Source organism: Schistocerca cancellata, chromosome 2 (assembly GCF_023864275.1).
Source record: "Schistocerca cancellata isolate TAMUIC-IGC-003103 chromosome 2, iqSchCanc2.1, whole genome shotgun sequence".
NCBI classification, from domain to species: domain Eukaryota; kingdom Metazoa; phylum Arthropoda; class Insecta; order Orthoptera; family Acrididae; genus Schistocerca; species Schistocerca cancellata.
Genome location: NC_064627.1, coordinates 812,725,802 through 812,869,980, shown reverse-complemented (window position 1 = coordinate 812,869,980; position 144,179 = coordinate 812,725,802). Strand labels below are relative to the sequence as shown.

Genomic DNA, 144,179 nt, shown 5'->3' with positions numbered 1-144,179 from the left:
CAAAATCTTTCATTTGCTAACTATGCCTATCAGTAGTTAGTGACTTCAGTAGTTAGAATCTTTTATTTAGCTGGCAGTATTGGCGCTCGCTGTATTGCAGTAGTTCGAGTAATGAAGGTTTTTGTGAGGTAAGTGATTCATGAAAGGTATAGGTTATTGTTAGTCAGGGCTATTCTTTTGTAGGGATTTTTAAAAGTCAGATTGCGTTGCGCTAAAAATATTGTGTGTCAGTTTAGTGTTGATCAGAATAGGTAAAGAGCGAAATGTCTGAGTACGTTCAGTTCTGCTCAGCTGTTTGAAAATCATGAGGTTTATCAGCACAGTCATTCATACATTTTTCTAAGGGGGGTTTCACTACCAGCTCTCTGCAGCATCCAACTTCTCCTAGCCGTATCACACGACCTCGTTCAAACTCAGTGAGGTGTTGATAATGGTATCTTTGTCGCCTCAAAGGCATTCTTGACCACACCCAATCATAAAGGTCACGACCATTGCTGCGTGTATTAAAAGGAAACCCAATTACCATCCTCATAACGGCGCTAGTAGGGCAACTCTTATGAGAATGGTGTGAAATTTGAGTAGACATCATGTTTCAGATGTAGAAACAAGTCTTCCAACTTTCGTTTATGTCGCACAACTCCAAGGTGCTGCGTTTTCTTTTTCTTTTTCTTTTTTTTTTTCGTCGGTGTATTAGTCTGAGTTTCATACGATGTTCACTGACAGTAATAAATCAAGTTACGGGTATGTGATAAACACGTACATCTGAGAATTAGAGCTTAACGCAAATGGCATATGCACCTTACTATACACCATAGAACTGTCAGTTCACATTACGTAGGGACGTAGGAAGAGGTACCGAACGTTGTAGCCATATCCGTCATCCAACCACAGTTCATCTCGTTGTCTAGCCGTGTTAGAGGCGACAGCTCACCGTACTGAATTTCTGACTGCACACCACCCGATCAGAAGTATCCAGACACTCCTGTATAGGGAGACGTGTGCCCATTATTCGTTTAAGCGGGGAGTCTCACTTTTGATCGGCATTCGCTGACGAGGGTCCGATACGTTCTTTGTGTGCAGGCCGTCATGCGCAACGTGTGAGATAATCTTCCAGTGAACCGAATCTGTTGTTGGGTTTCTGACCAAGTGAGACCTTAATGACCTCTCTGACACGACTTATTACGAAACAGAGTAAAAGCAATCCAGCCACACTGCTCAGACTTATGAAAACAACGTAACATTATCTGTTCATTGGCTGTTTGTGGGCGTGGACCATCGCCCTTATCATGTATGAGAGGGCGTGTAGTGACGTGACACAAGCTCAAGGGCAGTAGTGTGACGCACAGACTACAACGCGAGCAACACCAACAGAGGGCAAGGATCGAGTTTGCAGAAATGCACCTTCTGCACATGCATCTCCCACTTGATTTAACCGTTAATTTTAGGAATGTGAACACAATATTGTCATTGTTTCTACTACAGAATGTTTTCACCTGTAAAGGAGGCAGCGTGTATAACACTGGTAAGACCCATTCTTGAGTACTGCTCGAATATTTGGGGTTCCCACCAGGTAGGACTAAAAGAAGACATTGAAGCAGTTCAGAAGCGTGCTGCTCAAATACTGCCAACAAACCAAAGTCTGTCATTCGCCTTTCCTGCTACGGCCCGTATGGGCTCGTTCCATTTCATGTCACTTTGCTATGTTACGCCTAGATATTTAAATTGACGTGACCGTATCAAGCAGTTCACTACTAATGCCATATTAGAGCATAACGGGGTTGTGTTCCCTACTCATCCGCAGTAACTTACATTTTTCTAGATTTAGAGGAAGCTGCCATTTATAACACGAATTATGAAAGTTGTCTAAGTCATCTTGTATACTACTTAGTCACTCAATATTTGCACTGCGTGTGGGTTGTCGAACTAGCTGCTCAAAACTGTTTTCGGAAAACGTGTTCAAACGTACTTCATAAGACTACCTGTCTCTACAACCTGCAATGAATTCATAGACGTCCTAGTCTACACTTGGTAGGTTGAACTCGCATCCAACAAATATTGCTTGATCTGGGTACTTCCGCGCTGCTGAGCATAGACTTTCTGTGCGGCGGTGGGTAGATAATCCAACTGGTCGTTACATTTTGTTATGTCGTTATGAAAAGACACTTACATTGTCTGTGCGAGCTTCATACCTACCTTCGCCGTTTACAAGAGCTTGAAATCTATTGTTGTAGTCAGTCAGAAAGCGATGGAGAACATACTGACCATAATATCCGGTCTGCAACTACGAATTACTCATTGTGCTCACTGAAAGAAAAAGTTCCTACTTGGTATTTACTCAGCGGGATCGGGAACACTAGTTAAAGTTTTGAGTTTTGACTGATATATGCAATAAAAGTTCACACACACAAAATATTCACTACTGGCCATTAAAATTACTACACCAAGAAGAAATGCAGATGATAAACGGGTATTCATTGGACAAATATATTATACTAAAACTGACATGTGATTACATTTTCACGCAGTTTGGGTGCATAGATCCTGGGAAATCAGTACCCAGAACAACCACCTCTGGCCGTAATAACGGCCTTTGATACGCCTGGGCATTGAGTCAAACAGATGGCGCGTACAGGTACAGCTGACCATGCAGCTTCAACACAATACCACAGTTCATCAAGGTAGTGACTGACCTATTGTGACGAGCCAGTTGCTCGGCCACCATTGACCAGACATTTTCAGTTGGTGAGAGATCTGGAGAATGTGCTGGCCAGGGCAGCAGTCGAACATTTCCTGTATCCAGAAAGACCCGTACAGGACCTGCAACATGTAGTCGTGCATTATCCTGCTGAAATGTAGGGTTTCGCAGGGATCGAATGAAGGTTAGAGCCACGGGTCGTAACACGTCTGAAATGTAACGTCCACTGTTCAAAGTGCCGTCAATGCGAACAAGAGGTGACCGAGATGTGTAACCAATGGCACCCCATACCATCACGCCGGGTGACACGCCAGTACGGCGATGACGAATACACGCTTCCAATGTGCGTTCACCGCGATGTCGCCAAACACGGATGCGACCATCATGATGCTGTAAACAGAACCTGGATTTACCCGAAAAAATGACGTTTTGCCATTTGTGCACCCAGGTTCGTCGTTGAGTACACCATCACAGGCGCTCCTGTCTGCGATGCAGCGTCGAGGGTAACTGCAGCCATGGTCTCAGAGCTGATAGTCCATGCTCCTGCAAACGTCGTCGAACTGTTCGTGCAGATGGTTGTTGTCTTGGAAACGTCCCCATCTGTTGGCTCAGGGATCGAGACGTGGCTGCACGATCCGTTACAGCCATGCGTATAAGATGCCTGTCATCTCGACTGCTAGTGATACGAAGCCGTTGGGATCCAGCACGGCGTTCCGTATTACCCTTCTGAACCCACCGATTCCATATTCTGCCAACAGTCATTGGATCTCGACCAACGCGAGCAGCAATGTGGCGACACGATAAACCGCAATCGCGATAGGCTACAATCCGACCTTTATCAAAGTCGGAAACGTGATGGGACGCATTTCTCCTCCTTACACGAGGCATCACAACAACGTTTCACCAGGCAACGCCGGTCAACTGCTGTTTGTGTATGAGAAATCGGTTGGAAACTTTCCTCATGTCAGCACGTTGTAGGTGTCGGCACCGGCGCGAACCTTTTGTGTGAATGCTGTGAAAAGCTAATCATATGGATATCACAGCATCTTCTTCATGTCGGTCAAATTTCGCGTCTATAGCACGTCATCTTCGTGGTGTAGCAATTTTAATGGCCAATAGTGTAATAACAATCCTAATAATAATAATAATAATGTCCCTATCGGAAACAGCGCTATTAATAATTGAGATGCGACCTCTATGGGAAGTTTCAAGTAAAATGGTCTATCGCCCTGACTTCTAATCACCAAAAGTTAATTGCTCACCTTAAAAATGGAACATAATCTTGCCACGTGCCACGCGGTTTCATCAACATCACGGGCGACACACAGACAGTTACTTCCGTGAAATCTAAGTGGTCCACGACGGTGTACAGTCCACATGAGTTCACTTCCTATTTTCACCGGAAACGCTTTTAAAAGGTGCGTAGCTCTGTTGTCATCCGAGGCACAACGCATGCAGGCTTTCGACTGACAAGGGCAGTTTCATATCTCGATGCGAAGTGTCTCCCTCTTACTGCCTCTCTGGCAGCGGAACGCCAAATGGAACATCTGATGTGCACCGCCTTTGGCACAGATAGGAGCATCTCAATGGCCCTTTACTCGAACGTGTATTAATTTTAACCTTTTCGTTTAATATTTTGCAATCTTCTTTTTTCTGTATAAACAGAGTTCGTTACTGGAAAAGTCGTAGCTCGACTGCGTTTAAACTTCGCCGACTAGAATTTTTGAAACGGAACCGACAATAGAACATGACCTTTGATCTGTCTCTTTATGATTCCTTGTAAGCGTAGTTATTTACAATTAAGTAGTGAAACTTGGTACAGCTGTATTTTTTAATGAGTGTAATCAAATGCTGTAATTAAATCTTTCTATTGCAAATTCAAATGATGCTTAATCTGCCATTAATAAGGACGTTTTTGTTCCAAATTTGGTTTTTAGAAAATAACTTGAAAACCATTAGAGGTAGCTTATTGGTGTCCCAGATATATGTTTTTTAGATCAAACTGAGGCTGCATACGTATTTTCATCTTTCTGAGCCCAACATCTAGCGTCTACAGTTTTTCGTAAAAACTCCTAATTTGACCAAAATATTGCTTTTATCAAGATGAGGCTTGTAACTTTTGATTGTAACATACCTTTGCACAGTCTGAACATTTTCAGCTTTCTAGCTTCATTATTTAGAGCCACTTATTTTTTTCTTAAAAGCGAATAGTTTGCCAAACATATTCATTTGACAATTCTGAGACTTTACAGTGTTAACATCAATATACTGAATCATACACTTACAAAGTTCGGAAACGTTATTTTAACTTTTAAGTTTACTCTTAGATTACGGTGCAATTCCTTTGTTTGCTAAGCACAGGCGCGTTATGATGTAGTGTCGCTGGTAGTAGTGAACTAGGGTAAGTCCCGGTAAGACGCTAAACAAAAATCGAAAAGTTTGCAGTGATAAATAAGGGTTGCTATGATTTTGCGTTTCGTGCGTATTACGCCATATGTTGCTGTGTATGAAATTTAGCTAACATGTTGAATTTTTCTTTGGACTTGGGAGGAGTTCTACATCTGCCTCCGATTTCGAGAAAATGGATCCTATGTAGCGCGCTCACTTCCGATCTCACGCCCTTGAGAATGAAATGTTCACATCTCTCATATCTCCTAAACCGCTCGAGACATCGAAACGAGATTGTGGCGAATGACAGCACACAAGGAGGAGAGTATTTTGCCAGTTCGTAAACACACGGAACTTTCTAATCTAAGGCGATATATTGGTAGTTATACTTCCTTTTTTTATTTTTTTCACTCCAGTGACTATAATTTTTTAAGAGGTGTCGACAGTTAGTGAACAAGAGTTTCCTAGTATTAAATAAACATGAAATTTCTTCTCTTATCTTACTGCAAACCGACAATATGAGGTTTTTCGTAAGCTATTGAGCTCCGATTGCCAATTACTTGTTTAATGAAGTGCTTTGTTTCAGAATATTCTGTCGCAATAGCTGCTGTGAGCTGAGTTTGTGCAAATTACACTGTGTTTTGGCAAAGGACGTACAATTTAACGTGTTAACAAGAGAAATGTGGCCGTTGCTCATAAATGGTGAATGAGAAAAGGTTAACAATTCGCACAAAATAAATTGTCAGTTCTGTTGGAATTTTGGTTGAATCCCCGTAACCCATCGTATTTTTAACACTGAGTGCCTGGAATGGAAACTTACCAAAGGATTTTATTCCTTGTCTTGATCTGAGCAGTATTAAAATAATGACGAGCGTTCCTTCAGACGGAATAACAGCCACATGCCAGATGCTGGTTACTCAAAATGGTTCAAATGGCTCTGAGCACTATGCGACTTAACTTCTGAGGTCATCAGTCGCCTAGAACTTAGAACTAATTAAACCTAACTAACCTAAGGACATCACACACATCCATGCCCGAGGCAGGATTCGAACCTGCGACCGTAGCGGTCACGCGGTTCCAGACTGCAGCGCCTAGAACCGCACGGCCACTCCGGCCGGCTCTGGTTACTCACGTACGGCTTGCCAAACTGACAATGTGTGATTCGCGAATAAAATAGTTGTTATTGAGAAAAATAAACAATTGATCTGTCTCACAACACAATTGTCAGTATATTGTCAGCAACTGAGAATAATGCTCGTGTCAGCAACTGAGAATAACGCTCACGACAGGAATGCGGAAGCTAGGCACATGGGCCCTCGAAAAACATTGTCATGAAAGTAATCTGCCTTCCTCAGCAATACACTTCAACAAATTAAATATATCTAATCACCACACTCTTTCAGGATAGTCATACTTTCGTAATAATACCGACCATTTTTTCATTTGTGTAGCCTGTCGTATAATTAGTTTATTAATGCTGATAATTTGTATGCAGCCATTGAAATGCTTTTTCTCGTCACGGCGAGCCAATTAAAACATTGTTTCCAGAATGAGATTTTCACTCTGCAGCGGAGTGTGCGCTGATATGAAACTTCCTGGCAGATTAAAACTGTGTGCCCGACCGAGACACGAACTCGGGACCTTTGCCTTTCGCGGGCAAATGCTCTACCATCTGAACTACCGAAGCACGACTCACGCCCGGTCCTCACAGCTTTACTTCTGCCAGTATCTCGTCTCCTACCTTCCAAACTTTACAGAAGCTCTCCTGCGAACCTTGCACTTGCCCGCGAAAGGCAAAGGTCCCGAGTTCGAGTCTCGGTCGGGCACACAGTTTTAATCTGCCAGGAAGTTTCTTAAAACATTGTTATTTGTGAGGGCTTTTCGACTGTTTCTAGCTGGCTGTGAAAATGTGATGTCCACAAGTACATAGTATAATGTCTCTTATTGCATCCATATCCAAGCAACGATGGTGAAACATGTACTTCATATCTTGGATGCTTTTTATCAGAAGCCCAAAGGGGTCATATCTGTGGAAATTACGCCTTTTCGACTTTTTGCAATAGATCGTAGAGATACGTCAGCATAACAGGCAGCAAGTAGATAATCTTGTTTTATTTTCCTGCCTTGCTTCTAGACGCGTGATTTTATAATATTCCTTACTTCCTTGTTCACTACCCTCACGATGAATCGTCTGTCCCTTCTTTACGATCTGAAAACATTGTGGAGGCAGAAGATGTAATCCCAGTGGCTAACGGGCTCAGCAGTTATTGAACTGTGCATTGTTCTTGACAAAAGAATAAACAAAACAACTGTACACATATATGTAACTGAAAACTATTATGTACTAACGAAAAGAGATTGAGCGCTTAAACGGCGAAAAACGAAACACTACTCAGAGTTAATAAAATTCAGTATACAGTCCAGGCCGTATTTTTACTTCCACTGCCCATATGCGCCATGCCAAAGTGAGCATATGGCAAAACTGCCTTCCCGCTTCCCGTCTCATCCCTCCCGTAGTACTCGCTTGGAGCGCGGCGCGAGTAACTGCCACAACCACAACACCGCGCGACCTTACGCAGGCGCGTGTCGCGTCTCAGTCGCGCCGCCTCCCAATTTTCGCGGTTCCATTTGAACCTGTGAAGTTACAAAAATGCGCGCTGTGCTGCCCCTCGCCACAAGCGCTATACGCGTCTCAGTTTGCGCCTAGCCCTACCGTAGGGTCACTCCTGACGATACCGTTGTCTCTGATGAACGCTCGTCGTCCAGGTCTACGTATTTGGATGTATTACTTCTATTACAAAATTGCAGTTCAGTTCTTGAGATTTACAATTTGAATCTTTTTCGCAATATACTTTTTTAACAATAAGAAACAAAAAATTAATTGGTTGAAATATTTACAATTTTCAGAGCTGTATAAATCAATGTTAGTAACTAATGTGGAGATACTTTTATTCTTACACGACAGTCCCAATAGTAGCAGTTACATGGATGAACAACAATAATTCTGATGGGCTGTGAACTATGTACATTTAAAAACTGATTTGGACGGCTAGCAGCAAGTGAAACTTAAAAAATATTCTAGTTGCAAATGTACATGCCGCGTCCGCGCGCCCACACACACACACACACACACACACACACACACACACACACAGTCTCTGTGGTAGAAGGGTCATACTACTACTCTGCAGACTCTCCCTCTCTCTCTCTCCTCTCTCTCTCTCTCTCTCTCACACAACACACACACACACACACACACACACACACACACACACACAGTCCCTCTCACTCAGTCAGGTTCACCCATCCGTTCTCTCGCTACAACTGAGTAGTATGAGTACGGGAGAGCTTCAATCCCGTCATCACAAATGATCCTTTTATCGTCATGAGGCAACAGGCCGATATTAGACTGCAGCACAGTGTTCACCTCATCTCCTCTCGATCGAATACTAGTTTGTAGTATCACATGCGGCGGCTGTGGTGCAGCACCGCGAACATCACTGTACAGTGTAATATTAGTAATTTTCGCCTCACAAACATTAATATACGCTCAATAGTAAACGCCTGATGGCCTAAAGTTATCGAACAATTGTAAAGTAAAAGAAATGAACCATCGCATAGCAGTGACAGAATCTATTATTCTTTATCTTTGCCGTTCTTGCGCGGTGCCAGTAAATCTCTATGTACATGTATCGATTAATGGTGTAAAAAAAAAAGAATTCTGTTGTTTCAAGACAAATGAGGCTTTTGGCGCCTCACCTTTTACTGTTTGTATTCCATGAGAGGCGGACGCGGACTTGCTGCGTTCCGCAACTGTATTTTATATTCTATGTGAAAGTATTGAGTGAATATGCTAATTGTAATTTTTTCCAATCAGAAAACATGTAGTTTCTTGTAACTGATATCGAACAGACAGCGCCAAGAGGACATTTTGACTGTTATGTATAAAGTATCTAACCACAATGGTCATCTATTGTAATTTAATATGAAAAGGTACGTAGCATTAAAAAACGTGTGTTAAAAATAAGTGTGCTTATTTTAGTAAATTAACCTTGATGATTGCATCTCCTTATTTACCTGTATGATAATTATTTTTGTGTTACTTCATCACCAGAAATACGATCACGCTGATGGGCCGAATGCAGCATGAGGCAGAAGGAACATTATCGTTTTCCTATTATTTCTGAACCAACTCCTTTTATTTAATTGTGTAGTGTTGCATTTTCTTTTAAAGTCTATAAATCTTCTGGTCCCTTAGTGTTGATCCGGGTATGACTACATCGCGACTATAAAAATGCACAGAAATGATAATGTTTCTTCCGAACGATCTCAAATATATATATCAATATGCTGCTCTTATTCAGGTATATAATGGTCAACGTATGTTATTATAATAGCGTAATAAATCCCTGATTCTGTTGCCAAGTGGCCCACCAAAATATTCACTTTTTCGACATTAAAAAAAAAAGTAACAGTTCTTTTTATTTTCGTCCCCCAAGAGCAACGCTACAACAGGCACCGCAAATAGTCTTTGATAGAGAGGGCTCTCGATGCCATGCGACACACACCCTTAGCCCGCCTCCGAGTGGCATCTTCCAATGTGAGATATGCGTACATTTTTATTGCAGACCTACAAACTCCACAATCGGCAACCCATTCGCCTCGTCTTTCATAAGGCTGATGACCTTCTTGTTCTGTGGAACAATACCATAAGGATTATCGACGTGGCTGAGGACATGTCGAATTCATTATCATGGTACCTCATTACTTCATATGGATCGCAATTCTTCACCCAATAGATGAAGCTATCTGTATCCATATAAAGTAATTTAGGATCTGCGAAATGAGTTTCTGCAAACTCATAATGAAAGTGGTACATGTGGAATTTGGATGGTGTAGTATGCACACCCTCACATAAACAGGTCTCATAAACTCTAATGCAGCCTTCGCCATCTCCACAGCAGAAAAGTTCTTACTGAATATGATGACCTGCTTATAATTTGGTCTGGCAATGTATTTTCTTACTCCACAACGCATATCCCATTCGGTTCTAATGAAAATTTCACATCGTTCCCTCAAATTCTCTACTGTTTTACCGAAAATTGAATTATTCATTAATTTATAAAAATCTTTCTCAAAGTCACAGATTGCAGAATCTCTCTGTCTTGTATTCAAATCAATATACTCCTTCAACCAGGGGGACTGCTTGAAGGAGATAGCCTGGGTGAATCTAACAAGCACCATACCCAAGCTGAGACACTGCTGGAGATTACGAAAATGAATAACGTATCTACGCTTATTCCCCAGCATTGTAATCAGTTTTGAGGAGGAGCCTCCTCGCAGAACTAGTTGCTCTGGACACAGCGGCAAATCGGCGTGCGCATCGTGCAAACTAATAGGGTATGTGGGTTTTGCCTCTACAACATACCATGCACCGGAATCAGCTGCCATACCCCCCATGATTTTTCCACCTAATCCCTTGCATTCGTCTTCCAGCGCCCGGGTTCCCGGGTTCGATTCCCGGCGGGGTCAGGGATTTTCTCTGCCTCATGATGACTGGGTGTTGTGTGATGTCCTTAGGTTAGTTAGGTTTAAGTAGTGATAAGTTCTAGGGGACTGATGACCATAGCTGTTAAGTCCCATAGTGCTCAAGAGCCATTTGAACCTTGCATTCGTCTTTGGGCACCCATCGAAATTCACCATTCGGCAGCAGTTGCTGCACGGCATGCCCATTTAAGTTATTTATCTTCAGGTACATTATTTAACTCGAATCAAGGGCTACGGTGAGCCTGTCACCCATATTTGGGTTATCTGCCTTGGCATGTCTATGGACACATTGGCAAAGTCCCCCACGGATCCCTCGCTCAAAGAAAAGAAGCATGTCAGCATCGGTCAATAGTTCGAGGACTCGCTTCGTTTTCTTGAGCATAGTGTCCCAGGACAACGCAGGTGCTGTGTAATAAAAGTTAGGATCCAGAGAATATGTGGTCTTGCATAGACTCCGGAATTTCTTGGAAACGTCCGCAAGCAAGCGCACGTCTGTGTCCATGTAAAGCCGTGCATACTCTCCTCAAGTGGAGATGTTGAATTCCTCTCAGACGCTCACAGCATGCTCATACTCTGCGTCCATTATTGCATCGTTTGTAAGGCTCCTGGAGAATGCAGTTACGTCGGGTAGCCTTGTTTCGTTGAGTTTTGCCATACTATCCAGATACTTGTATTGAAAAAACCCCTTCCTAGCCACAAGTTGAAACTTTTCCTCATCGAGAAATGCTGCTCGAGTGATATACATATTGCCCTAGGTAGAATTTCAACGAGTTTCTGGAGTAGCTCTTGTATAAAATGTAACAAGTCAAGGAAGAGGAGCATAATTCTTGGCATCATTGGTTTGGAGAATGAAATATATTTGTCAACGCTCTCACGTAGGACAGTGACCTGATTTTTCTCGAAGCCGAAATCAGCCAAGTGTCATGTCCGCTTAAATTATTGAAGAAAATGGGTATGTGCCTGGTAACTGATACTTCAAATTGAATGTTGTTTGTGAGCTGCGCCACAGGATTTCCCCATAAGATGACAGTGGTCGCTGGGAGTAGTTTCCGATTTCCAGTCTAACAGTAGCCCAGAAATATGACAGTCAACCACGTCATCGTAGAAATCTTCACTCTCCTTGGTTTTGGTCATGGGAACGTTGTCGCTGTAAAGCTTATCATCTTCCCACGAAAGTTTTTCAAGCTCAGTTAGACAAACCGCAGGATTATCCCCGACATAAGATTTGTGGCAGTTAAGACTTGAATCATAGGGTGATACAATTTGGAACGTAGCCGCATATAATATGTTTTTTTTCTGTAAAGGTACTATTGGGCATTCAAAGTCGATGTACACCACAAAACAGGCATCGTTCCTGATGGTGAGCATTCGTAAACTTTATGAATTTGTTTTCCTCAATAGACATAATAACACGTACCAGGTCCTTGGAAAGGCGATCTACTAGATGCTTTGGTAAAAACTCGGTTTTCGAAAAGGCATTGAGGCACCTTAAGCAAATATACTCTTTACACTTGTGTTTACTCAGTTTGGGGGCTCAGTTTGGGAGCTAGAAGGCGGGACATGTCTATGATCCTAACATAATGATGATCGCCTTTCTCTTTATTTTTCTCATCTGAGAAGAACAGCATTTTACATGCATCTTACTGGCAAATTTTGAGAAATGGAGGGGTCCGACGACTATATGCCCGTTCTGTTCATCTGACTTGCGTTTCTCCAGGCCGTAAAATGAGCCTGTATTGCAGTATTCTGCACCCCAAATTTAGACAGGGAACCCGATACAACCAAAGTTATAACAGTTATGAATATCAAGGTATCTACTGTATTTAGATGTGCGCTATGGATGATGCCAATAATTGTAATTTCTTTCGCAGGCCAGTATTGACTATGCAAAACAAACAAGGTCGGTTTTATTTTCGACATTAAATCATGCCTTCTTATCGGCTATACTCTTATGAAGCTCGATATAGCTGGACCTTCCATTTACTGGATCACACACATACATATGGATGTGCTTCAGCTGATCCTCTAACTGCCGTCTCAGAAAACAAGTCCAGCGTAACACTCAAGGGTGACTCACGAAACCACCCGGTCATTGATATGCTCCACGTTATTACACCATTTTCTCCTTCAAAGATAGTGAGGGATAAATGGCGTGATACCACTGGTCATTAACAAGCTCGAAGAGAACAGCAAGTAACACTTGCAGAAATCCTGCAGGGTTTCAGTATCCTTCTGGTGGATTCTCGATCTTAGAGAACGAGTTTCGCTTCTCAAAGGCCTCCGCAATCACCGAGTATTTTAATCGCGGTATCATAAAAGAAGGTTGTACACATGGAAGAATCCTGGAGATACTAGAAGGTATCAGATAGATTATATAATGGTAAGACAGAGATTTAGGAACCAGGTTTTAAATTGTAAGACATTTCCAGGGGCAGATGTGGACTCTGACCACAATCTATTGGTTATGAACTGTAGTTTAAAACTGAAGAAACTGCAAAAAGGTGGGAATTTAAGGAGATGGGACCTGGACAAACTGATTAAACCAGAGGTTGTACAGAGTTTCAGGGAGAGCATAAGGAAACGATTGTCACAAATGGGGGAAAGAAATACAGTAGAAGAAGAATGGGTAGCTCTGAGGGATGAAGTAGTGAAGGCAGCAGAGGATCAAGTAGGTAAAAAGACGAGGGCTAGTAGAAATCCTTGGGTAACAGAAGAAATATTGAATTTAATTGATGAAAGGAGAAAATATAAAAATGCAGTAAATGAAGCAGGCAAAATGGAATACAAACGTCTAAAAAATGAGATCGACAAGAAGTGCAAAATGGCTGAGCAGGGATGGCTAGAGGACAAATGTAAGGATGTAGAGGCTTATCTCACTAGGGGTAAGACAGATACTGCCTACAGGAAAATTAAAGAGACCTTTGGAGAAAAGAGAACCACTTGTATGAATATCAAGAGCTCAGATGGAAACCCAGTTCTAAGCAAAGAAGGGAAACCAGAAAGGTGGAAGGAGTATATAGAGGGTCCATACAAGGGCGATGTACTTGAGGATAATATTCTGGAAATGGAAGAGAATGTAGATGAAGACTAAATGGGAGATACGATACTGCGTGAAGAGTTCGACAGAGCACTGAAAGACCTGAGTCGAAACAAATGGCTCTGAGCGCTATGCGACTTAACTTCTGAGGTCATCAGTCGCTGAGTCGAAACAAGGCCCCGGGAGTAGACAGCATTCCATTAGAACTACTGACGGCCTTGGGAGAGCCAGTCCTGACAAAAGTCTACCATCTGGTGAGCAAGATGTATGAGACAGGCGAAATACCCTCAGACTTCAAGAAGAATATAATAATTCCAATCCCAAAGAAACCAGGTGTTAACAGATGTGAAAATTACCGAACTATCAGTTTAATAAGTGACAGCTGTAGAATACTAACACGAATTCTTTACAGACGAATGGAAAAACTGGTAGAAGCCGACCTCGGGGTAGATCAGTTTGGATTCCGTAGAAATGTTGGAACACGTGAGGCAATACTGACCTTACGACTTATGTTAGAAGATTAAGGAAAGGCAAACCTACGTTTCTAGCATTTGTAGACTTAGAGAAAGCTTTTGACAATGTTGACTGGAATACTCTCTTTCAAATTCTGAAGGTGGCAGGGGTAAAATACAATCTGTATATTGAGCAAGCAGTAAAGGAAACAAAAGAAAAATTCGGAGTAGGAATTAAAATCCATGGAGAAGAAATAAAAGCTTTGAGGTTCGCCGATGACATTGTAATTCTGTCAGAGACAGCAAAGGACTTGGAAGAGCAGTTGAACGGAATGGACAGTGTCTTGAAAGGAGGGTGTAAGATGAACATCAACAAAAGTAAAACGAGGATAATGGAATGTAGTCGAACTAAGTCGGGTGATTCTGAGGGATTTAGATTAGTATTAAAGGAGATTTGCTATTTGGGGAGCAAAATAACTGATGATGGTCGAAGTAGAGGGGATATAAAATGTAGACTGGCAATGGCAAGGAAAGAGTTTCTGAAGAAGAGAAATTTGTTAACATCGAGTATAGTTTCTGAAGTATTTGTATGGAGTGTAGCCATGTATGGAAGTGAAACATGGACGATAAATAGTTTGAACAAGAAGAGAATAGAAGCTTTCGAAATGTGGTGCTACAGAAGAATGCTGAAGATTAGATGGGTAGATCACATAACTAATGAGGAGGTATTGAATAGAATTGGGGAGAAGAGGAGTTTGTGGCACAACTTGACAAGAAGAAGGGACCGGTTGGTAGGACATGTTCTGAGGCATCAAGGGATCACAAATTTAGCATTGGAGGGCAGCGTGGAGGGTAAAAATCGTAGAGGGAGACCAAGAAATGAATACACTAGATTCAGAAGGATGTAGATTGCAGAGGGTACTGGGAGATGAAGAAGGTTGCACAGGATAGAGTAGCATGGAGAGCTGCATCAAACCAGTCTCAGGACTGAAGACCACAACAACAACATGGTGTTATTGATCTGATGTCCTACACTAGAAAGACGGGAGAAGGAACTGCCGCTAAGCACAGGTTTACTACTATTATCACTATAAGTACCACTAGTTTACGACAGTGCTGCTGCTGCTGGCTGCATGGAGGAGCAGGGAGGTGCTTGTACCTTTCAGTTTAGGCAATTACATGGTGGAGGAGGAAATTGTGCGTTGCCCTGTTGCCAGCAGCCTGGCTGTGGCTACAGCTCCTGCACTGGTTGTTGCCACAGTCTTGAGACAATTACTGGAGGAAGCGTGGTCCATCGATGCCAGAACGGAGCAGGCGTGGAGGCAGGGGCGGCGGTGACTCCAGCTGTGCCGGCATGGAATGTGGCAGCTGCCCTCGCGGTGACGAGGTCCTTCTTCCACAATAGAACATGCCGCACAGGACCGTGTCTTCTTGTCGGTTTCTTCATATCCCATGGTACACGCACCACTGCATATTGCATGGAAGGTGGTACTGTAGATAAAGAATAATGAGAAGTAAGTACATCATTCCAGACATTGCTTGCTGCTGCGAGGGAAAAAAGAATACTGGTTATTTGTAAGCAGAGTCAGTATGTATTACCTATTCGCTCTGATTTTATGACATATCCCTTAGGTCATCTGGCATCTCCTCATGGCGATGGAGCTCCTTCTCGATCTCCTCCACCCACTCATGTGTCTCCTCGCCCGAACCACCGTGGGCCAATCGATCGAGGTCTCTGAAATCACCTACAACAGCTACATACTGATTTAATAAAAAAGAAGACGTACATACACAATACCAAGAAAAAAATTTGAGCAACGAATATGTACTTTCTCTATAGCTGTGATGTGGATGGCATCACAACCTCTGTCGCTGCCTGCTACTGCTCCACACAATCGTCTACTACAACAACAAAGAATACGCAACATATTTTACGTGTATGATGAAATTTTTGTCTAACAGCAGCATATTACGTCTATGCACAGTAATACAAAGAGGAAAACATGTACTTACAATGCTGCTGCTGTTGCTGGCTTTGAGCAGTCATGTCACGTATTGCCCGCTGGATGGATACTGAAGCAACAAGACGATATGTCCCCAGAATCAGATTTTCACTCTACAAGGGAGTCTGCGCTGTTATGAAACTTCCTGGCAGATTAAAACTGTATGCCGGACCGAGACTCGAACTCGGGACCTTTGCCTTTCGCGGGAAAGTGCTCTACCATCTTTTTTTTTTTTTTTAATTCTCATTTTGTTGGCTTTTGTTCGTTGGATCTGCTCAGGGCGGACGTCGTAAGACGTCCATTGAGGTTCACTGTTGATCGATTAACTCAGTTTTTTATTACAAAGGGCACGTAACCCTCTGAGCGAACACGCTGAGCTACCGTGCCGGCTACCATCTGAGCTACCCAAGCACGGCCCGTTCTCACAGCTTCAATTATGCCAGTACCTCGTCTCCTACCCTCCAAACTTCACAGAAGCTCTCCTGTGAACCATGAAGAACTAGCACTTCTGCAAGAAAGGATATTGCGGAGACATGGATTAGCCACAGCCTGGGGAATGTTTCCAGAATGAGATTTTCACTCTGCAGCGGAGTGTGCGCTGTCATGGAACTTCCTGGCTGGCAGATTAAAACTGTGTCCCGGACTGAGACTCGAACTCGGGGCCTTTGGCTTTCGCGGGCAAGTGCTCTACCAAGCTGTGAGGACGGGCCGTGAGTCGTGCTTGGGTAGCTCAGATGGATAGCCCGGCTCTCGCAGCCGAGCGAAGCAGACGTGCAGTGTGTGCTCTCCGCCAGCTGCGCGGGCCCGCACGCCTTGTTTACTTTCTTCGGCCGACACTAACGTGACGCCGTAGCGTTACAAGACCATGGCAAACCAATACAGATCAACCTTGAAATTCTCATTTCGGAACGACTTTACCCGACCAAAGGTGCTCGAAGTCGAACGCTTTTTAAAAGAGGAAGGCAAGATCCGGACTGCCGACATAGTCGGCATTCACTTTTCGAACGTCAGTAGCACGATCTATGTAAAACTCGTAAGCGAAGCTACATGCGACAAGGTGCTTCGTGAGATGAAACAAGAACTCCGATTCTGCCACGCAAACGGAAATGTTGGCCACGTCGAGGTCGGCCGTGCCGCAATGGGACTGCGGACTATACGCATATTCGAACTTCCATTTGAACTTCCTGCGGCAGACGCTGTGGCGGTGCTCCGCCCTACGGCACGGTACACGAACACGTGGCTGAAAAATGGACCCTGTTTAAGACGTATCCAATGCTCAATGGAGTACGCCAATTGCGCATTGACCTACAACGACACGTTCCATCCTATCTACAGATAGGAGGGTGCCGGGCCATATTTATGACGGCCAGCCGAAGACGTGTTCCGGATGCGGCAACGAAGGTCACCTTCGTCCCGAGTGCCTCCAGCGTCGGATCTCACAACTCCCACCGATGGACGTTGCACCTCCACCGACGAAGTTTATTCTCCCAGTGACTTACGCGGCGGCGCTCACGACGTTCTCCACAAAACAGACACAGCCGACCGGTTTAGCGGTACAGGAATCACCTCCCACGGACAGTACGATGACTCTGGAGTTACAGAACGCGACAGTCATTGACGGCTGCAAGATGGCAATTGATTCCCTTACTGTACCGACCGAACCATTTGTGCCGGCGGGGCGTGAGTCAGAGCCGTCTTCTGACAATGAAGGCCACGTACGGAAACAGCGATCACCGAAACGCCGTCGTCGGACCGTGTCGGAAGACGGCGGTTCACATTCGGCCGGGGAAGAACAACTGACCACTCGAGAAGCCAACCGCGAGGCTGAGGCCGTTTCCACTGACTCCAACTTTGCAGAACAGACAGAGAAACATGCAGCGTTCGACTATCAGCCAATTGACGAAAACAGTGAGCAACAGGAAGGTACCAGTGCAGGCAGCGAAGTCACCCGGTCCCTTACTATCTAACATTCCGAAACTATGGAACATGAGCGGACATCCGCGCCCGCTTCGTGGGCACAAGATCCCGATCCGGGGCCAGCTGAGGCGCCGCCGGATCATGCAGCATAACCAGCACAAGGAGGGCCGCGTTCGGCGGGGGGTGACATCGTTTCCGATGTTCGCTTCTCTCCAACATCAACATGGATAACCTCGCCCAACCAACGCGTTTCCAGGCTTACCGTCTGGCGACAATGGCCGGCCGAAGTGGCCGAGCGGTTCTAAACGCTACAGTCTGGAAGCGCGCGACCGCTACGGTCGCAGGTTCGAATCCTGCCTCGGGCAGGGATGTGTGTGATGTCCTTAGGTTAGTTAGGTTTAAGTAGTTCTAAGTTTAGGGGACTGATGACCTCAGAAATTAAGTCCCATAGTGCTCAGAGCCATTTTTTTGGTGATAATGAATATCAACATGATTTCTCCTGTCAAGATCCAACTTTTGAAAGAAACAATACGAGCCATGGGAGTAAATTACGCTTTCCTACAAGAAGTAAAAACGACCGCACTCCCGAACTTTTGTGGTTACGCCGCATATGTGACGCCCGGTAGCCCTGCAGAAACCGGAGTGGCAATATTAGTGCCTGATGGTATTGAAGTTACCGACGTCATGTATCTACCCTCTGCACGAGGAATAGCACTTACGGCGCTCAACAGCCGATTCATTAATGTTTGGCTCTGAGCACTGTGGGACTCAACTTCTGAGGTCATTAGTCTCCTAGAACTTATAACTAGCTAAACCTAACTAACCTAAGGACATCACACACATCGATGCCCGAGGCAGGATTCGAACCTGCGACCGTAGCGGTCTCGCGGTTCCAGACTGCAGCGCCTAGAACCGCACGGCCACTTCGGTCGGCTCATTAATGTTTACGCGCTGTCTGGTACCACCAGACGTCACGACCGCGCCAGATTCTACTCCACGGATGACGCCCCCCCTTTTTCTTGGACGGTACGAAAACAACGTCTTAGCCGGCGATTTTAATTGCGTACTTCACCCCAAGGACCAAATCCCACACTACGTGCCCTGTCCGGAACTGGGTGCGATGATCCAAGAACTTCACTTGTGCGACACGGGGGGAAAAGTCCACGGTAATCGATCTGCCTACACTCGTCTTACCATCATTCGGCCAGCCAACTTCATTGCATATATGTGTCACAAGACCTCACACGAGAAGTGGTGGTCGCCGAACTAAGGCCTCAGGCCTATTCTGATCATAGTGCCTGTATCTGCACTATAAATCTCCACCCCCAAATCTGGCGCAGCAATTGCTTTTGGAAGCTTAATATAACTCACCTCCAGGACCTGGATTGCCGTCGGCAAGTTGAAGCAACGTGGACTGACTGTGAACGCCGTCACCCACGACACACCTCGACCCTGGAGTGGTGGCTCCTCTGTGCCAAACAAGCAATCCACAGGACACTTATGCAGTTTGGCAAGGACGTGGCTGCGTGGCATCGACAGACCCTCGATTTTTACTACGCGGCACTCAGGGACTTCGATGCCTTACCCCTTTCCCTGGGGAGACAACATGACCAAAGCACAATCAAGGCTCACATACTATCATTGACGAAGCGCCGACTAGAAGGTGCCGTAGTCCGCTCGCGACGGCACGACCAAACGGCCGCAGAGGAACCCACTATGCCCCACGTTGTGGAGGATATGCGCCGACATCGCCAACACTTAATAAGACAACTCAGGACACAAGACGGTCGCTGCTGTACGACCCAAGCAACCATAATAAAGGCGGTGGAGGATCATTTTCGTCATCTTTACCAGGAAAGAACCGTCGATGACGAGAGGCCACTACTTAAGTGATACAGCAGGTAACACATTCTATCAACGAGGCTACCGTGAACGCACTAACGGAGGAAGTCTCACTCGAGGAAATCGAAGACGCCGTGAACAAAGGTGCGGCCAATAAGTCTCTTGGGTCTGATGGACTGCCCATCGAATTCTACCGGACCTTCCGTGACATCATGGTGCCTCGCTGAGTTATAATGTTCCGCGAACTTATGTCTCCAGACTGTGTTGTGCCGCCAGCGTTTGTAGAAGGACTTCTCATACCGGCACACAAGCCAGTTGGAGGGCGACCAATTAACGACTATCCCGCTTACAATACTGAACGCCGACTACAAGAATTTCGCGAGGCTTGTGGCGGGCCGTATTAAGACGACTTCGACGATGATTCTCGCCCCAGAACAGACGTCGCAGGGGGGAGAATCCAACTTACACATGGCCACCGGAGACTGCAGAGACTAAATAGCATTCACCTCTGCGTGTTGTCTGGGAGCGGCGATCGTCTCCGTCGATTTCAATCGCACTTTTGATAGAGTGCACCATAGCTTCCTCCTACGAGTGATGAACCGTATGGGATTCCCTCCGGGCCTCATTGACTCCCTACGGCGTCTTTGTACCGCAGCCAACTCACACGTCCAGGTCAATGGAAGGACGGTAGGACCAGTACCCATTAAGAGGTCTCTATGACAGGGTTGTCCCCTTTCTACCTACCTTTATGCAATAGCACTCGAGCCACTCCTAGGGGGCCTTAACCACCGCCTATCTGGCATCACGCTGCGGGACGTCACCTTTCGCTATAGGGCATACGCTGACGACCTGCTACTGCTGGTTTGTTCCAATGACGAAGTTTAAAGGGTACTAACCTGGATCGAGCGATACGGGCAGTCCAGTCTTCTGAACATCAAAAAGTCGGCGGCGTTGGATATTGGGCGTGGTCTCGGACCGGAAGCCCTCGCTCCCCTCCCACCAGTTTCTGATCCGCGATATTTGGGAATCACGTTCATGAAGGATGTACGTAAAACAGCTGCAGCAAACTATCGACTGTTATTACAGATCATACGCGCAATGGTGCGGCAGGACCTGCTCCAGGACTTGAATCAGCTACAACGTGTTGGATACTTGAACCTCTACGTGGCGTCAAAACTCAACCATGTGGCACAAGTCCTTCCACAACCGCTGCAGGTATGTCGCCGGCTTCAGGCGGCCTTCAGTTACTACGTTTCCGCAGGTCATACATTTAAAGTACGATACGACACTCTTACCCTCCCAGTGCACAAAGGGGGGCTGGGATTGGTCAACGTCAGGGCGAGAGCAGCTGCCCTTTACATGAGCAACATGAGGAAACGATGGAAAAGTCAACATACGTCTCTCACGGGTCGCCTACTACAGTTTCTGATGCCAGTCTCTCACGTCCCGCCGGTGTTGGTTGCGCACGACGCATCACAGCTCTCCCATGTGTCGACCTTCATTCTTGATTACAGCTACGTCAGCTCGAACCTCCCCGCCACACGTCCACCAAAGGCGAAAGATTTTTATACCAACCTTCTACGGGCTGTTCCCCATAACGTTGTGGAAAACAAGTACCCTAAGGTTCATTGGCCAAGAGTGTGGAAAACGATACACCACAACTTTCTGTCGTCCACGGTGCGTTAGAAGAGGTATCAGATCGCCAACAAAAAATATGCCACACGACAGCGACTTCACGCTATTGGACTGGCAGACTCACCCTATTGCTCAGATTGTCACCTCTTGGATATCGATGAACGTCGTTTTACATGCGTATCTTTGTCCGGAGTTTGGCGACTAACACAGAACATATTGGCTTGTTACCTCCGGGTCACGCCTGATATGATTGACCTTCAGGCCCTACTCTGTCCAGATGAATCTTACTTTCCCGCCGCAAAATATCATGCACTTACATGGTTCAAAGGAATTCCTCGTCAGATCGGCACTTATCGAAGCACGTGCTCTGACAGTTCTCTTTCGTATATCGTGCAAAAAGTAAATATTCGCCGAATACGGCGTATCCAGCTAATGTGCCATTGACATGTAAACACCATTCGACGGTTTCGAAACACAACAGTAATAGTAACGGTAAGACTAGTATCGTCGAATCAAACGAATGCGAATGATGTATTCCTTCGAATAACAAGTCGATATGCTTCTCATTTACGGAGCATGCCAACGAAATTCAGTAAGAGCTAGAGACTTATACGCTGGAAGATATTGTCAACGTACTCACCCTACATGTCGTACATTTAAATATGTGTAAGTTAAACTGAGAATAACTGGATCTTGAACGCATCAGAAACATATTCGGCAAAGGAAAGTTACTAACGAGGAAACAAAAATTGGTACTCTTGCCACTGTCGTTCGAGATGCTTGTGTTAGTTCGCGCCAAATTGCAAGGGAATCTGGCAAGAGCCAGAGTAGTGTTGTTCGTGTTCTTCATCGCCATAAATATCATCCTTACCATATCAGTCTCCATCAGGAATTAATTGGTACGGATTGTATGCATCACACTGAATTCTGCCCATGGCCTCAACTTCAAATTCAGAGGGATAACACATTTATTAATTTGATTTTATTTACTGACAAGGCTACATTCACTGACTATGGAAATGTTAATTTGCATAACATGCATTATTGGGCAACTGAAAATCCATGTTGGCTGCGGTAGGTTTCACACCAAAAACCGTGGTCAGTGAATGCATGGTGTGGGCTTCTGGAGGACACAATTATAGGCCCCTATTTCATCGAAGGAAATCTTAATTGTAGGAACTACACCACATTCCTGCAAGAAATATTACGCCTGTTATTGGAAGAAATACCTTTAGGAACAAGAAACAGAATGTGGTATCAACAGTATGGGTGTCCGGCACATTTTTCGATGATGGCTAGAAATGAGTTGCAGAGACAATTCCCAAATCGTTGAATTGGACGCGGAGGAGATGTGCCGTGGCCGGCTCGTTCGCCAGACTTGACGCCTCAGGAGTTTTCCTTGTGGGGATTCGTAAAAGACATTGTTTATAAAGACGTTCCAACAACACCTGAAGATATGCGAGAGAAAATTGTCAGAGCATGTGCTTCGATAAGTGACAATGAGATGAGGAATACCACTCAATCCATGATAAGAAGATTGCAGCACTGCATTGATACTAATGGTCATCACTTCAGACACTTTCTGCAAATGGACGTTCATACCACCTTTGTGACCTTCGTTGCCCTTCAAAGACCTTACTGTTACACATCATTAGATTCATCTCTATAGCCGCTGTCGGAAAATAAGTACCAAACTATAGTATCCCATTTAAAACAACAAAGTTGACCTTCATATCTCGAAGCGACCCCACCTAGCAACAAAAACCCAACGCCATATTATGGCCCCCGTTGTCCCATGCAACTTTTGTCCCACAAAGTTTTCAGCTCCTATCATACTTTCGGAGTTATTCTTTGGTGGCATTAGTTAGTGATCACCCCGTATATTGTTCAGGAGTAGAATAAAAACCAGTGACTTGTTGTGGCACAGAAGTAAAAAAAAAATTGGCTTGATTGTTAAAAGGAACCCAAGTCGTCATATCACAATATTATTTGTTCTCCTTGAAAAACATTACAGTGGTCTTGGGGCAGTGTGCTCTACAATTCATTCCCAGTTATCAATTTCTAAAAAAAAAAAAAAAAAAAAGAATAAAGCCCCTACTTGTTTGGTACAATATACAAAGGATAGGATAGTTTTTTTTTTGTTTTTCTCAAACCTGTCCAAAAGTGACTAAGGTTCCTTTTATAAGTCACCGTTCAAAATATTTCCATGCGCAACTACGCTTACGCTATATGCGCGGGTCTTAACATTTTAGGGTTACTAATTTTTTGTCTGGCGTGCATGTTTTCAACAAGTGGTTCAAATGTTCAAAAGTGTGTGAATTGCTATGGGACCAAACTGCTGAGGTCATCGGTTCCTAGACTTACACACTACTTAAACTAACTTATGCTAAGAACAACACGCACACCCATGCCCGAGGGAGGACTCGAACTTCCGGCGGCAGGGGCCGAGCAATCAGTGACATGGCGCCTCTAACCGCGCGACCATTTTAAGCGGCTCAAGTGGTAGTTAAGGAGAAAGAGAGAGAGAAAAATTAGAAAATACAATGGCTGTTAGCAGTTACTTGTAAAGGAGCATCTATTTCCGACGACAGTGCGTTTAGAATTTTAAAAATTTATCCATAAATTAATTTTCTTGTCGTCCCACTGTCGTTGCTGCTGAGTGTTGTTGTCTTAACACCATCTCACAGTCAGATATCTTCACTCACAACGCCCAACAGCATACAAGCATGCAGCTGTCCACACCACATCACGGAACATCATCTCACGTCAGTTAAAATGTCAAAGAAAGATCTTCAGAGCTAGACACCATAAAATTCATTGCCCCAAAAAATTTTAAAATCTTGTTTTGACTGATCAAGTCTTCCATAAAGAAAACTAAAATAAATCCCTCTGTCTGGCAACTTGTTAAGAGGGCTGTGGAATACAATATGGTAACTGTGAGTAGCTGTGTTTCGCTATCTGCTAAGAGGTGACCATTCATCGCCGAAAGACGTTCCTGAAATATGATATCTGCGCATAAAGATGTAATTTAAAGTTAGAGGAATGTGGAACGGTGACTGGATTGAGTTTAAGCGACACACGACGAAGTAATCTTCAATGACGCAGTTTATTTCCACAAACGAGACTGTAAGCTGCAACTGGTGGGGGCTTAATTGTAGACACAGCGCCTAATAATTCAACTGCTCGGATGTGTATCTGTAATGTTCCCTAATTCGGTTTAATAATTCACAAGCTCTATTACACGTATGCCATGGACACTCCCGTCTTAAAAGGAGACAACCGTCGTGTTCACAGGGTTCCACGCACACATCCCGGCACTGACGGGTATTCAGACACCATATTGCAGCTTAGAAGCTAGATTAAGGAAAGGCAAACCTACGTTTCTAGCATTTGTAGACCTAGAGAGAGAGCTTTTGACAATGTTGACTGGAATACTCTCTTTCAAATTCTGAAGGTGGCAGGGGTAAAATACAGGGAGCGAAAGGCTATTTACAATTTGTACAGAAACCAGGTGGCAGTTATAAGAGTCGAGGGACATGAAAGGGAAGCAGTGGTTGGGAAGGGAGCGAGACAGGGTTGTAGCCTCTCCCCGATGTTATGCAATCTGTATATTGAGCAAGCAGTAAAGGAAACAAAAGAAAAATTCGGAGTAGGTATTAAAATCCATGGAGAAGAAATAAAAGCTTTGAGGTTCGCTGATGACTTTGTAATTCTGTCAGAGACAGCAAAGGACTTGGAAGAACAGTTGAATTGAATGGACAGTGTCTTGAAAGGAGGATATAAAATGAACATCAACAAAAGCAAAACGCGGATAATGGAATGTAGTCGAACTAAGTCGGGTGATTCTGAGGGAATTAGATTAGGAAATGAGACACTTGAAGTAGTAAATGAGTTTTGATATTTGGGGAGCAAAATAACTGATGATGGTCGAAGTAGAGAGGATATAAAATGTAGACTGGCAATGGCAAGGAAAGAATTTCTGAAGAAGAGAAATTTTTTTAACATCGAGTATAGATTTAAGTGTCAGGAAGTCGTTTCTGAAAGTATTTGTATGGAGCGTAGCCATGTATGGAAGTGAAACATGGACGATAACTAGTTTAGACAAGAAGAGAATAGAAGCTTTCGAAATGTGGTGCTACAGAAGAATGCTGAAGATTAGATGGGTAGAGCACATAACTATTGAGGAGGTATTGAATAGAATTGGGGAGAAGAGGAGTTTGTGCCACAACTTGACAAGAAGAAGGGACCGGTTGGCAGGACATGTTCTGAGGCATCAAGGGATCACCAATTTAGTATTGGAGGGCAGTGTGGAGGGTAAAAATTGTGGAGGGGGACCAAGAGATGAATACACTAAACAGATTCAGAAGGATGTAGGTTGCAGTAGGTACTGGGAGATGAACAAGTTTGCACAGGATAGAGCAGCATGGAGAGGTGCATCAAACCTGTCTCAGGACTGAAGACCACAACAACAACATTGCAGCTGGTTGACCCTCTACATCACCCAAGCTTAATCCCACACAGAATGGCTGGCACTTCATCAATTTTAGAATCATCATGCTGTAACAAAGATTGAAAAAATTATTTCTTGTTTATTTCCTCAGCCACGAGAGTGCTGTTTGTCATCCAGAATGCGCTGGAATCATATCCTCCCTTTGAAACGTAGGGGTACCTCCTTAATTAACGAGGGTAAGGGCTCTTGCTAGAACAGTGTGTAAAATATGCTGGCCACATGTAGTCTTGTCAACGAAGGAAAATTAGGGGAAAAATTCGTGTAGTTGCAGATTTTTGTACAGTACACAGTGGTAGGATGGAGTGTATGAAGACACACTAAAAATTCTGACCCGTGGGGTGTGATCGTGGGCGGTGTGGAGGGGGGCGGGGGCTTTTGAAGATCACTCTTTCAGGTTTTCCTTGAATATCTGCTGCATCTAGAAAAATGTTTCTCAGTAAAATATCAAAGTACATTAAATTTCTTAAAAAAGTTCCCACTAATTTTTTCTCTAAGATTAATAGTTTCCGCGTTAAAGGGGATGGAAAAATCTTAAATTATTAAAAATTGTGTCCTAATGCTATAAAATTAACTTACAAGGGGTGTTCAATAAGTAATGCAAAAAAAATCGGCTAGTTTCCGTTGAAAAATGCAGAATTTGTTGTGGGACATCGTGGAATATTCCCGCTCCCCCCCCCCCCCCCCCCCCTTCCTCATAGTTTTGTGAAATTCCGATAGGTTGCGGCGCTGTATGTTGCCTATGGAATGGCTTCTGTAATGGAGGTGAGTCCCAGGCAGAGACCTGTCATTGATTTTCTTTTAGTTGAAAACCAGAGCATCACAGATATTCATAGGCGCTTGCAGAATGTCTACGGAGACCTTGCAGCAAACGGAAACACATTGAGTCGTTGAGTCGTTCGGCGAGGTCATGCATACCCATCCGATCTTCCACGTGCCGGCCGGTCACACACGGCTGCGATTCCTACAATATTAGACCGTACGCACACTCTCATTCGAGGTGATTGACAGACCACAGACACCGCTTTGCTCAACTGGGCGTCTCTGTTGGTAGCTCTGACAAACTCGTCCAGAGTTGGGGTACTCAAAGGCGTGTGCCCGCTGAGTTCCTTGCCACCTAACAGAAGACCGTAAACAGCAATGAGGGACCGTCTGCGCAGAGTTCCTTGCGCGTTACGAGACTGATCGTGACAATGTTTTTGTCAAATATTGTCACTGGTGATGACGAACCAGACTCAAAACGGCAATCTGGGGAGTTGCGCCACACCACCTCCTCTCTGAAGAGAAAGTTCAAAGCTGCACACTCAGTCGTAATGTAATGGCGATGGTCTTCTGGGACTCTAACAGATCACTCTGTTTTATGTCCTCCATCATGGTGCAACGATCAACTCTGAAGTGTATTGTGCTACCCTCAGGAAACTGTAGAAATTATTTCATCGCCTCAGAAACGTTTCCTTCTGTAGGCGCCCGGTGGTCCCAGTCGCCTACGGTGGACTGGAGGCCGAGTGGTGACTTCTCCAGTTGTCAGGATGCTAGGAAATGACTGTGGACGTGTCAGAAATGCCAAAGAAACATTATTAATTCATAACGCCTTTATTCCTGCCGAGTACAATGTGGCTTGGTGATATCAACTACCTTCCCGAGTCCTCGCTGACTCGTAGCGATGACACCAGCTCCGGGCCGCACAGTCTTGCTAGTGCAGCGCCGCGTGCTGTGACGTAGCGAAGGAATGTCCTTACTTGGTACTTTGGCCGCGCGCGTCTGGTGGCGCCCAGCTGGCCGGCTGGCTCGGCTGCGGACAGCAAGCCGCTGCGCGTAGAAGGCTCCGGGTTGGAGTCCCAGCGCTGTTGGCACGATAGGCATTCTTGTAGTGTGGAGTGTACTCTATCCCACCCCGTCTTCTTTCCTGCTCCTCCTGGTGGCTCGTCCGCGGTGGACGGGCAGAATGGGCTGCAGTCCCCCAGCATCGTGAGCTCACCCAGTTGTGACGGCGGATGCACAGGGCCTAGGCCCCGCACGATCTCGACGACGGCTCACTGATGGGGTCAGCATTGGCGGCGAGCGAGTCTGCCGCGATGTCTGCTAATCCTGGGTTGATGATTGACAGCGGCAGCAGAGAGGACCAGGGCTGGTACTGTCCCGTCACGTCTGCTGCTGGATAGGCCGCCCTTACTGCAACATCTCCTTAATAAAGATTAACATATCGATCACCAAGCTGAGCGCTACGCAGCGACCCAGTACACATCTAACTGCAAGTCTAGCTGCGAGTGCCCTGTTGCTATCAAAGGTGGCGTATTTAAAGGAAGCACGAGCGACGTCCTGACGTCATGCTCGTTTGTAATGACCGCATTCGTTCCACTTATACTGCTGATTCATCTGTCGTACTCGCCCCTTTGGTGTTCTTGCAACGGAGTTACGTGTTGTTACGGCAGACTTACGCGAAGTTGTGAAATGCAGTACAGCTGACGCTATACCTCTGTCTTGCACTCTACGAAAGTCTCCGTCTAGCACAAACCTGTGTGCTAAGCAATCCTCTCTCGCCTGTTGTGTGTAACCAGGCCATTGCCCCTGCGTGACGACACATTCCATACATGTGCAATCCTCTTACCTCTTGGTAGCCTACTGCCTCTGGCTCTCAGCATAGGCAACGAAACTTTGACAATATTCCACGTTTGCAACTATTTACTATTCCGCGACACTACACTTCTCCATAACAACGCAAGGCCTCAAGCAAACAGCGCATCCGAGAGGAGCTCACAAAATGTAATTGGAGTGTTCTTGCCCATCCTACAACCTGGATATGGCACCTTCCAGCTTCCCTCTGTGGCCTAATGAGGGATGCGCTACTCGGGAAGCAGCACGAGAATGATTGGAAGACTATTATTGATGTAGCAAGACGTTGGCTCTGGCGCCAACCAGTGGAGTGGTAGCCCACAGGCACACAGGCCCTCCCACTAACGTGGCACACTGAACGGAGATTATGTTGAAAACATGGTTTTGTAGTCAAAGGAGTGGGAAATAATATAATATATTGAAATCCTGAATAAAACTGCTTGTTTTCAGAAAAAAAGTGTTGCATTGCTTATTGAACATCCCTCGTATATTGTTAAATAACGTGGGAAAAGAACAAATATTAAATTTTTAATACACATCTTAGTGAACTGTATTAAGCGATAAATTTTGTTCTGAAGGTGAAGTAACTGGGTGGGAAGGCGGGGATGGATGTTAGAAGCGTGAGGGAAGGTAGACAGCTGGATTGTGGTCATGCACTTCTCTCCTTTATAGGTTGAAAGGTATGTGCTAAGGTCTGATCAGGCTAGATCCAGAAAATAAAGTCGGTAGTTGCCAACTGCAAGGTGGAATGAGTATAATATCTTTGTGTAGGAGGATCTTTGATGGTTAAGAGAGCCGCTGGGCACGCGCAGTAAAAAATCGAAGTGAAAGTATCATAGACAAAATTATCTTTAAAAGTGAAAGTGTCTAACCAAAAATGTTTCCTTTTTAATTAGTGAAAGTATCAAAGATAAAATTGTTCCAAATTAATTACTCAACAAACCTGCATCTGACTGTGTCTGCGAACTTGTTTCTTGCACTCCTCCATTTTGCCTGTAATGAAACATGTATTTGACTCAGCAATCAAGTTTAAGATTGTACTGAAAAATTAACTTTTGGCCCTGATGTTTACTTAATGAAATTATATCTTGCCTTGACTAATGACCGTTGTGCAATGGCATAAAATTAATTATTTGAAATAACTATGCTCTGATAACTTTAGTTATACCAAATCGATTTCAAACCATGAACTGCACATATATATTGCATACAGGCCTCATTTTCTTTACGTTCTTTCATTGGTGGGTAATTTTACTTTACCACTCATTTTCATATTCAATACAAGGAAAGGATGTGGATTATGATTCAGGCTGTTAGATTTAAACACAATGTTGATCTCAATATATATATTGTTAAAATTTTAAGTCATACACAAAACTACCATTCCCAACATTTTTGTAGCGCGAATCACTCTCACAAAAAATTTTACAAAACGCTTACTGCGTCAAACCTTGGACATACAAATCCTAACTCTGAACATTATCTAATAAAACCCATTTTAAATCATTATATATCTTCTCTCATTTACGTGCTAAAGTTTGCTCAGTGTAAATTGTGCAGGGCTAGTCCTACCTTAAAGCTGTCACCACACGTCTGCTCCTCCGGGCACCTCGCTGCAACTCCCGAGTTTTTCACTGCGCGCTCCCTGCTCTCTTAACCATCAACGATCCTCCTACTCAAAGATATTATACTCATTCCACGTTGCGTTTGCGGTTGGCAACTACCGACTTTATTTTCTGGATCGACCCTGATCAGACCTTAGCACATACCTTTCATAACCCCCTGCTTAAGGGAAAATGTAGTTCCAGTTTTCAGGTGAGCACTGGTGGGTGCGAGCCACACGTTTTGGCGAGCTGCTCAGCACGTTCATTACCCCTTATATCGATGTTGCTCGATATCCACTGGAACCAGACCGGTTTTTGAATATCTTTTGATGTTCTACGATGTCTTATGGTGTACTGTTCTAGCTAATTTGCCGTTTCCCTGAAGCTGCTTCTGCAAGGGACAGCAGAGCACTCATGGAGTCGCTGCAAATCAGGACTGTGTCAGTTTTTTGCTTTCTTTCGTACACAATGACGGAAAAAAATTCCAACACCAAGAAATAATTACTGCAGAGTAGTGAAATTTCGGGAATATTGTAAGTAGGCTGTTTAGATTTTTATGTTGGTAACGCCACGTAGCGCTCTGTATGAAAATCACTGGCTGTGCTGTGTGAAGTCTGTGGCTGGTTTGCATTGTTGGAATTTGCTATTGTAGTGTTGGGCAGTTGGCTGTGAACAGCGCGTAGCGTTGCAAAGTTGGAGGTGAGCCGCCAGCAGTGGTGGATGTGGTGAGAGAGATGGCGGAGTTTGGAGAGCGGATGATCTGGACGTGTGTCCATCAGAGACAGTAAATTTGTAAGACTGGATGTCAAGAACTGTAATATATATATATATATATATATATATATATATATATATATATATATATATATATATATATATATATAATGACTTTTGAACGCTATTAAGGTAAACATATTGTTTGTTCTCTATCAAAATCTCTCATTTGCTAACTATGATTCACGAAAGGTATAGGTTATTGTTAGTCAGGGCCATTCTTTTGTAGGGATTATTGAAAGTCAGATTGCGTTGCGCTAAAAATATTGTGTGTCAGTTTAGTGATGATCAGAATAAGCAAAGAGAGAAATGTATGAGAACGTTCAGTTTTGTTCAGCTGTTTGCAAATCAAATAATGTAAGAGGTTTATCAGCACAGTAATTCATAAATTTTTCTAAGGGGACGTTTCACAGTGCGTCTAGGCGCATAAAGATTGGTTGCAGGCGCTTGCGTGGCCTCCATGTAACCGACACACGGTCATCACTGGCATCGAGGCAGAACCAGATTTCTTCAGAAAACACAAGAGACTCCACTCCGCCCTCCAATAAGCTCTTGTTTGACACCACTGAATTCGGAAACGGCGGTGATTTGGAGTCGTTAAAATTTACGCTGCAGGACGTCAGGCTCGGAGCTGTCCTTGAAGCAACCGATTTGTAACAGTTCGTTGTGTCACTGTGGTGTCAACGCTGCTGCTGGCGCTGTACGATGCGTCACAGCCACACGCCGAAAACGAAGGTCTTTCATCTCGGTAGTGCCACGTGGCCGACCGGAGCCCGGTCTGCTTGCGACCGTACCTTCTCCTGACCACCACTGCCAGTAATCATGTAGGGGCTACATACCTGCAATATCACGTAAAGTACACTCATCTTCTCGTAGATCTATTGCATCACCTCGTTCCAACTTAGTGAACTTTTGATAATGGCCTTAAAGGCATTTTTAATTAACATGAAGTCACTACGTCCAATCTGAAAGGTAACTCACGCTGGCGACCATTACAGCAAGTATTGAAAGCAAATCTGATATACGTAGTTCATAGTGCCTAAGGCGCTGCTAGTGCCACTCTTACGCGATTGGAGCAAAATTTAAATAGATGTTATCTTCCGGATGTAGAGACACGCCTACCAACTTTCGTTCACATTGCACAACTCCTTCTTGATGTTGGGATTTTTTTTTTGTCAGTATGGTATGGCCTGTAATATAGTACGGACGCTTTTCGTGTAGAAAGAACGATCGACCACGTCCATGTACCTCTGTGTCTATATTTATACGGGTCTTAAGCTGTCTGACCCTTATAAATGGTTACTAGCAGGTTAAACTTGAAAGACAGTTATTATATAAGAACTGGCAAACGGAAAAATAGTTAAATGACCACATTCACAGTACTGATACTCAGATTGTAATATCGATGAAAGAAATTTAACAATTACTTTCTAGTGTGTACTCTATTAGTAAAACCAAATGAAGGGAAAAGACTACACTTCGATACGGCTCCGACAATAGATCTCATGATAGCCGTAGCAATATCAATTCGTCTGGGTTTCTGACAGAGGGCAGTACAGGAACCGCGCGCATTGCTTTCGGCGAGCGGCTGGCAACAGTTTACGTAAGCGCCTTGATAACCCGCGAGATCTCCCGCCGGTTTGGAGCGAAATGACCTCAATGACTGGCCTCGTCGCCTCTGCCAGAAACCGACGACGGCTGAATTCACACCTTACCAGAATTTTAAATACGTCAGAAAATTCACTTACATACATAAAAAGAATAAAGAGGAAGTAATACACTACTGGCCATTAAAATTGCTACACCAAGAAGAAATGCAGATGATAAACGGGTATTCATTGGACAAATACATTATACTAGAACTGACATGTGATTACATTTTCACGCAGTTTGGGTGCATAGATCCTGAGAAATCAGTACCCTGAACAACCACCTCTGGCCGTAATAACGGCCTTGATACGCCTGGGCATTGAGTCAAACAGAGCTTGGATGGCGTGTACAGGTACAGCTGCCCATGCAGCTTCAACACGATACCGCAGTTCATCAAGAGTAGTGACTGGCGTATTGCGACGAGCCAGTTGCTCGGCCACCACTGAACAGACATTTTCAGTTGGTGAGAGATCTGGAGAATAAGCTGGCCGGGGCAGCAGTTGAACATTTTCTGTATCCAGAAAGGTCCGTACAGGACTTGCAACATGCGGTCATGCATTATCCTGCTGAAATGTAGGGTTTCGCAGGGATCGAATGAAGGGTAGAGACACGGGTCGTAACACATCTGAAATGTAACGTCCACTGTTCAAAGTGCCGCCAATGCGAACAAGAGGTGACCGAGACGTGTAACCAATGGCACCACATACCATCACGCCGGGTGATACGCCAGTATGGCGATGACGAATACACGCTTCCAACGTGCGTTCACCGCGATGTCGCCAAACACGGATGCGACCATCGTGATGCTGTAAACAGAACCTGGATTCATCCGAATAAATGACGTTCTGCCATTCGTGCACCCAGGTTCGTCGTTGAGTACACCATCGCGGGCGCTCCCGTCTGTGACACAGCGTCAAGGGTAACCGCAGCCATGGTCTCCGAGCTGATAGTCCATGCTGCTGCAAACGTCGTCGAACTGTTCGTGCAGATGGTTGTTGTCTTGCAAACGTCACCATCTGTTGACTCAGGGATCGAGACGTGGCTGCACGATCCGTTACAGCCATGCGGATAAGATGCCTGTCATCTCGACTGCTAGTGATACGAGGCCGTTGGCATCCAGCATGGCGTTCCGTATTGCCCTCCTGAACCCACCGATTCCATATTCTGCTAACAGTCATTGGATCTCGGCCAACGCGAGCAGCAATGTCGCGATACGATAAACCGCAATCGCGATAGGTTACAATCCGACCTTTATCAAAGTCGGAAACGTGATGGTACGCATTTCTCCTCCTTACACGAGGCATCACAACAACGTTTCACCAGACGACGCCGGTCAACTGCTGTTTGTGTATGAGAAATCGCTTGGAAACTTTCCTCACGTCAGCACGTTATGGGTGTCGCCACCGCGCCAACCTTGTGTGAACGCTCTGAAAAGCTAATCATTTGCATATAACAGCATCATCTTCCTGTCGGTTAAATTTCGCGTCTGTAGCACGTCATCTTCGTGGTGTAGCAATTTTAATGGCCAGTAGTGTATGTTTACCAAAACAGCTCCGGACTATTACCATTCACGAGCAATTGCACCTCGCTAATATTAGACTGATGCATAATTTCGTAGCGTTTTTGTTTTGCATGTTGGTATACCGGTTGCTATGGGTTTATTTATCGATTGTCATTTTTTATTTGTAGTTCACTGTTGCTATCTGAGTTTACGTATTGTCATTTTGTCATTAGGAGACAGTGGGCGGAGGGGGGGGGGGGGAATATGTGGACGCTAGAAAATGGAGTGCCAAATAAAGAAATCGGAACTCTTCCTATATATTCTTCTGTTTGAGTTCAGTGGAGGGTGACAGCAGCGGAGGCAGCCAGAAACGTCTGAGCCGTGTATGAGGATAATGCCATTAGACAGAGCACGACAAGAAAATGGTTTTCTCGTCTTAAGGAGGATTGTTGTGACATTATTGACCCTCCACGTTCAGGAAAAACCTCCGGGGTTTGATGAAGATCGTTTAAAAGCATCAATCTAAAATGACCCACGACACTATACTCGAGAACTGAGAAATGTGATGAACTGTGATCATTCCACCATCGCCCTACATTTGCATGCAACGGGGAAGGTTCACAAATCGGGTGTGTGGTTACTCTAAGCCAAAATCACAAAAATGAACATGTGACCATATGTGCATCACTGCTTAAGTCATCCATTGGCGCCGGCCGCGGTGGTCTAGCGGTTCTAGGGGCATGGATGTGTGTGATGTCCTTAGGTTAGTTAGGTTTAAGTAGTTCTAAGTTCTAGGGGACTGATGACCAAAGATGTTAAGTCCCATAGTGCTCAGAGCCATTTGAACCATCCATTGGCTCGTGAACAACACCGACCATTCATATCCTGTAACGGTACTGATAACGAGAAATGTTGTCTTTGTGCTAATATAAGGAAGAGAAAGGAGTGGTTTACCCCAAATAAAGCGGAAACTCCCCGCACAAAGATCTGCGTCCATCCACAGAAGATAATGGATGCATCTGGTGGATCAGCGACGCTGTGGTGTTCTACGAATTGCTTCCCCGATATGTAATAATCACTGCTGACATTTATTGCCAACGACTGACACGTCTTACCGACGCAATCCAAGAACAAGCACTTTCAATCGGCAATCTTCCATGACCATTTTGTGCACTTTTGCAATGATTTCTGGAGTAGTGACACATCTTGGCCGACCACTGCGTGGATACCAAATTTAAATTCATTTGTCCACTTGACAACAGTTGAATATGAAGGAGCAGAGTCCCCCAGGGCATTCTGGAAATCAGCATGAATGTCGTTCGCTTTCATATCTTCCTTTACGAAGTACTTAATCACTGCTAGATTCACGATTTTTTTCCGTCTTCGCAAATCACTACACGGGAACAACAACAGAACCACATCACCGCCACAGCTCTCTTCCAAGAGCACTGACATGGCACGTGTATACAGGCAACAGTCCAATGAATATCACGTCCACAACTAGTTGCACTAGGTCTGATCTCTCGTGGCTATTCAGAGAACTTTTCAAACCACCCTCGTACTTTGCGTTCCAATCACGTAAAAGTCAGACGCATTGTCACCTTTGTTAAAAGTTTCTGAACTCTAGATAAACGAGCAATTCCTTTGCCATATACAGCATCAGGATCAGCATCAGGATGGATGACACTGAAGTTGGTGAAACGTTTAACCGATTAGCTGCACTCAGTTATAACAGCTGTCTTTAATCTCACGCTAAATTTGTCTCAACATGAGAACGAAATTGCCTTACTCATTTGCCTAAAATTTCACCTCGAATATTACATCAAGAAACAATTATTTCTACTTTTATAATACGAGAGGCGATCAGGAAATTCTGATCAAGTTACTTAAAACATGTAACTCCACAACACTATTTTCGTCTTTTCGGGGGAGATAGTCATACAACATACAGAATGACTGCGAAGATAACGCAAAGAAAAAGAAAAAACATCAATGTACACCGCAAGACAAAAAAACAGACACACGACGAAGGAATAGTCCGAATGGGACGAAAATGGGCAGCAGTGATGTACAAGTACAGGCAAATAATTGATTACAACATCAGAATAATTGCATGATTTATAAAGAGAAGAATTTTCACAATTTGAGCAAGTCAATAAAGCGTTCGTCCACCTCGGGCCTTTATGCAAGCAGTTATTCTGTTGAGCATTGATTGATAGAGTTGTTGGATGTCTGTCCAATTGGCGCATTAGATCGTCAAAGTACTGAACTGGTTGGACGGCCCTGCCCATAATGGTCCAAATGTTCTCAGTTGGGGAGAGAGATCCAGTGATCTTGCTGGCCAAGGTAGAGTTTGCCAAACATGAACAACCGCAAAAAAAGACTCTCGCCATGTGCAGGTGAACGTTATCTTGCTGAAATGTAAGCCCTGGATGACTTAGCATGAACGCCAAAACAGCACAGCACTGAATATCGTCGACGTACCGCTGTGACAACCAAAGAGGTCCTGTTACGAAAAGAAATGGCACTCCAGACTACCTCTCCTGCTTGATACGCCATATGGCAGGCTACAGTGAGGTTGGTATCCCATCTCTGTCCGGGGCATCTCCAGGCACGTCTTCGGCCTGGGATCTCACTGACTATCGTAGAATTGTCTTCAGTGATAGCCGCGCTTTGAACTGCGCCCTATGACCCCACAACAGCGGTCCCATGTTATGCGTCCGCACAGCAACTGTCAAGGGTTTCATTGACCTGGCGTAGTCTGGCAACGCGGGGACCCCATTTCGGTCGCTCGCAGACACGCATTGGTCCATCAGCAGTCGAATCAAACAGAAATTTTTTTATTATTACTATGTACAAGATTGTGCATAACAGGGTCTTCAAAGAAAACTATGTGTTTGATACACAAGGACGTACAGTGACTTCATAGATCAATTTATAGTTAGAAGACATGAACAATTTGAACAATTCCAATACAGATGAATTATCTTAGTAAACGTTTGAACATCTAGAAAATCTGTAAGCCCACATAAAGACTTTAAGCACGGTTATCTACGTATATAAAAGGTCATGTCCTGACTGACTGACTCATCATCGTCCAACCCAGATCGCTAAGGATAGAAACTTTAAATTTTGCAACGGTGTTGATCTTATACTGTAGGCGTCGTTTAAGAAGGGACTTTTCGAAATTCTGCCCCTAAGGGGCTGAAATATGCGATGAAAGGAATTTTTGGAAATATGCGCTATTAAGGCAATTTTTAAGCTAGAACTACGAAAATTAGTATTCGGTTTCTCAGTAATAAATAAAAAAAATTATGGTTTCAAAATTTTTTGATTTTTTAAAAAATATACCATTTTAAAGAATTACTAAAGCATTTTTAAAGCCACATATATGAAAATTGGTATTTGACGTCTTGGTTAGAAATAAAAAATAACGTGTTTCCGTGTTTTCGGAAATTCGCCCACGTCAGGAAGTGCAACAGGGGATAAAAAGTTTTATAAAATTATTTCATTATGAAAGCATTCTCGAAGCTAAATCCATGAAAATCTGGTCAGAAGTAAATTCGGAACAGATGTTCTTCTCTGATATTAATTAGCGTGAAAAGTTTAGGTGTTGCAATTTGTGAACATCATAAAAATTCTATTAAAGAAAAAAATCTGTGCAAACCATACTGTATATGTGGGCGAAGCAGCGGGCGCTAAGCTACTAATCTGCAAACATGTAACCTAGCATTTGTTACTAAATCGCGTAAAGTGTTAGACAACACAACAGGTTCAAATGTATTGTAATGTCCCACGCTCCGGTTTTTGATTGGCCCTTTTTTGCGGTGAGCTACGCCCAATTTGGGAGGGAGAGAATTTAAAGCACATTAAATGAACCAAACAGACCACTTCAGCTATTAAGTTCTCAGCACGCGCTAAAAAGTTATATCATTTTTGTCATCATTAGCTTATTTGACATCTAAGTTATCTTTCACTGATATACTACCACGATTATAAGGACTCTAATGATCAAACATTTTTATTCCATATTCCACAAACTGACTACTTAATAAAGGCCGATAAAAATATGTTATGTTGAGAGATGATAACCCCTGCTGGTTGAATGCTTGGAGTGTTGTAAGCGTGATAACTCTAAACATTCAGAGGGGCAATGGAGCGTTTCCTTTTATTCTTATTATCTTACTAATGTCCGCAGTGAGCTATCTTTTAAGGGTGGGTAAAGTACCACTAAATATATCTGATAAGATGTGTCATTATCTATAAACCAGTAATTCCAGTAGGCATGTAAGCCGGGAGAATCTTTCAGAACTACACGATTTCACTTATCTTGGTCTTTAATTTTGTCTTTCCCTGAATTTTATTTTTACGGAACAGATGTAAGTTGAAATGAGTTTAATTTTTCTGGATTGATAATTATCTATTTCACCATAATTAGTCGAGTTCTGTCGCGAACGGGTCGCGGATGTGAGTAGAAATGCGTAAGATTGCATAAGATGAACATGTAGAAAAGCAACCTAACCTCAGCCAGGGCGTTGGGAAGCAGGAGAGGTAGCGTTCTTGTGGCAATGGACGCTGGAGCTACGTGACAAGCTACGACAGAATGTTCTAGAAGGACGACAAGACACGGGAGACGTGCGTGATCGCGGGGGATTGCATCAGACGAGCCTATATGAGCAGGGCCGCTGGTGCTGCTAGAGAGATTCCTTCGACAGTTGCCTCAGACGCTGGACCTGAGTTACTCTGCCCTCGGGACGGGACTTAGTTTCTCGTGGCACGTAGCTCCACAGGGTACAGGCAGGATTGCCCAACTTACATTCAATGTGTTTGTGCCCCTTAGGGTTCGACTGTGGTCTTATCCTACCTCGTGTCTCATCTCAGTTATTTTATCAGAAGTATACGTCCTCTATCCCACTGGGTTCCCTTATCTGCAAAGAATTTCCAGCTTGTTTTCCAGCACCAGGACTTCGAGTTGGACGAGGCACCTCATTAATGGATTTAGTGTCTAGCTCCAATCCTGATCCGCTCGCAGGAAACTACAGACGCGACAGTTCATTATTTCACAAGTACACCCATCCTGTTTTCCATACCATTTACTCAATGTATATTGTATTGTTAAATGTGTTTCAGAGAAAAATTAGAAGAGACTGGCGGCGGACTGTTCACAGATGGACGACCAAACACTGTCCGTGTTCTTTCGTTAACTGCTTTACAATAGAAAGTCAGAACACTTAGACATTTTATCGATCATTTTCCTTGCTGTATGTAACATTTTATTGTGAGAATCCCGTGGGTCTGATCAGTTACCACTGCCGAACAATATCACCGGGCAACCCAATTGAAAGAAAATTTTCCGATGATGTACCTTAGTAAGGTATTGTTTCAGTTAAAGCAAGAGAAGCCTTAATGAGCTGTATTGCGTGGTCTATCTACAGGGATTGTCCATCATCAGTTTGGGTTACCCTCATGTCGCGACTGTTAAGCTGCGCAAAATCACGTGCCTTGTTGACTACTAGTTAATTCAGCCCCTTTAAGAAACGTTCTGGGTGCATATCTCATTGAGAGACAGGAGGTAACGGCACAAACCGTCAACCGAATCCTGACCACTGCAGAATATCTCTGAATACCAACTGAAATGACACGAAGTATTTTAACATGTCGTGGCCGATGATGCGAAAATTTCTATCATCGAAAAGCGTTTGGAAGGATCAGCACTCAGACTAGCATAAGTCTTACACCTACCAAATCATCGCGAACAGTGTTACAAGAGAAAGATGACGCTGCCCCTCTAAGCCCTTCGAGCACCCCTCCACCGAAAATCCAAGCCTCAATGTAAATTACTTCATACTTTCAATGTAAATTACTTCATACTATCATCAGCCTCTCTTACAACGTTTTACGTAACTAAAAATCTGTATGCGCCATGAGTTGTGTTCTAAAAATGTAAACAAAATTGATACCTCATTCTCCAATCTACATGCAGCTGTTAGCCCACAAATTAATTTTTGAACAACAGAAAATTTTAGCAGCGGTAATCAAAATAGTTTATGATCTTTGTACCTTTACTAATTACAGTACAGATATTTGAGGCACATCTATCTTACAGGAATCTATCTGCTCTTTCCACTGCCACAATCAGAATTAAGATTGCTGTAATCAGTTTCGAGTGAAGAGTAAAACTATTCAAATTTATGAACAGTTAATTAAATATTACAATTACAAGCATAAATCTTACAAACTAAATGTTGTACGAGGGGTGTTCATTGAGTAGTGCAAAACTTTTATTTTTTTTTTAAAAAAAGAAAAACAGGTTGGTTTTATTCAGGGTTCCAGTAAGCCATATTATTCCCCACGCTTGGCTACAAAACTTTTTTTCCATCATAATCTCCGTTCAGTTCGACAGCCTTATGCCACCTTATTGGGCGGTCGTGTATGCCCGTACGTACCACTCTACTGATCGACGTCGGAGCCAACGTCTTGCTTCATCCATAATAACCTCCGCATCATCTATGTACCGCTTTCTGCAGAATTCATACTTCATTGGGTCAAACAGATGGAAGCTCTTTATGGTCTTCTTTATGGTCTGATGAAGAACCTCGAGGGCACGCATATTTGAGTAGCTCAACTTTTGGACGAGTGTGTCAGCGCTGCCAACAGAAACGTCGAGTTGTGCAGCGAGGTGTTTGATTGTGATAAGTCGATCACCTCGAATGAGAGCGTTTGCACTTTCCAACACTGCAGGAATCACAGCTGTTGCAACCGTCTGGCACGGTGGAGATCGGATGGATTTGCGCGACGCTGTTACGGTGATGACAGACGCCTCACCCAACGACTCGCCGTGCTTTTGTTCACTGCCACGTCTCTTAAACAGTCTGAAGACGCCTATGAATAGCTGAGATGCTCTGGTTTCCCACCAAAAGAAACTCAATGACAGCTCTTTGCTTGGAACACCCTTCCGTTACAGGTCATTTTGAAGGCTACTTACAGCGCCGCTACCCAACGGAACTTCATAAAATTATAGCGGCTGAAGCGGGAATATTCCACGATGTTCCACAACAAATTCCACATTTTTCAACCAAAAATGGCCGAGAAAAAAAGTGTTGCATTATTTGAACGCTCCTCGTAGGTGGTGTGCAATCACGTCTGCCAATTCACACTGTGTTGCTTCTAATAGTTTAGCTGTCTTGGATAAAATGATAAGATGATTTAAGCAAGAGTTCAGTCAAAAAGTTTCTCATAACTTAACCAGTTAGGCTAAGAAATGGGAATAGCTCAGTCCATGTGCATTGATGAGCGCTACAAACTGATAGCTTGGTCTCTTTTGTGTAATAAAGATTGTAAGAATTATTCAGTATTCAGTTAAACAAAGCTGTTCGGCATGTATCTTCCCACACACATTACCTCCAGCGCACATCTGCAGATAAACAGAATCGTCTTTATGTCCTCTTCAACGTAACAAACCGGGTTTTTCTGAATCTATAATTCTTTGCGTTGTATATGCGCAAATGTGAACAATATAAAGCTACACTTTGTGCTTGCTACCAGGCGGATTTGACGTCATGCCCGGAGCGTTCAGCACGTGCGGGTCCAGCCGCAGTTCTTTGCTTGCCGCCGCACGTACAGTCACCCATCAGAGGCGGGTTTCCCTGGTCCAAGCGCCACAGCGCCGCAAACCACACACCAGAACTCAACACCAACATTCAGATGTGAAACATCGCGTCACAAATAACAGCATGCATTTGTGGGAAAGCGCTTTCTCGAGGGCGGAAGATTGGTACGTGAAGCATAGAACTGACGTACCTCTCCATGTTAATTCATAAACCGTCATCTTTTTGTTTTTCGGTGAGTTTTTGCGCTGTCTGTGTGGCTATGCACTTGATGGGGGATTTCCTCGCCCCACCCCCACTCCCTGCATAACATTATCTCTTGCGGATGCACACAGCCCGTTGAATTGTGTCTTTCGTTAAAAGATCGGTTATTACTTTCTTTTCCTGAGGTTAATACAAAGGCATCATTTTTATCACCAGTACCGATTGTGGATAAGAATTCTCGATGCTGTACACGAGTCAACTATTAATGGTGAAGCAAAATTCAGATATGGCCACTGATCTTTCTGATTTGTCTTAGAGCATGTAGTGCCCATACACCCAACTTTTAAATCTTGCCCACTAAATACAAACGTCAGATCAAAATGACATGATTACTGTTCATCAAATTCGTTATTTATTGGGTACACTGTGTAGACCATCTTGGATTTAACTATTTAGACGGTCTTCATAAAGGCCCAGGGCTCTTCCCGAATGTGGAAAATCGTTCACATCATAACGATTCCCCCCCCCCCTCCAAAAAAAAAAAAACCAGAGACCAATTTTTGGCGTTATTTCTTCAACGGCTCATCTGTTTCGAACTTTCCGCTCCCTTCAGACCTCTATGAAACACAAAGGGGACAATATGTCGCACACCACTTGACACTCTATTTTCTGATGTCTGTAACAGAATTTTAAAAATGTGCAATACTCAGTAAGTAGCCTCAACAACAATACTAGACCTTGAAATAAAAAACTGACATTGATAACTACACTCATAACCAGCTGAACTACAACAGTCAGAATATACGCTATGAATTTCTACGACATACAAACATTTTCCGGTAAGTTTTAATCGTGATGGTAACATATGTATCGCAAGTGAGAAACACACTATGTGATCAAAAGTATACGGACACTACTAGTGGAATTTAATACAGACTATGTATACCTTGCGCCTTTATGAAAGCTTGAACACTTCCGGTGACACTTGGATGTCTGTTGAGGAATGGCAGCCCATTATTCCTCAATAGCCGAAATCAGAGGAGGTAGTGAAGTTGGACTGGCCACCACATGCTATGTCTGCTGCATTCGGTCCTCAGTGCCAGCACCTCGCATCAGAGATAAACACCTACAACCTCACTGTAATCGAAAGACCTGCCGGGATAGCCGTGAGTGTTAAAGCGCCGCTTGTGCGCCAGCCCCTGATCGTATTAACAACAATCGGATTAACGACGAGGATCGGTGCGCTGACCAGCCTGCATCTACACTCCTGGAAATGGAAAAAAGAACACATTGACACCGGTGTGTCAGACCCACCATACTTGCTCCGGACACTGCGAGAGGGCTGTACAAGCAATGATCACACGCACGGCACAGCGGACACACCAGGAACCGCGGTGTTGGCCGTCGAATGGCGCTAGCTGCGCAGCGTTTGTGCACCGCCGCCGTCAGTGTCAGCCAGTTTGCCGTGGCATACGGAGCTCCATCGCGTCTTTAACACTGGTAGCATGCCGCGACAGCGTGGACGTGAACCGTATGTGCAGTTGACGGACTTTGAGCGAGGGCGTATAGTGGGCATGCGGGAGGCCGGGCGGACGTACCGCCGAATTGCTCAACATGTGGGGCGTGAGGTCTCCACAGTACATCGATGTTGTCGCCAGTGGTCGGCGGAAGGTGCACGTGCCCGTCGACCTGGGACCGGACCGCAGCGACGCACGGATGCACGCCAAGACCGTAGGATCCTACGCAGTGCCGTAGGGGACCGCACCGCCACTTCTCAGCAAATTAGGGACACTGTTGCTCCTGGGGTATCGGCGAGGACCATTCGCAACCGTCTCCATGAAGCTGGGCTACGGTCCCGCACACCGTTAGGCCGTCTTCCGCTCACGCCCCAACATCTTGCAGCCCGCCTCCAGTGGTGTCGCGACAGGCGTGAATGGAGGGACGAATGGAGACGTGTCGTCTTCAGCGATGAGAGTCGCTTCTGCCTTGGTGCCAATGATGGTCGTATGCGTGTTTGGCGCCGTGCAGGTGAGCGCCACAATCAGGACTGCATACGACCGAGGCACACAGGGCCAACACCCGGCATCATGGTGTGGGGAGCGATCTCCTACACTGGCCGTACACCACTGGTGATCGTCGAGGGGACACTGAATAGTGCACGGTACATCCAAACCGTCATCGAACCCATCGTTCTACCATTCCTAGACCGGCAAGGGAACTTGCTGTTCCAACAGGACAATGCACGTCCGCATGTATCCCGTGCCACCCAACGTGCTCTAGAAGGTGTAAGTCAACTACCCTGGCCAGCAAGATCTCCGGATCTGTCCCCCATTGAGCATGTTTGGGACTGGATGAAGCGTCGTCTCACGCGGTCTGCACGTCCAGCACGAACGCTGGTCCAACTGAGGCGCCAGGTGGAAATGGCATGGCAAGCCGTTCCACAGGACTACATCCAGCATCTCTACGATCGTCTCCATGGGAGATTAGCAGCCTGCATTGCTGCGAAAGGTGGATATACACTGTACTAGTGCCGACATTGTGCATGCTCTGTTGCCTGTGTCTATGTGCCTGTGGTTCTGTCAGTGTGATCATGTGATGTATCTGACCCCAGGAATGTGTCAATAAACTTTCCCCTTCCTGGGACAATGAATTCACGGTGTTCTTATTTCAATTTCCAGGAGTGTAGTTTTTAGGCGGTTTCCCACGTTACTAGATGAATACTTGGCCAGTACGCCTCAGTTATGCGACTCGAAAATATTTAAAAAAACTTTCGCCCGCTTTCACATGAATGACGCCACACGCAGACAATTGGGATAGGTCTAGCGGTTCTGGCGCTGCAGTCCGGAACCGCGGGACTGCTACGGTCACAGGTTCGAATCCTGCATGGGTGTGTGTGATGTCCTTAGGTTAGTTAGGTTTAAGTAGTTCTAAGTTCTAGGGGACTTATGACCTAAGATGTTGAGTCCCATAGTGCTCAGAGCCATTTGAACCATTTGAACAATTGGGATACGCATATTCAGTCCAAGAGAGCAAGGGGACGGGGCATCCGTCCACCCTTTAGATTAACCATGCCAAATCATTTGGTAACCATGCCAATGCGGGACAAAGGTACAAGAAAAAGAAGAATCTCTCTCCATAAATACAAGGTCTCTATATCGCAGCAGTCCTCATGCATCAAACAAAAACATTCCCAAACCCTATCTCTGCTGTAGCCGTCCAACTCTGGAATACCTGTCTTACATCCTACAATTCAATGCCCTGGTCCTTTTGAGATGAAGCAGAAGCACTTCCTTCTGTCACCCTCTTAGCGTTTCCCCAAAAATTAACGCATATGGCCAGTTTTTCCTCTGTCAAACAGTAAACCTAATGCTCTTATATTTTCCCAGTTCCGCTTGCTTCTCTTTTCGTTTCTCTAACAGCCACGCCACTTTTTTCTCTTATCTTCATCAACTACGTGTTTTCACGTTCCTGTTTCATCCCTGTCCGACGCTGCTCGCACTCATTGGTCAAGCCTACTTTCCTGTAATTTGTATTTATGGTTGCACTTATCATGAAATATTGCAAACTGTTTTTTTTTTATTTGCGCTACTGTAAGTTCTAGATGTATGTTCTGTATTGCAACTTATACTTGTCATAACACACTGTTAAGCCAAAACATTCTGACCACTGTCCACCGCGACGCTGGTTGCCGCCTGGTGGCGTTGCGGACAAATGGCTCTGAGCACTATGGGACTTAACATCTGTGGTCATCAGTCCCCTAGAACTTAGAACTACTAAAACCTAACTGACCTAAGGACATCACACACATCCGTGCCCGAGGCAGGATTCGAACCTGCGACCGTAGCGGTCGCGCGGTTCCAGACTCTAACGCCTAGAACCGCTCGGCCACTCTGGCCGGCGGCGTTGCGGACATATGACGCAATAACAAAAGCATGTGGGCGAAGCAGACACGGACGGGGGATCACCCTAACGAAGATATGGGCTGTAAATGGGGAAATCCATTGAAATAAGCGACTTTGAAAGGGGCAAATTGTTATCACGCAGAACCTGGGAACAAGTATCTGGAAAACGGCGAAGCTGGTCGAATGTTCACGTGCTGCTGTCGTGGGCGTCTACGGAAAGAGGTAGGACAGTGCAAGTACCATTAGGCGCAAAATGGTTGGACATCCACGACTCTTTACAGAACGTGGGGCTCGTAGGCTCGTCTGCTCTGTAAAGTAGGGTAGGTGGTGATCTGTGGCATCTCTGCCGAAAGAGCACAGTGCTGTTTCGGAACACACCGTTCATCGTACATTGTTGTTCATGGAGCACCACAGTAGACCACCCCTATGTGCTCACATGTTGACCCAACGACATCGTCCATTACGACTGCAGTGGGCACGGAACCATCGGGATTCGACCCGTCGTCTCCACAAACGCCGTCATCGAGGTGAACGGTGCTTCTAAGCATGCAGCGCGCCACGAACGCAGGCTGGTGGGACCAGTATTATGGTATGGGTGATATTCTCCTGCGCCTGCGTGGGGCCTGTGGTAGTAATCGAAGACACGCTGACAGCTGCGAGCCACCTGCTTGATGTCTTCCCCGACGGCGATATCTTTCAGCAGTATAATTGTCCGTGTCTCAGAGACAGTACCGAGCAACAGTGGTTTGAAAAGGGTTGTAGTGAACTCACGTTGATGTCTCGGCGGCAACCAAAGGGGCTCTGTTATATAGAAATGGCACTCCACACCACCAGACACACAGGGAAAGGTTAAGAACTGTGACCGTGTGAGTAGCACCCTCTACCTGTTTGATTAAAATACAGCTTGAACGTTATTCATTTCAATTAAAATAGACGATAGAGTAACCGACTGGATACTCATTAATTAGGAACAAAAAACGTACAAACATATTTCTATTTATTCCTTTTACACAGGCAAGATTAGGGCCATCACTCCCTCTCTTAGATCTAATCAAGCATTCTACTTTTTTTTACATTCTGTATACATTGATGAGCCAAAACATCATGACCGCCTCCTTAATAGCTTGTTTGTCCGTCTTTGGAACGAAATACAGGGTAGCACAACGTCTTGCCCTGATTATAACAATTTCTTGCTGGAAAATTACTCATGGTTGATATTCTTCTAACTGTGGGGCAATGAACCTTGTTATGCATGAGGCCGCACCAAACATTCACTTTTTCGCTGACTCGCTGTAACTGTACAGCAACATGTGGAGACTGAACCCCATATACGGACATTATGCCTATTTACCATTCCACTGACGTGAAAGGTGGATTCATCGGTAAAGCATATGCGATTTAAGCAATCGTTAGCGCGTTAGTTGAGAATCTCACTTGCAAATTCAGCACGTGTCAGCAAATCATTCGGTTGCAAGGCCTGCACGATTTGCACTTTGTAAGCATGCGATTCATGAAGAATCTTCACCACACTTGCTTGCGGTATTTGAAGTTCACGTGACGTTTGACGAGTTGATTTAGACGGACTCCGTTGAAACGATTGCCGAATACGATCAACAGTTGCATCACTCACACGAGCGAGGCCTGCCACTTTGAGGACGATCTTCAACGCTGCCTGTTTCGTTAAACTTTGCATACCATCGCTTTATTGGTTTAACGTCATGAGGGCTGCGTCCATAAGAAGCCCGAAATTGACGCTGAACACTGATGGACGATTTCGTTTCGTGAAACCAAAGCACACATTGCGCTTTCTCCTGCTTCGACGCCATTTCGTCAGCAACTAACCTGACCTAACAGACCGCGTCGGTGTTGTGGAGCACTAGCGCCATCTATTGGTCGCAACAACTAGTAACATTAACCTATGTAACGGCACTAAATGTAACTTATCATGTCAAACGGATATTCTGTTATAAATTTTTATAATCAGGGCAAGACTTTGTACTCACCCTGTTCATCTCTGATTCTGAATATCAGGGATCCGATAGTTTCTTGATAGGTTTGTGCAGGTATGTGGCATTAGATGTCTACGCACAGGTCATGTTATTCGCGTAAATAATGGGCTTTTGTATGAAGCATGAATTCTTGGAGTACCTTACACGGTATGACTGTGTGAAACACGTAGACCTTAAGCTAGATGTGTATTATACATGTATTTTATTGCTTCTGGGATGTAACTGATTTCACAAACATATTAAAAGATATACTGGAATGTTGCTTATTAGACATCGGTGTATTGTATTTTGACATATATTGTACATGTCAGCAATTCATGCTATCTTCTATAAAATATAGCTAAGTATAAGATCACTTTGATAAAATTCTTCTCTTTCGATATTATAGTCTATCTTCTGTATTACGTGTTGGCTCAACTGTATTACTGTCGGTTCAAATGGTTCAGATGGCTCTGAGCACTATGGGACTTAACATCTGAGGTCATCAGTCCCCTAGAACTTAGAACTACTTAAACCCAACCAACCTAAGGACATCACTCACATCCATGCCCGAGGCAGGATTCGAACCTGCGACCGTAGCGCTCGCGCGGTTCCAGACTGAAGCGCCTTGAACCGCTCGGCCACATGGGCCGGCGTTACTGTCGGTTAGGCACATATATACTGGTTGGTTATCATAACCATTGATCGAGCTGGTTGCATCTGGCACCCAGACCTCGAGTTATAACATTATTTCGTCCTAATATTCAGTATTACGAATTTATGTTTCTTGGTCAGTAATATTGTTATATTTTTCTGTATTTAAAATACAGTCGTACCTTTCTCCAGTCGTAGCTTTGGATGTAATTCCCTGACATCCAGTGCTTCTTGTTTTTTTTATTTATTATTATTTAACGAAGAGAAAATACTGATTGTTTGTTTGTTACAAGTGTACTGTTATGAATATAATTTATCTCACTTATATAACGTAAATTTACAAAAAATCATTACATTAGCATCCTTTGTCTTGTTAGAGTCACGTCTGTATTAAATTAGTTGGATGATAGCGCATCTGGTGGTCAGTGTTCTCGTTTAGCCAGTTGGCTGACAGCTGCCACACCAATACTGCCTTGTTTATGTTATGAACATAAGACCTAATATCTTGTTTACGTCCACTCATGGGCGATGTAACTATCATTGCTGCCGATCGTTCATACACATGCATGGCAATATGGGCGATGTAATAATATTTGATTATTGATTGTCGTTGTCAATTTGCATAACCAACTGCGATTTTTCACTGTAGGCACGGTATTTGATATCTCTCATCATATATTATTGCATGTCTTTGTTGTGTCACGACTTAATATTTTTATCGTTATGCCTATACGATTTTTTTATTTAACTAGGGCGACTTAGCCCTAAGAATACAACGATGTGTAATGATTGTCACACACTAAACATTTTAGACTGGCATGTACTGCATAATGGAAATTTAACTATTGACTATATTTTGAATGTATTTTAGATCTGATGATGGCTCGTCAGTGAGTCGGAAACGGTACTCAATAAAGAAAATTTTCGATCTTGACGTAGAAATTTTATCCACACGTGTTTTAACGCAAGACAAGCTTTAAAAGTAGGAAACGAATGCAAACTCTGGGAGGCAACAAGGAAGCAGAGTTTGCCTCATATTTGCCGTCAATGTAATAATCAATAAAGGAAGAATAAAATGGATGTCTGGACATAGAGGACAATCAGCTATCGTATTTGTAGAGGAGGCCATAGCGCCGGAATGACAGTGGAAATTCGGCAGCTTCTGTACAGAGGCTCGTATCTGGGCTGGTGGGTAGCGCACCAGTGCCCAAACAGATTGCGCGGTACTGAATTATATTAAGACAACGTCAGACGGCTGGTTGTGCAGATGAATATACGATGCAACCATAGTTCAGTTTTGATCGAACTAAGAATCGATACAAACGAAGAAGGACCACCAGGTTTGCTCTACATGAGATGTCACTTGGAACGCACAGGACATTCAGAGAATGATCACAGCGAGCTGCCATGTAGAATGTACGAGAGGACCAACATAAGTCTTCCGTCAGGTATTAACGCCAAGAATTTCGGGGCTTCGATGAATGTGAGAGCAGCGAAACCGAGATGTTAGGATGGTCGGAGAAATTCGTTTCGCCGCCGGAAATTCATATTGCCATACAGCTACCGGATGCCTGACGCGTAGAGATGGTTGAGTCTACGCTGGAGTCGCTGCTGGAGTGGACAGGTCCGCCGATAGCTGCGACCGACTGCGAAATCGTCGACGAAGAGACAGCCTGAGACGCCCGGTGGGACACAGTCAATAACAGGGTTCATTGTTGCAGCAAGTAAGGTTACGCTCAACACGGAGCCCTGAGGTACAGCCTGATCCTGAATGAAAAGAACGTACAAAGCATCACCCACGCGTCCATTAAAAACCCGGTATTTGAAAAATTCCCAGATAAAGTGGGGCAGGCGGCCTCGGTAGCCCAATCTGTGTGATGTGTGGAGGATTTTTGTCCTCTAATAAGTGTCACACGCGTTTTCCAAATTAAAAAATTGTGGCTACAGTCTGGCACTAAGGCAGAAAGTTGTCCACGATTTGGATCGACAGGGTGAGCAGATGTTCGACTGCAGAGCGTTGCCTACGAAAGCCACATTGAACGTTTGCCAGTAATTTCTGTGACTAAGGCAACCACACTAGCCGCCTATCCACCATCCGTTTGCTGCGGCGCGGTTCTTTCCGTCCCTTTACGACGGACCTGCACCTACCTGTGAACATTGTCTCAGCAGATCATCAGTAGAGAAGCCGAGTGAAACCTCTTGTACTTCGACGTGAACCAGGCTGCAATTAAAGTCACTAATCTACGTTTCGGGAGAAAGTTTTCATATGAAATGAAAGGTTGGAAATTTTGTCCTCAATTAATATACTCTGAAACTTAGGTGAACAAGAATCACTGCCAAGCCCGTGCTAGTCTTAACACAGTCACTCATAATCCCTTTCACTCAAGTTAGCAAGTTTATGGTGTTGCATTTCCCGAAAACGTAATAGCTACAAAAATACTGATTGTTTTTGATTGAGAATGCTCGCCAAATATTAAGTCTGTCGGTACCAACTGCAGACAGTCTTTAGCCACCGACCTGCTCAATACGCCACGCGGAATATATGTCTTATCTCGTCCCAAAATTCACTTAAAAATTCCGAAATTTCTACACACACATCGGAATAATTATGCCGTCACTTTCCAACACTTTTGATGTACGAAACACAGCTAGATCCGGCAACTTATCATTTCCTTCGGAATTACTACTGCACACGTCCGATCTCTTTCATGGCTAGGCTTCGACTCCTCTCTAGAATACTTCAAGTCTTCTTTTCCAGCAGAGAAAAGCGCGCGAAGAATATTGCTTTAGCATTGGTCAGTTTACTTAACAGCCAATAGCAAAACAACATTCTCCCGCGTCAGTCCGCGCTTTTCATCCATAACCAATCGCAAAATAGTAAACCTCACGACTGCACTTTTTACCGACGTAATTATCTAATATGCTGAAGTTTTGCTTATGCATAAAGTTATTTACTATTGTTATTTACACCTGAATTAACTTTCCCTTTACCATAAACTTACTTTACAAATCTATTCCACAAAAATCCCCTTTGTTCATATCCATACTTCTTTGAAATGTTCCCACACTAAATTCTACTACACAACTCGTTAAACAATTATCTTCATATTAACATTAATCCACACTCACACATCATTCATATTGCTAAAACACATTTATAACATTTTACATACACAAAAAGACATAATAACACTTTATGAAAATACTAGAACAGTTTATGACAAACATTCTATTACTTTAGTGCACTCTAGTGGGCACAATCGAAACTAAATCAGTCCCCTATCCAATACTGTTCTCTATCGGCTGATACATAAACTACGTGTGCATCCAGTCTCGAGTCATCATCTGTCACTATCCAGCTTTGAGACACATCTCCCACTTAACTGCCTCCAAGGCAGGATCGTTATACGACGCTACGCCTCACGTTCCATCACTTTGCAGACACTGCCGGTGACGGAAATGGGGCGGTAGCTGGAAGGATGGTGTCTGACGTTACCAGACTTATGTATGGGATTACAGAGGCCTCGCACCAACGTGTAGGAAATGTTCCGTCCATACAAATTGTAGGTATCGAGTAAAATTGATATTTGGCTCACGACTAGTTAGCCAGCCCTCCAAACTGTACAGCACTGGTCGCCAAACCTTTTTACTCAAGAATCAATACTGACATGGCGGGGCAGCACCTCTGGCCGCAAATCTACTGATATTATAGGCGACCAACATAAATTAGTGTCTTATGAGACCCTAACAGAGTAGCAAGAGTGTGGGCGCGATAAGTTGACCAAAGGCCGCTAAGTACAGATAGTTAAAAGTCGGCGCAACTCGCAACACCTCGTGTCGACTGTTATCTGTTTCACACTGCTGCTACCCTCAGCGACCCCAACGCTGTGACACTGTAATTGCCTGACGAAGAGTTTTGGTGTTGTCCGTGTGAACGAATGATCAACTGATTAATAACAGTGATAGAACTTGTATTTAAATGGATTATGTAATATGAGACAGGATCAGCATTGTTTGCCAAATGTTTTGAATGTCATTTTTCTTCTACTAATTGCGATGTATTACAAAACCCGTAATTTAATTTCATCTTCGTTGCTACAAATATGAACCACATATGAAGTGAACATCTTTTAAAGTACAGTCACGAATCCATGTTACTTTCTTTTACTAAGTATTTTTGTTTTTTAGTGACATGTAAACTGCACGTTTAAGAAGCTGTACATTAGTTAACGTTTCTGCATTCGGCTGTTAGTTGTTAGATACCTCTGAGAATCGCGGTCAGCACGAATACTATATTCAGGCAGCATGCGGCCCACACACCACAGATTGACGATCAATGCTGTATAGTCTTCACAGACACACTGTTTTGTGAATGCATTGCAATCGGGCGTCTGCCTTGATCCCTCAAAGTATCGGGGACCAGATCTCTGCTGCGTCAGCAAAAGTGCGGATTTCCTTCTGTACAACGTGTGTCTCCTTATGTTTATTTTACTTATCCTGGGGTGACATAAGTCATAGGATAGCAGTATGCACATATAAGCAAATGGCGGTAGTATCGCGTACATAAGGCATGAAAGAGCAATGCATCGATGGAGCTGTCATTTGTACTCAGGGGATTCGTGTGGAAAGGTTTCTGAAGTGATTATTGCCGTATGACGTGAATTAACAGACTTTGAATGCGGAATGGTAGATGGAACTAGACACACGGGATACGCCATTTCGGAAATCATTAGGGAATTCAATATTCTGAGATGCACAGTGTCAAGAGTGTGCTGGGAACACCAAATGTCAGGCATTACCTCTCATCACGGACAACGCATGGCGATGGCCTTCACTTAACGACCGAGAGCAGCGGCGTTTGCGTAGAATTGTCAGTGCTAGCAGACAAGCAACAGTGCGTGAAATAACCGCAGGTATCAGTGTGGGACGTACGACAAATGTATCCATTAGTTCAGTGCGGCGAAATTTGGCGTTGATGGGCTATGGCAGCAGACGACCGAAACGAGTGTCTTTGCTAACAGCAAGACATCGGCTGCAGCGTCTCTCCTGGGCTCGTGACCCTATCGGTTAGGCCCTAGACCAGGGGTCTCCAAACTTTTTAGTCCGCGGGCCGCATTGACTCCTGCACGAAGTCAAAAGGGCCAAGATCTACCTAGTGAGATTAAAGCACCCTAGCACTCCATGATGGCTAAAGGAAACATGAAATCGCAAAAATCTAAGGTTGTGGGAATAGCTAGCACTGAAACGAACTACGATTTTTATTTAATTACATAATTTTGATTGGTGGACGTACCTGACCGAAATTCTGGCGTATTTCATTCTGGCGAATTTCACCGACAAAAAAGTATGTCACTGCACATTCTTCACGAAAGCGTCCTGCAAAGTTAACGAAATCTCAAAATCATTGTTAGCAACACTATTACTGCAAGACGTAACAGAGGTAGAGTATGTCAACGCATTGTTATTTCAAGCGGCCCAACAATAAGTTTAGTTATGTAGTCTTGTAGCGAGTAGCAGAACCAGAGCATATATTTGATAGTTCTGTTGCGTGATTGTGTTTATGTTGCGAGTGTCTCACTAGTTTTTTTAGTGTTTTATGCGCTGTACTAGTAGGTGAGACGACGAAGTGTGGGACAATTCAAAGTCTGAATTCGAAGAGACAATGAAAATCCGAAAATCTAAATACGTATAGCACGAGTTGAGTATTTTTTGACTGTATTTTTAGTGGAACTACAGTGTAATTGTGAGTATTTAATTTAGTGATTAAAGTACCTTAAAAATAATTCATTGCATTTTGTTTAGGCAGACTACTACCTAGTTTTATTAGTATAAAATAGCATAATTTTATATTCAGGTTACAATCTTTTGTGAAGTTCTGTACAAATATGGAAAAGAAACGAAAGATTGACAGTGAATGCAGAATTTTTAAAGAGCAGTGGGGATGTCAATATTTCGTGGTGGAGTCAAGCAACAAACCAATGTGTATTATTTGCAATGAAGCAATATCAGTCTTCAAAGAATACAATATAAAACGTCATTATGAGACTAAGCACTCTCAGAATTACTCCAAGTTTACAGGGTGGGAACGATTAGAAATGTATGAGTCTCTGAAACGCCATCTATCGTATTGGTCGTGATAGACCTCGAAACTCAATTGTTGGCAGTATAGGTACCACCTCAAATATTTGGCCGGCTGGATACCGGGGATGTCCGGCCAGCTAACGCGGGCCGTAGTGTGGAGACCCCTGCCCTAGACGACTGGCAATGCGAGGCCTGGTGAGATGAATCCGATTTCAGTTATTAAGAGCAGATGATGGGGTTCGAATGTGGTGCTGACCCCACGAAGCCGTGGGCTCAAGATGTCAACAAGGCACTGTGCAAGCTGGTGGTGACTCTATATTGGTGTGGGCTGTGTTTACATGGTATAGATTAGGTCCTCTGCATGTTCGGTTCCTTGAGACCATTTGCAACCATTCATGGACTTCATGTTCCCAAACAACAATGGAATTTTTATGGATGACAATGCGTCACGTCACTGGGCCACAATTGTTTGCGATTGGTTTGAATAACATTGTGGAGAGTTGGAGCAAATGATTAGGCCACGCATCGAACATGTATCGGACATAATCGAGAGGTTAATTCGTGCACAAAATCGTGCACCGGTAAAACTTTCGCAGTTGTGGACGGCTATGATGGCAGCATGGCTCAATATTTCTGCTGGGGACTTCCACGACTTGTTGAGTCCATGCCGCGTCACTTTTCTGTCCTACGCCAGGCAAAAGAAGGTCTGGCACGATATTAGGAGCTGTGTACCGTAGGTCTCTAGAAGAGTGTAGCGTTCCAAAGGATTGGAAAAGGGCACAGGTCATCCCCGTTTTCAAGAAGGGACGTCGAACAGATGTGCAGAACTATAGACCTATATCTCTAACGTCGATCAGTTGTAGAATTTTGGAACACCTATTATGTTCGCGTATAATGGCTTTTCTGGAAACTAGAAATCTACTCTGTAGGAATCAGCATGGGTTTCGAAAAAGACGATCGTGTGAAACCCAGCTCGCGCTATTCGTCCACGAGACTCAGAGGACCATAGACACGGGTTCACAGGTAGCTGCCGTGTTTCTTGACTTCCGCAAGGCGTTCGATACAGTTCCCCACAATCGTTTAATGAACAAAGTAAGAGAATATGGACTATCAGACCAATTGTGTGATTGAATTGAAAAGTTCCTAGATAACAGAACGCAGCATGTCATTCTCAATGGAGAGAAGTCTCCCGAAGTAAGAGTGGTTTCAGGTGTGCCGGAGGGGAGTGTCGTAGCACCGTTGCTATTCAGAATATACATAAATGACCTGGTGGATGACATCGGAAGTTCACTGGGGCTTTTTGCGGATGATGCTGTGGTGTATCGAGAGGTTGTAACAATGGAAAATTGTACTGAAATGCAGGAGGATCTGCAGCGAATTGACGCATGGTGCAGGGAATGGCAATTGAATCTCAATGTAGACAAGTGTAATGTGCTGCGAATACATAGAAAGAAAGATCCTTTATCATTTAGTTACAATATAGCAGGTCAGCAACTGGAAGCAGTTAATTCCATAAATTATCTGGGAGTACGCATTAGGAGTGATTTAAAATGGAATGATCATATAAAGTTGATCGTCGGTAAAGCAGATGCCAGACTGAGATTCATTGGAAGAATCCTAAGAAAATGCAGTCCGAAAACAAAGGAAGTAGGTTACAGTACGTTTGTTCGTCCACTGGCTTGAATACTGCTCAGCAGTGTGGGATCCGCACCAGATAGGGTTGATAGAAGAGATAGAGAAGATCCAACGGAGAGCAGGGCGCTTCGTTACAGGACCATTTAGTAATCGCGAAAGCGTTACGGAGATGATAGATAAACTCCAGTGAAAGACTCTGCAGGAGAGACGCTCAGTAGCTCGGTACGGGCTTTTGTTGAAGTTTCGAGAACATACCTTCACCGAGGAGTCAAGCAGTATATTGCTCCCTCCTACGTATATCTCGGGAAGAGACCATGAGGATAAAATCAGAGAGATTCGAGCCCACACAGAGGCATACCCACAGTCCTTCCTTCCACGAACAATACGAGACTGGAATAGAAGGGAGAACCGATAGAGGTACTCAAGGTACCCTCCGCCACACACCGTCAGGTGGCTTGCGGTGTATGGATGTAGATGTAGATGTTCGATTCCTTGAGACCATTTGCAACCATTCATGGGCTTCATGGCCGGCCGTTGTGGCCGTGCGGTTCTAGGCGCTTCAGTCTGGAACCGCGCTGCTGCTACGGTCGCAGGTTCGACTCCTGCCTCGGGCATGGATGTGTGTGATGTCCTTAGATTAGTTAGATTTAAGTAGTTCTAAGTTCTAGGGGATTATGACCTCAGATGTTAAGTCCCATAGTGCTCAGAGCCATGGACTTCATGTTCCCAAACAACAATGGAATTTTTATCGATGACAATGCGTCACGTCACTGGGCCACAATTGTTAGCGATTGGTTTGAAGAACATTCTGGACAGTTGGAGCAAATGATTTGGCCACGCATCGAACATGTATTGAACATAATCGAGAGGTTAATTCGTGCACAAAATCCTGCTTTCGCAGTTATGGACGCCTATGAAGGCAGCATGGCTCAATATTTCTGCAGGGGACTTCCACGATGTTGTGACTTGGCAAGACAGCCAAGTCACTATGCGAGGATGCCGAAAGGCACGCGTTAAGCTCACGCAGACTGGCGTGAGGTCTGGAACATTCAAATGTAATTAATATAGCAAATAAAGTACGTAGTTGAAGTAATACTTAACTTTATTCCATAACTGGTGAACATCGCTCTTGTTGATACATTATATAATCTCAATATAAACTGGTAATGGCGCCTTGCTAGGTCGTAGCAAATGACGTAGCTGAAGGCTATGCTAACTATCGTCTCGGCAAATGAGAGCGTAGTTGTCAGTGTAGCATCGCTAGCAAAGTCTGCTGTACAACTGGGTCGAGTGCTAGGAAGTCTCTCTAGACCTGCCGTGTGGCGGCGCTCGGTCTGCAATCACTGACAGTGGCGACACGCGGGTCTGTCGTATACTAGCGGACCGCGGCCGATTTAAAGGCTTCCACCTAGCAAGCGTGGTGTCTGGCGGTGACACCACACACGACTTGTTCATGCCGCGTCAATTTGGTGTCCTACGCCAGGCAAACGGAGGTCTGGCACGATATTAGGAGGTATACCATGACTTTAGTCACCTCAGTGTAAGTTTAAAACAACGTAACATTTATCTTAAAATGGTCTTATCGAGAGCCCAAGGAAAGGCAGCTAATATCCGAGGGAAGACGAGGGGCCAAATGATACGTCGCTTTGTGTGGGGAAGATGCTCTCGAGGCGACCCTGGCCGCACGAGATTACAGGCAGCGGTTGGCGCTCTCGTGCTGCAGATCGCCGGCCGCCGTCATCGGCCTAGTGCCGAGGAGGTCTATCTGTTCGCCCGCTATCTCGTCCGCGAGGCCGTGCCGTGCGTCACGCACCCCCGAGCCATAAGAGCTGGCCGACGGCGCTGGACACCGGCTCAGTCGCTGCGCAGATCCGTCCGCCGCCGCTGCCGTGTCCTCTTCCGCCCGCCGCCACTGTCGCCGCCGTCTCCGTCACGGAAGGCCGCCGCCCCTGTATGATCTCGAGCACCGCTGCCGCTCGCGTTGACACTGTCCACCTGTTGCTCTTCGACTCGTGTCTCGGTGAGTGACCACGGCGGCTGGCAAATGTTTCTCTGCGATCGACCGGGCAAACAACCGAGTGCTGCGTCGTTCTTGACGTGCCGTGTTTTGGGCAGTGATCTCTCCATCGACAGGATATCGAACTGCGGCTCTCTCAACAGTGATGGAGAACGCGCGTCTGTAGCACCAGAACTTCAGCGTGCCTGTAGATTCGTGTTGTCTGCATCATACATCTTGTTATAGTTAGGCAAAAATTTACTGATCGTTCTGTGGTATTATTGGCTTATTTCTGGTGTCGTTGACTGGACCACGACACTACCAAATCAGCGCAAGTCTGCAGTACTTCAACAGAAGATGCCCGCAAAACAAGAATAATTAATTCCTTCATTTAACTTACGAATTTCAAATTCTATCTTCAAGTTTAGATCCCCCAAATGATAACAGAAAATGTAGTGGTCCCAAATTCTTTTGTTTGCTAGTACGAGGGACACTCAATAATTGAAGTGACAATTTGATGTAGAAAAAACTGTGTATTTTTACGAAATGAGGCTTTTACCACATCTTAACATAAACCCCAACAAATTCTCTGATTTCTTCGTTGTTTCTGAACTATTTTATACAGGTGACAGGCAAAATGATGTGAACACCTATACTTTATTAATAAGGGGGCTGGATCCCCATTTGCCCGTAGTACAGCTACGATTCTTCTTGGAATTCTGGCATAATGGTGGTATAGTCTCCAGTGGAATGTTATGCCACTCCTCGATCAGAACCTCTTCTGACTCTTGTAATGACGAGGGAGGCGCCACACGCCGTCAGGTGGCTTGCGGAGTATGGATGTAGATGTAGAATCTGCTCCGGAGTCTGCACTCCAGTACCACCGAGGTTCGATAATATTATAGTCCGGGGACTGTGCTGGCCAACGAAGACGCTGCAGTTCAGTTGCTTGCTCCTCATACCACGATTATACTGTCCTGACTGTGAGAATGGCTGCATTGTCGTCCTGATATATGGCATCATTGTTGGGGAACAACATTTGAATCATGGGGAGCACCTGATCACCTAAAACGTTCACACAATCTTTGGCTGTAACACGGCCTTTTAGGGTAATGATGGGACCAGCAGGATACAATGAGGTGGCTGCCCACACCATCACACTTCCACCTCCATGCTTAAGCGTTGGAATCAAGCAATCAGCACTGTAGGCTTTTCTGGCGTTCTCCAGACGTAAATCCGGCCCGATGTTGTAAATAACGCCGGCCGGTGTGGCCGAGCGGTTCTAGGCGCTTCAGTCTGGAACCGCGCGATCGCTACGATCGCAGGTTCGAATCTTGCCTCGGGCATGGATGTGTGTGATGTCCTTAGGTTAGTTAGTTTTAAGTAATTCTAAGTTCTAGGGGACTGATGACCTCAGAGCTTAAGTCCCATAGTGCTCAGAGCCATTTGATTTTGTTGTAAATAACGTAAACGTTGACTCGTCGGACCATATGATATGTTTCCACTGGTCAGCCGTCCAAGATTTATGCTCCTGACACCGTGTTTTACGCTTCTTTGCGTTGGTTGTCGTCACTAATGATTTAGGTATAGCAGCTCGTCCATGAATATTCGCTTTATAGAGTTCTCAGTGCACAGTGTCGATAGGTAGGGGGTCTCGAAGATGGCTATTGAGCTCTGCAGTCGCTTTAGGCGCCATAGTTTTGTGTTGTTTTGACACAATTCGTGTTAGCGCACGACGATCTCTTGTCATTTAGTTTTGATTGGCGCCCACTATTACATTTAGGCTGTCATGACTGTTGAAACAGTTTCTCTTGAAACATTCAATAAGTTGGCTGTCTTGATTACTGACGCTCCAGCTAATCGGACCCCCACAATCTGCCCTCTTTGGAACTCTGTTAGGTCTTTCATTGCACGTCGACCTAGGCCTCTGAACGCAAATACGAAGCTGCACTACTCGTACACAACCAGCACTGATGCCTTGTCTGTACTGAACAAGCACAATCCAGCGCGACGCGTGCCTTACCTGCGTAGCTGACCGTCAAATACAACCATCCCATTACTATCACTGTTCACATTATTTTACTTATCCCCTGTACGTAATGCCTCCGTGAGTGGACCAAACAAATGAAAATCTTCTCTAGAAAAAGGTCACCTTCCCTTTCATTTCACTCTTTCAAAGTGTGTACACATTTTGAGTCTTGTTACCTTGATTTGTTGCGTTATTTCTTCCGGGACCCACCTTGTACTCATTGTGCTGTTCTTCGGTTTGTTACTGATAACGTTACCAACCGTACTAATACTTACTGCAACTGTTTTTGCTGCATCTTCAACTGTAATACGTCGGTCTTCACGAATAATGCCGTCAATGGGAGTTTCAAGCGGAGGAGTTGACACTTCAATTGACCATCGAGGTTGCTATCCATCAGTTACTAACGTTCGGCTGTTTCTCAACTGTTCTACCCACTTCTAAAAATTTTGGAACGATATCACTGAATATTGGTCAACTAACGTGGAAATTTCAAGCGGACATGCCATCCTTAAAGGCAATATTGGCGTTATAAACCAAATAGTTATTAACCGTCATCTGTTCTCCACTCATCCCAGCAATGCCAACCTAAAATCATGAAAGTACAAAGTCCCTTCTACGAACTGTTTCATTTCTATCATAAATCTGTCTCTTTAATTATTGAATGTCCCTTTATCTTTACTGTGTACATATTTCAGGATACTCACAGATATTTCCAATGCTGTTCACGAACTCGGTTATCTGCTGTCATGCATACGTGTCCCCAGGTATCAACAACAGAAGGAGCGAGCTTTCAGTGAGAGTGTAACCGAAGTTACTGACGGAAAATTACGTGGATTAAAGAACTGTAGGAAGCAGCCGTAAAATTTGAAACTAGTAAATAGCTAAGGTCAAATCAATAAATACATCTACATCTACATGGATACTCTGCAAATCACATTTAAGTGCCTGGAAGAGGGTTCATCGAGCCACCTTCACAATTCTCTATTATTCCAATCTCGGATAGCGCGCGAGAAGAATGAACACATATATGTTTCCGAACGAGCTCTGATTTCCGTTATTTTATCCTGGTGATCGTTCCTCCCTATGTAAGTCGGTGTCAAAATATTTTCGCATTCGGAGGAAAAAGTTGGTGATTGGAATTTCGTGAGAAGATTTAGTCGCAACGAAACCGCCTTTCTTTTAATGATGTCCATCCCAAATCCTGTACCATTTCTGTGACACTCTCTCCCATATTTCGCAATAAAACAAAACGTGCTGCCTTTCTTTGAACTTTTCCGATGCACGCAGTCAGTCTTATCTGGTAAGGATCGCACACCGCGCAACACTATTCTAAAAGAGGACGGACAAGCTTAGTGTAGGCTGTCTCCTTAGTAGGTCTATTACATTTTCTAAGTGTTCTGCCAATAAAACGCAGTCTTTGGTTAGCCTTCCCCACAACATTTTCTATGTGTTCCTTCCAATTTAAATTGTTCGTAATTGTAATACCTAGGTATTTAGTTGAATTTGCGGCTTTTAGATTAGACTGATTTATCGTGTAACCGAAGTTTAACGTGTTCCTTTTATCACTCATGAGGATGACCTCACACTTTTCGTTATTTAAGGTCAACTGTCAAGTGCAGGTAACCTTAATGAATATCGGTATTTAATGTCATATCGGAGAAACAAATTACCGCATTTGCAGTGCATGTGTCTATAGCATTGAGAGGCAACATAAATACTCCACGGTTTTATGCTCGATTTCGAAACTATACTAGTGGAAATGTGCAACAAAAAGCGAAAAAACTACTTATATGCTGACTTGGTGCGATGCAGCTCTTCCTAACATTTTACAATTGCTCTGTGAATATTTACATACGCTCTTCCTATGGTCTTGTTATTTTTGAACGAATATTTTTATGTTTATTTGGATGGCCATCTTCAACAGTAGCTGACGTATAACAGCTGCTTGCTTTTTCCTATCTTAAAAGTGCTGCTGTTTAAGAGAATGTTGCACCAGGCGCATTTTGCTTTTGTTGGTATAGCATCTTTAAAGGTGATTCGCGTTTGCTACTCCATTTTTACATATTTTGAAGTCGAGACCTTTTGCCCTAGTTGCTAGCAGTGGTTTCAGTCGAGAAAAGTGTTTGCAGTTTCATCCTTCGCGTTTTTTTCGAATTTTAGTAAACCGATTTTGTGTGTGGTTTCGCTTGTTTTGCATTCAGCACTCTCTTTCTGTGTGCTGAATGCAAAATTGGCGAAATCATATTAAAACTTCTATGAAGACAATTAGTGTGAAGGTTTACATAAGTGAAGTCAAGGAACGCAAATGCAGCAAAAGAAAAAGTACGTTACTAAAAGCCGAAAAAAAGCAATGATGGAAACAACTGTCGTCTTCCAAACATGTAAAACAAAAGAGTAATAAACGCCAGTCAATAACATCGAAACGCGTCTGGTGTAACACACTCTTGCGTTACTGCTTAAGAGAAAAAAATTATGTATTTGTTTTTATTTCTCTTCAGCAAACAATACAGCAACGAGTCCATAAAACAGTAAGAGAATACAGGGTGTCCAGTCACAGAGATAAATGCCAACACCGTTTCTTCCAACGGAACTTTAATGACTGCTATTCAGGTATCATTAGTGTCCAGTAAATTAGAGGATTTCAAGCAGCTAACGCGTGTGTCCTCGGCGCTTAGGTGTATACGTCATAAACTGGTTTACGGTACATTATGTCTCTCCCTACGAAAACACATTGTATCTGAGAAATGCCTACAGTGAAACGTGCAAGTGCGGCATTCAGCGAAACTGGGTCCATCAGAGACATCCGCAATTTCATGCACGCCTGTGCAATTACCCATATCATATAGCATAATGATGGAACTGTAGTTTGGTACAAAACCATCCAGACATTACATCGTTATTTGAAGCGATTTTGTCGATGAAATTATAAGACTTCAGTGAGATGTGTGAATGGCAGCACATAATTCACTGGCCTCAATACCACGTGACTCAACTACGGAAATGATAGTATCACATTGTTAGCGAAGAGGCATTATCTGGGACTGACTCGTGCAAATCTTTGTATTTGACGCCACTCTACTGACTAGAACGTTTTTGTGACGAAGGTGACACGAAATGATTAAGATGACATTAAAAAATCCAGCCTCTGATCAAAGAAAATCTCCGTACCGGTCGGGAATCGAGCCTGGGACTCTGAAATCTATACACAGCGATGCTTGTCACTTTTTTTTTAAAAAAATTAAGTAACTTTATTGATAAAACTCTATAACATTGCAGTCCATGAAGATTTACAGTTCTTGTTTCACATACATTACACATACAATACACAGCACATCAATAAGTATAACAACACTGGTAAAGATATCTTCCTCGCATGACAAATATGTTGTTGTTGTTGTGGTCTTCAGTCCTGAGACTGGTTTGATGCAGCTCTCCATGCTACTCTATCGTGTGAAGCTTCTTCATCTCCCAGTACCTACTGCAACCTACATCCTTCTGAATCTGCTTAGTGTATTCATCTCTTGGTCTCCCTCCACGATTTTTACCCTCCACGCTGCCCTCCAATACTAAATTGGTGATCTCTTGATGCCTCAGAACATGTCCTACCAACCGATCCCTTCTTCTGGTCAAGTTGTGCCACAAACTTCTCTTCTCCCCAATCCAATTCAATACTTCCTCATTAGTTATGTGATCTACCCATCTAATCTTCAGCATTTTTCTGTAGCACCACATTCGAAAGCTTCTATTCTCTTCTTGTCCAAACTATTTATCGTTCATGTTTCACTACCATACATGGCTACACTCCATACAAATACTTTCAGAAACGACTTCCTGACACTTAAATCTATATTCGATGTTAACAAATTTCTCTTCTTCAGAAACGCTCTCCTTGCCATTGCCAGTCTACATTTTATATCCTCTCTACTTCGACCATCATCAGTTATTTTGCTCCCCAAATAGCAAAACTCCTTTACTACTTTAAGTGTCTCATTTCCTAATCTAATTCCCTCAGCATCACCCGACTTAGTTCGACTACATTCCATTACCCTCGTTTTGCTTTTGTTGATGTTCATCTTATATCCTCCTTTCAAGACGCTGTCCATTCCATTCAACTGCTCTTCCACATGACAAATAGTGAAGCAAAATTTAATTTCGTTTCGAACACCTTGATACAAATTCAGGCTGCCTTTCCAGTAATTTCTATTCCGTAGTGCACGACAAAACTGCAGACTAGACTGTTTCCTCCTGAATCAAATTCCAGAACTATTATGTTGGCACTTCAAGTCCATTTCATGCACTGAGCTTGCCCCTTGTCAACCAACATGTAATGAATGACCAGAGACCAATCTTTCTAGAAAATAAAATAAAAAAGAGCACCGTCTTTTACAACAAATTTCATCCAACTCCATGTTTTCCACAAAGAATCGTGAGCTTGTTTGCAAAATTCTTTTTGAAGTTCGGAACCCGTTTTCTTCGCCAGAAGATTTCTTCCGTGTAAACTTGAAATGTGATGATGATGTCTTCACCATTTCTGTTTATAACATAATTACACATTTTCTGAGAATCCACACCACACTATTGGTTTTCGTCTGTGTACAGAACTCCGAATCGGACCAGAGGAGTATGTGGTTTAGTTGTTGCCGAGCTTCTTGCGAGGAACGCTGTGCTCTTTCAGACCCATTCCTGGTTCATTAACTGTCCGCAGCAAGTGAATCATGTCACAGTGTATCCACCAGACCACCTATAAGACAGTCCTACTGAGTTTTTAATTTGCTACAACTGTACCGTTCACGACTTCATACCACGTTGGATGAAATGGTAAGCTTGGGTGCCTCAGCTTTTAGCCATATGTCTTCTTCCTTACATCAACCAAGCTTTTTGTCGTTAAAACGATATTTCGTAAAACGTTTTCGCCTAAATAACTCACTTCAAAATTAGACTCTCTGGTGTGGTTCGGTTTAAAGTTTAACTTGCCTACATTTATTGGCAGTTGCACACTTGCTGTACACTGTTGAATAGCTACGAAGTGACAAGATGTGTGGTTCCTTGTTAATGATCATGATGGTTCTTCTTATGGATAATTCCACGCCTTCCATCTGTCTTCACTTTGAGAAGATGGCACAGTTTTTGGCACGTGGTGGCCGTGCGGTTCTAGGCGCTGCAGTCCGGAACCACGGGACTGCTACGGTCGCAGGTTCGAATCCTGCCTCGGGCATGGATGTGTGTGATGTCCTTAGGTTATTTGGGTTTAAGTAGTTCTAAGTTCTAGGGGACTGATGACCTCAGATGTTAAGTCCCATAGTGCTCAGAGCCATTTGAACCATTTTTGATGGCACAGTTTAAGTTGAAGATATTGCCTTTCCTCACATACCTACTGGAATGTTACATTATTCTTTTGGTTTTCATTTTTGGCATCGGTAATACCGCTAGGGCACGAGCTGTGAACGGTTGACTACTGCACTGGCAGACGACCACTGTTCGATGCGGTCAACAGTTTTCGAGCGTAGGTATCTGCTCCTGGTGAGCAAAGTCTCTGACACGTGCTAGTGCAGTAGTCCTACACGAGGAAATGGCCGTGAAGAATCCCAGTAGCGCGAAAGCGTTTCTGCAGTAGGATTTGTCCGGAGACGGGATGAGTGGTGGTAGCATTCTGTTGCTGATTACCAGGCTGAGCTGCAATTTCCTGCGTTTAACTCCATAATCGCTCATAGAGAGATCCTCGTCGACGTCGACATCATTAAAGACAGAGCACTCAGCAAGTCGAATAAGAATAGGGAAGGAAATGTATAGTGGCACTGATTTCCCTCTCTCTCTTTTATTTTTTAATCTATTCCAACACTCGCCTCAAACCAAGGAAAAGGTTAATTTAGATTTCCGTGCATGTTTTTGATCTGTTTTCTGTCAGGGGTGACTCCCTTAAGTCACATTGCCCCAGTTTCGAAGCGTGAGGAACTCGCTTTTCGCTGACTCCAGTTAGCCACTTCACGTTCAAAGTTAACTGTCTGAGAACCACGTGACTTTTGCCTTCGTAGACGTGGCAGAGGAATGAGCTGCAGAGCTGTGACGAGATTGCAGTCGGTTTTCAAGATTTTTGAGGTGTGACCCTTCCAGGATGTCAGAGTTCGCAGGGTCGCACAATTCTGTCAGCCCCTTTTGATTAAATTAATAGAGAAATAATGTAGAGCACAATTAAAGAAGGGGCACCCCACTTCTATTAATAAAAGTGACAAGAAATGTTTCTAAAAATTAATTAATTACTTTATTTATTTCTTGTTTGGAAAGCCGAATTTAATGTATGTGCTATTACGTATTTAATATATTTACCATAATGAAAGGTCTTCTGTATTTGGACGATGTCACAATACGACAGAAAAAGAGAATAACGTATAAAAAGGAATTTACCTTCTGAGCAAAGTAGCCAAGGAGTTGAACATGACAGTATCCCCAAAGATAACTTTAAGAAAAGACCCAATAAACGGAAGAATGGAGAACATATCAATCATTTTAACTTTCTGAGATGTGATACACAAACAAGAAGGTAGCAGAACTTGAAAATACAAGCAAGACAATAAACAATCAGAATGAAACACGACACAGACAATAATGCGAATGAATTTTTGCAGAATAATAGCTGTCCCCGCAGTGGGTTACTTACAACTGACAAGAAAGTAAATCTAGACAGATGAGATGAGCTTTGTTACGACTACGAAAGTTTGTACTAGAGCTGCCAGAGTAAGGAACAGCAGCACTAGGAAGCAACTGAAAGTATTAAAGGGAGGAAACAAAATCGAGAACGACAAGAGAAAATAGAATGAACATCTCAACAGAACGAGCTGTAAAGATAACGTCACAAAATTAAAAAAAAAAAAAATGCAGTCCAGTAGACCAAAGAAGTCTGGGAAGGCCAAGGAAGAGATGGGACAGTAACAGGTGATATACAGTAGGTAGAGGTGAAGAAGGCTGATGAGACATGAAACTGTTATTTCTTCTCCTGATCCTCCAATGACTGCACTGTAGACATTACATCAAACTCTTATGAAAAACATTGTCTAGTGTTGCGGGTGTGTAACAAAGGTCGGATTAAGAAAAACCGTTTTAGCTGCATGCTGTGTTCAGTCAGTGGAAGACAAACAAGCCTGAGTTGACTGTGAGGAAGACAAGAAACAGAAATCATAATTTATGAACAGCTTACTTTTGTAGACATCTAAGAGTCAACTGGTCAATCTTGAAAAACTGTCATCCTCGAATTTCACTACTCTCTGCAGTGACCTGAACATGACACCGGTCCAGATACAACTATCAGCACTTTTGACTAGAAGCATGCCCCTTGTGCTCTTGCTCTGACTTGACACGAATCTGGGACGACCCAAAGTTATGTGATAACAGCAGGTCGTGCTGATGACACGCAATGGCAGCTTGCGTCATCTTTCAGCCTCACTGTGTGTTTTCATACCGACCACTGTAATGATCCTCTTTTGTGATTCAGAACATCAGGTATTGGCACTTGAAAAACTTGGCAGTGTGTGGTTCAGGGTGGAAAGTGAGGGTTCAGCTCCTTTGTATGTTTAGACCTCTATGTACAGATACTGTAGCCGCAATCTAAGCCAAGAATTCAGCTTGCAAGCTGTAACCTGGCATGAGTGCCAGAGTGCTCAGCCTGCCTGCACATTTCCCTCACCGCCATGTCGTGCTGTTGAATTTTGTGTAGGAGGAAGAGGGGGAAAAATGCAAATTCACAGCATTTAAATGGCAATGCAGTCACAGTGCATACCGTTTAGTTTTTTATTTCACAATTCTCAACAACTTGATAACAGAAAACTAATTTTTAGTATTATTTAATTATTTTTGACACACTGAAGATTTAATTTTTATCTGGTACAAACAGTCAGCGTACGGACAGACACAGAAAATTTTACAAGTTTTTGCAATTAGGCTGGCATGTAAACGAGACTTACTCAGTTTTCATAATGGAAAAAAAGGTTTTGATCATAATATTGTAATACCTTTGCAACCTCATAATGGAAACACGTGAACTCTATCTGAAAGAAACAATGTACACAACAAGACATACTGGTGTTGGGCTTGTGTCTGTTCTGAGGTGCTTTGACCAGCCTCATTTAAACTCTTCTGTTAGGAGAGTTAATTTAGAGGTGCAATGGCTGCTTGGATCAGGTATGGGGTCTCACATTGGTGTGGTTCCTGTTGATTCTATTAGCAGGTGGGACTATACTAGACAAGGTAGGGAAAACTCTCTGGGCTAATAGCAGATAACTTAAATGGGGGCACTAGCACATGTGGTAAAGTACCAGTGGTTGCAAGTGACAGAGGGAGGGCAGAAACAAAGGATGTTCAGAGACAGGTTGAAAATGACATTCATATTGATAAAACAGGCAGCCAGAAAGCAAATTTTAATGTACACAATTTATGCATACAACCTCTGATTGAAACTAGACATACTCAAATATTGACAGAAGTCATGGGATACCTCTTAATACTGTGCCAGACCTCCTTTTGCCTGGAGTAGTGCAGCAACTCTATATGGCATGGACTCAACGAGATATTGGTAGTCCCCTGGAGAAATATCAGGCCATGCTGCCTCTATAACCATCCATAATTGCGAAAGTGTTGCCAATGCAGAATTTTGTGCATGAACTAGCTTCTTGATGATGTCCCATAAATGTTTGATGCAATTCATGTTGGGTGATTTGGGTGGCCAAATCATTTGCTCGAACTGTTCAGAATGTTCTTCAAACCAATCATGAACAACTTTGGCCTGATGTCATGTCATCATTACTTGGGAACATGAAGTCCATGAATGGCTGCAAATGGTCTCCAAGTGGCGGAACATAACCATTTGCAGTCAATGATTGGTTCAGCTGGATGGGAGGATCCAGTCCTTTCCATGTAAACACAGCCTACACCGTTATGGCACCACCACCAACTTGCACAGTCCACTGTTGGTTGACCCAGAAGAAGCACTACAGGCAATGTTGTGCTATTAGCAAAGGCACTCAGGTCAGTCGTCTGCTGCCACAGTCCATTGAGCCACTTTTTATTGCACTGTCCTAACAGATATGTTCGTCATGCATCCCACATTGATTACTGTGGTTAATTCACGCAGTGTTGCTTGTGTGTTCACAATAACTCTGTGCAAAAGCCACTGCTCTCGCTTGTTAAATGAAGCCCGTCGGTACTGCGTTGTCTGTGGTGAGAAGTAATGCCTGAAATTAGGTAATCTCAGCACACTCTTGCCACTGTGGATTCCAGAATATTGAATTCCCTTACAATTCCCAAAATGGAATATCCCATGCGTCTAGCTCCCACTACCACACTGTGTTCAAAGTCTGTTAATTCCTGTCATGGGGCCATAATCACATCAGACAACTTATCACATGAATCACCTAAGTACAAATGGAACCGCTGCCAAAGCACTGCCCTTTTATACTTTATGTATGCAATACTACCACTATCTGTACATATACATGACTTCTGTCACCTATGTGTAATGTCATTTCATAGCAAACTTGCATTATCCATTGATTATGCAACTGCATAATAGATATTGAGAACATTCCCATTCAGGTTTAAAGGCTTGTGATGATAGAGTGCTAGCCTGTCTCTTTTTGTGCAAACAGCCACTGGATCCATGAACATTCTTCATAATGAAAACAAATAGCAAAGTGTAAACAGCACTGACAACATGATTCTGCCAAAATGAAAAGAGCTGTGCTAACTGAAAAATGCCATGCCATGATAGTAAATGAAATGTTATGCTGTACTGGGTACTTCTGAGAAGGACCAAACAGAGCTGAGACAGGCCAAACCTTGACCCACATGTGGCCCGCACATATGGCACACATCCAGATTGGCACATCATGGCCGCCCCGATCTAGGTAATCTCCTATCACTTTTTACATCTAAGTTCATGTTCCCAGCTAGAGGGTGTTTCCTACTGTGTCACATGCGCACACCAGGCAAAAAGTTAGTCAATGCCGCCAGACATCATGTTAACACCATTTAACACAGACTTTGACCTTGACAATGGTGTCAGTTCAGCAAAGAAGAGAGCCCACAAGTTTCCCCAGTTATGCCGCATCCATCTCAGGCCATGTATTGATAATTAGATCCCATAGTGTTCCCAAATTTCAGGGGTGTTGATTGTTCCATTTCACCCACTGTTCCAAAAATCCCCAAACATTCTCTATGGGATTACGACCAGCTGATTTAGTGGGTCAGTCAAGGTGCGATAGGGTGCCTAGAACTGCTCAGCCACAATGGCCAGCCATAAATACAATATTCTAATAAAAAATACTTACACTGTCCATTACTCAGCACTCAGTGTGACACAAAAAGTTGTGAAGCATTTAGCTATAAAGTTTTATGAGCATTTACTGAACATATTAGATTACATCCACAGTGAGGAAATTCTTAAGGTATAACACCATGCTACACAACACATACATATTTACAAGAAAATGAGATATGCTAATACACCTACACACCCAAGTGAAAGGGTCATAATTTTGTTGAAAAAGTCAATAAAATCATAAACATGTTTTCATTTAAAACTTAATAATAAACTTGACACAAGATGTGTAAATTTACTATACACTGATGTGCATATGATAATTCTTTGGCTATTGTAGCCATGCCTCGCCAGAGACAACCGCATTAATGCACTGAAGATGTTCAGAAGTCATGTTTTGTATTATTCTCATATTATTTGATGTTATTAACAATATAAACACATTGTATTAATAAAATTATTACTAAGGAATTCATCAGTGGAGTAGAAAGAGTTGGCCAACAACAAATCCTTTAGACTCCTGTTAACCTAAAACATTACTAAAAGGGGCATTCAATAACTAATGGAACACATTTTTTTCTGAAAGCATTTATTCAGGATTCCAATACAAATATTATTCCCCTCTCTTCTGGTGACAATAGCCTATTTTAACATAATCTTCGTTCAGAGCAATGGATTTATGCCACCTTATTTGGAGGCCTTGTACGCCCACATTGTACCACGCAAATGGTTGACGTTGGAGCCAACATCTCATTGCATTGATCACCTCCATCATCCAGATACTGCTACCCATAGATAGCTTCCTCGATTAGGCTAAACAGATGGAAGTCGGAAGGTGCAACATCCAGGCTGTAGATTTGATGAGGAATAAGAGTCCAATGAAGTTTTGTGAGCTCCTCTTGGGTGCACAGACTTCTATGAGGCTTTGTGTTGTCAAGGAAAAGTCTGTTTGTGTTTTTGTGGTGACGAACACGCTGATGTCATTTCTCCAATTTCCCGAGCGTAGCACAATGCACTTCATAGTTGATTGTTGCACCATGAGGGTGGAAATCAAATCAAATAACCTCTTCAGAGTTCCATGAGATGGTTTCCATGACTTTACTGGCTGAGGGCTAGGCTTTGAACATTTTCTTTGGAGGAGAAGTGGTGTTGTGCCACTCCATGGATTGCCATTTTATTTCTGGTTCAAAATGATGAACCCATGTTTCAATGCCTATGATGATGTCCAACAAAAAAATTGTCGAGAGTGGCCGCATATGTGCAAGCAGTTCTGCACAGATGGGCCTTTGTTCCTGTTTATCATCTTCCTTTAGATGAGGGTGAACCCAGTAGGCACACTCCGTTGAGCACCCCTTCTATTGGACGAATGTGTTGGCACTACCAATACAGACATCCAGTTGATCAGCAATGAGAGTGGCCATACATTCCAACATTGCAGGAGTCATAACTGTGTGCAGCTTGTCAGCATGTGGGTTGGGGTTGGGTTGTTTGGGGGAAGAGACCAAACTGTGAGGTCATCGGTTTCGTCGGATTAGGGAAGGATGGGGAAGGAAGCCGGCCATGCCCTTTCAAAGGAACCATCCCGGCATTTGCCTGGAGCAATTTAGCGAAATCATGGAAAACCTAAATCAGGATGGCCAGATGCGGTATTGAACCTTCGTCCTCCCGAATGCGAGTCCAGTGTGCTAACCACTCAGCATGTGGGAGATCGGACAGGTTTGCACGACCTTCTTGTGATGATGACAGGTGCCTCACCCAATGAGTCACTGTGCCTTTGTTCAGTGTCAAGTCTCCTAAGACATTCTGCCAGCACCTATGAATATCTGCTTGGAACACCTCTGTCACAGACACCATTTTGAAGGCTAAATATAGCACTGCCACCTATTTAAACTTCATGAAACTATAGGGGTTGAAGGGGCGATGTCCCATAAAAAATTCTGAATTTTTTCAACTGAAACTGGCCGAGAAAAAAATGTGTTGTATTACTTATTGAAAGAACTTCATAATAATGTTGTCACTATAGATTACAACACATTACATGAACATGGTATATTGCTGTAACATCTGACATGCGCATGGTGAGAGATTATCTTGTAGCACACAGTAGCTGTTACTTAAAATAAACATTAAATAAATAATCGGCAAGATAATAACAACAGTTTCAGCAGTTTCCAGGAAGTGTGACAGTATTGGTAGTTCTAAGCTGCTGCTGTGTGAATGAATGTTTCCTCACTGTGCCCAGCCTCAGCAGCTGTGACAATTAGGGTAGCCCTCACATAGGGACAGTGCTAACTGAACGTTCCTGGGCTCCAGACTAAACACATTCCAATGATGCTCAGTCCACACGTTAGTATTAATACTGTTGCCAACACTGACCCATCACTGCCATTTTCCCCTCTTGTACTATACCAGCATGGCAATAGCCAAAGTTTGGAAACACTGTAATCTTGAAATAAAGATTACATTGCAATCAATTTTAAGACCACTTCTCTCCTTTTTTTTAGCTTCGTCAACTTTTCCATAGCTGCCAATCTGTTTATGCCAATGTATCAATTACTATTGACAATATATCATTGGAAACAGTAACAACCTTGAAATACCTAGGAGTAACCATCCAGTGTGACCTAAAGTGGAATGGCTCCATAAAACCAAGAGCATCATTTCAAAAGTTCTGCCCACTGTAAGATAGCATTGAAGAAAATAATTTATTTTATGAAATACTGTTACAGGCCTTCAATATTCTTGCTTATGACAGCTTCCCAACTTTTTGACAGCTTCTGTATACCAGATAGGGCACCTTCATTGTGACACAGTAAGCTACATCAATTGTATCAAAAAGTTTTCCGCAGAGTTATTCCTTCAATTTGAGAAACAAATCAAAGTCTAATGGGCTCATATCTGGACTGTATGGTGGGTATAGACGTATTCCCTATCCATATTTGTTGAGTATTTATGTCACCAGTAGGGCAAAATGCGGTCTTGCATCATTGAGCAAAATGAGGACACCAGCTGCAAGCATGTCAGGCCTTCTTTGAGGAAATGTCAGGCACAAAACATTTTGCAGAAACAACTTATAGTGTGTGTGTGTTACAGACATCCTCTGGAGCAACCTATTTGTAGCTATGACTCCATTAGTGTCATACACAAAGATCATCATCATTTTCACCTTTGACCATTGGTGGCAGAATTTTTTGGGCATTTAGAGTCAGAACTTTCCTATTGTGATGATTGAGACTTCAGTTCTGGCTCAAAAGCTCATATCCAAGTTTCATCAAGTGCAACAATTCTTTTGAGTATCAGTTCTCCTTCTGGTCAATAACATTGAAGCATTCTTCTACAATTCTTCTGTGACCTACTTTCTGCTCTTCACTCAGGTCATGTGGAATCCATCTGGCAGCAACTTTCCTGATCTTTAACTTTTCTCTTATGGTTCTGTAAACTGAAGTGACAGATATTCTGGCACCATTTGCAGTTTCCTCAAATGTTATTTTGGTCGATCCTCTCTCAAAATGTCATTAACTATAACATGACACGCGTAATCTGTTGCAGTTGGTGGCCTTCCACTTCTTGGATTGTCCTCAGTGCTTGCCTCACCTTCATGGAAATGAGCAGACCACTGTGATACTGAGCTACTATCCACTATAATATAGCCACATACCTCAAAGTGTTATAAATTTCCGTTGGGTTCTTTCCATATAGGGATTTGATTTTGCTGTAGGAACACTGGTCATTATGTGTAATATAACCTGACTCGGTTTCAGCTTACATTACTCATGACAGAGCCATGGGAATCAGCAAACACACATACATGCATCATGCCTAAAATTCTCACTCACAACTGACATGGATTTTATCTTGATCATGCCACTGTAACAGTTGCATGTGCACAATGTGCAGAACTTTTGAAATGACCTTATAATTGTAGGGAAAGCACATGCTAGGCTGGGATTTATTCGAAAAATCTTAAGGACATGTAAACAAAACATCTGGTCATCCAGTTCTTCAGTATAGTTAATCATCAATCTGGGACAGTTTAATGATTAGAAGAGAGAGAGAGAGAAGTTCCAACATAAGTCCATGTTCCATCACAGAATCTTTTGGTAAGCATAATGGAGATGCTCTGCAGATTCCACTGGCAGATGCCATGAAATAGGCACTGTGCATTATGGAGGGGTTCACTGTACAAGTTCTGAGAGCATATGTTCCAAGACAATCTGAACAACAAATTACTTCCAACCAAATTTCTCTTGCGAAGTGACTACAAAGAAAAAAATCAGAGAAATTGTTCCTTTCCTACACCATCTGCACATGGAACAGTAGAGGGGGAAATGACAGTGCTATCAGAAGTACCCTCCACAACTCACAGTAAGGCAGCTTGCAGAAAATGGAAATAGAAGTACTATAATTCAATCAAAATATTCTCTTTGGCAACATGACAAAGGTTCCATATTATGTTGATGTTCAGGCACTCTCAGTACAGCACAGTCCTGCAGGTTAACTAGGTCACCAGGACTTTCTTATACTTTCAATAAGTAAAACAAGAAATTTGATTTCTAACTGGGGTTTTATTTTATGATGTACCATTCAGAAACACTATATTATTGTCTTAATATTTCTTGAGATCAAATTCTGAAGTGGAAAATTCTTAGTCACTTAGACTGAATAATCTACCTCTAAATTGAGTGTTACTGTGCCACAGTTTCAGTTAATTTAGCTGCAGCAGTAGTTAGTAGTTATTCAACTTAATTTTAAATTATATTGTATTGATTTAGTGCTATTCTCATATCTAAAATTAATACAAAGTGAATGTATGTAAAGTGTCCTAGGAGTCTTTCATGATGACAGAAGTGAAAAAAATATTCTCACTTTTAGGGTTGCATAAATTCAAATTATTTTGCATGTATGTGTAAAAAGGAAGATAGTATGCAATCAGCAATGTGGACATAGTAAGCTCGCACCCATGTTTTTGTTTCTCTTCATGTGCAAGAAACATATGGTCATCATTTATGTTTATGTAATATCCAAGCTATTAATTACAAATATTAAAATTTTTAAGAGTAGTCTTTGTTTTATTTGAATGTTAAATGAGAACTGCACTGTTAATTTTCATGTTCCAGCATGCCACAAGATGTCAGCCTTCCCACAAGGCATGCACGCTGCATACAAAGTGCGTAGCAACTTGCAGAAGTACGAGTCAATGACCAAGGCAGATCAACAGTCATCATTCAGCAGCTCTAGTACAGATAACTCAGGCAGTGGGAACTATCCTCACATGGGAAATAAATGTAAATATTCTTAACTTTAAAATACATAAGAAAATAATTATGTAAAATAGAAAGCAGTGGACTGATAGTTCCATTGAATATTGAATGTTATATTGAACTACTGTATCATATCAGTGACTCTGGTAATATATAAGGTAGTAGCATTACATTACATTACATTTTTATTGGTCCTTTTGATCATTTGTTGTACAAGGTATACAATATGATATCGGACAAGTCATTGTGATTTACAATACATGTTTTTAAATCATAAAAGAATATTTACATTGATTAGGGGTTAATATAATCACAACTGAAGGTTCAGCTTCCATACATTATTTTTTTTTTTTAAGAAATAGATTTTTATGTTTGAAGATATTCATCTATACTATAATAACATTTTTGCAATAAATATTTATGGACAGCAGTTTTAAATTTTGAAGTGTCTTTTATTGTTTTAATGTCCGTAGGTAGCTTATTGTATAGTCTGTTTTCTGTTTGCAGTGGTCCATTCTGTTTTAGTGTTGTGTGTGCATGTTGAATATGTATGTCCTGCTTTCTCCTTGTGTTACAAGACTGTTGCTGTTTTCTAAGACTTTCCTTACAAATATGATTACTTGTAAAATGTACAGACATGGTAGTGGAAGGATATGTAGGTTCTCGAATAAGAGCTTGCATGAGCTTCTTGATGCAGCATTTTCCATGGCTCTTACAATTCTCTTTTGGTATATATCAACTTTTGCTAGCAGATGCGTTTCCCCGTAAGATTATGCCATATCGCATAAGGATTCTGCCTGGGTGAAGTATACATCTTTTAGTGTCTCTTTCGATGTGCAGTCAGAAAGAATTTTGATAGTATAGCAAATGGTATTTAATTTATTTGTAATGTATTTTGTATGTTGGACCCATCTTAGATCTTCTTGGATCGAGATCCCAAGAAATTTTGTAGAGCTTACATTTTCACGGGTTGTAGTAAACAACTCTATGTCTGGTGCTAGTGGAAATTTATTTTGCACTGTGTGTATATGCATTGTAACTGTTTTTTCTGTGTTTATTACTAAGTTGTTTCCAGAAAACCAGTCTGTAATGTGAATGGTACAATTTTTCTTCTTTGGTCCTTCCTTTTTTTCTCACATTTGCGTCATCTGCAAATTTTATGTAATTATGGCATGGGCTAGTTGGTTCCAAGTCATTTACAAAGAGTAGAAACAGAACTGGTCCTAGAATGGAGCCTTGTGGTACACCATACTTGATGCTCTGCCTTTCTGAGCAGTAGGACTTTATCTTGTTCCCTTCTCCCTTACTCTCTGTTTTGGAGATGTGATTTTATACATTCATAGGCCAGGCCTCTAATACCCACAGATTCAAGTTTCTAAAGCAAGATGTTGTATTTGATGACATCGTATGCTTTAGAGGCATCTAAAAGTATGGCTGAGATATGTTCTTTATTGTCTATTGCATTTAAGGCTTCATTTTGGAATGCAAAGATAGATGTCTCAGTAGATTTAGATTTATGGAATCCATGTTATTTGAGAAATAATTATTTTTTTCTATGAAACTGATTAGTCTTTTATAATAGATTTTTCAGTTATTTCGGAAAAAACAGACAATTTAGAAGCCAAAACCAGGAAATACTTGTATTTTATGTATCATCAAGTAGCTAGAAAGGTTTAAGTAGGTTATGCATACTTCATTAGACACTGATTATCTGTAGACACTTTATTCCATCTGGCAACACTGATCAAGAACAAAAGTTGTTCATGTATAGCTGTGTGGTATTTCTCACAGCAAAGTCCTCAAAAAAATTTGAAGGTCATGTTTCATTAACCACTGAATGCTTGTTCTAAGACACAAATACATTCAGTGATTTAAATGTAGTAAATGGTTTATCTGGTCACAATGGTCAAATATTACAATAAAATATTGTGGAGTATTAAATACACATCATAACAGAAAAGCAGAGTATGGAAGCAACATAACCAATGAATCAGTCATTATGTTCAGTGAAAAACTATGGGAAGGACACAGGGAAGATATCTCTGTGACCAACACTGTAGACTAAAAATTAGCTTTTGCATAACAATGTTTCATCAGTATTTCAGTTGTTCTTCCCGTAAAAATAGGGGGCAGCAGCAACAGAGGGGTAGGTTAAAACAAAACAGAAGCACAGACAAGGGATGGGCTACATAGAGGTGTTAAATTTATTGTGATGGGAGGAGGAAGCTCTGTCTAATTCAGAGAACAAGTTGTAACAAAGAACTGTAATACCCTTACCACAAGTATTGTACAACTCTTTAGCCTATTACCAGTACCAAAAAAGCAACACAGAAACACTTGACAGAAACAAATGAAAAACTTCAGGAATAAGTAAAAACAATCAGGACAATTATTAAACAATAAATAAACTAAAACAATGAGGCAAATGAAACCAACTTCTTACATAATAGCTGTGGCAGGAATGAAAACTCACTAAAATAATTGGACACCAGTTTCAAGGATTACTACCTCACTGTGGCAGCAAGTATTGCACCTACTGTTCTACAATAACATAGAGATGCATTAGTTTTACAAGCAGTCACTGTTTACACCAGCCATCAACAATAGTTTCAAAAATATAATCTCCAAGTAGGTAGAGAAAAATTTTATCACTACAAATGGTAATTCTTCTGGCTATGCTGGTGGTTCTAGTATATTATTAGATCATATGTTGATTTGATATGACTGCCCTTAAGTAATTTCTGTAATGAGTTTATGACTCGTGATATTTGCCCTGACAGACTCAGATATGAAATGGTTATACAAATCCATAAACATGGAGCTAAGAAAATCATTTCTAATCAAGACCCATTTAACTTCTATCAGTGTTTTAAAAATGTTCACTTAAATTGTCTACCATCAAGTCCAGATTCATATCCTATAGCATAACCTGCTAAATGCCTTTCAATCTGTTTATGTGATATATTCTTCACAGCCTAAGCCATATGTTTTCTTACAAATGGAGTACTGGTGAATTAAACAACATAAAAACATCATGTCAGTATATTGTGAACATTGCCAAGGGCTCTGATTGTGAGAGCCGTAAAATTCTCTTTGACAAACTGATATGTTTTGAGATGCATGACACCTCTTTCATATGTAAGGAGACTTACATCCATTTTTGAAATCAGAGGTTCAGACTAGATGGCCAGTACTTAATTTCAGAAGGCAAAATTCCAGTGCTAATAGACACATTTAAAAGTGAAAAAAATATACAGTGTTCTAGCAGGTACATTTTCCACAAAAGCATAGTTTGGAGGGAAGGAAGTGTTTGACATGGAAGTGTCACAGCTTCAAAAGGGAGGTATTGTTGTTTATTTCCTGGTTTTGTAAAATGTTTTGTCTGAACTTCAGTTTGGAGAATGACTCCGGAGGAAAATGCTGCAGAACTGCATGCCGCCTTATTGGACTGTGTCGATCTGTGGTACATAGTACTTCATCATGTCCAAATGATCGATAAGGCCTCTAGGTATCAATTGCTAACAAGAGCACAACACCCTCCCATCCCTTCACACACTGTTGTGTGTGAGGAAGGTGGACCAGGGGACACCTGGAATGGAATATGGAAGAATGACATTGGATTTTCTTCACCAGTAAATGCAGGATTTGTCTGACACCTCATGATTGTCATACAAGAGCATGGAATGAGCTGGTATGAATGCATGTCTCTGGCTTGCAGACCCACAGTTTCAGCAGGGAGGTGGATTAGTCATGTATAGGACTGACAGGAACTTACCTCACACAACTGACAGATTGCCAAGGAATATCCATGCATATTACTATGTATCTGGTGGAGCAATGCATATTTTGATTTCACATTTTGTGCACTTTCAAATAGATTGCCTTTATCTTGTTTATTGTTTTTGTGTTTCACAGTAAAGTTTTTCCCCCTCCATAAGGTTTATTCTTTCATGTTGACAGAATCTTCTGTCGATTCTTGGTAGAACAATATTATAATAAATGCCAAGCACCAGTTTACTTCTCTTCCAATGTTCTTTGCAAACATTGTAACTTCTTTGGTGATAATACTCAGTAAATGTCTGAAGATGGTTTTGTAAGCCGAAAACCGGTTAACAATAAAAGTAATATTGTAGAACAAAAGCAAACTGCTGCTTTTCATTTATTTATTCTTTCATTTGCGTTTCCCTTTAAATCTAAGCTTACAAATTTTTGCAGATGTGCAGTGGAGAAAAACATTTTTTGAATAATTTTATTTATAATTCCTATGACAGTCTAAGTTAGTAGACTATCACTAGTCATAATGTGTTATTAACACGCTTTGCAGAAGTTACCCAGCATTGGCTTCTGCTGTTAATGTACCCATTCCACATCCCTGAAGCATCTCCTCCATGACGGGATTTATAGAACACAGAAAAGTGAATACAACAGCATTTATGAACCTAAATGTTACATGTTCTGAAAATGTTTGAAATGTCTGTTACATACATGAAATGTTTGGATAACTAGTGTATTTGCATGTGTATAAAGATCTTACCTAGCCACATGCATTTTCCTGCAATTAATGTACAGTTAGAAAGTCGCTGTTTAATATAATTTTTTTGATTCAAAGTACACTTTAGAATGAGTTTTAATTTTATTACAATTATCATAGATCACTTAATAGATTAGGCAACAAACAGACAGGCATTTAACAAATGATAATGGCAGTAACTTACTGATGAACACACATCCCCCTCCCACCCCCCTCCCATTGTCACATTTATTGTCACCTTACACTGACCATAATACTATAGGAACTTTTACTAACATTAGGGATCAAACACAATCCATTTTAATTTTTTTTGAATGGATAGATAAAAAAATCTACTCACCAAGTGGCAGCAGAACACACACATAAAAGACTGTTGTGACTGGCAAGCTTTCAGAGCCAGTGGCTCCTTCTTCAGGGAGAAGGGTTGAAGGGTAAGGAAGAAGGGTCAAGGAAAAGGACTGGAGAGGTCTAGGAAATGGGGTAGATTTTGCGAAAGCCACTCTTAACCGCGAGTCAGGGGAGGTTTACCATATGAGATGAGAAGGAAAGACTAATTGTTGGCAGGTCTTTCCTTCTTATCCCATACTGGTCAACAATGTCTTTCCTTCTCATCTCATACAGTATGTCTCCTCTGACCCGTGGTTATGGGTGGCTTTCGCAAAATCTACCCCATTTCTTAGACATCTCGTGTCCTTTTCCTTCACCCTTCTTCCTTGCCCTTCAACCCTTATGCCTGAAGAAGGAGCCACTGGCTCTGAAAGTTTGCCAATCACAACAATCTTTTATGTGTGTCTTCCACCGCCACTTGGTGAGTAGATTTTTTATCTATCCATTTAAATAATTTTATCAATATTTGATCGTTTTTGTTGTTTCAATCCATTTTAAGTAGCATGTAAATGACTGCAAAGATAATTCATCAAATTCACATGTGCTTAATTTGTGTAAAATGTGCTCACTGTCTTCATAACTGTAATGACTCAAGTTAAAATGAATTGTACCATGCTTTATAAAATGCTGCACGGCATTTCAGTCTGAATTTGGGATGATGTGTTGTCATTTAAAATGTTTTATTTTTCAGTTATGGAAGAGTTGCCCACTAAATATAATGACAAGTTGATGAAGAGTATCTGGGGTTTCTATAACAGATATTCTGTTCACAACCTGAAGACAATTGAGGATGGAAATGTCAGCAAGAGCCAGCAGTAGTTGTAAGTATTCCTTATTGTATACAACATAAATAACACTACAAATATAGACTGAAAACTTTGGTTTCATTGCTGATATGTAGTTGATACTAAGTTATTAGATGCTCATACACACCATTCTATGGAGTGTTGTGTACAACAAAGTCAGTCACTATTTCTGAACAACTTATAGTTCATGGGAACAAATAAAATGCATCAACTGAATACCACTGAATGTGGCAACTTTTGTGAATGTACCGTTCAACCTTATTAAGATGATAGCTGGAAGCAGTTTTCACATAATTAATTACCTTTTGTTTTCTTTTTTGTGCTACAAAACCTTACAGAAATTATTACATCATTTCAACAGTCATTAACTTATAGAGTAATGAGATATAATATATGTTGTGAAAGTTCATCCACACAAGCCACCTTTTCATTTATTTGACAAACTATATCAAGAAAAAGGTACTGCCATCTTAACACGTGTAAATCAAGCTATTAAAAAATTTAAGTGACAAAATATTGGCATCTGATGTTGTCTATAGCTTGTCAAAAGCATTTGATTGTGTAGTTTACAGCATTCTGTTAAAGAAGCTCAAATATTATGGGGTCAAAGATCTTGTTAGTAACAGGTTTCCATCCTATCTAACTAAGAGGAAGCAGACTGCTGCACTAAGAAACTCAGCATCTACATAATAGGGAACAATCACCACACATGTACCACAGAGCCACAAAACTCATTATTGGCAATTATCTTCCATCATATATCCAAGAAGGAGAAAAAGTTCCCATTGCTGAAAATACCAGTATTATAAACAAACCCAATGGGGTAACTTCAATATTTGAGAATGTAAATAGTATTTTCTTGATAAAACTGGTTCTCTGCAAATTCTGACCATGATTACATCATTAGAGATAATGCATGAGGTTAAAACAATAAATGAAACATTTCTAAATTCTTAGATGTTTATACTGATAACAACCTGAACTGGAAGTCACATGTTACTCATCTTCTTAAATGTCTTAGCTCTCCATCTACATCTATGTGGCTGCTTTCAGACTACTTCACCACCATTCCACTTGAAACAGTGCATGGGACAAAGAAAACACACAGATATTTCCATGGGAGCTCTGATTTCTTTTATTTTCTTACACTGGCCATTTCTCCCTATGTAGATGGGCGCCGACAAAATATTTTTGCATCTGGAGGTGAAATTTGGTGATTGATATTTCATGAAAAGATTTCATCACAAAGAAAAATGCCTTTATTTTAATGATTGCCACACCAACACACACATCATATTCATGACCCCTCTCCCCTGTTCCACAATAATGCAGAATTAGCTTCCCTTCTTTAAACATTTTCAACCCCTGTCAGTGCTATCTGATATGGATTGCATACCATGCAGCAATACTCCACAAACTGATGGACAAGTGTAGTGTAGGCAGTCTCTTTAGCAGACTTGTTGCATCTTCTGTTCCATCAGTAACAATCTTTGGTTACATTAGGGATAATATAATATTTTGGAAATAAAAGTGTCGAAAACCTGACTTACTTTTCCCTGTTTTCATTCACTAATATCTTATGGCATAATATTCTGGGATAATGTGATATTGAGCATAAAAGTGTTTATTGCACAGAAATGTGTAAGGAGGCTAATATATGCTGTCCACTCTGCTACTTCTTGTAGACAGCTGTTTAGACATTTGTACACCTGTACACTGTACAAATATTTAGTCTCACATGAAACTTATTGTTGACAAACCATCACAGTTTGAAAACAAGCATAACAATCATAAATATAATAAAAGACAGATAAATGGTTTACATTTTTAAGCACTCAGTATTAGTGTTGTGCAAGAAGTAGTCACTTATTCACTCAAAAAAATTCTTTGACAACCCATCAGTGATGGAAAGAAGAATTTTTGAATGTATAATAAGAATGCTATTTATCCATTCTAAACTCTATTTGAAGACGCCTCAGAAGGCCCAATGATGGTGTCCAACTCCTGTGTCATCCTCTTTGGCTAGGTGCCACTGAGTGGGAATATGGAGGGCATGTGGTCAGCACACTACTCTCCTGGCCATCGTGAGTTTTTGTGTCCAGAGCCGTTACTTCTCAGTCATCTTTGATCCTCGGTTGGCCTCACAAGGGCTGAGTGTAACCTACTTGCCAACCGCACTTGGCAGAACTGGATGGTTAGCCATCCAAGTGCTAGCTAGCCAAGCCTGACAATGCTTAACTCTGGTGAGCAGACAGGAACCAGTGTTTTGCTGTGGCAAGGCTGTTGGCAAGTTTATACGTTCACCCACCAAATATTACAAGTATTAAATAATAACACATCATCAGTTGGTATTTTTGTGAACTTTCTTAGTGCCTGATTGTGTAAAAATGTCGCTCTCTCAGAAAAACATAATTTGAATGGAACTGCTGGCTTTACAAACAACTGGCCAGAATCATACTTAACAAAGAGAATGCCAAACATTGTGCTGAATAATTCAAATGATGTTAGAAGAGTAGGAAATTTTAATGATGAGATGAACCACAAAAGGAGTGCACAAGGCACAATTCTGGGTCATTCCAACTTCTTATACATGCGAATAACCTTCCACTTAACATCCAACAAGAAGAATTGGGACTGCAGACAATATTAGTGTAATAATAAATCCCACTGGAGATAAAGCAACAGAAGAAATTATTAATGATGTTTTTCAAAACATTATTCAGAGGGTCTCTGCAAATGGGCTCTCCCTAAATTTTAAGGAAAACACTATATTCTATTCTGTAAAACAAAGTCATACCAGCAACAGATGTAGAACATGAACAAGTCAGGGAATAATGTACAGTGCTCCACATTTTTGAATGAACGTATCTGTGTAAACCTGAACTGGAAGAAGCATTTTACTGAGATTCTCAACAATTAAATTTGGCTACTTTTGCTCTTCATGTAATTACTAGTCTTGGAAGCAAACAAATCAACCTCCTGACATATACTTCACATTTCTACTCAATAATTTCTTATGTAATAATTTCCAGGGGTAACTCATCAATTAGAAAGAAAGTACTGATTTGCACAAAAGTGAGCAGTAAATAATAATATGTGGTGTTCACACAAAGTCATCATTTAGGTACCTCTTCTTAAATACTTTATTTGCACCATCACAGTACATATTTTCACACATGAAATCCATCAGAAATAATCCATTACAATTTGAGAAAAGTAGTTATCTTTAGACCTACAACACTAGATGACAAAACCATTTTTACCCATTATTAAAGCTGTCAGTGATCCGTAAAGGAGTTCAATGCACAGTAACAAAAAATTATTAGTAGTTTGCCTAATAACATAAAATGTCTTGAAAGGTAGCAAAGTTAGTTTTAAATCTAGCCTTCAAAGAAAAAAAGTGAACTGTTGGGTTGCTGCATAACTTCATAGTGTTTAAACCTAAGTTTAAATAAACAAAATAGGTACACATAAGAGATACTTTAGTCATCAATAATATATTCTCTTTCACTATCAGCAACAGTCTGCAACGCTTGGGTAACTTCAATTCTGTGGCTGTGGAAATAACATGGTTTTGAATTGAAGAACTTGTTGAGCCATGTTAGGAGAGCATTTTAATCTGGAAAGGAAGTTCCTTGAAGGTTGTTCAATAGAGAATAGAAAATGTGGAAATCTGAGGGCACAAGATTAGGTGAATAAGGTGGGTGTAGAATGACTTCCCAACCAAACTCCTGTGTAGTGTTTTTTGTCAGTCTAGTAGGATGTGGGTGGGCCTTATTGTTGAGTAGCATCACTTCACACAGTCTTCTTATCTTGGATTGCATCTGCAAGATGTCTCAATTGCTGACAGTAAATGTCAGCAGTGATGGTTACACCTTGTGGAAGTAAATCATAGTACACCACACTGTCGCTTTTCTACTAGATGCTTAACATTATCTTTTGTGGATGGGTGCAGATCTTTGTACAGGCAGTTGCTGCTTTGTTTGGGCTCAGCCATTCCTTTCTTATCCTTATGTTAGCCTAAAGACACCATTTCTCATCACCAGTAACGATACAAGATAGGAATGGTTGGTGTTCTTCACAAGCCAATTGATGGCAAGCAAGCAGATATGTAACCCACTGATTTTTATCGTTCTGGCTTAGAGAATCTGGCACGTATACATCCAAATTTTGACCTTTCCCCATTGTAAGCAAATGTCAAATGATGGTGAAATGATCACAATTCATCACATTTTCCAGTTCTCATGTACACTGATGAGTATCATTGTGGATTAATGTGTTTGAACAATCTTTATCAAGCCCAGAAGGTCTTCCTGAATGTGGAGAGTCACTAATGTCAAAAGATCCTCCTCAAAACAAGAAAACCATGTTCTTGCCATGGTCTGTCCAATGAATTTATCCCCAAACATGCAGCAACTGCATCTGGCTGCTTCCGCTGCTGCCAGCCCTCGATTGAACTCGAGCAGAAGAATTTGGTAGAAATGTTCCAATTTCTCCAGTTGGCACTCCATTTTCTAGTGTCCACAGCTCCACTCTTTATATCCATATGACAAAACAACAATATGTAAACTCAAATAACAATGTTGAACTACAAATAAAAAATGACAATTGGTCAATAAACCCATACCAACTAGAATAGCAAAATGCAAAACAAAATCACTACAAAGTTATGCACCAACCTAATAGTTTTTAAGTGTAGGTGATTGAGTTAGTGTTAACACTAATCATGTATGCACATTCTGGCAACTGACTCGTTCTACATCATTTTGATAAAATAATTGTTCAAATGATGTATTGAACATGTAATGAACTAACTAACTGACTCTCACTGAAAGTATGTTGCACCATAAGTTTTTTTAAGAATTGTTTGATTGTAGTACATTTTCAAATTTTGAAACTCATTTACAGTGTTGAGAAGTTATTATGGATGATAGTAGGAAGAAAATTGTAACAGTTGCTGCCAGTTTTCACGCTATGTACTCATCAATATCTCAAAATAAAAATCACACAAAATGGGTCAAAAATGGGTTGCTGAAAATTAACAATCCAGGTATATGGACCTGATTCAGAGTAATGGGCATTCCTTTGGCAATCATGAAAGTTCAGTATGCTAGGAAGAGGGCGTTCCAACCTGTGAAATATGGTAGTTTGTAATACCTATAAAATAATGGACACAACACAGATATGTGGACCTGATTCAGGGCAATGGGCATTCCTTTGGCAATCATGAACGTTCAATATGCTGGGAAGAGGGCGTTCCAACCTGTGAAATACGGTAGTTTGTAATACCTGCAAAATAATGGACACAACACAGTTTTGGATGATATGTTATGGCAGTGTCTTCTGTGAACCTGTACATAGTGATTGTGTCAAACTTTTGATGAAAAAAATTTAGAGCAATGCTATATGGTTAAGTTTTCCATGAAGCTCAACAAGACACCACTGAAAACTTTCGGAATGCTTAAGGAAGCATTCGGGTAAGGTCGCCTTTGCGAATTGCAGTCAAACAGGTGGCCCAAGATGTTTACAGGAAGTTGGGAGGAGGTCGTCAATGAGGCTCATGCTGGATGCCCATCAACATCATGAATGGATGGCCATATGTGACCTGTGTGTGCCAGTTACTGAATTCAGACCATCAAATGAGTGTTCACTTGCGATCAGGATTATTGGACTTACTGACGCAGGTTGTTAATTTCATTGTATCAGAAGACTTGGCCATGTGGCAAATTTGTGCAAAACTTGTGCCTAGGGTTTTCACCAACGTGCAAAAGCAGCACCATATGGGAGTGTTTGAAGAACTCAAGCAACTCTGTGAAAATGATCCCAATTTCCTGGACAACATAATCACTGAGGATGAGAATGGGGCTTTTGGTATGATCCAGAGTCAAAGAGGCAGAGAGTATAATGGCACAAGATGTCCTCAGCATGCCAGAAGAAGGCAAGCTACAGATGAAGTCCATGCTAATGTTTGTTTTTCATTTTTTTATGCAAAGGGGATAGTGCACCATGAGTTCATACCCCCTGCCCAGGTTACTAATGTTCAATTTTGAGAGCAAGTGCTCCAGAGACTGAATCACAGGGTTGCCCGCATCTGAAAGGAGTTCACGCTTCGTTGAAACTGCACCATGAAAACACACCAGCTCTCACTTCCTTTATTGTTATGGCTTACCTGAGCTGGATCAGTGTGACAATGGTGCCACAGCTGCCCTACAGTCCCAACCTGGCCCTGGTAGACATTTTTTTGTTTGCTCATCTGAAAAGGGACATTAAAGAAAAACATCTCAAGTTGGTGGACCTGAACAGCATCCCAGCTGAGGAGTTCCAGAAAGCTTATGATGTGTGGAAATTGTGCTGGCAAAAATGCATTGCTGCAGAAGGGTTATTTTTCACATTAAGTTGTAGAACCTATCAGATAAAAAAATTTTAAAAAAGCAACAGAGCAACACATTACTTTATTGACAAAACCAGTCCCAAGCTGTTCAGTCATATTACTGTAACCACTCATAAAAAGACTGAATAACCACTTTATTGGAGTGCGGACCACTGTAAGACATGCAAAAAGAGTCAGTGAGATCCTGGAAGGTACTGACAGGGATGAGGAGCCATGTCAACTCCAGTGCAGTGGCCAGCTGTGCTACGTTTCTCAGTTGAGGATCCATGGCACAAACAGTTGGACAGGGGAGTATGGTAAACTCACCCCGACACCCTTTGAATTGCACATGTAGACTGTAAGCTATGTGACATGTTGCATTGTCTTGCTGGTAGTTGCCACTGTGCTCAGGAAAAACAAAGTGCACATAGGGGTGGACATGGCCCCCAAGTGTAGATGCATACTCTAGATGATCTGTTATACCTTCCAGAATGGTGAGATCACCCAGGAAATGGCGTAAAAACATTCCTCAGACCATGACGCTTGGAGGATGTGTTTTTTTTTTTTTTTTTTTTTTTTAATTTTTCACACAGTACATGACAACAGTCCTCTGTCCAATGGAGCATAAAACATGATTCATCCAAAAAGGACACCTGTCACCATTCACAGGCAGGTACACATTGCACTGGTGTAGCCAATTTTTTTTATCAATGACAAATTTATGGAAAATTTACAACAATGTAATTTTTTATGTTTTTAATTGTTTTCTGCCCCCCATGAACCATGGACCTTGCCATTGGTGGGGAGGCTTGCGTGCCTCAGTGATACAGATAGCCGTGCCGTAGGTGCAACCACAACGGAGGGGTATCTGTTGAGAGGCCAGACAAACGTGTGGTTCCTGAAGAGGGGCAGCAGCCTTTTCAATAGTTGCAAGGGCAACAGTCTGGACGATTGACTGATCTGGCCTTGTAACACTAACCAAAACGGCCTTGCTGTGCTGATACTGCGAACGGCTGAAAGCAAGGGGAAACTATAGCCATAATTTTTCCCGAGGGCATGAAGCTTTACTGTATGGCATGGAGAGCTGTATCAAACCAGTCTCAGGATTGAAGACCACAACAACAACAACAATTGTTTTCTGCCAACCGAGCACTTTTTTCCCTTCACTCATGCCTTTTAAATAATTAAATGAGATGTATGTACAAAAATTTTTATTGACACATTTGTTACATTTTATTTATTTGTCACGTGCACTTATATTTTGCATCTGATGTTGAAACAAACTGTCAACAATACCGATTACTACTACTAGTACTACTACTACTACTACTACTACTACTACAACCAGTGCAGCATAAATGGGTGATGACAAGGAAACGCTCAAAAATGTACAAGCAGACAGTGTTTCCTGATGTGACTGCCAATGTGACTGCCACTATGTGGTGCAGTGAGTAACTGTCTTTTGTTGACCTTTTTGTGATTCTTTTGTTTACAGCCATGATGGGGCATTGTCATCACCACATGAACTTGAGTGTCATTCATTAAATTACAGGACCCTGAAGACCTGTGCTTACTTCCACGGAAACTGCAAGGAACTTTACCTGTTGTCAATGAGGTGCCAACTGTAATTTATATGTCCCTGAGATGCTATGTATTCAGGCTGTGTTAACTATGTGTATCACTTGTACAATGTTTGGCCATGAGGTACAGTATGGTAAACTCATCCTGACACTCTTTGAATTGCACATGTACATTGCAAGGTATGTGATATGTTGCATTGTCTTGCTGGTAGTTGCCACTGTGCTCAGGAAAAACAAATTGCATATAAGGGTGAACATGGCCCCCAAGCATAGATGCATACTTGTGATGATCTGTTGTGCCTTCCAGAATGGCGAGATCACTCAGGAAATGGCATAAAAACATTCCTCAGACCATGACGCTTGCAGGGTGTTTTCTGTAAAACATTTCATGCCATACATGACGACAAAACCTCTGTCAAATGAAGCATAAAATGTGATCCATCCAAAAAGGTCACCTGTCACCAGCCTTGAAAGGGGAAATAGCCATGTTGTTGTTAACTACAGGTAAACAGTAAAAGGTGAATGATGCATTTCTAACAAACTAGCAGTGCTGGAACCATTAGGAGGTAACCACTATCTGATTTGGAAGAGACAAATTCCTTGTTAAATATACCCATTGATACCACAGCAACTAATCTGGTAGCTCCTGTACTGTGAAAAATGACTGAGTGTTTGTGCATGTTTCTGTTAACAATGTGAAAGCTCCCACTAAACTGAAAACAGGAATGATGAAACTTCCTTGAGTGTGGGTAGGTTGTGGTTAGTGAGTGACCAAAGACAAACATTATGTAATGTGAGACACTGAATAAGATGCAAACATTTGGTGAAATGGCTAACAGACTTATCTAGCAATATCGTAAACCAAATAGCACCACGTTTTTTTAGAGAGAAACTCAGTGGATTTTCACAGAAACACATCTAAATGGTGGAGTCCTTCTCATACAGTATTAGGAAGATTAATGCACAAACATATGAACTGATGCAGAATTCATAGACTGACAAGAGTCATTCTGTCAGAAGTGGAGAATAGGGCTTTGGATGTATTTGTGAAGTGCATTTTTGCTAAGATGTCAAGAAGATCCAGGATAGAGAACCCAGATGATTTCTGCTCCTACTTAATTAAAGAATGTGATTCTGAGCTAAGTAACATATTAAGCTATCTGTGTAACCAGTCGTTTATCAGTGGAATATTTCCTGAATGGCTGAAATATGCTGAAGTTAAGCCACTGTTTAAGAAGGGAGATAAAGAAATAGCATCAAATTTCCGTCCAATTTCACTGTTGCCAGCATTCTCAAAAATTTTTGAAAAAGTAATGTACAGTCGTCTTTATAACCATCTTATCTCAAATAACATACTGTCAAAGTCACAGTTTGGATTTCTAAAAGGTTCTGATATTGAGAAGGCTATCTACACTTACAGTGAAAATGTACTTAATTCATTAGACAAAAAATTGCAGGCAACTGGTATATTTTGTGATCTGTCAAAGGCATTTGACTGTGTAAATCACAATATCCTTTTAAGTAAACTAGAATATTATAGTGTAACAGGAAATGCTGCAAAATGGTTGAAATCTTATATCTCTGGCAGGAAACAAAGGGTGTTATTAGGAAAGAGACATGTATCAAGCTATCAGGCATCATCCAACTGGGAACTAATTACATGTGGGGTCCCACAAGGTTCCATTTTGGGGCCCTTACTTTTTCTTGTGTATATCAATGACCTTTCATCAGTAACATTACCAGATGCCAAGTTTGTTTTGTTTGCTGATGATACAAACATTGCAATAAATAGCAAATCAAGTGTAGTCTTAGAAAGATCAGCCAATAAATATTTGTGGACATTAATCACTGGTTCCTAGCCAATTCTTTGTCACTAAACTTTGAAAAAACACACTACATGCAGTTCAGAACTTTTAAGGGGTGTCCCAAGAGTATATGTCTAACATACGAAGACAAGAAGATAGAAGAAGTGGACAGTGTTAAATTCTTGGGATTACAGCTTGATAATAAATTCAACTGGGAGGAGCACACCACAGAACTGTGAAGCGTCTTAACAAATCTCTGTTTGCAATGCGAATTTTGTCAGACATAGGGGATATAAAAATGAAAAAGCTGGCATACTATGCTTACTTTCATTCCATAATGTCATATGGGATTATTTTTTGGGGTAATTCATCAAGCCAAGCTAAAGTTTTCCGGGCACAAAAACGTGCAGTAAGAATTGTATGTGGTGTGATCTCAAGAACATCCTGCAGAAGCCTGTTTAGGGAACTAGGGATACTAACTACAGCTTCCCAATATATTTATTCCTTAATGAAATTTGTCATTAAAAATATATCACTTTTTCAAACCAACAGCTCAATTCATGGAATCAATACTAGAAATAAGAATAATCTTCACAAGGATTTAAAGTCACTTAGTCTTGTACAAAAAGGTGTGCATTATTCAGGAACACACATTTTCAATAACTTGCCAGCAGCCATAAAAAGCTTAACAACCAATGAAATTCAGTTTAAGAGAAGCCTAAAGGATTTATTGGTGGCCAGCTCCTTCTACTCCATTGATGAATTTCTTAGTAAAACCAACTGATTTGTATATAAGTACAACATAACTTCTGCACAATTTCAGTGCAGTAATGTGTTCATTGAAAATTTGTGTGTGTGTGTGTGTGTGTGTGTGTAAGTAAGTATAATCTAACTTCTGCACCATTTCAGTGCAGTAATGTGTTCATTGTAAATAAGTATTACAGTAGTTGTATTACATGTTTATTACCTTATAAATAAATAAAAAACTTTTTTATTTTAAATTCAGTGCATTAGTATTTGTAAAATGACTCTTAATGTTCATTAAAAAATGACAATCATTCCACTTGGGACCTGTGGAATGGTACATTAGCTTATTTGTTTCAGTTGTAAATATTTGTCATGTATTGTTGTTTTTCTGACATGTTCCACATCCTGGAGGACCTCCTCACTACGGATCAATTGGAATGAAAGTAAATCTAATCTAATCTAATCTACTAAAATCACCACACAGCTGGAAGAAATCGACATTGCCACTCAGAGACAGTGTGACCATAGTATTTTCGTCTCTGGGGTAAAGTGTTATAGATGTGTACATATGAGTGTCTCATTCATCATATGGAATTCCCAGTAGAACAAAGGACTGAAAAAATATATGCAAAAATGGAGTGCTGCTTGTTAGGAACTTTAAATTGTAGGGAACATAAATTTTTGGTTGACACAGGTGCTCATGTGTCAGTCTTGTCTGGGCCTCCTGTGTAGAGACAGACAGGTCTCCGTGATATATGTTACATAGGATGAGTGACAATGATCAACATCATTGGGGACAACACTGTTTAGTTTTCATGGAGGAATTAAGAGATTTCATGAGGATATGGAAGTGTTGCCACGTGTTGATGAGGGTACTGTGCGATCCTAGGACCTGACTTATTTGATAAACATCATGCAAAAATTTACCTTAGAGAGTACACAGTTGAGCTCAGAGGGTCACTGTTACCACGAGGTGCAACAACTGCAAATGTAACAATGTCTACCAATTGTGAAGGTGGCAACAAATAAACTGCAGACCCTTGTACTCTAGATCTGTTCACATTATAGTATATCACAAGGAACAGGGAAGTTGGTCTGGGTTATTGTTAAGTACAGACATACCAAAGGTAATATTGTGTGTTGTAAGCCACTGGAGAGCAAAGAGGTGTTTTATATGCAGAAGTGTAGCGCATGCCAGTGAAATGGTTGTAGATTTTTGGTTCCAGTCAGTTTTGATAATTTTGGTATGGATGGGGTGAGTTTGCCAAAGAGTTTACAGATTGCTAATTTAGATGTCCTAGAGGAGGATGACATAGATAGGTCAAGTGAGGATCTTTGACATAAACAAACTATCAATGTATCCACATTACATTGGAAAGTAAAGCACTTACATAGAAATGATAGGAAGGCAATGGAAGCGTTGTTACTGCAGTTTACTGATTTATTTAATCCAAGTGGTCCTATACCAGTGACACCAGTCATGCAGCACAGAATACCAACAGAGAACAATGGTCCAGTCTATTGAAAACCGTACAGAGACTTGAGAAGTGTGCAATCACTGATGGGAGAATTTAGTAATCAACAACTGTGTGATGGGATTATTAAACATAGTGACAGCCTGTGGAAAGCAGCCATCATCATGATCCCAAAGAAGTCACTGGATGGCTTTAAGAAACACAAACTTTGCTGTGATTACAATAACCTAATGCAAGAATTGCTAGCAATGTGTATTCCATACCATACATAACACAGACTCTGGATGGCTTGGATCGGTGCAGATATTTTTCGACAATGGATTTGAAGAGTGGATATCATCAACTAGAAGCAGCACAAGAGGAGCAGCTGAAGATCACTTTTAATGTGCTCTGGTGCTGTTTCCAGGACTCTTGAATGCTGTTTGGACTTAAGAATTCACCAGCTACTTTCCAAAGACTAGGGCTATCATCAAATTTTTAGATTAAATGGTTGTTTTGTACACTGATTGTCTTTGCCTAGTTTATTAAGGGGTATTTGGAGCTTATTGTTTGCTTTTTACTATGTATCGCATGTTTTAGATGGCTTGTTTTCTTTGTTGGTAAATTATGCCATGGGATAGAACAAAGTTGCTTTCATTGTAGGCTGTGGTTCTGTTGTTCATTCCATGTAGACTCACCTTTAGAAGGAGGGAGAAGAAGTGAAAACTGCAAGAAAATGGGTACAGGCCAAGTGTGGGAAGTATTGGTAAGTTCAGAACAAAGAGAAGCCTACCTTCTGATGTTACTGGAAGACCTACAGGGCTGTCAGAAGAAAAATATTATGATCTGCCCAAGTAGAGAGGTACAGACTCACGCACAGGCGTTTGAATTTTCTTGGGGAAAACTGAAGCAACTAAATGTGAAAGGGAATTGTTAGCCTTGCACTGACATTTCCAGAAAGTGGGCACACACTGGGTCTACTCAATTTTTTCACCAGAAATAGTAACCATAAATTGTTACAAAAACGGGAAACTGAAGGGGATGATCAGAATGGAATTGCAGGACAGTGTAATATTAATAAACAGTATGACTTGTGACATAACTATGTCCACCGGTATGACTACAATTAAGTGATAACAACCCATGTAATATTAACTGGAGAAACTGCTGGAGGTGCTGCCAACTCAAAACCTAATGTTCCTGAATAATACCCTGAACTCACACATCCTTCACTCACTAGATGAACCTGTAAAGACACAAAAAGAACAAATTACAGCAGAGCAAATACTTCAGCACATGCAGGAATATCTTGATAAGTAACGTCATAACATTACAACTATTAGTGTTACATCTTCCAGTGCTACTGTGGTTCTGATTGCAACTTGTGTAATCTACTTTCACTTTAGATGAGGATCTGTAAACTGCTCAGAGTTACCTGTACACCAGATACCTGTCTGCTGGTTTGTTAATAGAGCTAAGCGTTAATAAGTGATTATATGTAAACTAGTAGGTAAATTTGTAAATTTATAAAAGACTGTCAGCTAAAATGACATGTTCAATGGGCTTAATGTAGAGTGTAATGTTATAGGATTAAGGATCAGTCTGTGAGATATGTGGTTCAGCTCCTTGAGTGCAGAACAACAACCAAACCACACAGTGTATAGTTATTGATGTCAAATATATATGATCAGATTGTTTAAGAGATATTCCAAGCAGGAAAATCTGAGGCTAATTTTCTAAAGGAAGGGGGAATTGTCATACCCCAGAATAGCATTGCAGGCAGATATTAAATAAATTGTTGAAGTTTATCCCTGGCAACTCCATAGGCCAGGCAGAATGCCAGCAAGTGAGAAACACTGATGAAGCAGCTGCAAATGTGGAAGCTACTGCAACCCTCAGGACAATCTGAGTGCTCAAGCAAGCAGATGGGGAAAACTGACATCATGACGACATAGAGATAACATCATAATGTGGCTTGCTCAAAGTGTCACAAGAAAGCTCAGGTATAATGCAAGAGTAACTATTCAGTTACTCACACAGCAGAAAAGGGCATCTGAAAGATGAAGTTGTGACATCCTGATGTGACCAAGAGCGGTGATGAGCTCAGAGAACTAGAGCACATTTGGATATCCCTGCCTGAGAATAATGTCATCAGCATAACTCAATGAGTACTTATACCCTCACTTCCACAGTTTAGTTCTCAGTTGTGATTCAGTGTTACAACTACTACTATCAAGCTGTTTCTGCTCTGCTCTGTCTGAGATCTACTGAGATGACAGTTTTGGATAGAACATCAGTGACAGAGCACCTCGAGTTCCTGCTGCTAACAAGGCGGGTACACATTCGTTTGTTACATATTTTTATGAGTGTCAAACAGGAGCAACTTATTTTCATTTATCTGTGTAGTTACTATTTTCTTTTTGCAATTTATTGCATGTTTGAGTGTTTACTAGGCACAACCTTTTATTTTGATAACAGTGTAGCAGAACAGCTCAGTGTTGTTAGACTGTTAGTGACAGAGCACCTCCAGTTCCTGGCGAGTACACCATTCATATGTTATATATTTTGACGAGCTTCAAACAGAAGTGACTTCAGTAATGGTTATGAACTGTGGTTGCTGTGTACAGATGCGAGCTGAGTTGGTGACCCTTTGCTCACAGATCCAGGCAGTGTTAGCTTCCATCACACAGCTTGAGGCTGCTGCCCACGGCATCACTGTGGTGGGGTCAGACACAGGGATGCAAGGGACGTCAAGCACGTCCGACATGTCCACCAATCAATCCACTGCTGTGGCCATCCCGGAAACTGCCTACACTTAGGTTGATCCCTCACCCGTGGTCGAGTGGGAGATAATTCCAAAGTCTGACAAGCAGCAAAAGACTTCCTGACAGGCCGATCATAGCGCCTCACCTGTTTGTTTGGTTTTGGGCATTATCTGTGGCTGACGAAGTCTCTAAACTGGATGCAGCCATCCACCCTCTTCCAGAGGAAGCTTTTCGGGCTGCATGGTCTAGGCATTCACAGAGGGTGGGTTTGCTGGTAGCTGGGAGCTCCAACCTTAGGCGCATAATGCGGCCTCTTACGAACATGGCTGTCAAGGAGGGGAAGGAAGCCAGTGTGCACTCAGTGTGCATACCGGGGAATCATCCCAGATGTGGAAAGGGTGCTTTCGAATGCCATGAAGAGTACAGGGTGCAGCCAACTGCAGTTGGTGGCTAATGTTGGTATCAATGACATGTGTAACTTTGGATTGGAGGAGATTCTCTCTGGTTTCGGGCAGCTAGCAGAAATGGTAAAGACTGCCAGTCTTGCTTGCGAGATTACCATCTGCAGCATCATTGATAGAACTCACTGGTCCTTCGGTGCAGAGGTGAATGCAGGGTCTGAATCAGAGGCTCAGGCAGTTCTGTGACCATGTACACTGCAGATTCCTTGACTTGCATCATTGGGTGGCGGGTTTCTGGGTTCCGCTTAATAGGTAAGGAGACCACTACACACAGTAAAAGGCTACTTGGGTACTGGGGGCTGTGTGGAAGGGAGTGAGTGGTTTTTTTTAGGTTAGAGGGTCCCAGGAAAACACAGAAAGGGCATCCATCTGAAAGGGGGCAGGCAAAATACAGCAAGATAGTTGTAGAAACAAGTTGTAAATTGTCATAGCTGCATTGGGGAAGAACTAAAGCTCCAAGCTCTAATAGAAAGCACTGAAGCTCAAATAGTTATAGGTATGGAAAGCTGGCTAAAGCCAGTTGGTGGTGGAGTAGTTTACCTTGGAGTGAAATTGAAGTAGATACTTCCTCAAAATAGTATGGGTAGAGGTTATACTTGACAATCAGGCTAAACAATTTACTGGATCATTTTACTGACCCCCTGATTCCGAAGATATAGTTGCTGAACAGATCAAAGAAAACTCAAGTCTCATTTCAAGTAAGTAACCCACTCATACAATTATAGTCAGTGATGACTTCAATCTACCCTCGATATGCTGGAAAAATTATACGTTTAATGCCAGCAGCAGGCATAAAAATATCATCAAAAGTTCTACTGAATGCTTTCTCAGAAAACTATTTTGAACAATTAGTTCATGAGACCACTCAAAGCATAAATGGTTGCGAAAGCATATTTGACCTCTTAGCAACAAATAATCCTGGACAAATAGGTAGTATCATGACAAATACAGGGAATAGTGACCACAAGGCAGTTGCTGCTAGACTGAATACTGTAACACTCACAACCATCAAAAAGAAACATAAAGTACAACTATTTTAAAAAAGCTCATAAAAATGCACCTAACATCTTTTTAAGTGACAGTCTCCACTCCTGATCTAATCATGTAAGCGTAGATAAGATGTGGAGTGATTTCAAAGAGATAGTACTGATGGCAATTGAGAGATATATATACTACATAAATTAATAAGTGATGGTACTGATCCCTCATGGTACACAAAATGGGTCAGATTGCTGTTGCAGAAGCAACAAAAAAAGCATGTCAAATTTAAAAGAATGCAAAATCCCCAAGATTGCAAAGTTTTACAGAAGTTCAAAATATAGTGCGTATTTCAATGCGAGATGCTATTAACAATTTCCACAATGAAACTCTGTCCCAGAATCTGGCAGAAAATCCAAAGAGATTCCGGTCATACATAAAGCACACCAGTAGCAAGCAATACCTTCACTGCGTGAGAACAATGGTGAAGTCACTGATGACAGTGCCACTAAAGCAGGGTTATTAAATACAGTTTTCTGAAACTCTGTCACCAAAGAATATTCCTGAATTCCAATCAAGAATAACTGCCAAGATGAGAAACAAAGAAGTAGATATCCTCGGTATAGCAAAGCAGCTTAAATCACTTAATAAAGACAAGGCCTCTGGTCCAGATTTTATACCAGTCAGGTTCCGTTCAGAGTATGCTGATACAGTAACTCCATATTTAGCAATTATTTGCAACCACTCACTCACAGAAACATCCGTACCTAAAGACTGGAAAATTGCTCAAGTCACACCAATACCCAAAAAGGGAAATAGGAGTAATCCACTGAATTACAGGCCCATATCACTAACGTCAATTTGCAGTAGTGTTTTGGAACATTTACTGTGTTTGAACATTATGAATTACCTCAAAGAAAAAAATTTATTTACACATAGTCAGCACGGATTCAGAAAATATTGTTCTTGTGAAACACAACCAGCTCTTTATACTCATGAAGTAATGAGTGCTATTGACAGGGAATGTCAAACTGATTCCATATTTTTAGATTTCCAGAAGGCTTTCAACACTGTTCCTCATAAGCATATTCTGTCCAAACAGCATGCCTATGGAATACTGCCTCATTTGTGCTACTGGATTTGTGATTCCTTGTCAGAAAGGTCACAGTTCATAGTAATAGATGGAAAGTCATTGAGTAAAACAGAAGTAATATCTGGCGTTCCCCAAGGAAGTGTTGTAGGCCCTCTATTGTTCCCGATCGATGTTATTGACATAGGAGACGATCTGGGTAGACCTCTTAGATTGTTTGCAGATGATGCTGTAATTTACCATCTTGTAAAGTCATCAGATGACCAAACCAAATTGCAAAATGATTTAGATAAGATATCTGTGTGGTGCAAAAGGTGGCAATTGACCCTGAATCAAGAAAGGTGTGAAATTATTCACTTGAGTACTAAAAGAAATCAGCTAAATTTCAATTAAGTGATTAGTCACACAAATCTGAATCCTGTAAATTCAACGGATCACTTAGGGATTACAATTACAAATAACCTAAAGTGGGACGATTACATGGATACTATTGTGGGTAGAGCAAATCAAAGATTGTGATTCACTGACAGAACACTTAGAAGTGAAGGTGGAACAGGTCTGCTACAGAGACTGCTGACACCATGCTGCCCCCCCCCCCCCCCCCTGTTCTGGAATATTGCTGTGTGGTGTGGGATCCACATCAGGTGGGACTGACAGATGTCATCAAAAAAGTTCAAAGAAGGGTAGCTTGTTTTGTATTATCGCGAAAAAGGGGAGATAGTACCAGAGACATTATACATGAATTGGAGTGGAAATCATTAAAACAAAGACATATTTCATTGCGACGGGATCTTCTCATGAAATTTCGATCACCAATTTTCCCCTCCAATTGTGAAAACATTCTTTTGGCACCCACCTACATAGGGAGAAATGATCGTCACAATAAAATAAGAGAAATCAAGGCTCACACGGAAAAATTTAAGTGTTCGCTTTTCCCACGCACTGTTTGAGTGTGGAATGGCAGAGAGACAGCTTGAAGGTGGTTCATCAAACCCTCTGCCAGGCACGTTATTGTGAATAGCAGAATAATCATGTAGACATAGATGCAGACTACAATCTACAATGCAATTGCCAACTAGACCTGATGAACTCTGCTGCTGCCTCATTCTCGCCATCACTGATGGGAAGTCTTTGGTTTCTTACAACACTAGTGCCTGTACAGGCCTCACTGATGGATCTTGGCAAGCTGATAAGCTACATCGTAGAGTAATTGTTGCTCCCTGACTCGCAGACAGACCACGACATAGCTCTCCATGACTACAGCCATCTCATTCAGAGCTGTTGGCAGTCTTTCTGGGGAACAGTCTGCATTGTAAAGGAGAGTGCTTGGTAATTCAGTGAGAGGACTGCAGGCCACTGAATAGCACTGGCTGTGTTGCAGTGCTACAGAGTCAGCAACCATCCCTGATGTAGCAGCCATTACTCGAGTGCTCTTTGGCTTACCTGGCTGCAAGCAATATGGGGAAGACAATGCTGTACTTTTTGTTAATATAATGTATAAACTGACAGTAATGTTGCCTTGATGCTTTCAGGTTTTGACACATCCTCACTATCACATTCTGCATGACATTATCCTGATGACTGTAGATGCTGTGGTCCAGCTGTCTATAGCTCTAATGAATTCTGCTACTAATGACTTCACACTGAGAGATACAACAAAATATTGCTAACATACTCCACCATAAAGAAATTCAGTATGCTTTCTGGGCAATGGTGCTAATGGAAGCTTATGAAAACCTGATGTTAAATTAATATATCTAAAAACAAAGATGATGTGACTTACCAAACGAAAGCACTGGCAGGTCGATAGATACACAAACAAACACAAACATACACACAAAATTCAAGCTGCAGCACTTTTGTTTGGTAAGTCACATCATCTTTGTTTTTAGATATATTTTTCCCACGTGGAATGTTTCCCTCTATTATATTCATATGATGTTAAATTAAATTTGATATAGTCAGAAGGGTTTTCAATTTATGTTTGTAATTGTACAAAGGCTGGTCTCTTCCTCTGTACAAAAATTTAATCAGATATCTAGAATCCAAAACTAGCATCTCTCCTCAATCCTGCTTTGACGCAATCACAAGTAGATTATGTGAACTGACACTTCTTTCAATACTACCATATGTTTCCATTTTTTGTGACTCATTCTCAACAACAGCTCATTTAGCTATAGGTTCCCAATATGGTTTTGTGGAAAATGGTTAATGCTACTTTAATTGTTGAGTACACTAATATCCTTTGACTTCTCCTGGACTGTTGTTAAAACATCACTGTATTCACACAATAAAGATTTCAACTCAGGTTTTTGTTTGTCTGTAAGTCCTGTTTCAGAGATTTTTGCATCTACAAGTTTCTTATATTCTGCTGCATTTGTGTCTAACCGTAGTATACCTCTATCTACAAGTTCTCCTTCTTTTGGAAATTTAATGCTCTTAATCTTATTGACATAACAAGTTACATTTGGTTTAATAAAACTGCCCATTTGGTGCTGTTATGGAAAGTTTCTGTTCTCCCTAGTCAAATCCTGCACTCACAGCTCTTATCCAAGATATTCTTAGTATAAAGTCTTCACTAAGTTCAGGTATAATTAAACATCCATGTGCAAAGGTAACTTCTTCAATAGTAAAAGTGAGTGTAGTTTGATTTTTTACTACCCTATTGTGTCTTCCTGTTGCATCTTTTATTTTTAAACCAACTGAATATATAATCTATATTTAAAAAGAAAGATGATGAGACTTACCAAACAAAAGCGCTGGCAGGTCGATAGACACACAGACAAACACAAACATACACACAAAATCTAGCTTTCGCAACCAATGGTTGCCTCGTCAGGAAAGAGGGAAGGAGAGGGAAAGACAAAAGGATTTGGGTTTTAAGGGAGAGGGTAAGGAGTCATTCCAATCCCGGGAGCGGAAAGACTTACCTTAGGGGGAAAAAAGGAGGGAAAAAAGGACAGGTATACACTCGCACACACACACATATCCATCCTCATATACACAGACACAAGCAGACATGTCTGCTTGTGTCTGTGTATATGAGGATGGATATGTGTGTGTGTGCGAGTGTATACCTGTCCTTTTTTCCCTCCTTTTTTCCCCCTAAGGTAAGTCTTTCCGCTCCCGGGATTGGAATGACTCCTTACCCTCTCCCTTAAAACCCAAATCCTTTTGTCTTTCCCTCTCCTTCCCTCTTTCCTGACGAGGCAACCATTGGTTGCGAAAGCTAGATTTTGTGTGTATGTTTGTGTTTGTCTGTGTGTCTATCGACCTGCCAGCGCTTTTGTTTGGTAAGTCTCATCATCTTTCTTTTTAAATATATTTTTCCCACGTGGAACGTTTCCCTCCATTATATGAATATATAATCTTTTTCATGTCTCAGTTCACCTCACTATCTGTGACTATTAGGCGTCTGCCTTCCCAAAAATCAATCAATACTTTGATAAATGTACTGCATACTTAACCACTTTTTTCAGAACTAATTGCTTCATGTAATATATCACCATCAATTTCTTTGAAACTATGACCTCCAGGTCTAGTGTCAGATCTACTATCATCATTACATCATATACTTTCATTATATTAACATAAACATCATCATTATTACCATTCTTACCAACAATTTTATCAATACAACTGATTTTGTCTGTTTGACACTGTTCACCACCATGACATTTTCAGATGTGCACTTAATCTTATTCCATCAACAAGAACACACAATATCACACACGCTGATAACCATTTGCCTGAAATTCTTATCTTGATTAATAGCATCAGTATTTGGCCACAGGTCACAAAGAAATAATCCACCTTTACCTATTTCATCAGATAACTTACCTTCACTTTTGTATTTGGTAACTAGAATATCATCATAATCTACACATGGTCTTTTACAAGAAATTAAATTACAGTACTCACTAGCTGCCACACTATCATTAATGTTACTTAAATCTTTGGCAGGGTATTTGGATATCTCTACAACTCTTTTACAGTTACTATATCCTCATCTGTTCTGAATGCTTCCATGTCCTCTTTGAAACATACAATATATTTCTCCTCTTTATTAGGTATCTCTGAATCGCCATAGACTTCATATCATTATTATCACAATTATCATCAGTATCTTCATCCCTCTCTCTTTCAGCAATGTTTGTACTTAAGTTTTCAATTAACACGGTGGTCACATCTTTCTTATCTGGTTCTTTCATTAGCTCTTTAATTCCTAAGTAACAAATTAAATTAGTTAGCATCTCATTTTCTGACAAGTGACAAGCTGCTAATCATTCATGAACCCTGATAAGTCAAATATGTCATCTTCTTCATACTTCTCTTAATTACATGTGTGTTTATTATCCTTATCTGCAGCTTCCCATTTGATTCATTTAAAACTTTCTTTTTCAACAGACATTACATTAATAAGGTAGTATACACTTTTAAAATAATTACTGATTACTTCACTTGAAGCTTTATGTTCTACATTCCTGTTGCTCTATTTATTACTATTCATCCACCCCTAAATTGCAGACCACAAATGGAGTGACTATTAGTTCCTCACCATCTGGTTTGTTTTAATGTTTTTGCCTCTGCATGTCATTGTGTCTATGGCAATTCCTGTTTGTGTTGTCAAATCCTATACTCCTGCTTTTATGCCAGTCGTTTGTCTGGTGTCTACTTGAATGAAAGTTATTACCATCATTTGTTTTCTTCTTTCATGATTAGCATCTTATAAATATTGATTTCCTGCCCTCTGCTGGTAATTGTGACATTGTTCACTCATTTTGTCCACAATTCTGTCTAATTAATTCGTAGTGTTATCTGGCCCATACACTACATCCCATTGAATTTCAGCTGGCAGTGGTCTTTTTAAAGAATATATCTGTGTCATTTTATCAAATGGTTTGTCTAAACAAGTTAATTTCTTTATTTGACTTTTGCAAAATTGTATTATTCTACCATGTCTTTCCCTGAAATGTGGTACACTCAAACATTCACTTTTCAGCTTAGCTTGCACAGTTTCAGACCAGAACTTACTAAACTTTTTTGAAAACCTGCAGGTGACATGTCTACAGATGAATTTTGATTTGCCTCTGACCAAGCTTCCACTGCCAAAAAAATTTTAAACAACTTGGTTTTCATACTGTCCCTCACACTAGGTACAAAATTTTCTTTATAATTTTGTAAAAAGTTAACTGGATGTAAACTGCCTTCACCTGAAAAGTTTTTCACAGGAATATTAGCCAGCATGGTACTTGAGCTACTGAAAAGATTTCTGCTAACTACACTCCTGGAAATTGAAATAAGAACACCGTGAATTCATTGTCCCAGGAAGGGGAAACTTTATTGACACATTCCTGGGGTCAGATACATCACATCATCACACTGACAGAACCACAGGCACATAGACACGGGCAACAGAGCATGCACAATGTCGGCACTAGTACAGTGTATATCCACCTTTCGCAGCAATGCAGGCTGCTATTCTCCCATGGAGACGATCGTAGAGATGCTGGATGTAGTCCTGTGGAACGGCTTGCCATGCCATTTCCACCTGGTGCCTCAGTTGGACCAGCGTTCATGCTGGACGTGCAGACCGCGTGAGACGACGCTTCATCCAGTCCCAAACATGCTCAATGGGGGACAGATCCGGAGATCTTGCTGGCCAGGGTAGTTGACTTACACCTTCTAGAGCACGTTGGGTGGCACGGGATACATGCGGACATGCATTGTCCTGTTGGAACAGCAAGTTCCCTTGCTGGTCTAGGAATGGTAGAACGATGGGTTCGATGACAGTTTGGATGTACCGTGCACTATTCAGTGTCCCCTCGACGATCACCAGTGGTGTACGGCCAGTGTAGGAGATCGCTCCCTACACCATGATGCCAGGTGTTGGCCCTGTGTGCCTCGGTCGTATGCAGTCCTGATTGTGGCGCTCACCTGCATGGCACCAAACACGCATACGACCATCATTGGCACCAAGGCAGAAGCGACTCTCATCGCTGAAGACGACACGTCTCCATTCATCCCTCCATTCACGCCTGTCGCGACACCACTGGAGGCGGGCTGCACGATGTTGGGGCGTGAGCGGAAGACGGCCTAACGGTGTGCGGGACCGTAGCCCAGCTTCATGGAGACGGTTGAGAATGGTCCTCGCCGATACTCCAGGAGCAACAGTGTCCCTAATTTGCTGGGAAGTGGCGGTGCGGTCCCCTACGGCACTGCGTAGGATCCTACGGTCTTGGCGTGCATCCGTGCGTCGCTGCGGTCCGGTCCCAGGTCGACGGGCACGTGCACCTTCCGCCGACCACTGGCGACAACATCAATGTACTGTGGAGACCTCATGCCCCACGTGTTGAGCAATTCGGCGGTACGTCCACCCGGCCTCCCGCATGCCCACTATACGCCCTCGCTCAAAGTCCGTCAACTGCACATACGGTTCATGTCCACGCTGTGTGTTAAAGACTGCGATGGAGCTCCGTATGCCACGGCAAACTGGCTGACACTGACGGCGGCGGTGCACAAATGCTGCGCAGCTAGCGCCATTCGACGGCCAACACCGCGGTTCCTGGTGTGTCCGCTGTGCCGTGCGTGTGATCATTGCTTGTACAGCCCTCTCGCAGTGTCCGGAGCAAGTATGGTGGGTCTGACACACCGGTGTCAATGTGTTCTTTTTTCCATTTCCAGGAGTGTATATCATTATTTAAATGTTTAAGTTTTTTGGAAAATCACAGAAATAGAATTTTCCAAATTAGATACATTGTTGGTGTTCACTATTTCATTAGAGTTTATTTGACTAACTATTTTAACATTCTCATTAAAATTACTTTCAACAATAGCTAATTGTGTTCCTACACTTGAGATACAAGATTTTAAAATTTAGTCCATGTTTTTGATTTCAGTACAAGCATTTTTTCTGTATCTTTGACTTGTTTGATTTTATTACTCAGCTTTCATTGTGCTTTCGCACTTTTGTTTCTGCAGCCAAAACTCTGGTTTCCAAACCATTATTTTCTGTGTAAGGTTATGAATCACCTGTGGGCATGACTGTCCAAGACTTGCAACTTTCTGGTTCACATGCTGTTCAAGATTAACAATTGAGTGATTAACTCATATAATTGATTCTATTATATTCTGGAACTGTTACTGCTTTTCGATTCAATGCTGTTTCATAAACTGAACTATTTCTGCTAACATATTTTTTACATTATCATCCCTCTGTTTGACTAAATCAAACATTTTGTTGTCTTGCTTAATTGTTTTGTCTAAGTATCTCATGCTGAAAACCCTTCTCATATATAAAAAGCATTAGATTGCTGCCTAGCTCTTCTGCCAATGATGGCAGTACAACTGTTTACATGTCAGTGCTTGTAGTTATATGTGGAGGGGCATACATTAAATTTAAGATTTGAATTCTGGTACTTATGTAGTTGGTGCACCAGTCTGCTTCAGCTTTCTCAAGCTGTTTTCAAAACCTGAGCAGTGGATCATTTAATTATTAAACTGGACACAAGATGTTTCCTGTTTATTTCCAAAAGCCATGTCGTTTCCTCATTACTGCTGTATATCAGTCACAATTTATAAAGACAACGTTGCCAGGCATAAAAGGATAACAAGCTACTAACTTCCACCACTAACATATCTCTGACAGACAAAGCACTTTTCCTTTCTTTGTACACAAAAATAAACTGCTTTCCGGTATTTGGGTAATGCCACATTTGCTAGTCAATTCAACAATTTTGTTTTAATAACTTTGATTCTTGCAATTATACAATTGTTTCGGTCATTAGTCGATCTTTGAATCAATATGTAGAACTAATAGATGTGTTTTAGAAATATAAATGCAGTTGTGCAAAACTGACTTTTGCTTGCATGCACTAATACACAGTTAAATATAGTTATAACCCTTTCTGCTTTTCCTCTGAACATAATATGAAAATTGTAGAGAACTTATTTTACAGAGATTTGGCATTTTTCTATTATGTTATAAAACTGGTTTAATTACAATTTGGATTATATCTCCTTGCACTGATAGTCATCAGCAGATCTAGATCTATGTTATTTCTGAATGAGAGTTTGAGATATGACATCAAAAATTTTTAAAAAAAGTCAATTTTTCAAAAATATGTTCATTTTGTAGGCACATCTTTCCGAAGAGTTTGATATGTAAAACATACATGTTCAAGGAAATGTAAGGTATGCTACTTGGTCTTAAGTGTGCCAAAGTGCAGTGCCACACATCTTCAAGCAGCATTCTTCTACCATGCATCACTGTATTTCACTCAGTGGAATTCAAACATGTATATTTTGCAATGGAAGCCATCAAACCTATATTCAGGGTAATGGAAATTAAAATGAGCTGTGGTGCCTCTACTGCTCCTGATCGGCCAGTCTGACATTCTACCTTCCTTTAAAAAAAACTCGCAATTAATACTGGGTGGGATTGTTTGTGACCAGGAGACTAAGAACTCTTCAGAAAATTCGCACCCTTTATTGTGTATTAGCTAATAACTTCCTCATTTGTATGACATAAAATTAAATATAGGAAACATAAAATCAGTAAAGACAAGAGACAAGCAAGACGGTACACATTTCTTCAATTCTTAGGTCCCAAAATTGTTTCTTTCTCTGATTTTGCTACAGCTTTACACAGCATACTTTCCTTTCTGCAAAAGAATCTATTACCTCATCAAAGTTAGTCAAACATTTTTCTACATACAAAATAAAAATGTCATTGTCTAATACAGAAAAAGCAGTTAATATGAATTGATGAATTGTACCCAAGAATGGTGTGGTTTCTCGATTTGATTATGTGTATTTTGTCACTATCTGCTACATAAAATGAAACAGGCCTTTTAATATTGTAGTAATTGTAACACGTAACAAATAAGTGAGACTGTCTTGGCACAAATGGTCATTTTTATCTATCTCATTTGCATAAATAACACAACAGAATATAATTCACAAAGTACCAATATCAAATGCCTATTAGGCCTACTACGAGCAAAAAGTTTTAGGTTAGGGAATAGTTTCACATTTCATTCATATGCTCCAGTTTCTCAAGCATGTGATCGAAAAGTAGTAGTCGTATGACATTTTTATATAAATTTGGAAACATATTCTTCCATACACTTTCTGTGATTATCCTATTTCTTCTCCTTCCTTAGTCTAACAAACAATCTTGTCATCAGTAATTCTGTAACTATTCCTGTCACTGTCAAAATGTAGTTTCTGGTTAACTTCACTAACCCTGTCAGAATCAGAAGTTCAGTTACCCTGCATTTATTATCCGGTTAGGCATTATTATGTGTTTGTACAAAGCATTTTCCGTGATATTCCAAACATAGAACTTAAGTGGTCGCTAACCGGAGACTGCACAACTGACCCTTAGTAGTATAGAGTTCTGGCAAAAATTTCATTTTCTTAGATATACCGAGAAGATAATATGTAATCTTTCTTACCTGTTATTCCTGTTAATCATTTATTTCCACTCTGGTAGTCTGAATCTATGGATTTCGCTAAGAATTATAACAATGCTTATCATTCGCACACCCAGCCAACCACATAAAAAAGCAGTGATTGACATTCACCCTTTTGGGTTTATTCAGCTCACATAGTATAGCCCCATCCCCTTTTGTCTGCGGGACAGTTTTTTACTACTAGATGCGACAGGGTCCACCTGGCAGAGATACAACGTACACTATGCATGCATCCAAAAATCAACTTGTGATTCATAATCAACTTAGAATATGTTCAAAAATGTCCAAAAACTAACAAGGATGCATTTCAAAATCATACGAACTGTAGACAGACCAATGTGCACTGGATGCTAGGCGCTTTGTGAAACAAGTTTTTTTTCATCAAGAATATGAATTTTGCATCCTCTGAAATTGCCACCTGGGGCAGATACCCCAGTGTGACCCCCCACCCCACCCTCTGGTTTGATGCATGCCCCTTACACAACTTTCATACATTGTTGTAGCTTGCATAATATATTTAAAATTTCATTTATTACAGCCAACAATGTCTGTCTGACCTTCCTCTACCATAGCTTTTCCTTTTAGAATTTGTGTTTACTGTTTTAGAGTTATTCTAATTTTTCACAAGTAGATATTCATGCAAGTAATAGGTGTTAGATGAGTTTCATAACAAAGACAAATGTATAAATAGTTTGGTGAATGACTATAAGCCATTTAATACACACAGGCAAGAAGATTAGTTTGCTGTCATAGTTTGCAGATCTATGTTATTATACTGTTTCATGGTTAATTTGATAGGGCTTTGCCATTAGGTACAGCTTTTGTTCAGTGACACTGCATAATACAAATAACTTTCTGGACTTTGCATACACCAACTGAAATACATTGGAATGCGAGTTTTCTATTCCCTCAAAGGGACCTATTTATATGTCAAAAACCTTGTTTACTTTAGCAGTCATTATTTTTGATTTATCCTTAGATTTCATTAATACCAAGTCCTCCACTTTAAATTTTGAAAACTTTCTTTTTGCAACTTGCCTTCTCTTTCTTATTTATACTTGTATTTTTCACACTATTCCTGACACTGACTTCCCTTTCCTGTAGAGACATGATTCTAAAAGCTGGATACTCATTATGTGACAGGAAAGTTTTAGGTTCCCCTCCTTGCTTTAAATAATCACTGGTAAATTTTGTAATCAGCTGTTTACTGGTTGCTTTTTTGAGTGGGTATAGTTTGATTAGTTTTGAGAGAAACAGTTACAAAAATATAGCTATAACACCCTTTTGTTTTTGACCGAGGTCCATATATGTCTACTGCGGTAAAATATAAGTTTTTATCTGGCAATATGTAGCTGTTTTTTGTAGGCTTGACTGATCAAATGATTTGATTAGGGTATTTGTGTCATCTGCAAAAATATACTGTTGTCCCTTTAGTTACTTTTTCTGACAAATCATTAACATAAAGAATGAAAAGAATTGGCCCAAGAACTGACCCTTGAGGAGCTCCATATGTAACGTTTTTGTGCATTACTGTAAATATTACAAATTTTTGTGTTTTTATGTCTTTGTATTTTATTTGAGTGATCTGTTGATGGTCATGAGTGTAGGAATGTATCCACTTGTTTGGCAGGCCTGGTATTCTATAATTACCTAGCTTCTGCAACACAGTATTATGATCAATTACAGCGAATTCTTTACTAAGGTCAAAAAATATGCCGGACATATGTTGCTTATTATCTAATACAGTTAGAATTTTATTGAAGAATGTATAAATAGCTGACTGTGTTGCTCTGCCAGTTCTGTATCTATGTTGTGCATCACTCATTATGTTTTCTTTATTTAGAAAGGCTGTCAGCCTTCCAAGAAACAGTTTTTCAAGAATTTTGCCAAAGCGTGACAATACTGATACAGGTCTACAGTTTGCAGCTTCATGTTTGTCCCCTTTCTAGTACAGTGGTGTCACTTTTGCCATTTTCAGATTTTTTTGGGACTATCCCACTCATGAATGATGAATTGAAAATATCTGTTAATGGTCCTACAATAGAGGTTACACTTGCTTTGATGATAAAATCAGTACCTGCTGAATACTTATTCAGTAACCTTTTTATAATGACAGATAATTCCTCAGGTGTTGCAGGAGACATAAATAGGGTTCTTGTAAGAATTTTTGTATCTGACTGGAGTGTATTGCTGTCTGGTTGTGAGTTGTAATGTTTGGTAATCAGATGGTGTGCTACATTAGAAAAGTAGTTGTTAAATTTATTAGCCATTACTGTGGGGACGATTATTTTATTGTTGTTTTCATGAAGTTCTATATTTTCGTGGGCTAATGATGTAGTACCTGTTTCTCTTTTGATGATACTCCAGGTTGCTTTAATCTTATTCCTGGAATTTTTTATTTGTTTGTCAATTTCCATTTTCTTTGTTTTTGTTATAACTTGTCTAAGTATTTGTTTGTATTGTTTAAAGTAGTTGATAAATACAGGATTTATGGATTGCTTTGAGTATTCATGTAAGTTCCTTTTATTCTGGGATGATATTTTTATTCCTGTTGTGATCCATTTATTTGATTTGTGTACAGAATTTATAAGTGATGTTTGTTTAGGAAATGCTATTTCAAAAAAATGTTTGTCTGTGGCCATACATTTATCAAAATTGTCATCTGTGTTGTTTGAACTGTAAATGTCAGTCCAGATTTCTCTTCTAAAGAGAGAAAAAAGTAATCTATGTTTTCATTGTTAAACATCCTGACGATAGCTCTAGTTTTCTGGGCTTTTGTGTTTCCTGGAATAGCGGTTGTTAGTATTTGGGCACTGTGATCACTAAAACCAGTGTTTGCAGTCTGTGTGTTGCAGGTATATTTATCTGTATTTACAAACACATGATCTATGGTTGTTGCAGATGTAGTGGTTATACGAGTTGGGTTAGTTATAGTTGGTTTTAGCTTAAAGGACTTCAGTAAATCTTTGATTTCATCTTTAAATTTACTGGGTTTGGAGAAATCAACATTGAAATCTCTACATACGATATTTTTTTGAGGGTGCTGAAATCCTCTGACAGCTCTTCCATATGATTATAAAAAACTTTTTTTTATCGCCATCTGGTGACCTATATACACAGATGATTACAGCATTTATAGTTGGTAGTTCTACTATTGAGAGTTCTATGCCTCTTTCTTTAGATAAGCTGTCAAATTTGGTTATGTGAGTGAAGTCTCTATATTCTTGAACATATCAAAGTGATTCTTTTACACAAAAAACGACATACTTATCTACAACCTTTGCTTTGAAACTGATCTGAAATTCATAATTAACAATTTCAATGTCATTGACTTCAATGCCTGAGTAATTCTCTACAAAAAGATATTCGATTCTTTAACTGTAGAATTTCTTAATACCAGCAATAAAAGTCACAGATCTTCATCTTCACAATTATCACATTTATTCCACCCTTCCACCTGATTATCCTTCAATGAAAATAGTCAGAGACACAAAGCAACATGTGCATAATATAAAACCAGTCACATATTACAGCAGCCCCACGTAATTCACTAACAAGAACAAATATTATACACATATCAAAGTGATTCTTTTACACAAAAAACGACATACTTATCTACAACCTTTGCTTTGAAACTGATCTGAAATTCATAATTAACAATTTCAATGTCATTGACTTCAAACGGAAAAAAAAGTTCTTTGAAAGATATTAGAACTAATATTCCTGTAATTAAAATTATAAGAAATGTGAAATAATACTTTTGAATTAATTTGTACTGTGCAACGAATTTATGCAGTTTATCAGGTAATCCTTTCCTTAAATGTATTGACAATAACTATATGTAGTTAAAGTTGAGCCTTTGATCAATTCCATTACAGTATTCATTGATAAAGAGAAATGTTTATTGCAGCAACCTACAATCAATAAATAATTTTCAGTTGTATAGGACATTCATATTACAAACTAGTGTTATGAAAATCAAATACACTGTAGAGCTGTCATTGTATTAAAATGGGAATGAAGTTTTTGTCACATATGCATTGCAATTTTGGTGAAACAATAACCTGATAAGATACTTCCATCAACATCTGTAGAATACACAAATTACATCAGAATTCCATGTAAATTATGATACACACAGCACTCATAATCTTTCAAGATTCTAACTCATGGCCAAAATTTTCTTTATTTCTTTCTTTTTTTAAAACAACAAATGGTGACACATGAGAAATGTTCTGTTTGAACATAACACATTCTCTAGTTCTTTTCTCCGCATGTGTGTCTCAAAGAAAATAGAAATTGATACTTCTTGGATATATCTTGACAGAATGACTGCTGGCTCTGGAGGGCAATGGGCAGGCAGCCCCCAGCTCTCTAGTAATGAGGACACTATGTGGTTCACACAATGGACCTAACGTGTAAGTAAATAGCATATTTAATCAAGAAAAATACACTCCTGGAAATTGAAATAAGAACACCGTGAATTCATTGTCCCAGGAAGGGGAAACTTTATTGACACATTCCTGGGGTCAGATACATCACATCATCACACTGACAGAACCACAGGCACATAGACACAGGCAACAGAGCATGCACAATGTCGGCACTAGTACAGTGTATATCCACCTTTCGCAGCAATGCAGGCTGCTATTCTCCCATGGAGACGATCGTAGAGATGCTGGATGTAGTCCTGTGGAACGGCTTGCCATGCCATTTCCACCTGGTGCCTCAGTTGGACCAGCGTTCGTGCTGGACGTGCAGACCGCGTGAGACGACGCTTCATCCAGTCCCAAACATGCTCAATGGGGGACAGATCCGGAGATCTTGCTGGCCAGGGTAGTTGACTTACACCTTCTAGAGCACGTTGGGTGGCACGGGATACATGCAGATGTGCATTGTCCTGTTGGAACAGCAAGTTCCCTTGCCGGTCTAGGAATGGTAGAACGATGGGTTCGATGACGGTTTGGATGTACCGTGCACTATTCAGTGTCCCCTCGACGATCACCAATGGCGTACGCCCAGTGTAGGAGATCGCTCCCTACACCATGATGCCGGGTGTTGGCCCTGTGTGCCTCGGTCGTATGCAGTCCTGATTGTGGCGCTCACCTGCACGGCACCAAACACGCATACGACCATCATTGGCACCAAGGCAGAAGCGACTCTCATCGCTGAAGACGACACATCTCCATTCGTCCCTCCATTCACACCTGTCGCGACACCACTGGAGGCGGGCTGCACGATGTTGGGGCGTGAGCGGAAGACGGCCTAACGGTGTGCGGGACCGTAGCCCAGCTTCATGGAGACGGTTGCAAATGGTCCTCGCCGATACCCCAGGAGCAACAGTGTCCCTAATTTGCTGGGAAGTGGCGGTGCGGTCCCCTACGGCACTGCGTAGGATCCTACGGTCTTGGCGTGCATCCGTGCGTCGCTCCGGTCCGGTCCCAGGTCGACGGGCACGTGCACCTTCCGCCGACCACTGGTGACAACATCGATGTACTGTGGAGACCTCACGCCCCACGTGTTGAGCAATTCGGCGGTGCGTCCACCCGGCCTCCCGCATGCCCACTATACGCCCTCGCTCAAAGTCCGTCAACTGCACATACGGTTCACGTTCACGCTGTCGCGGCATGCTACCAGTGTTAAAGACTGCGATGGAGCTCCGTATGCCACGGCAAACTGGCTGACACTGACGGCGGCGGTGCACAAATGCTGCGCAGCTAGCGCCATTCGACGGCCAACACCGCGGTTCCTGGTGTGTCCGCTGTGCCGTGCGTGTGATCATTGCTTGTACAGCCCTCTCGCAGTGTCCGGAGCAAGTATGGTGGGTCTGACACACCGGTGTCAATGTGTCCTTTTTTCCATTTCCAGGAGTGTATGTACTTGCAATATCAAAGATTGTAATTGTTCTACGAAGGTGCAACACAATAATCTGTTCACTATTGTCATTAAATGAGTAAATGCAAGCTTGATGTTATTCATATAAACACGTACATACTGGTAATGAATGGTGATTAGTAGATGAACATTTTAGATTTTATAGATAAAATCTTCTCTTTCATGTTCTTCCTGTATAATAAGCCGTACTATAGATGTCCACATCACTGCCAGATCCTCCAATGTATTGTGACCAATATTTTTATTGGATTTTCAAGAGAACTCTGAATTGTAAATTCTGAAACCTATTTGCACATTAACATTTAATAATAATATTGTAATATCATTGTAGTGTGGCCCCTCATTTATGGTGAGTTATAACTGCTTCCTTTGGTTTTTAAATTGTAGCTTTTTCCTAGACATTCTCAAGCCAAGGAGAGCTCTTGAATATAGCATTTACAAACAAATACATACAGATCTTTATTTACAGGCCTTTAAATACAATTTTCTGTAACAACACAACTATGTGCTAAGAACACTTTACCACAAGACAACTGAACTATATGCCAAACAGAACCTATTCAGTGTGTTTCTGTAAGAGCATGAAAAACTTTAACAGGACATAGAGGATGCTCTGCTGAAAAATTTGAGGTAGGGAACCTGGGATCGGAGAAGCCAGCTTAAGCAAATAATAGGAATGAAATCACAGTACTGTATACTTTTTTATGTACATTAATTACAGTCAACTGCAAATATCATCATTGACACAATGAGTGTACCATTTGTATTGTATTTTACAAAATGTGCTGAAACTGATGGCCATCAACCTCAATGCAAGCATGACAGTGGCAAACAAGATTCTGATGCACCCTGACAAATATCCCTGGTGTGTTTCGAATCAGATCACAGGCAGCTACAGTTCTGGTAGCTGATTCCAACTCCGTATCCACTGGAGTCTCATAACAAGGGGATTCAAGCCAGGTGACCATGCAGGCCATGGAATAGGGCCTACCCTTCCAGTGAGGCAACCAGGAAATACTTCCAAGTAATTAGGCTCATTCTCCTCATTTCCTCGCAGGAAATAAAGAATATACATATAAATAAACAGCACAGTGTGTGTAAACTTGTATGCATGTTAGTTTAAATAAGCTGAAAGACAGTAATGCTAGACAAAGTGACAGACAAGTTTACTTCCATATCTCCTTAAGCTGGTTTCCCTGACCCTAGGTTCCCTTCCTCAAATTGTTCAGTGGAGCACTCTCTATGTCCTGCTACATTTTTGCACACATTTATGGAAACATCCTGTACATTGGTTTCTGTCGGCCACAGACAGTTTTTATAAGAATTGACACACAAAATCTGAGTGTATTCTCTATAGGGAATTCATCCAGAGAAGGAAGGAAATGGTTGATGATGAGAAGCCAAAATCTAGTGCATATTTACGTTATACTAGGAAATATCAACTGATTTTAACATATCATTAGAAAATCATATCATTAGAATATCACACTCCACTGCAGAGTGAAAATCTCATTCAGAAAATCATATGATTAAGTGATCATATGAACAATGACTTGAGTCATATCTCAAATGTCCAATGGAATTATGCTCCATAATAATTCATTATTAAGAAAGATAGTCTTCATTAAACAAAACCATGCCCTAAGAATAATATGTGGAATGATTGCATCATGATCATTTGGTAGATAACAGTTTAAGAAGTCAGGTTTGTAACAACAGCATCTCAGATGTCTAAAGATATTTGAAGAGCTCTCTGTTCATGCTGTAACAAATCCAAGAAGAGTGGTGGCTACATTCATCACTTGTGTAGGCTTTAGGAATTCACTCGATAAGAGGTGCTTCACAGGAGTGGACCATGCATTCTGTGAGTGAGAATTTTACAAAAACAGTGATTCAGTTACTGCAGTGACTGCATGATGTAAATGATGCTTCAAGTGTTCCCCTCTTCTGAAAATGGATGAAAACGTTTGAGGAGACTAATTCAACACTTACCAACCTGAAATCCTGGTAACCCAGGTCATCAAGAATAGGCAAATCCATTGAGAGTGTAAATTGGTCTGTTCGTGATGATCCTAACTTCTCTATTTATAAGTGTGCTAGTTCTTTAAATGTGCATAGATCACCACTGCACCAAATTCTGAAAAAAGACCTTAAACTGCACCCTCACAAAATCCAACTGGTGCAAGAATTAAAGCCTCAGGATGCTGGACACTGGCTGCAGTTCGCTATGATGTGACTGAGTGCCATTAATTTAACATCATCTTGTTTTCTGATGAGGCTCATTTTCACTTGAACAGTCACATCAATAAGCAAAATTGTCACTTCTGGAGTGCAACAAATCCTAAACAGAAACACAAGAAACCCCCTCATTTGCCAAAAGTTACTGTAGATGTTGTGATGTTGACTTGAGGAATGACTGACTCATACTTTTTTGAGGACAAGAGTGATCATGCAGTTGCAGTGAATTCGGATCATTATGTGACAACATTACTGTATTTACTCGAATCTAAGCCGCACTCGAATCTAAGCCGCACCTGAAAAATGAGACTCGAAAGCAAGGGAAAAAAATTTTCCCGAATCTAAGCCGCACCTGAAATTTGAGACTCGAAATTCAAGGGGGAGAGCAAAGTTTTAGACCGCACCTCCAAATCGAAACAAAGTTGGTCCATTGTAACAAGAGACACACAAGCTTTATCAAGTAGCCATTGGTATGTGTCAGGCGCTCAGTCCGTATTTATAAGGGTACCCTTCCTTTTCCAAATGTTTTGTCTGGTTTGAATCTAGTCAGTTGCCGTGCTTCATTTCTGACTGTATCACTATCCAGCATAAGAATAATACGAATATAATAATGACATGATATGTATATTCCTCCGCGCTTGCTGGTGTCTCACCCTAATTTCCTAGTTTATTAGGCAGACAGGATTCAAATGAGATAGCAGCAAATACGAAAGAATACATGGCATAATGTTTACATTCTTCTACCTTTTCTTTTAATTTATTTATTGGCGCAGAGGTTTTGGCGTCAGTATTTATCTTTGTGTCTGCACAAGCATGCCTGTGTAGCGCTACACATATTCGACGGCAGAAGTTAGTTGTAGCGCCACCTACCAACATTTTTCAGAACTTCTGCTTACTCTGCACTCGATTCTAAGCCGCAGGTGGTTTTTTGGATTACAAAAAGCAGATAAAAAAGTGCGGCTTAGATTCGAGTAAATACGGTAAATGATGTTTTGGTGCCTGAATTGGAAAACTTTCCCAGTTATAACCAAAGAACATGGTTTCAGCAAGACAAAGCCACAACATAAATGTCCAATGCACCTACACTGCGAGTTTGTGAAATTTTCCCTGCTAAACTGATCTCCAGGACGGGTGACAAAATTGGTCACCACACAGTCCAAATTTGGGCCTCATGGATTTTTTATTATGTCAGATCTAAACTGTATGTCAATAATCCAACTTCTCTGAAGCAAGTGAAAGAAAATTTCTGCAGCAAAGTGGCAGCCATCCTAGATTCTATATGCCGAGCCAAAATGCAAAATCTTTTCATCATATAAATGGGTGCCATAGGCATGCTCCCTTGCGGTTAAATGGCATTATTTTCAAGTTGTATATTTCAATAATAAATATTCTGTCAATAGACCTCAACCTCTATTTTATTTTGACACATCAAATATAAACTTTCTTTTGAGATAACCTTTCTTCACTCATAAAATTTGTTCTAAAATATCAGTTACATTTAAGAAGTAGTAGTGTCTACATCTACAGATACTTCTACAACTGTAGTGACAACAATAGAAACAAATTATTTTCATGGTTTTAAAGTCATGTTTTGCATCAGAATAATGCTACAATTAAAATCCTTGATCATTTATGTAATGGTATAAAATTCCTGACAGGCAGTGAAGCTTGAATCGAAAGTCAGCTAAAAAGGTTACAAGTTTGTTGGAGCTATCATTTTCCACAAAATCTATGAAAAAGGTAAAGCTGTAATCAAACTAGAGGACAGATTGAATACCACAGTGCTTTACTAGTAATGGTTGCATCACAGGTGGTATGCATTGCCTTTGAACTGACTTACCCAGCCTGTTATAAGGGTGCTTTACAATGTAAAGTGTAACTCAGTATTTTCCAAAAGGTATATAAAGGCATTTATCTGTAAATAAACCATACTTTTCTTCTGGACAACTCCTGCTTCTCCAAAGATGATTACTTTTTTAGAAGTTTCATGCTTAGTTCTCTTATTGGTTTTTTTCCTCGAGTTATGTAAACCCAGCTGTAAATAGCCAGCTTCAACAACATTTAAATAAAAATTACTTAAATAGCCTGCAAACTGACTTTTTCCATGTTGTTGCAATACACAATAGAAAATAGGAGCAGCAACAGCACACACTTTTGTTGTGTTTGTCAAAGTTCCTCAATGACATAACCAATTCTGGGTTAACACAGCTGTTAGCCATGTGAACAAAGAGCTGAGGGAATTGCATTCGACTGAAAAAAGGTCTCATATATGTGCTGTGCTTCTTGCTGCAACTGGGAAATGGGGATATATTAATCATGGCCTTTACCTAAATAGGATGGGTATGTAAAGATTAGCTGAGCACCTTGCAAAAAGTGTAAGGGTAGCCACAAGCACACAAGACAAAATTCTTGTGATTACTCGAATCAAAGAGACACTTTTTTTTAGGTTAGAGCCAGGTTACAGACAGAAAGTACTGAAAGAAATTAGAGCAGTAAAGGCCATAACAAATGTGACAGTTTCCAAAAAAATAAAATTAACTTGCGTAGTCATAATGTTAAAGGGTTGAAATACAAAATAGATGAACTTATTGTATGCTTAGATGGCAAGGAAAACTCTGAAGGAATAGGTGTTCAGTGCCTGCCTGAACACCACGTAACCACAGGGATGAAGAAGTTAAATATCAGGGGTTATAGACTTGCATCATTTTCATGTAGAATTAACATGGAAAAATGAGGAGTTTTAACATATGTAAAAGTTGGACACAAAGTGAAAAGTATCGAAAGAAATAGATTTTGCATTGATCAAAACCTAGAAACACGTGCTTGTGAGTTGTTACTGCAGAACACTTTTCTGCTAATTGTAACAGTCTACAGATCCCCTCTAGGAAACTTTTAAGCTATTTATGAGATATTTAGATGCATTATCTGTCAGACAAGAAGAAAGAGTTAGTAGTTTGTGGGGATTTCATGCAGATTTCTTAAAAGATATGAACAGGAAAAATGAACTAGAATTATTATTTGGATGGTTTAATCTAATTTCAATAGTCAATTTTCCAACTTGTGTGCAGCAAATTTGTAGAACACTGATTGATAGCATTTTTAAAGACAGTGCTCACACTGAAACAACACCCAATTAATGGAAATAAACAGTATTGCATCTTGCAACTTGGAAGCATGTTCATACAAAGCAGTGAGGTTTATTAATGAGAACAGGATACAATGTTATAAGAGGAAACTAAAAGGGGTGGTAAGGATGACATATATGTTAATGTCAAATTCAATTTATTCCATAGTAAATTTGTGTCACTATTTGAAAGTTGCTTTCCTAAAAAGTTGTCCAAAAGATACATAAAAAAGTAAGCCATGGATAATTAAGGAAATTGAAATCTCATGGAAGAAGAAGAGGGAAATTTAAGCAGAGGCCAGAGTTAGTCAAGATCCAACATTACTTGTGGACTACAGAAAATTTTAAAGGAAAGTTGTTTAACATCCGGTTCTGATAGAAATAAATAATGCAGATAACAAGATTATATCTAAAAACAAAGATGATGTAACTTACCAAATGAAAATGTTGGTATGTTGATAGACACACAAACACACACACAAAATTCAAGCTCTCGCAACCCGCGATTGCTTCATCAGGAAAGAGAGAAAGAGAGGGAAGCCTATTTATGGGTCGCTTCTTGGTTACCCAGGCCTGCCAACCCAAAGTTTGGTACAGTGATTGATGACATCCTCATGATCTGGACTCACAGTGAAGAAGAACTCCAGAATTTCCTCTCCAACCTCAACTCCTTTGGTTCCATCAGATTTACTGGTCCTAGTCCAAATCCCATGTTACTTTCCTTGACGTTGACCTCCATCTGTCCAATGGCCAGCTTCACACATCCATCCACATCAAACCCACCAACAAGCAACAGTACCTCCATTATGACAGCTGCCACCTATTCCATATCAAACGGTCCCTTCCCTACAGCCTAGGTCTTTGTCGCAAACGAATCTGCTCCAGTCCTGAATCCCTGAACCCATACACCAACAACCTGAAAACAGCTTTCGCATCCCGCAACTACCCTCCCGACCTGGTACAGAAGCATATAACCAGAGCCACTTCCTCATCCCCTCAAACCCAGAACCTCCAACAGAAGAACCCCAAAAGTGCCCCACTTGTGACAGGATGCTTTCCGGGACTGCATCAGACTCTGAATGTGGCTCTCCAGCAGGGATACGACTTCCTCAAATCCTGCGCTGAAATGAGATCCATCCTTCATGAAATCCTCCCCACTCCACCAAGAGTGTCTTTCCGCTGTCCACCTAACCTTCGTAACCTCTTGGTTCATCCCTATGAAATCCCCAAACCACCTTCCCTACCCTCTGGCTCCTACCCTTGTAACCACCCCCGGTGTAAAACCTGTCCCATGCACCCTCCCACCACCACCACTCGAGTCCTGTGACCCGGAAGATGTACACGATCAAAGGTAGATCCACGTGTGAAAGCACCCACGTGATTTACCAACTGACCTGCCTACACTGTGAAGCTTTCTATGCGGGAATGACCAGCAACAAACTGTCCATTCGCATGAATGGACACAGGCAGACAGTGTTTGTTGGTAATGAGGATCAGCCTGTGGCTAAACATGGCTTGGTGCATGGCCAGCACATCTTGGCACAGTGTTACACCGTCCAGGTTATCTGGATACTTCCCACTAACACCAACCTATCAGAACTCCGGAGATGGGAACTTGCCCTTCAATATATCCTCTCTTCCCGTTATCCACCAGGCCTCAACCTCCGCTAATTTCAAGTTGCTGAGTGTGTGTGTGTGTGTGTGTGTGTGTGTGTGTGTGTGTGTGTGTGTGTGTGTCCTTTTCCCCCCTAAGGTAAGTCTTTCCGCTCCCGGGACTGGAATGACTCCTTACCCTCTCCTTTAAAACCGACATCCTTTCGTCTTTCCCTCTCCTTCCATGGGTTGCGAAAGCTTGAATTTTGTGTGTGTGTTTGTGTTTGTCTGTGTGTCTGTCAACATACCAACGCTTTCATTTGGTAAGTTACATTATCTTTGTTTTTAGATATATTTTTCCCACGTGGAATGTTTCCCTCTATCATACAGGGTGTTACAAAAAGGTACAGCCAAACTTTCAGGAAACATTCCTCACACACAAAGAAAGAAAATATGTTATGTGGACATGTGTCCAGAAATGCTTACTTTCCATGTTGGAGCTCATTTTATTACTTCTCTTCAAATCACATTAATCATGGAATGGAAACACACAGCAACAGAACGTACCAGTGTGACTTCAAACACTTTGTTACAGGAAATGTTCAAAATGTCCTCCGTTAGCGAGGATACATGCATCCATCCTCCGTCGCATGGTATCCCTGATGCGCTGATGCAGCCCTGGAGAATGGCGTATTGTATCACAGCCATCAACAATACGAGCATGAAGAGTCTCTACATTTCGTACCGGGGTTGCACAGACAAGAGCTTTCAAATGCCCCCATAAATGAAAGTCAAGAGGATTCAGGTCAGGAGAGCATGGAGGTCATGGAATTGGTCCGCCTCTACCAATCCATTGGTCACTGAATCTGTTGTTGAGAAGCATACGAACACTTCGACTGAAATGTGCAGGAGCTCCATTGTGCATGAACCACATGTTGTGTCGTACTTGTAAAGGCACATGTTGTAGCAGCACAGGTAGAGCATCCCATATGAAATCATGATAACATGCTCCATTGAGAGTAGGTGGAAGAACATGGGGCCCAATCAAGACATCACCAACAATGCCTGCCCAAACGTTCACAGAAAATCTGTGTTGATGACGTGATTGCACAATTGCGTGCGGATTCTCATCAGCCCACACATGTTGATTGCGAAAATTTACAATTTGATTGCGTTGGAATGAAGCCTCATCCCTAAAGAGAACATTTGTACTGAAATGAGGATTGACACATTGTTGGATGAGCCATTCGCAGAAGTGTACCCAAGGAGGCCAATCAGCCGCTGATAGTGCCTGCACACGCTGTACATGGTACGGAAACAACTGGTTCTCCCATAGCACTCTCCATACAGTGACATGGTCAACGTTACCTTGTATAGCAGCAACTTCTCTGATGCTGACATTAGGGTTAACGTCAACTGCACGAAGAATTACCTCATCCATTGCAGGTGTCCTCGTCATTCTAGGTCTTCCCCAGTCGCGAGTCGTAGGCTGGAATGTTCCGTGATCCCTAAGACACTGATCAATTGCTTCGAACATCTTCCTGTTGGGACACCTTCATTCTGGAAATCTGTCTCGATACAAATGTACCGTGCCACAGCTATTGCCCCGTGCTAATCCATACATCAAATGGGCATCTGCCAACTCTGCATTTGTAAACATTGCACTGACTGCAAAACCACGTTCGTGATGAACACTAACCTGCTGATGCTACGTACTGATGTGCTTGATGCTAGTACTGTAGAGCAATGAGTCGCATGTCAACACAAGCACCAAAGTCAACATTACCTTCCTTTAATTGGGCCAACTGGCAGTGAATCGAGGAAGTACAGTACATACTGACGAAAGTAAAATGAGCTCTAACATGGAAATTAAGCATTTCCGGACACATGTCCGCATAACATCTTTTCTTTATTTGTGTGTGAGGAATGTTTCCTGAAAGTTTGGCTGTACCTTTTTGTAACACCCTGTATAGATAACAAGATTAAAACTATATGGAACATTGTCAAACTGGGAACAGGACAGCCAGTCAGTGAACAGGATTCCATAACAATTAAACTAAATGACAATGTTGTGACTGATGATTCACAATTCATAAATACTTTTAACAATCCCTTTCTAAATATAGCAGCAAATGTAAGACTAAATGGTTCCATTGAAGAAGCAAGAGAATATATTATAAATTTCATTCCACAAAACTTTAAGCAAGTAGCACCAGCATCCTTCACTGAAGCTACTGCAATTTTATATATATATAAAGGCTCTCGCAGGTTTGATGGAATTTGAAACTGAATTCTGAAAAGTAATTCCAAATTAGTAAGTAATTTGGTGATAGATGCAATGCACTGCTGACAGAGGTGATTTCTCCAGATAGGTTAAAATATGAAATTATTAAACAACTTCATAAGAAAGGTGACAAGACTGACAGACTTAAACAATTATCATCCAGTTTTCTTACTGACATCTTTTTCCAGAATATTAAAAAAAATGTACTCAAGAAAAGCTGCACACTGAACTGGAAACAATTTACTTAGCATACCACAGTCTGGATTCCAAAAGGTTGCTTGAAAGAGAATGCAATTTATACACTCAGTCAAGTCTTAAATAATAATATATCACCAGTTGGTATCTTTTGTGATCTCTCCAAGGCCTTGGTGCTCAAGTTTTATGGAATTTATGGATTTTCAGACACCTGGTTTGTATCGCGTCTGTAGCAGAAAGCAGAAGGTTGTGCTGAATAATTCATACAACGTTGGAAAGGTAGAAAAATTTTAGTAGTTGGGGTAAAAGTCATAAAGGATGTCCCACAGGATTCAGTTTTGGGTCCACTCCTATTTTTTATGCATTTGAATGATTTTCCACTTAATGCTCAACAAGCAAGCAAAATTGGTAGTTTCTACGGATGATACTAGTATTATAATAAATCCCATTAGAGAGAAAGCAATAGAAGAGTTAAATGATATTTTCCAGAGCTATTAAATGGTTCTATGAAAATGGAAAAACACTACGTTCAGTTCTGTACAACAAATAGTCAGACCAACAACTAGTGTAGCACATGAACTGGAGGCACTGTGTGGGGTAGAATGCTCCAAATTTTTTGGGTGTACATATTGATGAAAACTTGAACTGGAAGAAGCACATTACTGAGCTTCTCAAAAAATTTTCATCTACTTTTGCTCTTCATACAATTGCCCTAATCTTGGAAATGAATACATCAACCTCCTGATATATTTTACATATTTCCACTCAATAATGCCATATGGAATAATTTTCTGAGGTAACTCATCACTTAAAAAGGAAGTACTGACTGAAAAAAGCAAGCAGTGAGAATAATATGTGCTATGCACCCATGGAAGTCATGTAGGTACCGCTTGAAAGAACTAGGCATTGCACTGTCACAATGCTTATTTTTGCTAATGAAATTTGTCATATATAATCCATCACAGTTTGAGAAGAAAAATGATGTACATACACTGGAGGGAAAAATGGTCTCTAATATCCATTCTTAAAGCTGTCAGAGGTTCAGAGGTGAGTTCAATATGCAGGAAAAAAATTTTTGATCATTTGTTTAATTATGTATGAGGGTGAGTCAAATGAAAACCTTAAATTTGTAATAACAAATCAAAATTTCGCGCTGTTATCCTGTAAGTTGGTAAGCATGCTACTAACTGCATGCAGAATGGCCTGTAGGTGGCAGCATAGTGCAGATGCACACATACCGTCGCAATATAAGTATAAAGATGGCCGCTCCACTTGCGACTTGCACCAGGGCAGAACAGCATTCTGTTATTTGGTTTTTGAGTAGTGAAGGTGTGAAATCTATTGAAATTCATCAACGAATGAAGGTTCAGTACGGTGATGCTTGTTTGTCAGAGCAGCAAGTCTATGAATGGAGTAGGAAGTTCGCAAATTGTGTGACTTCAGTGGAAGATGCTCCTCGTCCCGGTCAGGCACAATGAGTTGACTCCACAGAACATTGCAGCAGTTGAAGCCATAGTGAAGGAAAACTGCCGAGCGACACTGAATGACATTGCAGCATGTTTACAGATTAGTCATGGGTCAGCACACCACATTGTGCATGATGTGCTCCAGTTTCACAAAGTGTCTGCAAGATGGGTGCCACAGCAGCTGACCAGCTGACTCCTGAAATGAGAGAACAATGTGTTGATGCTTGTGAAGAACTTCTTTGGTGCTTTGAACAAGAAGGTGATGGCTTCCTTGTAAGAATCATTGCTGGGGATGAAACCTGGGTTCACTTCCACCAACTGGAAATGAAGAGAGCGAGCACGGAATGGCGCCATTCCTCATCACCAAAACCAAAGAAGTTTCGAACAGAACCATCAGCAGGGAAGGATATGCTGATTTTCTTTTGGGACGAAAAAGGTGTCATTTTGGAGCATTACATGCCTAGAGGGCCACTGTCACCAGTGCATCATACACAGATCTCGTAAAAAATCATGTGCGGCCTGCAATCAAATCAAAGCGACGTGGATTGCTGTCAGCAGGTGTCCTTTTGCAACATGAATATGCAAGGCCCCACACTGCCCGTACAACAGTTGCAACAATCACAGACCTGCATTTTGAGTGCCTCCCTCATCCACCATACTCACCAGGCCTTGCCCCAAGTGATTTCCATATGTTTGGACCACTCAAAGGTGCAGTGGGAAGAAAGAAGTTCCATTCTGATGAAGAGGTACGCCATGTGGTGCACGAGTGGTTGCGCGGACTACCAAAAGAATTTTTTTTCTACAGGAATTTATGCACCTTGTAAGCGGTTGAGGACTTGCATTGAGCATGGAGAAGATTATGTTGCCGGCTGCTTTGGCTGAGCGGTTCTAGGCACTTCAGTCCAGAACCGGGCGACTGCTACGGTCGCAGATTCGAATCCTGCCCCGGGCATGGATGTGCGTGATGTCCGTAGGTTAGTTAGGTTTACGTAATTCTAAGTTCTAGGGGACTGATGACCTCAGATGTTAAGTCCCATAGTGCTCAGAGCCATTTGAACCATTTGAGATTATGTTTAAAAGTGATACAGCTTTGTACCACTTCTGCACAATAAATAATATTTAAAAAAATATTTAAGGTTTTCATTTGATTCACCCTCGTAAAATGTCTTGACAGGTAGTGAAGCAACTTTTAAATCTAATTAAAATCATTTCTCTTGGACAACTCCTTTTATTCTATTGATGAATTTCATTTTAAAAAACTGGTTTTTAAGTGTGGTTGCATGATTATGAATAAAATGACAATGCATCCATTAATGTTAATACTATTCATGTATACATATCCTGTAAACTGACTTGTTCCACATAATTTCAATAAAAGAGTCATTCAAATTGTCTATTAACTATTAATTAACTATTGTCCAAATGACTATCGTACTGCAAATTGACGTGTTCCATGTTGTTACACTATATTGTGCAAATGACTCCTGTAACTAGAATAGAAATCATATTGCAATAATCCTCAAATAAATTACCTGTTTTGTGGGACTTCTGATGAGAATTTCAAACGATACTGATGATGTCCCAACAGAAACTAGCTTCTTCAGTGAACAATTTCAAGGCAATTAACAGTTAACAGTATTCAAATCACAAAATTGTTGTTATTTCAATGGTATTTGGGGCTCAAAATAGATGAAAATTGCACAAAAACCTGCTGATGTAACATTAGCCTCAACTTTTCTTTGTTGAATTGCAACAAATTTACTAACCCCTTCACTTATAATCCCTTGTGTGACTCAGATAGGGTATTTGGGGCCAATGCGATTATCATGACCCTTGCCCATGGTACATCAGTGGCATGAAATGTAAACTGCACGAACCTGGCAGTCATGACTTGAGACATGCCCAACTACACACAACACAGGCCAGGCTTGTACAGATTCTCATTATCTATTTGAATCACACTCAGCTACGTATCACTATAGTTCACATTCACACGTAAAAAAAAAAAAAAAAAAAAAAAAAAAAAAAAAAAAAAAAAAAAAAGATGACAACATTGAGTTATTTTCATAATTCTGCTACCAACTGTGGGTGATTAGTTATTGAGAATGATACCCCTGATGGTCAACTACCAAAGCCCTGGATTTGGAAATAAATATGAAAGTCTGAAACTATGGAGCTATGTAATGACTCGTGGCATAAAAGAGATAAACTTACATCAGATAGGAGTAAATAAAAGAGAACTAGATATACTTAATATAGCACCTGGTAACATTTTCTGGGAGAATATTGTAACTGAGACTCACTCATATGCAGAACAAATATGAACAAATTCAAATAGAGTACAAAGAATAGACAACAAATGATTTCCTGTGTATTGCATAACATTAAAAGCTATTTTGCATTGTCCATAATAATGGTGCAGAGGAAAAACCAAGAATTCAACTGAATTGGTCAAAGGGGGCTGATATAGAAACACCCATATTTAGAAGAACAATGCAACTAAAATATATATCTGTAAATTACAAGATGTCTACACTTTGCAAATAATGATCTGGGTGCCAATACAGACAAACCGAGAAAAATAAGACCCGTCACCAAGTATCTGAATCAAAAACTTGAACGAAGTGTAAGCATGAAATATAAGGGATGCATACATTACAACCAATTCAGTCCATAAAAAGACATGATTTGGTATTAAATTTTACAAATTATGTGAGCCAGATTCAGGTTATTGCTATGGCTTTAAAATATATATAGGCTATGATAAGATGAATTGTGATGATAGTGCCACTGAAGTGTTGGCTAAGAGCTACTACCCCAGTCAACAGACTTCAGTGGCACTATCACCACAGTTTACCTTGTCATGGCCTATATATATATTTTAAAGCCATAGCAATAACTTGAGAACACACTTTATATCTAGAGAGTTGATACTCACCACCAAAATTATTTATGACACTATTGCACAGTTACAAAACAAATGTCCTTGTACATGTGAACAGAAAGAATATGTCAAAATCTTTCTGTAAATTAAAATTAAAGATGGGAGAATACAGAATGAGGAGCTGCAATTGAATACTCACTGTAAAATGGAAATGTAAGCAATTTTTTTTTATAATGATGACAAAACACAAAACAGTAGGAATGATTACACAATAATCCAATCATACTATTAAGCTGAGTTGTATTATTGAGTACAACTAGAGAATGACTGAAATTGATCACCAAGTCGAAATAAAAGCATGCTTCCCAGTCATGAAAAAAAATTTGGTTTTATCTGTTAAATATTGGTCTTTTCAATCTGTACATTTTGTGCAACAAAATAAATAACAGGGAATAAACAAAGTTACATTGATTATAGGATTGAAATAAACAAATTATTTCTGAAGAAAATACCAAAACCAGATTGTAAAGGACAAGAACGAATATCATATGGAGATATATTAGAGAGCTTGTACATGAAAAATTGGGCCCCTTTTCCCAAGCATATTGATCCAATGGGATCAAAATCAAGGCAATCAAGTTCGTATGAAAAATAAAAAACTTAGTGAAAAAACATGGGAATGCAAGAGAGGCAAAGTTCCATTAAATGTACCCACATGTTTCAAACAATATCACATCTTTGAAGATTATTGATTTGTGTAGTTTCTTTTTGTAAGAGTGCTAATTATGTGAACTGTGGATGTAGTCAGGAATTGGAGATAAATTGTACAGATTTATATTATATGGTATTGATTGAAATAAATCTTTTGTGGTACTTCTAACACAGTTATTATATGCTGTTGTTATTATGTATCAAATATTTCACAGAATTAAATCAGTTGGATCTTACACACGTACTCACATTCCACAAGTGGTGTGTAATTGGTACAATGTCAGGGGGATCCATAAGTGGTGTGCAATTGGCACAATGTTGGATCAATTTGCTGAACAGTGGAATGGCTTGAAGGCTGGACAATCATGTTTGCATTTTGGCCCCAGGCCATTGGAACTTAAATCGTAGATTAGGGTGTTATTGCTTCAACATGAGATTGATGACATCACTCACAGCATGCCCCGTCATAGTGAGGCCTGTATTGCAGCCAGAGGTGGTCAAAGCCCTAACTAATCACATTAACCAATTGTCAAAATATGTGTGCAAATCCGTTAAGTTGGAAATAACTAAGAACATTTCTGTCTACCATTATTGTTAAATCTTCAAATTTAATACATATTTCGGACAACACAACAACACATTTAAGTCACTGAGTAAGTTGACCTGTGTACCAGTCGGCATTCGATTAAATACTGAGTCTCAGTCTAGCGACCGCTGCTCGGCTGGCCGCTTAGGTGGCGCAGCTGCTGCATGGCTGGCAGACAACGCCGCACGTAGAGGACATGCGTAATTGCACAGCGGCACTTTGAATAATCGGTGAGTCACAACACTTTTCCCCCCTTTGAAATTGTTGCACTGGTCTTGATGGAGGTGTCCTGGAGATGGCTAACGTCCATAGGCGTTGTTTGACTCACCGTAAAGTCTCGAGGAGGAGGCTTCCCGTACGGACGGAAGTGTCTCCAATGATAACGGGTCGAGATGACAGGAGACGTAGGGGTCGAATCTGCTGGGGCCCCCTGCACCAATCTGCCCGTTGCGGCAAGTCCAGTTGATATGACAGGAGACATGGGCGATGTGTCGGCGTCCGTTGGAGGAGGAGGCGAGTAGATGTACTCTGACAGAGGATGGTCCTCTGGTTCCTGCATGGGCATGTCTCCTGGTGGCGTCCGTTCTGGTGCTGGCATCGCGAGACGGTGAGAGGGCTGCGTTGTGAGTATTGAGAGATGCCAAGATCCTGAGCATGAGGTAGAGCCAAAGGTGGTGTGGCGGCATTCGGAACAGGCTTTGCTGGCACCTGAGGCCGAAGCTGGTCCGAATGACGCACTGCAACACCCGTGTCCGTCTGGATTTCATACAGGTGTCTGCCATGGTGTCGTAAGATGCGGCCTGGGCTCCATTTTGGCCGCCTGCCATATCCCCGTACCCAGACGAGGTCGTCGGCGGTGAACCGGCCAAGTGAAGGCACCAGCGGCCGTGAGGTGGGAGGCCACAGAAGATGAAGTAGCGTGCGGGGCTGTCGGCCATGTAAGAGCTCAGCAGGGCTGTGATCACTCATGGGGGTGAAACGGTAAGACGCCAGGAACTGGAGAAGCGCGTCATCAGCAGCAGAAGAAGTCAGAAGTTTCCGCATCTGAGCCTTAAATGTGCGGACCAGTCATTCAGCCTCACCGTTGGATTGTGGATGGAACGGCGGGGCCATGACGTGCGTAACGCCATGACGAGCACAAAAATCCGCAAAGTCGGAAGAGGCAAATTGCGGACCATTATCAGTAACAAGAAAAAATGCGGGCGAGAGCACTGGTGGTTACTGCGGTGGTAGGTGACGTGCAACGGACAATGAAAGGAAAGTTAGAATAGGTGTCAATTACGAGGAGCCAATAAGTACCTAAAAAGGGTCCCGCAAAGTCAGCATGAATACGCTCCCAGGGCTTCTCAGGCGAAGGTCACGGTGACAAAGATGACTTCGGGGCAGCGGTCTGTAACGCGCAAGGGCCGCAGGCAGCGACCATGTGTGCGATTTCAGAGTCGATGCCACGCCAGTACACATGACGGCGTGCCAGAGATTTTGTGCGAGACACACCCCAGTGCCCTTGGTGAAGGAGGCGCAAGACCGAAGCACACAAAGACGCAGGTACCACAACACGCGGCGAAGCATTGTCAGTGGAGAGGAGGATAACACCATCCCTAGCCGTGAGGCGGTAGCGCAAAGTGTAGTAGTTCCGCAACGGATCAGAAGTCTTAGCGGACGGGCGATCTGGCCAACCCTTCTGAATACAGCATAAAACCCGGGAGAGGGTAGGGTCAGAACCCGTAGCAGCCGCCAGCCTGTCTCCAGTGATGGGGAACCCGTCCACAACCCGCTGCTCGGCAACATCCAGGTAGAAACACAAAAGTTCGTCCCTATCGAATGCCTGATCAGGACCCATGGGAAGGCGAGACAAAGCATCAGCATTCGCATGTTGAGCCATTGGCCGGAAATGAATCTCATAATTGAAACAGGACAAGTAAAGAGCCCAACGCTGGAGGCGGTGTGCAGCCTTGTCGGGAAGTGACGTTGATGGATGAAACAAGGAAACAAGCGGTTTGTGATCCGTAATAAGATGAAATTTTGAGCCATATAGAAAAACACCAAACTTATGAAGAGCATAAATGATGGCCAAAGCTTCTTTCTCAATTTGAGAATACTTCTGTTGGGCATCCGTGAGCGTTTTGGAGGCATAAGCGATGGGTTGTTCCGAACCGTCAGAAAAACGGTGCGCAATGACTGCACCGACCCCGTATTGAGAGGCGTCTGTGGCAAGAACAAGATGTTGGCCAGGTCGATAAGTAGCCAGGCATGGGGCCTGTTTCAGCATAGTCTTTAATTTCCGGAAAGCCGTGTCACATGACGCGGACCAGTGAAAAGGCACATTTTTATGCAACAGGCGATGCAACGGCTGAGCCACCGACACCGCAGACGGTAAAAACTTGTGATAGTATGCTATTTTCCCCAAGAAAGCCTGCAGTTCCTTAACAGATGTAGGGCGAGGAAGGGCATCGATCGCAGCAACAGTGTGTTGAAGTGGATGAATACCATCCCGAGAGAGTTGAAACCCCAAGTACGTGATAGATGCCTGAAAAAATTGTGATTTCTGAAGATTACACTTAAGACCGGCAGTCTGTAAGACATTAAAAAGTGTGCGGAGATTTTGAAGATGTTCTTCAGTGGTGGAGCCAGTGACAACAATGTCGTCCATGTAATTGATACACCCCGGGACAGGGAGCAATAATTGTTCCAAGAATCGCTGAACGAGAGCAGGGGCACTAGCAACCCCGAATGGCAAGCGTTGGTATTGATAGAGGCCGAAAGGCGTGTTAAGGAGCAGAAACTGCCGGGAAGCAGTGTCGAGAGGAAGTTGATGATAAGCTTCAGACAGGTCAATTTTAGAAAAATACTGTCCTCCAGCGAGTTTAGTGAACAGTTCTTCAGGACGGGGCATAGGGTCACCCCACACTTCTATTTGCGCCCCAGCGGCGCGAGAAATTTCAAAAGACTGCGCAATGGAGAGAACTTCATCTAGAGTCGGATTCGCCAACTGAAGGGCATGTTGCTGAACTTCTTTGTCGGGCGCCGACTGGATAATAGCATCCCGTACCATGGAATCGGCATAGGATTCTTTGTGAACGTCAGTAACAAATTGACACTTTCGACTGAGGCTGTGAAGTTCAGCAGCCCAAACGCGATAGGACTGATTTGGTTGTTTTTGACAACGATAAAAGGCAACACGAGAGGCTACCACATGCGTTTGCTTTTGAAAATAGACAGACAGAAGGGAGCACATTTCAGCAAAGGACAAAGATGCAGGATCCTTCAAAGGAGCCAATTGCGACAACAACCGATACATTTGAGGTGAAATCCAGGAAAGGAACAGAGACTTACATGGTTGTTCGTCCGTGACATGAAATGCCAAGAAGTGCTGTCGAAGATGTTTTTCATAATCAGACCAGTCTTCCTCCGTCTCGTCGTAAGGTGGAAAAGGAGGTACAGCCAATGACGAGAAATGCCCCGCATTTGACGCCTCGATGAAATCGCGAATCGCCGCTGTTAGAAGCGTTTGCTATTCAAGGAGATTTTGCAAGAGCTGCTCGACAGTAGCCATGGAACCCTGTGAGTCAACGGTGAAAAGGAAAAATCCCATCCTCGTCGCCAATTGTTAAATCTTCAAATTTAATACATATTTCGGACAACACAACAACACATATAAGTCACTGAGTAAGTTGACCTATGTACAAGTCGGCATTCGATTAAACACTGAGTCTCAGTCTAGCGGCCGCTGCTCGGCTGGCCGCTTAGGTGGCGCAGCTGCTGCATGGCTGGCAGACAGCGCCGCACGTAGAGGACGTGTGTAATTGCGCAGCGGCACTTTGAATAATCGGCGAGTCACAACAATTATGCATGTTGCAATTGTTTAAGTTCTGTATTTTATATTGTCTCTACTTTACTGTCATCTGTTTGTACTCTTTTGTGACAAAATAAATGCAACCTTGCAAAATTCCTGTTTGTTGCTTTAATTTTGGACACCAATGTATAAGAAATGTTTGAGTATATATCATGAAGTATTAATTAATTCTATTTCTATAAACTTAAGACAGGAACATAATAAGTCAATATAATGAGTAAGCATTGTTTAAAGTGGAGTGATTGGTTTATTCAGTAAATTTTAAAATTATAACAATTATGCAATCATTTTTAAAAGAATTATTTCAGTTCCTTGCAGCTATTTTATGATTTCTCCTGATTTTTAAAGAATAGTGTGGTATGCAAGGTGCAACAGACTGCCTATGTGCAGTAGTTAAAGAAACTATTTTTCCGTGTAGTCTCTGTGTTACAATTTCCATAAACTGTACTTATCTAAATTCCTTAAAAGCCTGTGCCTGTTCAATATTTTGTATGATCCTTTGAATTGAGAGAAATATAACTGATGAAATGTTATTATTCTGTTTCATACATTGGCAGGTAGCTGACACCAGAGGAGGTCCTGTCTCCACGATATGCATTACTTCAGTATAATTTTGAGGGAAATTAATTAATTTTTATTAGACATGAAACACATCTGTAATGATGTGGATCACTAGTCTTCCACTAACTATGTGTGTAGTTGAATAGGTGTAGTTGTGTAGGTAATTTTCCAAGAAATATATTTTAAAGTAATAATAGAAGTTCCAATTGAAAAGATTGGAAGAATGTGATATTTTACTTATGTGTTATAATTTTTTAAGAAAATATAATCAATGTCTTATATTTATAGGTAACAATGTAAAATAATTTATGTTAAAGAAAATAAAAAATAACAATGTTGTGATACTATTGCATTGAAATGAATGCTAAATAAACTGTTTCTACTGAAAATCTAACGCAGGAGACACAACTTTAGCACTACTTTTTACCTACTTACAGACAGTGACAGATACTGAAAATCTGAGAAAAGACAAACAGTTAGTGTATTTTCTCTTATATCATACCATCAGGCATTACGTACTAATGGAAAGAGAAAACAAATATGATACAATGTGAAAATAACTACAAAGAAAAGCAGGGCCCCAATAAGGACAAAGTATAAGAAAATCCTAGTTACCAAATATCAGTATTCTATATGATTAAAATTACTGCTCATTGAATTATCTGCAGAGAAAAATTCAGCCTCACTTTGCTCACTGTATATGTCTCTTGCAGAAATATGTTTTGGTGTTGCAATGTAACCACTTTGCTGGGGATATATGTTGTCAATAGAATATAATTCAAAGTAAATGTCTTTACAAAATATTAATTTTGAAGACTGTAGCTGAAATATAATATGTTCTTGAAATGTGGTGGGTGCAATTCAGTTTGTTCAAAATAATAAACGTTGACCACAGGTTATCATCATTTTGTTGCTTCACTGCACATGATGTTTCCTGTAAAAGTTATAAGTGAAAATAGGTCAGAGAACACTATGATTCTTGAAAGACATGAAAAGTCATTAGGGCTTCTGCTCAAAATCTTACATCATACTGGGCCTCCCACACACAATTTCTCACTAGTCTTCTATACTCTTGCTAACATTTGATGTATTGCTGCTTATCCCAAATTTGCCAACTACAATTACAGAAATGGTTGATAATTTAAAAAAATGTAATCATCTGATGGTTACAATTAAAATGCATGAAATGTGATACAAAGATGATTATGTATATCTTGTTTTCATAGTAAAATAAGTGGAATGATACAATAAACAATACTAATTACGGTCGTGCGGTTCCAGACTGTAGCGCCTAGAACGGCTTGGCCACTTCGGCCGGCAATACTAATTACATTTTTTTGTTACCCACACTGAAACTACATTATCCCAAGCACTCCTACCATGTTTCCTGTTGCAAATATGAGTGCATTATTTTTTACTGTGAGGAGAATTTCAGTTTATAATACAGCATCCCAAATACACATTTGGTTTATGTTGTTAATCTGATTTTGTTTTGTGAATTACAGTAATTACAAGGTAATTAGATACATTATGTTAGCCAACAACATAGCAAGCTGACATTATGGTAAATAGAGTTGTTACACATTTCAAACATTACAATTACCATATATGTGATGTCTCTTTTGTAACTCGATTGTTCATAAATCAATAACCCTAACTGCAATTGAAAAAATTGACAATACCTGTTCCTACCAATGGATGGAAGTAATATTAGTGACTACTTGGACATGAAGTTGTTGAAAATTATGTTACAGAGCTCAAAAGGCAACATTACTTACATGTGTCCTCCTAATGACATAACAATTAATTATGCAATTCAAATTGACTTCAAAATCATATGAAAAATGACCTATTATGTTTCAGAGTATCTACTTAAGTAAATGAAACAGCCTATTTATTTGAAAAATAAAAGTGCATGATAAAAGTATTGTATCAAGCAGCTCTTGCAACATATTGCTGAGGCATTTTCAAACACCTTGAAACTCATTCACTCGCTTTTAAGTCCATTTTGGACCATTTAATGTGTTTCCCTTCACCCTAATCTATCTTTGTTGCATAGACTAGGAGTACTGCCATAGGGATAAACATTGACCACCTTGTAAGAATAATGTTTATTACATACTGTAGCTTCAGGGTACGCAAGTGGTATCATTAATGGTTTTGATGTATTATCAAGTCATTATCATGTGATTTGACTTTATTATGTATGCTTAACTCTCCCTCTGCCCTTACTATCCCTGGACTGAAGCAAGCTCATTCCTTACTGAAGTACCATTTCTGACCTCCCCTTCATCTTTGTCTAAACGAAGTTCAGCAGATTGACAAAACACATTTCCAAACCAGAAGATATTAACATAGGAGTCCCTCAGGGAAGTGTGTTAGGGCCAACACTCTTCCTAATATATATCAATGATTTTCCCCAGAGTGTCAAATACGGGGCAGCAATACTATTTGCAGATGATAGCAGCATCCTTATCAGTGATGAGTCACCAGACAAATTGAGAGACAAAGCTGAAGAAACTCTCAATCATGTATGCAAGTGGGTAGTAAGCAACAAATTAACCCTCAATATTAAAGAAACAAACAGTATTAATTTCCACATAAATAAAAAACATAATAGCATAGGCCTAAAAGTTAAAAATGAACTTATAGATCGTGTCACAAACACAAAATTCCTAGGAATGCATGTTGACTCACAGCTTAACTGGACTGACCATATTGCAGCACTAGAAAAGAAAATTGCTACTGCTTGCTATGCACTCCGGATAATTATGTCAGTATGTAATAGTTCATGTGCTAAGACTACATACTTTGCATATGTGCATTCAATAATAAGTTATGGCATAACCTTCTGGGGTACAAATGTGCAGAACATACAAGCAATTTTCAAGCTGCAAAAGAGGGCTGTACGAATAATAACAAAAAGCAGCAAGAGAGCTCACTGTACTGATTTATTCAAAACCATGGGAATCTTGACAGTACCATGTGAATACATCTTTCAGACTGTGATATATATAAAGAAACACATTGACCAGTACACACAAAACAGATCTATACACCAACACTGGACTAGATCCTGCCACCATTTGCATCACATATGAAAAAACAAAACAAAAACCCAAAATAGTTTATTATTTAATGGAATGAAAATGTATAATAGACTTCGAGAGGAGATCAAAACTGAAACTTAGGAAAGCTGCAAAAAGTTATTTAGCAGACAAATGTTACTATACTGTCAAAGAATACTGTAAATGACATGTGTTCACCTCAATTCATGCAAGAGTACCTTTGTAAATTTATATTTATCTGTAATTAAGATTGGTGTGTATTTGTTTTGTGTAATCCATGCAAGAATACATTTGTAAATTTATATTTATTTGTAACTAAGATTGGTATGTATTTGTTTTGTGTACAAACGATTAAGTTGCACCATAGAAATATGTACTACCAGAAGTACTATTATGTATATACTCATTCCATGTATACAGCTGACGACATCCATACAACACAAGTTATCTACGGATGAATGAATAAATAAATAAATAAATAAATACCCTCGTCCTTGCTACAGGTGGGTCCATCTCATATTGGGGTCTTAGCAACCTCCCCTTCCTTTCTAACCTTCCACAATCTATTCCACTTGTCTCTCCAAGGAAGGAAGTAATGGTTCCAAAAGCTAGAACAGTGTCAGCACTTTTAATTCTACTAAAGATTCTGCCTTCTGAAAGTAAAGACTGACCATCAATTCCGTCTCATAATTTATGACAAAGTTAAACTGATATTGGGTATATGATGGGATTTTTCTAATGAATAAAATGGATTTGATAATAAGAAACTGTGCAGCTATTTTGTAAGCAATTAGACTGGAATATTTTGGGTGTATTTAGAGAATTTATTATACAGTCTGGTTGCTATACGCTGTAAGCATGGTTTTGATCATTCATTTTGTGGTAAGCCTAGAGATGTAAACAATCTGCTCAAGGCTTTGATCTGTTACAGTTATGTTTAGTAGTTCAGCAAGTCTGTATCTACCACCATCATAAATACATAAATCAGTTACTGTTAAGGTCTTATACTTGATTGCTAAAGACTTACAGTGTGTCCTGTTTTCTGCCATTGCCATTACTCTGCATGTCTCCTTTACAAAAGCCATTCCTTAACACATATTTCAAATATTCTCTTCCTACATATTCTGAAGTTACACAGGCCACAAGTCCCCACAAGCAGTTACTTCACCGTTGATAACCTAAGTCATATGCATTCAACAAAAGAGAGATCCATGCAGTTTGTTGTAAAGTATTAGTCATAAAAATTTTACATTTAGTTTTAAAATGGAAAATCCAGGATGGAATTAACAATATTATGAAAGGATAGTTGCTACTCACCATATAGCAAAGATGCTAAGTCACAGATTGGCACAATAAAAAGACTGTCAGTAAATGAGCTTTTGGCCAACAAGGCCTTCTTTAGAGATAGAACACACACACACACACACACACTCGGGCAATCACAACTCACACACACACACATGTCCGCAGTCTCTGGCTGCTGCGGCCACACTGCAAGCAGCAGTACATGATGGGAGATGCAACTTGGTGGTGAGGGTAAGGAGGAGGCTGGGGCTGGGAGGGGGAGGGATAGCAGAGGAGAGGTGGAGAACAGTAGAGTGCTGCTTGTGGGAGCATACAGGGATGAGATGGAAAGAGGGTAGGGCAGCTAGGTACAGGCAGGAGGTTAGACGGAAGATGGGGGAGAGTAAGCGGAAAAGGAGAGAGTTAAAATGACTGGGTGGATTGGTGGAATAGAGGACTGCGTACTGCTGGAATGGGAACAGGGAAGGGGCTAGAGGGTAAGGACAGAGACTAACAAAGGTTGAGGCCAAGAGGGTTACAGGAATGTAGGATATACGGAAGGGAGATTTCCCACCTGTGCAATTCAGAAAAGCTGGTGTTGGTGGGAAGGATCCAGAAGGCACAGGTTGTGAAGCAGTGTTGGGCAGTGTGCTCAGTAATGGGATGATCCAGTTGTTTCTTGGCCGCAGTTTATTGGTGGACACTCAAGCAGACAGACAGTTTGTTGTTTTCATGACCACATTGAATGCAGCACAGTGGTTGCAGCTTAGCTTGTAGATCACATGACTGGTTTCACAGGTAGCACTGCTTTTGATGGGACAGGTGATACCTGTGACCGGACGAGGACATTCCTTATTTCAGAGCACAATGAGAGGTAGTCAAAAGCCTGAAGCCTGATGGACAACATCATTCAATTGCTCCAGCCCTGGCAGTACTGAATAACGAGGGGAGTGCTCCTCTGTGGCCAGACGTGGGGACTTTGGAGAGATAAGGCACGGGATATCTGCATTTGTACAAGGTTGGGAGGGTAATTATGGTCTGTGAAGGCCTAAGTGAGACCCTCGGTGTATTTCAAGAGGGACCGCTTGTCACTGCAACTGTCCTTTTCATAATATTGTTGAATTTAATTTCTCTACATTCACAGTTTTTGATAGACTGGACCACATATTCTTTTCTCGCTATTTTGTTCCAATTAATAGTAAACTATTTGCATTAAATCAAGCTTATGAACTTTCTTAGGAAAGGTGAAATTTTGATCACTATAGGACTCCCTCTTGGGCCTCAAATGGTTTTCATAGTTGATCTCTGTAAGTCAACCTGCTTTCGTTTATAAAGTTCTGATTTGACCAGCTTTAAATTTTTTCCACAAATTTCATAATGCCCCAATTTAGAGAGCAATACAGAATGGTCAATACAGTTGCAATCCTCACTCAGGTGGTAAAAATGACTTATGTGAGAACAAATTCTTTGAGTGTTGATAAAATGTTTCTCAACAAGAGCAACCAAACTGTGAGGTACATAATATCTTATTCCATTCTAGATAATAATCATCTGATGATACACAATGCTAGGATTTGTTAAATAAGTATCAGGCTGAGATTTGTTGCCATTCTTAAAAACTGGAAGCACCTTGGATCTTTTTAAAGATTAGGAAAGACACTTTCTATGAGCCATAAATTCATAAAAAATTTACAACACAATAAAATGCGTTACTCCTTCAAGTAGCTTATTTGACATATGGAAATTATCTCTAGTTTATGAACTTTTAATTCCTTTGACAATTTAACAACTTCCTCATTAAGGGTAACCACCCTACAGTTTTGCACAATATGGCTTCAGGTCTAGCCTATCTATAGTTAAAGTGGTTGAAAGCATTATGGATAAAGTGTATAACTGCTATGAGACTAAGACAGTTAGTTCTGCAACACAACTTGATACACATAAAGCCTTTGGCATAGTCTCCCAAAAGGTGCTAATTAAAAAAATGACCCCACCATGGAATAGTAGTAGTTTGAATAGTAGTAGTAGTTGTTGTTGCTGTTGTTGATGATGATGATGATGATGATGATGTTGTTGCAGTAGCAGTTCTAGTAGTAGTAGTTTTATTCATCTGCAGATCTTCTTTACAAAGATACTGGACATATTATTGTGTTAAAATTTAAGAACAACAAAAATAAAGTAATTTACATATGCAGAAAAAGATAGATTGTCACTTATCGTAAATGTGACGAGTTAAGCTGCAGGCAGGCACAATTAAAAGACATTTACATATCACAACAGCTTTTGGCCACAGCCTTCATTAGAAAAGAAAAAAAAGAGAAATGCACATCACTCATTCACCTAAGTAAGCATGCTTCACGCACATATAACTGCCAACTTCACAGGTCGGACCAGAATGGAATCAGCAGTCTGGAGGGGATGGTGAAAGGAAAGGAACTGCAGTGTTCAGATGGAGGGAGAAAGGAGTACTGTCTGGTGGAGTGTGCAGGGACTACCTGCCAACAGGTGCAACATCGGGAGACTGTGGGACAGGGAGTTGGAGAAAAGAGAGCGAAAAAGGAGTGGGGAAAGACAGGTAGGTGTGTTGGCAGAGGGAGGCAAACAAGGAAGGTGGGAGATGAGAATAAGGAGGAGTTGATATGACAGAGGGGGTGGAAAATGTTGAGTGGAGGGTTTGGGAACAGTTTGTTACCACAGGTTGAGGCTAGGATAGTTTTGGGAGTGGAGAATGTGTGGTAAGGATAACTACCATCTGCACAGTTCAGAAAAGCCAGTAGTGGAGGCAGGATCCAGATGAATTGGGTAGTAAAGCAGCCATTGAAATCAAGCATATTGTGTTCAGCTGTATGTTGTTCCACAGGGTGGTCTACTTTCCTCTTGACTACAGTTTGGTGATGGCTGTTCATTATGGTGGACAGTTGGTTCATTTTTTCTTTTTTTTTCTCCATGACACTACGGTCTTCTGAGGACCTTGGCCTCCTCAATCACAGATTTCCTATCATCTCGGTCTTCAGCACGCCTGCACCACCTCCTCACTCCCACTGCTCTCAGGTCGGCTTCCGCATCTTCCAGCCATCTCACACGTGGTTGTCCTCTCCTTCTTCTACAACCAGGATGTCCCATCATCATCTTCTTCAGGAGCCTTTCTTCTACTATACGCTGGATATGTCCTAACCATCTTAGCCTTTCCATTTTGATTGAGGTTACCGAATCAGAGTCTTTGTACAGAGCCCTCATTTCTTCATTAGCCCTAATTCTCCATATCTCACCTTCTTTTACAGGACCAAAAATCTTCCTCAGCACTTTCCTTTCCCTTATATTTAGTTTCTTCTCCAAAGCCTCCATCAGTATCCATGCCTCACTGCCTTACCTAAGAACTGGTTTGATCACTGTTTTGTACAGTGTCAGCTTTAGTTTTCTACTTAGGTTCTTACTTTTGAGCATGTTATATAGTGTTCTATATGATCTGTTGGCAGCCTTAATTCAATTTGTTATATCTGCCTCCATTTTGTTTTCTGATGTTATTACTGAGCCAAAATAAATAAAGCTACCTACTCTTTCAAAGTTGTACCCTTCTAATTGTAGATCATCTGTGTTTCTTCTATCTCTCTCAGTTACCATACACTAAGATTTTTGTCTCACTAATTTCTAAACCAAGGTTTTTGGCAGCAGCTTCAAAATTTTTGACTGCTGATGTGAGTGCCTCCGTACTTCTAGCACTTATTACTACATATCTGCATAGGCTAAGACTTGCAGAAGCCAATTGTAAATATTGCCTCCTGGGTTTGTGGTTATTGATCTTACTGCATTCTCTAATACCAGGTTGAATAGTACTGGGGATAGTGGGATAGTGGATCTCCCTGTCTTAGTCCTTCTTCTGTTGGGAACGATCTCAACAGACATCCCTGAACTTTAATCTGGCTTTTGCTGTTGTCCTGGGTCATCTTAGTTAACTTTATTAGCTTCTTGGGAAACTTGAATGACTGCATTGTTTCCCACAGTGCTGATCTTGTAACTCTGTCATGGGTCTGTTTCAAGTCTATAAAGAGATGTTCTAATCTTACATTATATTTGTAAGTCTTCTCCAGCATCATATGCATTGTAAAGATATGGTCAGCTGTAGACCTCCCATTTCTAAAACCTGTCTGATACTCGCCTAGAATCTTTCCTGCTCTTCTACTTACTCTCCTTTTTATATCCATAGAAAGGATTTTGTAGATGATACTAATCAGAGATATTCTCGGTAGTTCTTCACACTGCATGCATGATCCTTTCTTACGTATAGGGCAGATGGCTGCAACATCCAGTACTCTGGCATTTTCTCTGTTTCCCAGGCCATTGTAATTATTTTATGTATCCTCTGTACTAATATTTTGGATACACCAGTTCCTGTCAGATCACTGAAGTTAAGCGCTGTCAGGCATGGCTGGCACTTGGATGGGTGACCATCTGGGCCGCCATGCGCTGTTTCCATTTTTCGGGGTGCACTCAGCCTCATGATGCCAACTGAGGAGCTACTCGACTGAATAGTAGCGGCTCTGGTCAAAGAAAACCATCATAATGACCAGGAGAGTGGTGTGATGACCACCCGCCCCTCCTATCCGCATCCTCAGCTGAGGATGACACGGCAGTCGGATGGTCCCGATCGGTCACTTGTGGCCTGAAGACGGAGTGCTGGTGCTGTTTTAATATTTCACCTCCATGTTTTATCATTTCTGCCATTACCAGGTCGTGTCCAGGAGCTTTGTTATTCGCAAGTTGCTTTATAATTACTCTTAGCTCTTCTATCAATGGTGGTTCTGTGTCCACAGCATCATCATCTCCATCCACCTCTTGTTCTTCTTCAGTTTCTTCTCTACCCCTTGGTTTCTTTCTTCACTTACGATGTGTCTGTTTGACAGTAACACTTCAAAATGTAATGTCAATGATTATTTTTTTCCTTTCCAACTATCAAACTGCCTGTCTCATCTTTCAGCATGTCCATCCTTGGCTGATATCCTCTCTTTATTTGTCCCACCCCATAAAAGAATTTCCTCCCCTGCTTATTTTCAAAGTTCTTCTGTATTTCCTCCATCCTTCCCCTTTCCTGAACTCTCTTTTTAATCCATGCTAAATTCTTAGTTACCCTTCTCTTCTCTTTAAACATAGCCACATTATTTTGTGTAGATCTCTGTAACATTCTTTGTCGAGCTTGATTTCTATTGTCTAGCACCTCTGACATCTTCTCATCAAACCATCCATTTCTTTTCTGTTTTCCTCTTTCTCCAAGTATCTCTTGAGCTGTTATATTTAAAGCTATCTTAGTTTCCTCCCATAGTACAATGATGTCCTTTCCCTCCACCCTACTGATCTTTTGCAACTTCTCTTGCACTTTCTTCCTATACTCTTCCTTTTTCTTTTGATCTTCGAGCATCTCCACATTGTAGACCTTATTTTTCCCCAACCCAGCCCTTCTGGCTTTAACTGAAATCCTTTCTAAGGTTCTGATTCTTACCAAAATATGGTCTGAGTCAATATCCACTCCTCAGTGGCTAATCACATTCAAAATATCTGAGGCATGCCGTCCCTCTGTCAGTACATGACCTATCTGATTTCTTGTCAACCCATGTGGTGATATCCAAGTCTCCTTATGAATGTCTTTGTGTGGGAAACACATGCTTTTAATCACTAGTCCTTTGCTGAAAGCAAATTCAATCAGTTTACAACCATTGTTATTTGATTCCAGGTATTTACTATGAAGACCTGCCACCAGTTGGTTATCTTTCTCTTAACTTTCTCTAGCATTACAACCCCCAGTATAATTTTGACATCATACTTTGGCAGTTTATCATATACTTGCTCCAATTTCTCATAAAATTCCTCTTTCTTTTCTTCAGCTGCATCTTCCATCACAGCATGCACACTAATCAGCGACAAGTTGGAGAATTTTCCCTTCAGCCTCAATCGACATAATCTGGGGTTTATTGTTACATATTCCACCATGGCATGACTGACGTACTTCTTTATGATAAAACCTGTCCCCAATCTATTTTCTTCTTCCCTGCTATTGATCAAGGTACAATGCTGGAGATCAACCACCTCTGTTTGTTTCCATCTTATCTCTTGCAATGCTGCAACATCAATTCTGTACCTCAATAATTTCTCCTCGAGCTTCCTACT

At 41.4% G+C, this 144,179-nt stretch overlaps 1 protein-coding gene across 1 annotated transcript; it reads left to right on the top strand.

Annotated features, from left to right (window-relative positions):
• Window positions 1-58,029: 58,029 nt before the first annotated feature.
• On the top strand, window positions 58,030-134,012 carry LOC126162694 (uncharacterized). Its single transcript, XM_049919348.1, has 4 exons — window positions 58,030-58,256; window positions 75,685-75,852; window positions 81,438-81,567; window positions 133,665-134,012. The coding sequence occupies exons 1-3, from the start codon at window positions 58,190-58,192 to the stop codon at window positions 81,563-81,565; spliced, it is 363 nt and encodes a 120-aa protein (XP_049775305.1). The 5' UTR covers window positions 58,030-58,189; the 3' UTR covers window positions 81,566-81,567; window positions 133,665-134,012.
• Window positions 134,013-144,179: the final 10,167 nt, after the last annotated feature.

Excerpts from the sequence above, each read along its gene's own strand:
- LOC126162694 (XM_049919348.1), top strand. The coding sequence starts at position 58,190 with ATGATCTCGAGCACCGCTGCCGCTCGCGTTGACACTGTCCACCTGTTG. Across the intron at positions 58,257-75,684 it reads GCTCTTCGACTCGTGTCTCG|CATGCCACAAGATGTCAGCC; the intron begins GTGAGTGACCAC and ends TTCATGTTCCAG. Across the intron at positions 75,853-81,437 it reads TCCTCACATGGGAAATAAAT|TTATGGAAGAGTTGCCCACT; the intron begins GTAAATATTCTT and ends TTTATTTTTCAG.